Below are 128,916 nucleotides of genomic sequence, written 5' to 3' on the forward strand. Positions count from 1 at the left end.
TGAATATATAATATTGTAGAGGATTAGTTCATCATTCAAGCTCAACAAAGACACCGACGCTAACAGCGGGGGGGACATTATTTCTCATGGAGGGAGACGTTAACTTATCCCAGTGCTCGGTCCTCCATGTGTTTCTTATCTTCTACTGTTGTTTAGGGACGTTTTCAAAGAGAAACACACAGATATACTTAATTCACTTTTTTTGCTAATACTTGATCAAGCAATACTGGCTATAACCATTGGAAGTGTACAGTCACATCGTCTATATGATCAATTGTATTCCAGACATTAATGGGACAGACGTCTATTTTTGGATTCTTCTTTTTTTATTTGTGAAATCCTGGATCGTCTGCTTTCTTCTTTTTAAATGATTTGGAATTTTAAAAAAACTTGAAAAGCTATAGAGGCCATAATCGGTAATGAGAGGCCATATTTGTTTCACTTTCAGGGGTCAAAACAAAATAGTAGGGAGCTAACAGGACATGCAGAGCCCTCTCTGTTTTAAGGGTTTTGAGTTCAGAGTATTTTTTACTTATGGGGAATTATTATTTGGGCGAATATGAGAAAGTTATATTTAAATTTAAATCTTGAAATGTTCATTGGTTAATACTTCTCTGTTCTCCCTCATCTGTGATCTGTGCTTTATTTCTAGGGAAAATAAAATAAAATAAAATAAAATAAAAATCAGGGAATGCAAAGAAAGACCCTGAGAAGAATTTATGACACAGGATTTTTTAAATTTTTAAACAAAAGTTGGTTTGAGGCAGCCCCGCTTTAACTGACGATGGTTAAAGTCCTGTAATGTGCATCCATCTTAATACTGACATCAATGTTTTGTAGAAAGTTAGTGCTGTAAGAGGGAAGAATAGAACAGAACACGTTCGTCTTTGTCTTTTAAACCCAGTGTCTTTCACCAAAGAAACCCTCATCCTCTGTTCTTCACCACAGCAGTTCACTCCTCTTCTCACCTTGGACGTTACAGAGGAAGGAGTCAACAGTGAATTTGGCACCGTCTGTTATTAACCTACAAAAACGTCACGTCTTCCTGTGACTGCACCCAGCGCCAGTGCGCGTCGTACTCCATGTGCATTTTGCCGTTCATTTTGCAACTATCGAACTCGATTTTGCCGTTTCTATAGGGTTTGAGTTTGGGGCTCTGGCTGGTTCCCTGTCTATCAGTGAGACTGGGGCGGGTCGGGCTTCCAGATTGTGCCGATGGTTTCTCATGGATGCCGTTAACCTTGATAGATTGTGCCTTGATATTGTCCTTTTTAACAGGGATTCCTTTGCCCGTCTCTGCTGCCTTGGTCCACACTGGAGCGTCCTGCTTGGGGCCCTCAGACTTGGCTCGAGCAGAGTTGATGGGAACAGCTGGTTTTCCAGCTGCAGTCCCAGTGACAGCGCTGGTAACCGCAGTCCCTAGTGTACCTTTCAACTCTGTACCATTTCCAGCCCCAACTCCATTCTCCTTTGTCCCTGCCCGAATCCCAACAACGGCCCCAGTTACAGACCTCACCCCTACCCCAGCTCCAGCTGCCGTGACCGGGGCCACGAGGCCTCCCCCTGTCCGGCCCCCAGGGGCAGCCTCTGAAACCAGCGGAGTGGCGGAGCAGATGACCGACTCGGAACTGGACGGGCAGTACTCATCCATGTCGTCCGCCAGGGTGTCCAGGTAGCTGCCGATGGAGATGTTGTCCAGCTTGTCATTTGGGTCCTGCAGGCTGCTCCAGGAGCCTCTCCAGGACGTGTCGGGGCCCTCGCCCAGGCTGTACTGGCTGCCCGTGAGGCTGCTACACCGGCTGGTCATCGTGCTGCGCTCCTCCAGCAGCCACTTCACTGCCTCGATGCCTTCATGCACCGCCAGCAGCTGCTGCAGGAGCTTCACGTCCACTGAGCGCAAGTGGGCCTATGGAGAAATAAAAAAGGAGGAAATGGATGAGATAACATGGAAACATCAACGTCAGGATCTCATTTATTTTTTGTGCTTATTTTGGAGTTTGCAACAGGAGATCAATTAGAGCCAGACACACACTGAAACTTGCTGAACCCCCAGGACTCTGCAGATATTTATTTCAAGCAGTGAGCGTTGGCTCCTGTGTTGCGTGCAAACACCATTAAAATGCTATTAAACCCTTCAGATAACCATAATTGGAAGTAACATAGTAGCTGGCAGGCCGATTAAACAGTGTGCTGCAACTTGCAGCGTGGAAACGGAATAGGAAAAGCACAAAGACAGAAATGAGAGAAATGAGAAAAGGTTTAAGTCGACGTAAATGAAGATTAGATTAATCTGTTTAACCGTGTTAACAAAGAAATATGACGCTAGGAGAGAGAGAAATGTGATACAGTGGAAAGTATGACACATTTGAAAAGTAAAACACCACAATCTATAAACAAGGTTTTATAAATCACCGCTTAATGTCATGTAAATTGTTCTAATAGTTATTTACTCATCACAACGTCATCTGGTCCAAATAGATGAAGCTCAAAATGATTAATCAGAAAGGTGACGTGTGTGAGGGGAGGCCGGAGAAGCTCGATGGTGAATAAGAAGAAAAAGATGGCTTCAGTCATGGAAAATTCCTCCGCAGAACGCATTAGCAGAGGTCTGCGGTGGAGTGCCGGGCCAGGAGGTGATATACAGCACCGACACTCAGTCTCAACCTCTCTCTCTCTCTCTCTCTCTATCTCTCTCTCTCTCTCTCTCTCTCTCTCTCTGCAGATCACTGCAGACCTCAGCCTCTCATTATTTCTCAGTTCATTCACACAATGTTTCCTCTTCATTACTTTAGGTTTCTATCTGTCACTAAGAAATGATATTACATTTTCTGAGCTCTTTGGGATTTTCTTTCTAGTACCAAACACAAATACTACACAAGTTTTACGAGGGTGAAACGGATATACTTTAAAGACGTGGTATCGGATCAATACATAGATTTGTGCACTTGTTAATACTTGATGTTATCATGCCAATAAAATAAAGTGGACAGGAAGCACAGTCATAAGAATCCAGCTATAAATGGAGCATTTATATCTGCATATATTGTGCCAGGACCATGAGCTGCTAAGACCTTTGCTGACCCTTGAGTCACGATGTCGCTCTCTTATTCCCCCGTGCCCTCTCCGGTCATGTCAATAAAACAGAGAGGAACATATTGATTGTTTAAACCTGACAAGACACTTTTCTCTTGATAGAGATACATCCAGTGGAGCCATATTTTTTTCCTGTCATGATTGATCTGTATTTCCTCTAGACAAAAGAAAAGTATGGTTAAGAGTCTTGTGTTCTTTCTTCTACAAGGAACTTCGTATGAATGGAAATTACTGATCCCTCTTACATCATCACTGTGTGTAGGTGGTGGTGGACCTTTGTTTTAACCCGTCTGGACAGTGAGGCTGCAGAGAAAAAACACTTCAGCATATCCATCTTTCTTAGTACCAGGCGAACCACAGTGTGGGAAACAGATTTAGATCAGTGGTTACCAGCCTGGACGTCAAAATCCCTAAAGATAAATGTGAGGAGTCATAAGATGATAAATGGGAGAACGTAGAAAAAAAGAATTGTCCTACAAAATTATGTTTTTCCCCGACTTTTCTTAATATTAAGATTTTTTGTAAAACAAAATTCAAATGAATTCACCTCGTCGGGCCCTTAAAATCATTTAAATTCACACAAAGAGGGATAGTTATACAATGACTTAATATTGTTCTAAGTATCGACATCGTCAATTGATTTAATTGAGCTCACATTCAAGACAATTTTATGGACAATACAAACATCCGTCCTTCTGGGGAGCTGGAGGCAATCCCAACCAATTTAGAGTCTCCAATCAACCAGACAACAATCTGCATGTCTTTTGTATGTAGAAGGAAAACACACACAAACACATGAGGAGAGCAAACTCCATGCAAACGCACCAACATCTCATGAAGGGCAAAGAAATGTAGATTCTATATATATATACACACATTCGTATGGTACATCCATCTTCACAGTACATGACACACAAAAAAGATGGAGTGCCTGATGAATAAGAGCAGCTCGCCAAAAACCACAGCTTTTTGTGTGTGTGTGTGTGTCTGTGTGTGTGTGAGAAGGAGACAGTAAACCAGCTGGCATCTTGGCACACAGACATTTAGTTGGGCGGGTTTCAGGTTTGAGGTTTCAGGGTTTCAGGCACAGACTCTAATGAGGATGGCAGTAAAAGTAGCTTTGTGCCCGTCAGCGCTGAGGTGGCACGACGCTAACGAAGCTCCACGCTCCCAGCTTTCCTCCAACTGCATTCATCTAATGTGGGAAAGCTGTATTTAAACAGACATAAAGTACACGTGTTTAAAATGGGTTGTGATTGTGCTGCATGAAAAGTGAATGTTGGGCTTTGGGAAACTGTTACGAGTATTTATCATTATTTATCACAGTTTCCAACAGTTTTATTAATGAATTAAAATTGGAAATACACAAATAATACACATTTTAATAGTAACTGTCGATAATATTGTTTAAAAATGCTTCTCTTAAAAATCTGTTATATTGTACATATTTCCTTGTGTAATTCAAAACGCCTACATGCATCTACATTCATGCAGCAGTCTCTTGCATTGTGTAATGCTGCTGCACAAGGAGCTTCTGTCCCCGTTATGATGCAGTGGAGTCAAACACACTCGTTAAAGACACGACCCTGTCAAATGAAAAAGGTCAAATTGGGGCCAAAAGGTTTTAATGTGACAGCAGTCAGGATGAGAGTGTGGGGGGGGGGGGGGGGACTATGCAGCCTCGGGGACTCAAACACCATTAATCGTCTTTTCTCATTTTTCGGACATCGAATACACAACCAAGCAGATTTCAGTTTCTCTCCTCGGGCATGAGGCCACATCCTGACTGAGCCACAGGATTCTGGAAAGCTAATTTTCCTGCCTCTAATATCTGATACATACTAGTGTGTGTGTGTGTGTGTGTGTGGATGCCCTGACTGCCCTGAACTACACTTCAGCTTTAAGCTTCTTCTGATTGTTTAAGTTATGGATATTTTGTTAAAATATCTGCTCTGTCAATTGTGGGTCAGTGTTCTGCTTCACATGTTAGGACAATGAGCCTTGGTGAGCTGCAGGCTGAGATCGTTCTCATACATGATCACACCAGACGCACAAATTGGGGCAACAGCTGCTGCAGAATTGACACATATTTTCCAACAACAAGACATAATTTATCTTCCCACCAACGACATCAAGGAGAAACAAAACCACAAGAATAACTCCAGATGCTCTGCTCTTCAAACAGGATATTTCTTATTGTCAAATAACACATGGCCTGATGAAGTCAAACCATTAAGTTGCTGGAACCTGGGCCTTACTTTCCTAACCCTGGCCTTCTATCTGTATCTCTATATATGGTCTGGTGAATGGTCTATTTAGAAAGCACTGTTCTAGTCTTCAGGACCACTCAAAGCACTTTACAGTACAGTCTTACAGTCATACAAACATTCATACAGTGCATTAACGTGCAGCCCTTTCTCTATGAGAAGGTACAATTAGGGGTTCAGTATCTTGGAGGACTGGGATTGAACCATCAAACCTTCTGGTTAGAGGACACTGGCTCTAACTCCTAAACCACAGCTCTTTCTGTCTGTATGTGGAAGGCATGAGAACCGCTCGTCTTATTGGCTTCACACTTGACCTGTGGATTAATAAGAGCCCAAAGGGAGAGCAGTGGGATGTGGATACGTGCTATGCTTAATAAATTGAGTAAAATGGCGACCGCAATGTGGCAGCGGCCGATAGTACTCATCAGAGCAGGTGACATTGTCCATCACAGTCGATCTAGTTCACAAGAAGGGCCACAGCAACTGATCCTGCACTTCAGGTTCTGCGTACTGAGTGCAGCTGAATTACTGCAGGTCCCTTTTACAGTTTCAGAAAGAATAGCTGCAGCCAGCATTTACACAGCCCATTACATCAGGCAGGTTTGAAACAGGGACACTGCACTGGTTCATTCTAATCTGGAATAAGAACAACATTGTTGGCTTGTTTACACCCAGTCTCAAGTTGAGCAATGCACTCATCAATTATTCTGGCCATTGCAATGTTATCCAAACCATAAACCACGATGACAATCAATCACCAGTTGCAATGCAGCTGAATTGTCCTTTATCCTGGATGTTCTAGTAAACACGTTTCTGTTTAATGTGCCAAAATCAAGGGGCTCCGTTTAAATCCAGCTCTGACAAACTCAAGTGTCTCAACACAGACGGTCCGGTCATTCATGATACAGCACATGTGATGACGTGTGCACCACTGCAGCCTGATCCGTGACGCAGTCTCCCGTGAGGCAATAACAGCTTCTCAATGTCACCCAGCCACCTCACAGACTGCTGAATCACTGCCAGCACCAACACACACATACAAACACACACACACACACACACACACATTCTCCCATACACACACAACAGTAAACACAGTCTTGCTCCCTCTCTTTCTCGTGTCCTCTGGTGTCGCTTGTCTGTCGTTTCACCTTCCAGACCGAACCCCGGGCGCTCTGAAGACATACGGCGTCCTTGCAGCATCCCTCCAGTCTCCGTCCCACAGCAGCAGGACGCCCCTGCAGCTCCATCTGTCTGTTCTCATCTCTGAATGCTGTCGGAATATCTACCCGTCGTCTTTGTTCTCTAGTTCTGACCCATTTGGTCATTTCTGTCTCTGTGTCCATTGCACTTCCAGTTTTTTCTTTCCGAGGCATCATCTTGTTCCTACTCTACTCTTTTTTTGGATGGAAACATGCAGGGTTTCATTGTACAGTCCAAGATAGACTTAAAAGAGATTAAATGTTTCATGAGATTGAAGCATAAACTGGGGAAAATGTGCAATACTTTGTGGCAGGGTGCTGCATGAGTCAGGAAACAACCCTATCAATTTTGGAGTGGATCTGTAAGAATATATCCAGGAATTTGTTTCAGTCTCCCTGCAGTGTTTCTGAGGGGAATGTATGATATCCAAGGCAGTGACGGGGGTGCACGTACAATAAACACAAATGTCGCTCTCTCGCACAATAGATTCTGAGGGACAGGTGACTGAAGAGTAAACACTGGCCAACTCTCCCTGTTGTCGATCTATCTTTATAAAAACTGTCAAACAAGTGACGACACAACGTAATGGAGGTTAGTGTAAAACCCCTGATTGAGAATTTCCTCTTATGCAGTCGATAAATAAATAAAATTCTCCAGCTGCTGTTAAACCTGAGAAGTTCATTCAGGTTTCCTGGTCAAACACCGACAGAGAGAGAGGAGATGAAACACAGAGAACTAGACGTGATGGACGAATAAAGGAGCTCCGCTTGTTTAACAGTAGTTTAGTTCGATAGTCCTGCCCTGACATCATCTGTGAGGAGATGAAGCCCGAGGAGCCAGACAGAGAGAGAAGATTTAATCAGCTTCAGTTCAGCTCTGCCCCCAAAGCTGACTTTGCACTGACATTCATCTGCCCAGAGGTGAAAGACAGAGACAGAGAGGGACAGGGAAACGTAACAGAAAGAAAAAGGGAGAGTGACATTTCCCTGGCAAAGAGACAACGTTTGCCCTTCGATTGTTTAAAATGCAGGTGGTGCTGCTGCATGAATAAAATGTACAAAGCAGCTGGTAGTGTGTGTGTGTGCGTGTGTGTGTGTGCGTACGTGTGTGGTTGCATGTGCGTGTCTGGCAGACTACCAGTCGTCTGTGGTTTTAAAGGAGCGTCTCTGCATCCAGTAAATCTGTTTAGATGAGTGTAGAGTGTGTAAACTGCACTGAGTGAGACATACGCAGCGAGAGTCGCACAGTGTGCAAGAGGTAGATGTCGCACGGCGTCACATCTTCATCCTCATCATCTTTTATTACTTCTATACATCAGTGCTAGAAATAGGATGACATTTAGTTTGTTCAAAATAAACACAATGAATCAATCATGCAAAAATTTGTATTTTCTCTGTCCCCTTCGCCAAGGAGGTTATGTTTTCATCTTTTGTTTGTGAACAGGATTACACAAAAGTTACGGGACACACAACCACGAAAAAATGGCAGAAGGATGTGGTATGAGTCAGGGAAAAGCCCATCACATTATGGTGTGGATCAGGAACAGGGCTCACATACAGGGATATGTAAAATAAAAGTATTTAGAGGACTAATATCTACGAGTGAGTTTAAGATGAGGGATGCACTCTACTGAGATTCATTCTAGTTGTTTACAGTAAGTTGTTTTTCCAGCATTATCATAATGAACCAGTAGGTTTGACTGAGTCACTGTGACTGTTTGAAACTGAAAGATTTCGTTTTTTTCCAAAATACACTAAATTACTGAAGAAACCAATTCCCCCCAGTTCAAGGAGATGAAAGTTCTCTGCGGAGGCATCATGTTACACTGAACTGTTTTCTTTATTAGTCACAGTTAGTTCCTTTAGAGACATAAGGCAAAGACTTCAAAAGACTCTTTATGTGTTAAAGATGGGAACCAATAGTCCCGTCTGACTTTGTAATTCAATCGTACATCAGAGTGTTTTACATCAGATGTTGTTGTATATGAAGTTTACAGTAAAAGGTAAAAGCAGCTTGTTTGTTCCTGTCTAACGTTCACTGGGAGGAGGAGGGAGGGGGGAGGAGGGAGGAGGGAGGAGGGAGGAGGAGGGGAAACGCAGCGGAACGTCTTGTTTTGTCCTGACAGTTAACAAGAAGCAGAGCAACATTTCATCTCTGCTGGTGACAGAGGACAACATAGAACACACACATACACACACACAAACATACACACACACACACAAACGCACACATACATCCTGCAGTCGTGCATCAGCATGCTGTGCGCATACAGACACAATAACGATCAATGAGGAACACAAGACACATTCACACAAACGTAAAGGTGCAAGCAAAGTGAGAAAAGAAGCGGATATTGGCTCACTCCTCTGTGTGTCTGTGTGTGTGTGTGTGTGTGTGTGTGCGTGCGTGTGTGTGTGTGTGTGTGTGTGTGTCAGATAGCCTTACTTTGCAGACACTGTACACGTGTTACTGCATATCTTACTAAGCAGATTTCTGATTTAAGTGCAATGCTGTGCAGTGCAGACTCTTCTTGTGCACTTTCATTACACCACACCACTCTCACAGATGACTGAATCACACACACACAGATACACACACACACACAGAGCCCTGCTCTATGCTGGAGGCTTCAATCCCCCATGGTCATGAAGTAGCCCTTCATCACTATTTCTTCTCTCTCTCAATCCTCCTCCCTCCTTCGCAGCAGGACTGATTCATGTCTAACACGGTTTAATCAGTCTGCTCCTGGACAGATTTATAGAAACCATGCTCATTGGTCAGATATGCTCTTAGAAACTGGCTGACTCCAGTGTCTGGAGGTTACAACAGTTAACTTCTCTTTGAGTCCCATGTGACGGCCTAATGATTCTATCTTTCCCTGTGAAATTCAATTAAAGGCCTGATGAGAAGGTCCCTGTCCAGACAAGTGGTTTGGTTCGGTCCCAGTTTAAATCCCCGTCCATTTTAACGTGCTTAAAAACGCATACCACATGACCGCAGGCTGGCGTGAAGAAAGAATCAGATCATGTGTTTTGGGATGTACACAGTTAACTCAGAAGACACCTTGCTTTGCTTTGTTTTATTTTTTTTGGGGGGGGGGGTCATTCATTGCGGTGCATGTGATCTCTATCACAACCACAAAAGGTGGTGGGGTCTGAGTCAACAAGCTGACAGTGAGATATTAGATTAATAGGGAAATACTCTTCATAATAACCTCGACTGAACAAGAGTAAACCTCGGATGGCTGTGTTTAATAAATGAAAAAACGACAGCTCTCTTTAAATACATCCCAGAGGTGGTTGATGCCCAATTATACTGCATCACACCAAAATCAAGGCCCAGAATAAAGAGAAAGAAGTGAAGCTGTAGATGATAAAAACAGATTAATATGAATGTTGTGATTGGGGACGAGAAGTGACATCACCACAGGACAGAGGCCTGTTATCGTCAACTCCGGTTCCCTAGCAACCACAGCCGTATGAAGCAGTTGGCATGGTGACGAGTCAGTGACGGAGATGGAGGAGTCGTCAGGTTTTATCACCTGAGACCATTCAAGTTATAAATATCACTGATTACAGTGTCATTACGTCATTTTTCCACCAGGGGGAGCATGGACACGTTTAGTTTTTTTCAACTGCGAATTCTACCGTTACCCACTTTTACTGATAATAAACGTATTGCTGATTCAAACGTCACCAGAATCGACACTGCACTTTCTCGGGCAGTTAACAATACACTTGGGTTTCGCATAAAGACAGACGGACAGAATTAGTAGCCTTGCTAGATTACACATACCTACGAATAAAAGGAAAGCTATCTGTAGAATTTGAACCGAGAAAATACTTGCATTGTTTATTGTGTAAAATAAAAGTTTTCGTCTCAGCAAAAACAAAAACGCAGATACCAATATGTGAAAGACTCATATCGACCAATGTTATCGGCCAAGCAAATGTATCGGTCTTGCTCTAGCTAGTTATATAAACTGTAGATATATGTTTATACAGGACGTAATCTGTGGGTTAACCTTACAACAGATCTTATTCAGTATCCTGCACTTTGCTGCTGTTTGTGTCTGAGTCATGGTAAAGTGATCTGCTGCAGAGATGTTAGACACACACACACACACACACGCACACAGACCCACACAAACACAGACACACACACACACACACTTACCATCTCCATCTTCAGCTTCCTGATCTTCTCATCCAAACTCTTCCTCCCCGTCTCCTTGGCACCGGAGTCGTGCGCGGCTGCCAGCTTGGCGTCTCCCCGGAGAGAGGACGCCTCTTCCCGCAGACACCTGAGCAGTCCCTCGGGGGTCTTCCGGCCGATCTTCGCCTCTATGTCTCTCAGATCGGGGACGGCCTCGCTGGCGGCTCCCTCGTCCATCGCGGCCAACGTGTGCGACATGAGCCAGAGGCGAAGAAAAGATCCGCAGGGAGCCGAGAGGATCGCGTCCTCCTCGCTTGTCGGAAGCCGCCGTTGGAGTCACTGCCTCCGGGGACTGAGTGGCATCACATGCGGCTCCAGCCGAACCAGTCTGACAGCACCATTGTTGTTGTTATCCAGCTGATGAATGTCTTCTTTCATTCCACCTTCATCATCCTCTTCATCCTCATCATCTTGCATCAAGTCGCAACAAAGTGATGATGATGAAGTGAACTCACTGGGAGAGAGATACTGGTTTCCTCCCAGTAGTTGATGTCCTGTGTGAAACAGCTGTGGTGCAGATGTGTCTCTACACTGACAGCGAGCTGCGCTGCGCAGATTCCACCTGAACCATGACAGCGACCAGCAGCCGCATCGGAGTGGGAGTGAGGAGGAGACCCCCCCCCCCCCCCATCCCAGTGTGAAGAGAGCAGATGAACACCCAGCAGAATCCGGTCGGCTCTTCCACAATAAAACACGGACACATGCTGCTTCTGGGTGTTGAAGTGACACTGCACAACTAAATTATAAAACTACCCTTGGATTAACTGTAGTAATTCTGTATTTAAAATCACATTCATAAACTCTACTGTGGTGTACGGAGACAGCTGAAGTTTAATAAGCACCAAGTTGCATTTATAGTTTTTAAGAGTTTGTTAACTTCTCAAGTATTTGCGATTGAGACATATTCCTTCAACATTGCGTTGCCTGTTGTGGCTCGGGCTCCATGGTCGTGAGTCACCTGAAGAGTCACGTAGGTAGGTTGGAATGTTCCTGACGCATAGTTCTTACAGAGAAAATGTAGAAAGTAAACCGTTTGGGACATCACGAAATCTGTATATATTAAAGAAAGTTAACACCCTCAAATTAAAAGTAAGTGGTACCCTGCCAGGGAAGGTGGAAAGTGGCGCCCATTTTTAAAGCTATGCCACCTGTGTCGGCCGTTCAAGCAGTTCGGGGGCAACAGTAGTTTTAAACATCAGGAAACTCCGGAGGCGAGAAGACTCATCGTCGTGTTGTGAAGTGTGTGTTGCTACCGGAGTCGTAGCTAGACAATGTAGGTAGGCGTGTCTCAGCACCACCTCCCTGCATTCAAGACATTTTTTGAATTTCCAGGGAGAGACACTTCCCCCAAGACTTGAGTTGGAAGTGACTCTGTAAACTTCCAAACCTCATGTCACACAGATGTTCAGATTTTAGGATATGTTTATTTATACCAAACACATGCACAGACATGCACTACACACTCATGCATGGTAGGTAAATTTAACCTCTGCATTTAACCCATCTGTGTGCAGGACACACAGAGCAGTGAGCGACCATGTACGGCGCTCGGGGAGCAGATGTTGGGGGAGTAAGGTGCCTTGCTCAGGGGCACTAGACAGGTTAGGGAGACTCTTGGATTTTTGGACAGATCAATCCAGGTTCGTCTTTTGTTGTCTCTCCGTGGAGTCGAACCCGAGACGAACCAGAGACCTTCTCTGCCCATAGTCCAAGTTTCTACCACTAGTCCACCGCCTCCCGCCAATGAAGCCCTTCTAGATAACGTAAAGATGGAAGACATCTCCAAAAGTGAAGCCAAAGCATCTTGATCACCACTTGGTAGCCGGCTGCAGTATTAATATTAAACCCTTCCTCCTCCATGTTAATGGATGGAACTTGGACCAAACTAAAGAGTCAAAGTACATTTTCTTATCACACTGATGTTTGTTTAGTGTAAAAGTGAATGTTTGGTTTTAACTCGTAATTATTATGCTAGAAAAATGGTGTGAAATGTCACGATCGACAGCTAAGACAAAAAAACACCCTGTTTGTTGTGTTCATCAATTACAGGTCGTCATCTAATGCTATAGGTTCACGTGCACATTTCCATCCAACATTAACCAGCAATGCAAACAAATCCAGGCAACAACAAATCTTTTACTTAATTTAATCTTTCGCAGCCAAATGTGAAGTCAAACTTAACAACTGACAGAGTTACTGCGTCAGGAAGTTGTCTGCGTCACGTTACTTTCAGTTCACTCACATGTTGTAAAGTGCTTCATGACAAATGTCTCCTGATAGCTTAGATCTCCTCCTATGGAACTACAGGCACCACAGCTGCCATAACACATGAAGTCAAAGCTTGTGGTTTTCGAACTGGTGGGCTGACGTATCATATTGGCAACATTTTGGAGCAATAGAGGTCAAATTCAATAAGGTGTCTGGTGAGCGTAGTTTTTTCCCCTGTGTCAAAGGGAGGAAAGCATTTGATAATATTTGCTTTCAAATCTATTGCATCTGGAGTTTGGTTTATCCACACGTAAGAGAGACACACATGCTTATAACTTAGTTTGGTCACACTTTATTCTACAGTTCACTGATTAGATGGAACAAGCTAAATAACACAAACATACATTTTACAATAGTGCAGTGCCTGATCTAAACTCCTCTGTTTATTTGGCCTGTGTTAATGGTCTGGAGTTACTTTAGTTAGTCTTCCTCAAACGGTTCTACAGTAAACTGTCATTTTTTATTGTGCTTTTTATTTTAACAGCGTATGGTGCAGAGTGAGAAAACATTGTGTTCATCCTACATGGTTTATTTGCAATGGAGATTTTGTAGTCAATGTTTTTAATAAAATAAAAGTGCACTTGTTTCCTTACTGTTTTAGTGTGACTTTAAGTTTGAATGATTTACTTTCATATGATGCACATCAGTGAAGTCAGATGTCTGTAAAGCAAGCGACACAATACTCAGACCCAAGTTCCCAGCTTTTCAAAATAAAAGCTCGGTTATTCAGCTCGAAATAACGGATTGCAGCAACTCAACAACCAGTTTGACCCAGTTGCCAGCCACTGTAGTTTATCCTAGAAGAGGACTTGCTCAACTCAGTCCACAGACTAACACACGGAAATAGACATCCCACATTTTTATGATGGAAGAACACCATCAGTCAGAACGCCTGTAGATTTCCTGTAGATGATGCATCCTGGTTACACACAGACACACAACAAAGAGACATTCAGTGGTTTGATTAGCAGTCAGTGAATGTGTCCAGAGAGCAGAAGAGATGCTTTTCACTCTGAGTACTGAGGACGCCAGAGGGGAAGCTGACTGAGAGCAGAGGTAGACAAACTGTGAAGCAGAAGAGTTTTCCCTTACAAGCTCTGACTGAACGTACCAGTGCGTCTCAGGGGGAAAAGAGAGATAAGGAGGGAATCTGCAGCAACGTCTGGCTGAACATCTGTGTTAAATAACAATAGCTCAGAAAGTCAGGATCTGAAGTGGATTAAGGCCGTCCTGGTCTGTCTGATATGGCATAAAGCCTGGATACCAGAGTCTACCTATCTTTTGTTTGGGATGAAAAACATATATATTGAATTGTCAAACCCTTCCAATCTTATCAGTGCTGTGTCGCAGTTTTAGACAAAGATTGTGAAGGTGTAACCAAATCGCAGACCTGAGCTAAGAGCAAGGACTGGGTTGTAAAAACATAGAGACTGGTATTAATGAGGCTTTCCTCTGATCCTAGGATCCCCTTTGTATTCCGTGTCACATCTCGTGAGGGGCCCCAAAATTCACAGCTACGTTCCTGTCAATGTCAATGTCATGTCTCTGCAGGGATGGAATTCAGGGGACTTTGATGCAGGGTCTTGAGTTGTCCCCATTAACCTGCATGTAATCGTATGTCTAGCTGCTGCACAATATATCAAATTATCAAATTATATTGTTCATATTAGGAAAAAATCATCAGTGTTTTAAATGTTCAACCCAAATTAATCAAGAAATTATGATTTGTAAATGTAACTCTACAATGAACTGTTTCTCAATAAAAACAATGTAACGGTATTATTCTAAATGTGGAAATTTATGATAAAAATATAACAGTAGGTATATAATTGTGGGACAGTCAGCATTGCATTGGACTATATTTCATTAATTTAATTACAAATTTAGTAGTTGCATGAATGCTGGATTAGTTTGAAAGTTTTTGATAATAAATAAAAAACAAGTTGAGGGCTTGAAGGGTGACTGAATCTCTCCCTTCGTAATTTTGAAGGCAGCTTTGAGACACTTACTATCAACCTGTGGTCGGTGCAGATTTCAAATAATGCAATAGACAATGGGGATCCTCTATTTTTCTATCATTTGTTCACATCCCACAGTAGATTGTTTGTGTCAGGAATTAAGAAAGACAACAAAACAATTAAGTAGGTTAACAAGGGGTTAGGTATCAAGCCAAAGGACCTTTACCAGAATGTGGGACACATACACTAATCCCACTTTACAGGGGAGAGCTGTGAAGGCTTGAGGGATTATTAGGGTCAACACCCCCCCCCCCCCCCCCCCCCCCCATAATACCTTTGTTTTGTCTCTTAGCTCATGGAATGCAACGTCTATCATCTAAATTGGAGCTTTTTTTTTCTGTTGAAATTCTGTCTTCAGCTCAGAGAATGCACCTCCGCACAGACAAGCATCTGTAATCATAACGTTGCCATGCAGTCAGCCCGGTGTTCATGATGACCACCATGGTAACGGTTATATAGAGAGAACATTTTCAGATTTGCTGCACCCCCACATGGTGCAAGTGGAGAGAGGCGGCCGGCTCCGAGGCAGAACCACAGTAAATACACATTATGCAACTGAGGCCTTTGTGAGTTTACGGAGAGAGTATACAGTTGTGTTTAGTCACTTTTCAAATACGAACACATGACTCATCAAGCCATCCTCCCACTACCTAACCCACCACCCACCTACCAGGAGAGAGATGTATGTTCTATTGGATGCAATACAGGCTTGACAGGTTTTTCACTCCTTCCCTCACAAACACATAGATGACATGACTGCACCCCGAAAGTAAAGCCAAAGCGTCTCAAACGCCCCCTGGTGGCTGGCCGATTTGATATAGTCTTATCACGCTCATGTATGTTGTGCTCATTTTAAGTTTGCTTTTAATTTGTTACATGATACTATGAAAAGTGAGCTGAGACGTACTGGTGATTGGTCGACCGCTGTACCGCCCAAATGTCCAAGATGGCGGCGTTCGTATGGGGTATATTTTGGCTTCATTTCTGAAAAGTGAGAGGAAGTGGAAACTTCCTGCATCTTTACATACAGTCAAGAGAGTGGATCTTTCTTTGAATTGCTTCACTCCAGGTCCCTCACGTGTTGAGGCTCTAAAATATTGGTGCTTGCAACACTGAACTACTTCTTCCCTTTGTTCCACTGTCAGTCAGGTTTGTCAAAACACAGTTTCACCGTCTGATGGAAGAGATTGCATGTATGGTAGCCTTTAGAAACAAAAGTGCTCTTATCCTGTTTGTATCAGATGTTCCCAGATAGTATTGTGACTTGCAGGATAATGTCGATTCACATTCACTCATTGCTGCTATGTCTTAAGTATACATTTTTATTTTTTGAAAAGCAAATTTAAAATCGTGACATTAAGCCAAACTGATTCACTTTCCCTCAGTGTTCCCCTGTGTCACACGGAGCCTGACGGTTCACATTCTTGGGTTGGACACAGGTAGGATGGGGGGGGAACAAACAGCTGAAACATTCACCAAAACAAAGCTTCAAAACATTTATTTTTACAAACTTCAACACATAAATTAAGAAGTCATCTCAGCCTGTCAGAATGGACTTGGAGGAATGTTAGTTGGTATTTTTTTTACTCAGAAAGAGTATGTCACAAAGTGAGTAAATACATTTTTAAAGAAGAAAATTAAAGAGAAGTGCCTAGATGCTATGTGTTTGTGTGTCCTAAGAATGGTATGAATGAGGGTCAGAAGAGGGACTTGATATAATAATGTGTAAACACGAAGTAAAACCCTTAGAACCTCTGACACTCTGTAGGCACTCCCAAACCTAACCTGTTCTACCTGTCCGTAGCAGGGTGACAAGAGCGGGTGGGTAAATGAAGCTGCAGTAGACCGATCGCTAGGCTCAGAAGTAAAAAGGTATCGGGATCCTCGGTTAAATACAAACAAACAAGATTTTTATTTTATATCTTGAGGCTTCTTTTAAACAACAGGTGGTGGAGGATTTGGAGGGGGGGTAGCAGAAGAACATGGAGGCCGACAACACAGACGACATAGAGTCGCTCATGGAGGACATGGACTATCTCCCCGGACACTTCCACCTGAAGCTCAGTCTCAACTGTGATCCTGTGGGGCCGGTGAGGCTGCGACACAGGGACACTTATCTGAAGCAGGAGAGCCTGCGCGGAGAGTTGGAGGCTGAAGTTGGACATCTGCAGTACGCGGTCAGGAATCTCCTGGGTCTGCTGGCGTTTCACCTGGAGCAGCTGGACATGGCCGAGGAGACATTCAGGTGATAAAAGACGAATGTCATTATTTTCTTTTGAGTTGATTTTGACATGTAGCACGTTTTTCAGGTTTTTGTAGCAATCTGATAAGCAGAAATGACACATTTCTCATTTATATATCTCACACCTTTGTAAGCTTACCCCCCAAAAAACACTGAATGCCTGAAGCCATAACTAGAGGGTCTCTCAGTAAAGTTGATTCATAAGCCACGGTCCAACATTCTCCTTATGAAACCACCTTAGATTTACTAGAACTGGATTTTTGGATCCACACCTAGCGCTCGATCTAACACGTATCAGTTCCAAGATCCAGGAATTATTCTCCGTGAAATCAACGAACATGTAAAAGCTTTCCAAAAATACCTTCTAATGTTAAAGAAAGTGGACCATGATCCACACCAAACCTTCATGGGGTATTTGCACCAACTTGCTCAAACTCATGAATATCAGTTCCCTTTAATTCATCAAGATCCATAAATTGATCCCTGGGAAAAACAGGGAAAAGGTTGAAAAACGACCTCTAGCGCAATCTCAAAGAAATGAAACAAAAGAAAATATGAATCCGCATCAAAATTCAATCTGTAAAAATGTTTCAGTGCAATCTTGATAACAAACAAACATGCAAACTTCCTTGGTGGATGTATAAAAGGCAAAATGAAGAATGATCATGACCTCTTATTAACCCTGTCACATAATCAGGAGTCCTAAATGCAGGATCCTGTTTAACCATCACACTGATCACAACCTGACGCTCTGTGTATCTCGGCTTTTCCAGAAGCATCTGTAGAGAAGACCCTGGGAACCTCAACGCCTGGGCCAACCTGGGCTACGTGTACGACAAGCTGGGCAGAGAGCTGGACGCAGGGGAGTGTGTGGAGAAAGTGTCCCACCTCATGGGGCTAGATGCTGGAGAGGCCAGTCAGGAGGAGACCAGGGTACTGGCGGCCCGCTGCCTGGCGGAACAGGCCTACGTCCATCCATACGATGTGGAGCTGGACAACGAGGATGACCTGAGAGAGAGGCTGACCGCCGCACTGAGGCTGTACAACAAAGCCCTGGACTATGGGGGACAACTGGTGAGAAAGACACACACGGATAATGGGAAATATAATCAAAAAAATACAGCTCAGTTAAGACTTTTTAATGTGACTTAACTTCAAAATCTGTTCAAAAAAGTTCCTGCTATTTCTGAACACTAAATTTCATTTTAATTCACTCATTACTTATCACTATTGGTGTTTTTCAGATTCCAAAGGAGGAAAAACGAAGCTGGTATTTTAAAATGGCAACCATCTATATAAGGTACAAGACTGACGTACAAAGATTCTCACTAGCAGCATCAGCATTATTTCATGTTTAATGTTCTGCATGTTGATCTGTTTCATATCGCCGCAGACTGGACGACATAGTAAAGACCAAAGAGGACTCTGAATACTCCAGACACTCTCATTTCAATAAAGGAATGAAGCTTCTCCAAGAAACACTGAAATCGGAGAAAACGCAACACAAAGGTCTGTTTAGCAATTTTTGAATTGCTATCACATATACATCTACATAAAAACAGCAGAGACGCATTTAAACCACGCATGAATTTTTAAGCAGAAACCAGCAGTATGTTGTAAAATGTTCTTTTCATCATGATAAATTTGGATTCCTGATCTGTGTCCTCAGCTCTGGCCTGGTGTTACATCGGCATCATGCTGGAGAGGAAGGACGACTTCACCACCGTGCCAATGTCGATACACGACTGTGGATACTCCGCCTCTGACCCTCTGTCCTGCTATGGAACCGTAAGTTCACCTGACGTCAGCAGTTCAGAGGCCTACGAGTCGAGACTGGATTTCTAAGAGGATTTTTGCGATCACCATCAAAATCTTGTTGTCGCCTAGTGTTAGCGCTGCTCGTCACCAAAGAGCAAAGAATCCCTTGATTCGTTCGGTGTGTGAGGTTGTTTTCACTAGTATGTTTGTTCTTAATATTGCAAATATTACTAATTTTTCTGTACCCTAGAATGAGCCCTTTACATTTAAAAACATTGTATTTACATCAGGAGCGGGTCCTCTCCACTGAGGCAGCCATGTTTTTTTTACAGTAGCCCAGACTGGACAAGCTTAACACCTTTTGAGTTTTTATGACAACTGAAGGTTTTAAACAGGTTCTCTTTCATGTTTGGAAGTGGAGGGTGAGGTGAGGGGGGGTATTCATCTGCAACATGCAAATTCCCCTCTAGATGTCACTGAACTTTTAAGGACACATTTGAAGTAGCCTCCGAAATGGGACAGTGACGCAACTGGTCTTCAAATGCAACCTCCGAAAGGTGCCTAGATAGAGACACAGCTGTTCAAACTCTGTTTAGGCTCTTTTATATTCTCTCAAAATACCTTTACTAAAGGTTATCAGTGGGCGCTCCGGTTACACTATCTCTCTTGTTTGCAATTTGAGATATCCGTAATCAATTCTGAACCGTGCAAGATAATTTGTTAGCTGAGGCTCGTGCGTTTCTCCAATTAATAGTTCTGCTCTCTCTTTCAGATTTGCAAACTGTATATATATATCTCTACACTGAAACAGATTTACAGTGTAACATCATTCCTGTTGCAGTAGAGACTAGAAACTAGAACTCGATGCTGAATGTGCTCCACCATAACAGTATCTATCTGTGTCTTCAGGCAATAAACATGGCCAGTGATGATGCATTCATCCTGAACCTTCTGGCCAAGGTGTTTTTTCTGCTGGGCAAACACGAGATGGCCACAGGGATCAGCAACATGGCCTTAAATGTGCTGCCAGATCCAGAGCTCAACTGGCAGGCTTACTGCACCCGCGCCAAGGTAACGCAGCTCTAACACACCAAGTCCACTCCAGAACCGAGCTGAAAAGCATAAGTCGATTACCTTGTTAAATCCCTTTAATGACTGAGAATTTCAAGCGATTTCAACTGACCACACAGTGGAGTTGAGATGTCAATAAATTGCAGTAGAAAAATATCTATAAATGTCTTCTTTTCAGATCAATATGATGTTCTACATCAGGGACTTAGAGAAGGCCAAGAGTGGTCAAGGTGGAATCCCAGACCGACAGCTGCTGACCGAGGCCAGAAAGGACTTGGACAAGGTCCTGAGTGTACGTCCATGTCTGCGGACTCATCTCGAGATGGCACAGGTAACAGCTTATAAAAAGAAGGAGCAATATAGATTAAGGAGGAAGGGTTTTCAAATGATTTTCTTCCTCTTAAGGTATACTACTACATGGGTGTGGATGCCCTCCAGGAGAGCCTTCTGGTGGACGAGGCAGCGGTGAATTGTGCGTTGGTGAGTCTGTCGCACGCCCTACAGTTTGAGCTGGGCGACAGCCTTCCAGACCTGCATGTGCTCAGAGGACGCTGCCTCCACCTGAAAGGCGAGGATCAGAATGCTGCCGACTGCTTCAAACAGGCCGTGGAGTTAGAGAGGCCAGGAAGCACCGACACCACAGCCCTGCGCTGCCTCCTGCAGGCCCTCCTGTCCGTGTTCATGCAGGGAGGCCCCGATCCTAGCACTGCCATCGGCCAGCTGGAGATGTGGGTGCAAAAGGCAGAGGAAAGGTACCCCAATGACATTGTGAAGGCCGAGCTGAGGTGCCTTTACAGGACTCAGACGGCAGAGGTCACAGAGTTATCCAGGGCCCTGATCCGAGCAGGACGACTGGATCTAGTGAAGAGGCTGCTGGAGACAATAGTTCCCAAACAACTGGCCAAGAAGAAAACAATTACAAGATCCTTCTCCTTCACATGAGGACGGATAATATGGGACTTTAAATATACTCTGGACTACTCTGATTGGTTGGAAGGTCGGGGCCTGTTCAGAAACTTTGGAATGGGAGATCAAAGCGTCTGGGTCAGACTGGGTCAGGACCAGGTCTTTTTTTGATATTGTAGCATAAACAAAGCTATTTCACAAAATGTGATACTGCAATATTTAAATGTTACAAACAACATTTGTTTTTTTCTCACAGTATTTCACTCAAACTGAGAAATTGATTGTAAGTTGAAAATTCAATCCCCCGAAACTATGAAATACAACTCATGTAATTTAAACTTCATACTTTTTCTTTGATTTACCACTGGAAAATACAATAAAGTATATTTATATCAAAAAATGTTAACACACAGATATTACTGTCATCCATAAAGCCTTTTGGGGTATTACACTCATTAACATTGTTTTACAACCATTTGCTGTGTATGAGATTATATGGAAGTATTGTGAAAATTCTAATCTGTTATACTTCCACTACACGTTATACTGGAAATATCTTGGTGATGTTATTCTCAACAATAACTTTTGATGCCACTTTTATATAATTCAGGTTTTGCTTTTCTCAGGTTTAGTGGCCGACACGTGATCCCACAACAGGTTATAATGAAGTAACTGAATATTTCCTTGTTACAATAAAGAGACAGGGGGAAACTTGATCTCTGAATGGTATCACATCAACATTCATACTGTCAACAGGCTGTATCCAGGAAGAGACTTCAGTTGCAAGCGCTGGAAATATCCATATGTAAGATATCCATAAAAATATAGAATCTATTGAAGAAGGGTCCCACTCAACACAGACCCAGGCCACAAAGCAGTGGACACAAGCAAGGCTCAAGGTCCGATTTCGGGGTGACTGGGAATAAACAAGTTTCAGAAAAATATGATAAACTCAGGCTATAAAACTGTATCTCTTTATAATCACTTGACAACAGACACATAAATACTTGAGGTTCAACATTTCAAAGTGGTTTGGAAGCAGCTCCTCTCTCTGTTTGTCTTGCTGTGTGTTACTTAAAGGGAACATATTATGCCCATTTCACCAGAGTTGATATGGTTCCTTGGGGTCTTAATGAAATGTCTGTAACATTTTTTGGTAAAAATACCACAAGGATCATTTAAAACAGCACCTTTTTACTCTGTCTAAAACAGCCCACCTCTGTCCATCTAGGGGTGGGTCGAGTGGTAGTGGGGGAGTGCATAGAGCTATGGGGGAATGTACTAAATGGGCATTTTTCGACTATGACGTCTATTTTGGGGAAAATTCCATTGGACGCACTTTAGCACATAGTTTCTGAAATAGAGGAACCACAACAAATCGCGGGAGTGATTTTTTTCCAGAGTTTTTGGGACGGTAGACATGCCAGATACCCAAACTAATGTGTAGAAGCACTACAAAAGTGGAATTTTCATAATATGTCCCCTTTAAGTAGGTCCTGCAACTTATGAAAATACACATATACAAATACAGTACAATACACACAAAACACATAATTTACTTGACAACGCACCACATTTCTTTGTCTTTGCTTTTTTTCATATAAGTTGTAATATGTAGCTTATATAATACATTTTAATTAACTTGTGTCTGTAGTGCCGAGCACGAGCTGAGCTACGTGCCTCCGGTGAATTACATTCAACTACCACAGGAATCGATTCCTGGCAGGTGTTGTGCGGAACCTTCCAACAGCTGCCAGGAATCTGTTGCTCAACCACCGACTTCTCACTGGTAATCCAAACAAATATTACTTCAATTGTCTCCCATACTTAATCCGATTTAGGCCCCGACCAAGAGACTCATCTGGAAAATGCAAAAATACTCTAAACAAGAGCTCTGTCATCTTGAGGTGAGGGAATTTGATTGAGATTATTTCCTATGACATTAAAACAACTTTTGGATAATGCAAAATCTGAGATTGCGGAAATATGGAGGCACTTGATTGGAATATGCAGAAAGTTAAATTAACAATATTGTGATGTGTTCATTCTTTTGTTTGCTCTTCTTATCTTGGGTGAAACAAGAAGGAGGATATTCACGTTAAAGCAGATGACACATCACACAGGTCATTTGGCTTTTAGTCCCAAACAAAGGTGGGATTATGATGTCTGCAATTTATATTTTGTTGGCTGAAATATCTTTATGCCAGACACACAGAAACATTGAGTTTGAGTGCAAGGCAGACGATTGAAGTGGAGACAAATCATGCTATGGCACAGAGAGTCGGACGGCTTGCCACACCTGCTTTACAGTCAAATCTGTGCAACCACTTATTTATCCAGCATGGGCTTCCGCGATCATAGCCTCTCTTTGATTACGTCTGGTTCTGCCGCATTGTTATGCTCCTTGTTGTGCTCCTTTTCTCAGCATGACTCGGATGCCACTTCTCAGACAAGACGTATTCCCTCAGAGCGTCCCTGAGTGGCAGCAAGACTCCCGGCTTGCACAGGTAGGACTCCCGGCTATTTCAAAAGAGAAAAAGAAATAGATGCGTTCATCCTCAAATTCAAATAAAGTAACATCACAGAAAGTTTGGGAGACGAGTTACAGATTAACAGGCGGTGATTCGTCCCCGCTGTTGTGTTCATCCAGTGAATAAACTATAACTGCCATTGTAAGCTAAGGGTGTGAATAATGTGTTGTTAAAATTTGAAAACAGGTTGTTTGTGTGTTGACAGGTTCAGATGCAGCAGCAAATGGCACATCCAATGACCCGGTGGAACAGTGACCTCTTTGACTGCTGTGTCGACACAAAGGTTTGTAAGAGCTCCTGAAAGTCACGATTCACTCGTTGGGATTGTGTGTTTTTTAATTTTTTTTTATCGTATAGAGCAACATTACAACTCTTGTTTTTCAGGCTGCAATGGCTTCTGGTGCTGCTGTTGCAATGCCTGCTCGGTTTCAGAACAGTTTGGTCAGCACCCTTGACTCCCAGTGTGCGACATATGCACCCCCGCCTGCACAGCATGCTGTGGATTACCATGCTGCATCCCTCCTGCTGGCCTGTCTCTGAGGGCTGCTATACGGTACAAGTACGGCATTGAGGTATGGAATGTAGAACAACAATTTAAAGGATATCCAAAAGCTGTCAAACTTAGGATGGATGGATTCAAGTTTTTTCTTTTAGTTTTTCTTAAACCTTGTATGTGCATTAATAGAAGGGCGTAGAGAATAGTATGGGGGGCAACGGGTATCAGGAAGTGTAAATGTGTATGTGAAGAATTTTAATTAAGCAGTTAGTGGGTGCAGTGCAGTGTGCCCACAGTCTGTAGAGCGAGTTGAACATGTTTTCTCCTACGTCCTCAGATAAAGTAGAGCAGTGGTTTGACAACTTGGCCAAACTTGATAATTTGATCTCCGTCATGGCAGCAACATTCATAGAATCACCTCCTCTTTGGATTGAGTCTAGGAGTCTTCTTCAAAGTAAAAGCACAACAAAGTTTTCTAACTTCACTCGCCGCACAATAGGCTGTTCATAACACTCTCTTCACACAATGTCCAGCACACAAACAATAAAAAGTGACAGTTATTGTGGATCTGTCACGACTGACAAGGAATAATGCTGAAGTAGCTTTGGAGCATTAACACAGGACAAGACAACATCCCATTCTAAACAGGCTTGTTAAGAACTGAACTAGTTTACATATTGAAACCACTTCCTACATTGTTTAGTCTATAAAATTAAAGTTTCATGTCGGCAAACTTAAACGTCAATACCGATGTCTCATGTACCCTCATTAAAGCAGTTTCAGTGGAGGTAATTAGGGAATAATTACACCATGATTCTGTTCAAAAATTAATACTAATTTCTATTAAAGCTAATTTAATATGAGGCCTTAAGACATAAGGGGTTCCCTGTTTATTTCTAAACAAAAAATGCACTTTAAATAATAACCGTGGGATACAACAAAAACTGCATAACCTACACTTTGTCTTTTTCTGCAGGGAACTCTCTTCAAAGACATCATGGTTTCCAGTGTCTGCATGTGGTGCTCCTGGTGTCAGATGAGACGCGAGTTGAAATATCGGCCAGTAGACCCAGTTGTCGTCAACCTGCAGCCTCGCCCAGTGGTGCCAGCTCCTGCGGTCCAGCCCACTGCCCGCACAACAGAGCGCCCGACAGGGTTTGTTGTGGATAGGTACTAAGATCTGTCCATTTGACATTAACACGCACAGCAGCTGTGAGAATGTGAATTTGAGTTGTGGAAATAACCCCATTGAAAGGATTGAAATTCCCGTCTTAGAAAAATATCATCATCACAGAAAACTTGTTAGTTATTTTATGTTTTTACCTTGGTTTTTCTTCTACTTACAACTAAGAGGAAAGTTGTTGCACATCACAATAATTATTAAATAAATGCAAAATTTACAATAAATAAATATATAAAAATATTATTGTTTTTATATATATCAGCTTTTTCTTACTTATTAGTAAATTGGGAACATATCTGAGTAGTGATTAATAAAATAAATCCTAACTCAAATTCATGTTTTTCCTTTGAACAGACATTAATGTTCCCAATTTTCTTAAAACATTTTCCTGTATTGTGTCTATATACAGTATATGTCAAGTAAAAGCATATGACGCGTTTCTTCACATTATAATGAGTATGTTTGGATTCTGGAAAAAATACAACAAGATATATGAAGATGTCCCTTTGGACTTAAAGACATTTTGGTTTATAACAGTTGCAGATCACCAGGCAGGGGAACTAAGTGCAATATATATATATGTATAGCTTTATTTTAAATGGATATTAATTCAAACTTCCAAAACCACAAATCAGGACACCCACAAAATAGACTCGTAGAAAACAAACACACAACCCTAACCCTAACCCTAACCCTAGTGCAGATAGATTTAGATATCGCAAACCCCGTGAAAAACACCACACTCCAAACAATGCAGACAGTGGGACTTCTGTTCTTATTGATTTGAGAAACATCATCACATCATTATTATAGTCCACTACGAACCAATTGCTACCAATAGGGGGAGGCAGAGGGCCAGCCTAGCATCTTGTGTTGCAGGTTGTTAAAATCTACTAAAGATTAATTATAAACAGATAGAAAATCACACATTCAACATGAAAGCGGTGATGTTTGACTTACCCTGATCCGGTGACTACACTCCCCCGTGGCGTGCGGACATGGAATCTCCCGTCCCCAGGATGGCATTCATCTCAATATGAAGTGATCTGATGAAAGCACTGGGAGAAGTTCCTAAAAGTAAAATGTGGGAAATGTGGAAAATGGCCATTAAATCCAAAATGGCACTATTCAAGCATGTTTAAGCCCTTGAAAAGCCCTGTCTTTTGTCTGAAAAATTATAAAAATAATAATAATTATAATCATTCGAAAATTCAATAGGGCCTCCCACCGTCGGTGCACGGGTCCTAATATAATGAAGCACATGTTATTAATAGCAGGTACTTTTGATTTGACTCGTCTCGGATTCAGATTTGGCAGCATAGTTTTTATCTGACATGCACCAGATGTCACTGTTCGTCTCAGGTATGCCCACTTCCTACACGGGTTCAGAGCTGCAATGAGACGATTGGTCAACAAGACGTTCTGGGACCAGGTTGTCCTGGCACCAGGTTGTCCTGACACCAGGTCCTGCTGACAACGGGACGTTTTGGCAACAGGACTTGCTCGGCTTGGTCAGGTAAGAGCTTTTAGTTTTGTCAAATATTTGATATGTTGTAGTTCGATGGAATATGACTTGTTTAAGAACAGCATGCAGGGAAAGAGGATTTTGACAATAATAAACCTTAACCTCACCGGGGAGACAGAAGCATCCTGGTCATTTCTAGATTTTAACAAGGTTGAAGAAGCGTATTGTGTGACCGAAGAGACTCGATAGTGTTGAATTATATCCCTTTAAATAAAGTTTAGTTATTCTGCGGGTGGAATTGTTACTGAAAAATCAAAGTACTATCAAAGGATTTTAGTCGCATCATAACTATAGATGCCGATCTCATGTTTTTGTCCTAAAGAAACGTATCTGAGGAAACTCTCTGCAATGCTCCATTACTCCATGTCTTATCATTTCAAGTCCACTACAAAGACATTCAATTGTGAATGGTAAAAGGAAGGTAATCGAGTAGTTTAATGTTAAACCTGAGCTGTTGCCCTTTTCCTTTGTGTGTGTAAACAGGTTCATCGATCTAACATCCAATGGCAGCACAACCTTTGAGAGAGTGGAAAACTGGTCTCTTTGACTGCTTCGAGGACGCGAGTACTTGTAAGAATTAAACCCACAATTTTGTCACGTTTGTGCTTTTTGGATTCACATTTTAGGAACATTCTTCGGTAACACTAATTCATCTCAGGTTGCTATGGCTTCTGGTGCTGCCCTTGCCTCGCCTGCACGGTTTCAGGAAGATTCGGAGAGAACAGTTGCCTCCCATTATGCGACTTGTGCAGCCCGGCTGTGTTTGGCCTCTGTGGGATCCCGCTATTTGTTCCCCCCGTGTCTGTGAGTCTCCGGTCCTCCATTCGGAGCAGATACGGCATCAAGGTGCGGAGCATGCAAAGATGATTCACCACAAATTTCACTACAGGATGAATATATTAGATGAATTTACATATTCTTTACTCCGGTCTCTGAAGGGATCTATCTGTAAAGACATCGCCGCTTCCTGTTGCTGTTTGACCTGCTCCTGGTGTCAGATGCATCGTGAGATAAAAGATCTCAATAAGAACCGCGTGGCCATAATCAACACGCAGCCGGTGCCAGTGATGATGATGGCGCAACCCCCTATGATGATGGCGCAACCCGCTATGGCTGTGAACCAACATGGGGTCATTGTGACGTCATAATGAGATTTGCAGCTTCTCCATACTAACTTCTGTCTTGAAGGGATTTTTTATTCAGATCATATCCTGCTGTTGATTGACTTTAGGGTGTTCAAAATAATCACAGGTATATATTTATAACATAATAATAGATTGGGGCCTCTGTTATAGTACTTGATTTCATTTTTTTTGTGTGTCAAATACAAACTGAAAAAAGTTTGCATTCAAAGGCAAAAGGTGGTTTCAGTTCAATCTAAAATGTGGAGTTTAATCAACCCGATCTGATCAATAAGTCGAAATTTCACATTTAAAAATAAAATAATGTAAATCATTTTGTATTCTATTTATTCTTAATAAATTATTAATTTAGTTGTTTCTGATTATTATTTGTTTGGAGCTCTGTGTAGCAGCGGTTTTTTAAAAGGTGCCATATAGATTTATTATTATTTCTATACCCAGTTCCAGTGGCGTTTCTACATTAGGGGCACGTGGGGCACTGCCCAACCAGATCCAGATGACGCTGTTGTGCAGATAGCTCAATACTTCTGTACTTTGTGGCAAAATATATTTTTATCTAATTTTATATGCAACGTAGCGTGGAAGTGTGTGTGAATCACAAGAATTATAGTCTTGTTTTGGAGTCATTTGATTCATGTGTGTTTCTGTCTGTCTGCTTGCCAGTGTTAATTTTGACGTCACCACTTTAACAGACCCCTTGAAATGAGGAAAAGAAACGCAAACAAAAGGGAAAGTTTCCCCTCAAGAAACTGATGTTATCTTTAACCTTAAGGTTTAAACAAGTAGTAAAAAATAAATGACTAAAATGAACAACATGTTATTAATAGCAGGTACTTTGTTTTCGACTCGTCTCTGCCCACGGATTCAGATTTGGCAGCATAGTTTTTATCTGACATGCACCAGACGTCACTCCTCATCTCAGGCATTTCCACTTCCTACACGGGTTCAGAGCTGCCAACAGGACGTGCTGCCAACAGGACGTGCTGCCAACAGGACGTGCTCGGCTTGGTCAGGTAAGAGCTTTTAGTTTTGTCAGATATTTGATATGTTGTTGTATTAGATGGAATATGACTTGTTTATGAACAGCATGGAGGGACTAAGGGTTTTGACAATAAACCTTAACCTCTCCGGGGAAACAGAAGCATCCTGGTCATTTCTAGTTTTTGACAAGGTTGAAGAAGTGTATTGTGTGACCGAAGAGACTCGATGGTGTTGAATTATATCCCATTAAATAAAGTTTAGTTATTCTGCGGGTGGAATTTTTACTGAAAAATCAAAGTACTATCAAAGGATTTTAGTCGCATCATAACTATAGATGCCGATCTCATGTTTTTGTCCTAAAGAAACGTATCTGAGGAAACTCTCTGCAATGCTCCATTACTCCATGTCTTATCATTTCAAGTCCACTACGAAGACATTCAATTGTGAATTGTAATGGAAAGGCAATTGAGTAGTTTAATGTTAAACCTGAGCTGTTGCCCTTTTCCTTTGTGTGTGTAAACAGGTTCATCGTTCTAACATCCAATGGCAGCACAACCTTTGAGAGAATGGAAAACTGGTCTCTTTGACTGCTTCGAGGACGCGAGTACTTGTAAGAATCAAACCCACAATTTTGTCACGTGCTTACTTTTTGGATTCACATTTCAGGAACATTCTTCGGTAACACTAATTCATCTCAGGTTGCTATGGCTTCTGGTGCTGCCCTTGCCTCGCCTGCACGGTTTCAGGAAGATTCGGAGAGAACAGTTGCCTCCCATTATGCGACTTGTGCAGCCCGGCTGTGTTTGGCCTCTGTGGGATCCCGCTATTTGTTCCCCCCGTGTCTGTGAGTCTCCGGTCCTCCATTCGGAGCAGATACGGCATCAAGGTGCGGAGCATGCAAAGATGATTCACCACAAATTTCACTACAGGATGAATATATTAGATGAATTTACATATTTCTTTACTCCGGTCTCTGAAGGGATCTATCTGTAAAGACATCGCCGCTTCCTGTTGCTGTTTGACCTGCTCCTGGTGTCAGATGCATCGTGAGATAAAAGATCTCAATAAGAACCGCGTGGCCATAATCAACACGCAGCCGGTGCCAGTGATGATGATGGCGCAACCCCCTATGATGATGGCGCAACCCGCTATGGCTGTGAACCAACATGGGGTCATTGTGACATCATAATGAGATTTGCAGCTTCTCCATACTAACTTCTGTCTGTCTTTGAGGGATTTTTAATTCACATCATATCCTGCAATACAATATAATCACAGGTGTATATTTAAAACATAATAGATTGGGGCCTCTTTTATATTACTTGATTTAATTTTTTTTGAGTGTCAAATACAAACTGAAAAAAGTTTGCATTCGAAGGCAAAAGGGGGTTTCAGTTAAATCTGAAATGTGGAGGTTAATCAACCCGATCTGATCAACAAGTCGAAATTTCACATTAAAAATAAAATAATGTTAATCATTTTGTATTCTATTTATTCTTAATAAATGATTAATTTAGTTGTTTCTGATTATTATTTGTCTGGAGCTCTGTGTAGCAGCTGTTTTTAAAAGGTGCCATATAGATTTATTAGTTTTATTTAACATTACCAACTTACCAAGTTTTAGAAAACAATGTTTACTCACTAGTGTCAATAAAGCAGACCAGAGTAACCAGTTAGTAATTATCACTAGGAAACCAGTAGGTGGCGCAGTAGCTCACTGCTCTGCCATCATGTCTTCAAGTTTTTTACGGCAGTTGGCATCCAAAGCATTGCATAACTGTCCCAAAATAGATTTGATTTTACATCTTAACTGTCTCGTCTCATATGTATTGACGGGTGATTTCTTCTGCTAATCTGATTTTAACACTGGATTTTACTTGAATTACTCTTGGGTTTAATTGTAATGTCTTGTGAGGTACTGTCAATTCCTAGAAAGGTGCATTGAAATAAAATTATTTTTTATATTATCCCCAAGTTGACAATGGGGAGAGCACAGTTGTACTGCAACACCTCAGAAACTTGGTCACACAATTGTGGAGTTTGATAGTGTTTACTCCCAACTTGTTGACTTTTATTATCAAGTTCGAGCTTAAGGCCGAAAAACACATTTGGTAGATGGCTGCTCTGGTGTATTTAATGACAGCATCACTTGCGGACACCACAGTTTAGTTTAGTAACTTTCTGTGAAATGTTTAAACATTATGGACAATTCAAAACCATCATGATCTTTTTCTCTGGACTTTATAAACGTCACCACTTTAACAGACCTGTGAAATGAGGAAAAGAAACACACACAAAAGGGAAAGTTTCCCCTCTATAAACTGATGTTATCTTTAACCTTAAGGTTTTAACAAGTAGTAAAAAATAAATGAATAAAATGAACAACATGTTATGAATAGCAGGTACTTCGTTTTCGACTCGTCTCTGCCCACGGATTCAGATTTGGCAGCATAGTTTTTATCTGACATGCACCAGACGTCACTCCTCATCTCAGGCATGTCCACTTCCTACACGGGTTCAGAGCTGCCAACAGGACGTGCTGGCGACAGGACGTGCTGCCAACAGGACGTGCTCGGCTTGGTCAGGTAAGAGCTTTTAGTTTTGTCAGATATTTGATATGTTGTTGTATTAGATGGAATAGGACTTGTTTAAGAACAGCATGGAGGGACTAAGGGTTTTGACAATAAACCTTAACCTCTCCGGAGAAACAGAAGCATCCTGGTCATTTCTAGTTTTTGACAAGGTTCAAGAAGCGTATTGTGTGACCGAAGAGACTCGATGGTGTTGAATTATATCCCATTAAATAAAGTTTAGTTATTCTGCGGGTGGAATTTTTACTGAAAAATCGAAGTACTATCAAAGGATTTTAGTCAAATCAGAATTATAGATGCCGATCCCGTGTTTTTGTCCTAAAGAAACTGATCTGAGGAAACTCTCTGCAATGCTCCATTACTCCATGTCTTATCATTTCAAGTCCACTACGAAGACATTCAATTGTGAATTTTAATGGAAAGGCAATTGAGTAGTTTAATGTTAAACCTGAGCTGTTGCCCTTTTCCTTTGTGTGGGTAAACAGGTTCATCAATCTAACATCCAATGGCAGCACAACCTTTGAGAGAATGGAAAACTGGTCTCTTTGACTGCTTCGAGGACGCGAGTACTTGTAAGAATCAAACCCACAATTTTGTCATGTTTGTGCTTTTTGGATTCACATTTTAGGAACATTCTTCGGTAACACTAATTCATCTCAGGTTGCTATGGCTTCTGGTGCTGCCCTTGCCTCGCCTGCACGGTTTCAGGAAGATTCGGAGAGAACAGTTGCCTCCCCTTATGCGACTTGTGCAGCCCGGCTGTGTTTGGCCTCTGTGGGATCCCTCTATTTGCTCCCCCCGTGGCCGTGAGTCTCCGGTCCTCCATTCGGAGCAGATACGGCATCAAGGTGCGGAGCATGCAAAGATGATTCACCACAAATTTCACTACATGTTGAAAACATTAGATGAATTTACATATTTCTTTACTCTGGCCTCTGAAGGGATCTATCTGTAAAGACATCGCTGCTTCCTGTTTCTGTTTGACCTGCTCCTGGTGTCAGATGCATCGTGAGATAAAAGATCTCAATAAGAACCGCGTGGCCATCATCAACAATCAGCCGGCGCCAGTGATGATGATGGCACAACCTGCTATGGCTGTGAACCAACATGGGGTCATTGTGACGTCATAATGAGATTTGCAGCTTCTCCATACTAACTTCTGTCTTGAAGGGATTTTTTATTCAGATCATATCCTGCTGTTGATTGACTATAGGGTGAACAAAATATTCACAGGTATAGATTTATAACATAATAATAGATTGGGGCCTCTGTTATAGTACTTGATTTCATTTTTTTTGTGTGTCAAATACAAACTGAAAAAAGTTTGCATTCAAAGGCAAAAGGTGGTTTCAGTTCAATCTAAAATGTGGAGGTTAATCAACCCGATCTGATCAATAAGTCGAAATTTCACATTTAAAAATAAAATAATGTTAATCATTTTGTATTTTATTTATTCTTAATAAATGATTTATTTAGTTGTTTCTGATTGTTATTTGTGTGGAGCTCTGTGTAGCAGCGGTTTTAAAAAGGTGCCATATAGATTTATTATTATTTCTATACCCAGTTCCAGTGGCGTTTCTACATTAGGGGCACGTGGGGCACTACCCCACCAGATCAAGATGGCGCTGTTGCGCAGAAAGCTTAATACATCTGTATTTTCTGGCAAAATATATTTTTATATTATTTTATATGCAAAGTAGTGTGGATGTGTGTGTGAATAAACTTGACCCACAAGCATTATAGTCTTGTTTTGGAGTCATTTGATTCGTGTGTGTTGCTGTCTGTGTGCTTGCGCTGTGAAATGAGCTTCTCTCTTGCCGTCCGTCTCTGGTCTGTGGGCAACGGCCACAGCTTAAGACTGTTGCAATGGAAACACCAATGAGCGTGAACCATACAGGCCAAAGTTAACATTGGGTGGGGGGGCACTTTCAGATGTGCCCCACAAATCTGCCTAGCAACTCGACTCAAATAATGCGAAACCGGCTCCAGCTCCTAGCCTGTTTGCCTGCTGGGCTTCACTTGAGCTAACAGGCTAACAGGCTAACCCCCTGCCAGTGAACACTGACCGGGGATGTGGACAGGTTTCACTCACAGATCGGATGAATATTACGGTTTGATCTACGGTTTGTTCTCCTGACAGAGAAGCTAAAGAATTTTTCTGCAGAAACAGATTTACTGTGATCAATCGAAGCGTGAGTATTTAAAGTCACATCTGCATTTTAAGAGCAGCTGTTAAAAGTAGCATTACGTCTCCTGAAGCTCTTTATTCAGAGTATTAATGTTGACGTTGATGTGAAGCTATGTGTCTGTCTAATCTTTTTACTTTATTGCAATCTTTTAACTTTAATGCTGTATTATAGACAACATCTTTGTGTCGCGTGAGCGCTAAAGGATGTGAATTGTATTTGAATTAGGATTTCGGCTCCCTGCTGGCCCTCAAAATGCAATCCATAGTATATCTTACTGGTCTTTATAGGCCTACTGCTTATAATAATCAGCTACCTCTATTTTTGTGACGGTGACATGACGTTATACAAAATTGCCCCACCAGAAATGAATGGCTAAAATCGCCACTGCCCATGTTGACAGGTAGGCTTATACCTTCTGCCTACCTGCACAGCGGAATAATAATTCTAACTGATGTGCGTTTCTTTAGCCACGTGGCGTTATTTATTGCAGAGGTGATCATAACATACTGCTCTCCGTGAGAGTCAGTCAACACAGAGAAAAAGGGTGGTAACATCACTCTTATAAAGGTAGTGATGTCATCAGTCACAGGTGACTCTGTCATATGAGGCACAACAGCGCCTCCTCCTGGACAAATATAGTTACATGCATACATACATTTATTCACTCTCAACAGCCCAGTTGCATACCTTTCCCCGGTTCAGGGGTTACACTCCCCCGTGGCGTGCGAACATGAACTCATGGAAAACACATATTGAAAATCCCCCTGTCATCATGGCGTCGACAGCAGTTCAGTCTCTCGTACTCTCTCCCCCCTCGTCCATCCAAAGGATCACTGATCTGGCATGAATCTATCTCCTAACAGGTGAAGATTATCAGACATCACACACCCTCCTCCCCACAGGTGGTTTACGGAAGAAAAACCTTCCCATAATTTATTTATTTCTTTTCAGGTAAAGCACCAGACCTCTCATTGTGGAGGCTAACCCTATTTGTGATGTAACGGTCACCAGACTAGTTTGCCTGGTGACCTCATGGGTCATGGGACCCAGAGTGACCAATAGTGGATGAAACTTGTGTCTCTGGTCGGTTTTCACACCTCTGTTTGATGTTGAAGCACCCTGGAAGACTCAGATCTGGAAGCTCTGGTTTGTCTCCAGAACAAAAGAAAAACATGTGCTCAGGCTATGAGTACACATGAAGGCCGAACTGTAGTTCACAAATACCAAGTCCCTACATATAAGTACTCCGACTGAATACTGAGTTTTCACAGTATTCTATGACTGTGGTTTAACCCTCAAAAACTCACTTGATATACACAAGACACAAAAACGTAAAGGGCTAGACACACAAAACAACTAGCCTACACTTTAGGAAGAAAATGAGATACACTAGCTCAACTAATTAACTTTATTTTCATGAGTAATGCGTGTCAAAAGAAGTATAAACTATAAACTAAACCTCACCTTCACACACACTGAGTTTTATGTAACATTACCAACGTTCCAAGTTTTAGAAAACAATGTATACTCACTAGTGTCAATAAAGCAGACCAGAGTAACCAGTTAGTAACTATCACTAGGAAACTAATAGGTGGCGCAGTAGCTCACTGCTCTGCCATCATGTCATTGACATCATTGATAAGACAATGACATTCTTCATTGATTATAGGGCAGTTGGCATTCAAAGCGTTGCATAACTGTCCCAAAATAGATTTGATTTTACATCTTAACTGTCTCGTCGCATATGTATTGACGGGTGATTTCTTCTACTAATCTGATTTTAACACTGGATTTTACTTGAATTACTCTTGGGTTTAATTGTAATGTCTTGTGAGGTACTGTCAATTCCTAGAAAGGTGCATTGAAATAAAATTATTTTTTTATATTATCCCCAAGTTGACAATGGCGAGTGCACAGTTGTACTGCAACACCTCAGAAACTTGGTCACACAATTGTGGAGTTTGATAGTGTTTACTCCCAACTTGTTGACTTTTATTATCAAGTTCGAGCTTAAGGCCGAAAAACACATTTGGTAGATGGCTGCTCTGGTGTATTTAATGACAGCATCACTTGAGGACACCACAGTTTAGTTTAGTAACTTTCTGTGAAATGTTTAAACATTATGGACAATTCAAAACCATCATGATCTTTTTCTCTGGACTTTATAAACGTCACCACTTTAACAGACCTGTGAAATGAGGAAAAGAACACACACAAAAGGGAAAGTTTCCCCTCAAGAAACTGATGTTATCTTTAACCTTAAGGTTTTAACAAGTAGTTAAAAATAAATGAATAAAATGAACAACATGTTATTAATAGCGGGTACTTTGTTTTCGACTCGTCTCTGCCCACGGATTCAGATTTGGCAGCATAGTTTTTATCTGACATGCACCAGACGTCACTCCTCATCTCAGGCATGTCCACTTCCTACACGGGTTCAGAGCTGCCAACAGGACGTGCTGCCAACAGGACGTGCTCGGCTTAGTCAGGTAAGAGCTTTAAGTTTTGTCAGATATTTGATATGTTGTTGTATTAGATGGAATAGGACTTGTTTAAGAACAGCATGGAGGGACTAAGGGTTTTGACAATAAACCTTAACCTCTCCGGAGAAACAGAAGCATCCTGGTCATTTCTAGTTGTTAACAGGGTTCAAGAAGCGTATTGTGTGACCGAAGAGACTCGATAACTGTTCAATTCCTGTTGTCTTATCATTTCAAGTCCACGACAAAGACGTTCAATTGTAATGGGAAGGTAATCGAGTAGTTTAATGTTAAACCTGAGCTGTTGCCCTTTTCCTTTGTGTGTGTAAACAGGTTCATCGTTCTAACATCCAATGGCAGCACAACCTTTGAGAGAGTGGAAAACCGGTCTCTTTGACTGCTTCGAGGACGCGAGTACTTGTAAGAATCAAACCCACAATTTTGTCATGTTTGTGCTTTTTGGATTCACATTTTAGGAACATTCTTCAGTAACACTAATTCATCTCAGGTTGCTATGGCTTCTGGTGCTGCCCTTGCCTCGCCTGCACGGTTTCAGGAAGATTCGGAGAGAACAGTTGCCTCCCCTTATGCGACTTGTTCAGCCCGGCTGTGTTTGGCCTCTGTGGGATCCCTCTATTTGTTCCCCCCGCATCCGCGAGTCTCCGGTCCTCCATTCGGAGCAGACACGGCATCAAGGTGTGGAGCCTGCAAAGATGATTCACCACAAATTTCACTACATGTTGAAAACATAAGATGAATTTACATATTTCTTTACTCCGGTCTCTGAAGGGATCTATCTGTAAAGACATCGCCATTTCCTGTTTCTGTTTGACCTGCTCCTGGTGTCAGATGTATCGTGAGATAAAAGACAACAACAAGGACCAAGTGGTCATCATCAACAATCAGCCAGCGCCAGTGATGATGATGGCGCAACCCCCTATGGCTGTGAACCAACATGGGGTCACCGTGACGTCATACTGAGATTTGCAGCTTCTCCATAAAAAGTTCTGTCTTGAGGGATTCTTAATTCAGATCAGATCCTGATGCTGATTGACTTGAGGGTGAAAGAATAATCACAGGTATAGATTTATAACATAATAATAGATTTGGGCCTCTGTTAAAGCACTTGATTTCATTTTGTTTTATTGTATCAAATACAAATTGAAGAAATTTGGCATTCAAAGCCAAAAGGTGCAGTTCAATCTGAAATGTCGAGGTTAATCAACCCGATCTGATCAATAAGACGTAATTTCACATTTAAAATAAAAATAATGTAAATTATTTTGTATTTTAATCATTCTTAATAAATGATTTATTAGTTGTTTCTGATTAATGTTTATGTAAAGCTCTTTGTAGCAGCTGTTTTTAAAATGTGTTCTATTTTCGAGTTATGAGTCTATCGAAAGTATTATAAACTTTAACTAAACTTCACACACACTGAGTTTTATTTAACATTATCAATTTACCAAGTTTTAGAAAACAATGTTTTCTCACTGGTGTCCATAAAGCAGACCAGAGTTACCAGTAAGTAATTATCACTAGGAAACCAGTAGGTGATACATTATCTCACTCCTCTGTCATCATGTCATTGACATCATTGACAAGACAATGACATTCTTCTTCTTCAAGATTTTAGGGCAGTTGGCATTCAAAGCGTTGCATAACTGTCCCAAAATAGATTCGATTTTACATCTTAACTGTCTTGTCTCATATGTATTGACGGGTGATTTCTTCTGCTAATCTGAATAGATTAGATTTGATTAGAAAAACACATTTGGTAGATGGCTGCTCCGGTTTCTTTATTGACAGCATCACTTGAGGACACCACAGTTTAGTTTAGTAACTTTATGTGCAAAGTTTAAACATTATGGACAATTCAAAACCATCATGATCTTTTCCTCTGGCCTTTATAAACGTCACCACTTTAACAGACCTGTGAAATGAGGAAAAGAAACGCAAACAAAGGGGAAAGTTTCCGCTCTAGAAACTGATGAGGTACTTTAGATTCGACTCGTCTCTGCCCAGGGATTCAGGTTTGGCAGCATAGTTTTGAGCTGACATGCACCAGATGTCACTCCTCATCTCAGGCATGTCCACTTCCTACAAGGGTTCAACAAGACGTAATCGGAAACAGGACGTGCTCCGCTTGGTCAGGTAAGAACTTTCAGTTTTGTCAGATATTTGATTTGTTGTAGCTCGATGGAATATGACTTGTTTAAGAACAGCATGGAGGGAAAGAGGGTTTTGACAATACATCTTAACCTCTCTGGGGAAACAGAAGCACCCTGGTCATTTCTAGTTGTTAACAAGATTCAAGAAGTGTATTGTGTGACCGAAGAGACTTGATAGAGTGGAATTATATCCCATTAAATATAGTACTATCAAAGGATTTTAGTCAAATCATAACTATAGAAGCCAATCTCGTGTTTTTATCGTATAGGGAAACTCTCATTTACTGTAGAAAAGTATCTAAGGAACTCTCTGCAATGGTAATCGAGTAGTTTAATGTTAAACCTGTTCTGTTTTGTCCTTTTCCTTTTGTGTGTGTAAACAGGTTCATCGTTCTAAAATCCAATGGCAGCACACCCTTTGAGAGAGTGGAAAACTGGTCTCTTTGACTGTTTCGAGGACACAAATACTTGTAAGAATCAAACCCACAATTTTGTCACTTCTGTAGATTTTGGATTCACATTTCAGGAACATTCTTCAGTAACACTAATTCATTTCAGGTTGCTATGGCTTCTGGTGCTGTCCTTGCCTCGCCTGCTCGGTTTCAGGAAGATTCGGAGAGAACCGTTGCCTCCCATTATGCGACTTGTTCAGCCCGGCTGTGTTTGGCCTCTGTGGGATCCCTCTATTTGCTCCCCCCGCTGCCGCGAGTCTCCGGTCCTCCATTCGGAGCAGACACGGCATCAAGGTGCGGAGCCTGCAAAGATGATTCACCACAAATTTCACAACATGATGAAAACGTTTGATGAATTTACATATTTCTTTACTCTGGTCTCTGAAGGGCTCTATCTGTAAAGACATCGCCATTTCCTGTGTCTGTGTGTACTGCTCCTGGTGTCAGATGCATCGTGAGATAAAAGACAACAACAAGGATCGCGTGGTCATCATCAACAATCAGCCGGCGCCAGTGGTGATGATGGCGCAGCCCCCTATGGTTGTAAACCAACATGGGATCCCTGTGACGTCATACTGAGATTTGCAGCTTCTACATACAAAGTTCTGTCTTGAAGGGATTTTTAATTCAGATCAGATCCTGCTGCTGATGGTTTTGTTAAAGAATGACTGCAGGGTGAAAAGAATAATCACATGTATAGATTAATAACATAATAATAGATTGGGGCCTCTGTTACAGTACTTGATTTCATTTTTTTTAATTGTGTCAAATACAAATTGACGAAATTTTTCATTCAAAGGCAAAAGGTGGTTTCAGTTCAATCTGAAATGTGTTTAATCAACCCGATCTGATCAATAAGTCGAAATTTCACATTTAAAATAAAAATAATGTAAATTATTTTTGTATTTCATTAATTCTTAATAAATGATTTATTATGTTGTTTCTGATTATTGTTTATGTGGAGCTCTGTGTAGCAGCTGTTTTTAAAAGGTGTCATTTAGATTTATTATCATTTCTCTACCCAGTTGCATACCTCGCCCGGGTTTAGCGACTCTATCCCCCGTGGCGTGCGAACATGGAATCTCCCGTCCCCAGGAAGTAAACCACGCTGCAGGCGGGATGCTGTGACATTGAAGGTGAAGAGGCGAGTTTTGGACAACAAGAATGCAGGGGCTTGTGTCACACTCGGGACAGCTACTGGCGAAGACACGTACTAATACCCGGTCCTTCGCTATCTATAGTTTATATCTCCTTAAACTGGAACAAATGTCTTACTTTGCTGTTCTTCGCTGCCGGAAAACACATTTTGATCAGCCCCCTATTGTCATGGCGCAGACAGCAGTTCAGTCTCTCGTACTTTCCCCCCACGTCCATCCAAAGGACCACTGATTCTGGCATGAATCCCCCCCCCCAAACAGGTGAAGATTATCAGACATTAGACACCCTCCTCCAACAGGTGGTTTACAGAAGAAAAAACTTCCCATAATTAATTATTGTGGAGGCTAACCCTATTCGTGGATTAACGGTCACCGGACTAGTTGTAAATTTGTCCACTATGGTAAAGTTATTCAAATTTAAAACACATTAGTTTATAGGAATGAACATCCATATGTTGTGCAACAATACATGAACCGTGACACAATCAAATGGTATATCTTTCGGCATTCAATAAATTTGGATATAAAGAAAATATGAATATTAAAAATAATAATATTAAATAATAACTTTAATTGATCAAAGTTACCTCGGGGCACTACCCTTCAAAGGAAGGCAAAAGATAGCAAATTTATTGATGAAGTCTCATAAAAGTACTAACTACAAATTTGGAACTCTGATTAACAATTCAATTAATAACTATAACCAATGTTACCATATACAGTGGGGCAGAAAAGTATTTAGTCAGCCACCAATTGTGCAACTTCTCCCACTTTAAAAGATGATAGAGGCCTGTAATTTTCATCATAGGTATACCTCAACTATGAGACAAAATTAGGGGAAAATCACATTATCAGATTTTCAAAGAATTTGGTCAATCACGAAAGTTCATCTCAATACTTTGTTATATACCCTTTGTTGGCAATGACAGAGGTCAAACGTTTTCATTAAGTCTTCACAAGCTTTTTACACACTGTTGCTGGTATTTTGGCCCATTCCTCAATGCAGATCTCCTCTAGAGCAGTGATGTTTTGGTGCTATCGCTAGGCAACACAGACTTTCAACTCCCTCCACAGATTTCTATGGGGCTGAGATCTGGAGACTGGCTAGGCCACTCCAGGACCTTGAAATGCTTCTTACGAGGCCACTCCTTCATTGCCCGGGCGGTGTGTTTGGGATCATTGTTATGCTGTAAGACCCAGCCACGTTTCATCTTCAACGCCCTTGCTGATGGAAGGAGGTTTTCACTCAAATCTCACGATACATGGCCCCATTCATTCTTTCCTTTACACGGATCAGTCGTCCTGGTCCCCTTGCAGAAAAACAGCCCCAAAGCATGATGTTTCCACCCCCATGCTTCCCAGTAGGTATGGTGTTCTTTGGATGCAACTCGGCATTCTTTCTCCTCCAAACACAACGAGTTGAGTTTTTACCAAAAAGTTCTATTGTGGTTTCATCTGACCATATGACATACATTCTCCCAATCCACTACTGGATCATCCAAATGCTCTCTAGCCATCTTCAGATTGGCCTGGACATGGACTGGCTTAAGCAGGGGGACACGTCTGGCACTGCAGGATTTGAGTCCCTGGCGGCGTAGTCTGTTACTGATGGTAGCCTTTGTTACTTTGGTCCCAGCTCTCTGCAGGTCATTCACTAGGTCCCCCTGTGTGGTTCTGGGATTTTTGTTCACCGTTCTGGTGATCATTTTGACCCCACGGTGTGAGATATTGTGTGGAGCCCCAGATCGAGGGAGATTATCAGTGGTCTTGTATGTCTTCCATTTTCTAATAATTGCTCCCACTGTTGATTTCTTCACACCAAGCTGCTTACCTATTGCAGATTCAGTCTTCCCAGCCTGGTGCAGGTCTACAATTTAGTTTCTGGTGTCCTTTCGACAGCTCTTTGGTCTTGGCCATAGTGGAGTTTGGAGTGTGACTGTTTGAGGTTGTGGACAGGTGTCTTTTATACTGATAGAGACTTCCAAAAGGTGCCATTAATACAGGTAACAAGTGGAGGACAGAGGAGCCTCTCAAAGAAGAAGTTACAGGTCTGTGAGAGCCAGAAATCTTGCTTGTTTATAGGTGACCAAATACTTATTTTACAGAGGAATTTACCAATTAATTCATTAAAATCCTACAATGGGATTTCCTGGATTCTTTCCCCCCATTCTGTCTCTCATAGTTGAAGTGTACCTATGATGAAAATTACAGGCATCTCTCATCTTTTTAAGTGGGAGAACTTGCACAATTGGTGGCTGACTAAATACTTTTTTGCCCCACTGTTGATAGTTAGTAAATTTGAAGGATATAAGGTGATTGACATTGTAGAGGTTAGCAAAATTCACGCTAATGCAACATTCATTAAAACGCGTGGCGGGGTTCAGGGAGATGTGTGTTGCGATATGCATGTGTGTCGGTGCCAAGTTAAAGAAAGTAACTTGGATGCAAGGAGAGACTGAAGAGCATAACATAACATAACATAAACATTAACTTTCAAATAACTTGTAACCAAAATATCACAGCAACACAAATCAAACTTATAAACATCAAACAGAATCGAATAAACAGTCTTTGCTTATTCTAATATAAGTATTAAGCCCAGTTATGTTACCCGCCCATGGAAAGGTAAAAAGGTTGATGTGCTGTTTGAAGTCCAGTGAAGTTGTTTGGCTGGTCCGTGGCTCCTATTTTTGTGGTTCTGCTGTGCGATGCTGCTCTTTTCCTGGTTCTTAGGCAGGCCCTTGCATCGCTGCCTTTTGGTTTTAGCAGTCTGCTCCAGGCAGGCCTGCTTGAAGGTTGGTAGAGCTTGGATTGGGAGGAGGTTTCCCTCGCTGTGTGAGTGGAAAGCTGCACCCCTCCTTGAAGTTGAGCAGAAAGAGAGGTGACCTCTTCGCGGAGGGTTGTGTAGAAAGATAATAAAGGCGGAAGGGAGAACTGGGCTTATATTGGCCTGGTGACCTCATGGGTCACGGGACCCAGAGTGACCAATAGTGGGTGAAACTTGTGTCTCTGGTCGGTTTTCACACTCCTGTGTGATGTTGAAGCACCCTGGGAAACTGAGATCTGGAAGCTCTGGTTTGTCTCCAGAATAAAAGAAAAGCATGTGCTCAGGCTATGACTACACATGAAGGCCTAACAGTAGTCCACAAATACCAGGTCCCTACATATAATAACTCCGACTGAATACTGAGTTTTCACAGTATGCTATGGCTGTGATTTAACCCTCAAAAACTCACTTGATATAAAAAAGACTCAAAAATGTACAGGGCTAGAGACAAAAAACAACTAGCCTACACTTTTAGAAAGAGAATGAGATACACTAGCTCAACTAATTACCTTTATTTTCATGAGCTATGTGTGTATCAAAAGTATTATAAAATTTAAACTAAACTTATTAAAAATAATCCACCTGATTTACTTGAAATACTCTTGGGTTTAATTGTAATGTCATGTAAGGTACTGTCAATTCTTAGAAAGGTGAATTGAAATAAAATTATTTTTTATATTATCCGCAAGTTGACAATGGGGAGAGCACGGTTCTACTGCAAAACCTCAGAAACTGGGTCACAAAATTGTGGAGTTTGATGGACGTCCTTCTCCCAACTTGCTGACTTTTATTATCAAGTTCGAGCTCAAGGCCAAAAAACACATTTGGTAGATGGCTGCTCTGGTGTCTTTAATGACAGCATCACTTGAGGACACCACAGTTTAGTTTATTAACTTTATGTGCAAAGATTAAATATTATGGACAATTCAAAACCATCATGATCTTTTCCTCTGGACTTTATAAACGTCACCACTTTAACAGACCTGTGAAATGAGGAAAAGAAACACACAAAAAAGGGAAAGTTTCCCCTCAAGAAACTGATGAGGTACTTTAGATTCGACTCGTCTCTGCCAAGGGATTCAGGTTTGGCAGCATAGTTTTGAGCTGACATGCACCAGATTTCACTCATCACCTCAGGCATTGCTCAGGCTCAGAGCTGCCAACAGGACATACTCAGCAACAGGACGTGCTCGGCTTGGTCAGGTAAGAGCTTTAAGTTTTGTCAAATATTTGACATTGTTGTCGTTTGATGGAATATGACTTGTTTAAGAACAGAATGGAGGGAAAGAGGGTTTTGACATTAAACCTTAACCTTTCCGGGGGAAGCAGAAGCATCCTGGTCATTTCTAGTTGTTAACAAGGTTCAAGAAGCGTATTGTGTGACCGAAGAGACTCGATAGTGTTGAATTATATCCCATTAAATAAAATGTAATAATTCTGAGGTTGGACTTTTTACTGAAAATCAAAGAACTATAAAATGATTTTAGTCTCATCATAACTATAGATGCCAATCTCGTGTTTTTAAACCTTAAATCTTAAACCTGATTTGTTGCCCTTTTCCTTTATATGTGTAAAAAGGTTCATCGTTCTAAAATCCAATGGCAGCACACCCTTTGAGAGAGTGGAAAACCGGTCTCTTTGACTGTTTCGAGGACGCGAATACTTGTAAGAATCAAACCCACAATTTTGTCACGTTTGTGCTTTTTGGATTCACATTTTAGGAACATTCTTCGGTAACACTAATTCATCTCAGGTTGCTATGGCTTCTGGTGCTGTCCTTGCCTCGCCTGCACGGTTTCAGGAAGATTCGGAGAGAACAGTTGCCTCCCCCTATGCGACTTGTTCAGCCCGGCTGTGTTTGCCCTCTGTGGGATCCCTCTATTTGCTCCCCCCGCTACCGCGAGTCTCCGGTCCTCAATTCGGAGCAGACATGGGATCAAGGTGCGGAGCATGCAAAATGATTCACCACAAATTTCACTACATGTTGAAAACATTAGATGAATTTACATATTTCTTTACTCCAATCTCTGAAGGGCTCTATCTGTAAAGACATCGCCATTTCCTGTTTCTGCGTGTACTGCTCCTGGTGTCAGATGCATCGTGAGATAAAAGACAACAACAAGGACCGCGTGGTCATCATCAACAATCAGCCGGCGCCAGTGGTGATGATGGCGCAGCCCCCTATGGCTGTAAACCAACATGGGATCACCGTGACGTCATACTGAGATTTGCAGCTTTTCCATACAAAGTTCTGTCTTGAAGGGATTTTCTAAATTCAGATCAGATCCTGCTGCTGATGGTTTTGTTACAGAATTACTTCAGGGTGAAAGAATAATCGAAGGTATAGATTAATAACATAATGATAAAGATGGGGGCCTCTATAATAATAAATGATAGCACTTGATTTCATTTTTTTTATTGTGTCAAATACAAATTGAAGAAATTTTGCATTCAAATTCATAAGGTGGTTTCAGTTCAATCTGAAATGTGGAGGTTAATCAACCCGATCTGATCAATCTGTCGTGGCCGCACATTTAAAATAAAAAAGAATGTAATTTTTTTTTTTTTGATTCATTTTGAATAAATTATTTATTTTGTTGTTTGTGATTATTGTTTTTGTGAAGTTCTTTGTAGCAGAATTTTTTTAAAAGGTGCAATGTAAATTTATTATAATTTCTATACCCTGTTGCAGCCGGAAAAGAGGAACCAGGAATAAAACAGAACAACGCAGAAAGACAAAAAGGGGACAGAAAGACAAATCGAAATTGAAAGCTATAAGTACATAACTGGAAGGAAAGATCTGGAGCTCTTGAGAATTCCATTCAACAAGATCCAAGAAGCATGAGGAAACTTGGTAGCTCAACTGTCTCCGAACTCATAACCCGTCAAACAACTTCAGACAAAGGAAGCTAATCCAACCATTACTGACTGAAATCAGTGGAACACATTAGTCATCTGTGCATCTAAAAATAAACTTGTTATTTTTTCTGTTCCACCCTTTAGTCAGGAGGAGCGCCCGGAGAAATAAAGTTTAGTGGATGGTGAAACTTTTGCTTTTATCACGTTTTGCTAAAGGACCCATCGTATGGCCATTTTACCAGAGAGTTGATATGGTTCCTTGGGGTCTTAATGAAATGTCTGTAACATATTTTGGTCAAAATACTAAAAGGATCAATTAAAGGGGACATATTATGAAAATTCCACTTTTGTAGTGCTTCTACACGTTAATTTGGGTATCTGGCATGTCTACCGTCCCAAAAACTCTGGAAAAAAACAACTCCCACGATTTGTTCTGGTTCCTCTGTCAGAAACAATACGCTAGAGTTCGTCGAATGGGATTACGACCGAAAAATATGTCATTCTTAGCAGCCCCAGCTTCTGAAGGGCAGATAAGAATGCCGTTGTTTTGGAGCTGCTCGTCACTTCTTGATTCCAGTGCCAAGAGGGTGGACTACGCGTGCGCACCATCAAGGAAGACTTCCCCTCGTTATTGACCAATCCTGGTCTACCTCCTGTTATAAAATATTACAACCGCCGGCTGTTCGGCACGACTCTTGACTGCCCCGGTATTGCTAGAGGCCCGGGGCAGTGTATCGGGTGCCCATTGCTTTGCTGTTACTTTTCATACCTTTTCATTGCTTCTTAATAAATACTTGATAGAACCAAAACAAGGCTCTTCTCATATTTGGGATAAAAGAACACGCAACAGTTTACACCAATAACCATTTGTTTTCTTTCTCCATTTAATTCATCCATCCATTGTCTGCCACTTACCTGAGATCAGGTCGCGGAGGTAGCTGGGTATATATTCCGGACATCCCATTCCCCCGGCCGTGCTTTCCAGCTCCTCCTGGTTCGGCGTTCCCAGGTCTGATGGGATATGTAGTCTCGTCAGCTTGTTCGGGGTCTACCCCTGGGTCTTCTCCCAGAAGGCATCCTGAAGGATCCTGTTAAGATGCCTGAACCAACTCAACTGTCCCTCCTCAATGTGAAGGGGCAGCGGCAGCTTGTAGTCGCGATCTCGCTCCTATGTTTTATATTGATTCATGTTTGATTAATCAATTAAGAATTCAATTAATAACCATTCAAGAAAAAATCTACACGTTTGGCTCTTAGATAATTCATTTATTTCATTAACACTGAGATTCTGTGTCATACAGTGTACCGAGGCACAAACACATACACATATGTGGCTTGGTGACTTTTTTCTTAAAACAACAGAAGTGTTTTGGGGGTTAAAAGAAACATAATTTTGAGTCTTAAAATTCAGAGATTTGAAGACTAATCTACAATTTCAATCCTCGTACTTTCTTTCCCGTTATAAACTGCTCCCTGAACGATGATCCCGTTACCAAAACGATGAAGCTAGGACTTCCTGCCTTCACAAAAAACCTGTAAACAGAACGGATAAGACCGAGGAAACAACATAGAGAGTGTGAATGATGTTTACTGATACAAGTGAGCACCACACATACAGCAAAAGTCTGCTAATCTTTAGGTTACTGCAAAGACAAAGGCCCCAAAGTTACAGAGGTGAATAAGTAGAGTCCCTTTAAATTAAGGCTAATTTAAAGGGATATCCATGTGACGGATATGCCTGAACCCCCCCCCCCCTTACTCAGGTGTCACTAAAACTGCAAACACACACTGCATAAATCGTCTCAATGGATTTACCTTTTATGCTGCAAGACTTCTAACAGTGGCGTCTCTGGGTTTACTTGGTAAAGTGTCTCCTTCTCTTCATCTTCAAAGTACAACTAGAAAGGGAAGAGAATTAGAATGAATATTGATTATTTCATTTAATATATATTCACATAACTGCGCCCTCTTTTGGTCATTGGACTATTTATTGCTGTTCATTACTAAAACAGTAGAATAAATAATAATCTCCATGGTGAAAAATGGTGGAATATCGAGAGACAAAGCAGTCCTGTTATTGTTGGCAAGAAAAGAACAACATTTAAGGAACAGAACAATATTATTGCGACTGTATCTTTAATTATTCGTTATGATGGTGTGAAATATTGCTGTTATTTCTAGTGCTGAAAGGAAACAGGAACAAGGAAAGAACTGAATTGTATGTAACGTGCAGTGACACTGCTCTGTCATGCCAGAAACACGAACCTGCAGATTTTGTGGGTGGTATTTTCTGTCCGAGTCCCATGGGGGGAGTTCTTCTCCAAACATGACGTTCAAGTGATCAACGATACTGTTGAAAGGTCAAAGCAAATAAAAACAATTAAGCAAATTTTGCCATCTGCTAAAGAGGTTTTGTTTATCTCAGCAGGATTATTAAAAAATGACCCACGCTGATTTCCATGACATTTGGCTGAGAGGTGGGATGTGAGGAGAGAACCCATTACAATGTGGAGCAGGTCTGGATAAACATGGCGAGATAGGGAGTGAGCCTGGGCCAAGGGCTGCGTTCCCTCCTTGTATTTCAATGCAATTCAATAAACTAAACTCATAGTTTTAATAGATTTGATTCATATAAAATTTTGTATCTTTGATATTGGAATAAACATTTCTAAGTCACAGGAAGCTTTGTAATTTTCAGGAATTGTGGCAAATGTGACAATAACAATACAATAGCAGCACTAGTAGAGAGGAGACAGTAATGTAGGTTACATAGCAACATCCATCTAAATAAAAAATAAAAATAATAATAATATATAGTAGGAATTGACTACCACTGCATATTAAAAAAGAGAACTCTTTTTAAGTAATCTTAACATTGTCGATTGATTGATTAACATTGCTTTGTCAAATTTTTAAATATATTTCTTGTTTTAAAAAACTGAACTCTCTGTTTTCTTGAAAATCTAATTTAGCTACATTTTCTGCTTTAAAAACTTTTGTTTTCGTTATAGAGTTGATTACATTAGCAATTTTTTGGAGTTTTACAATAAGTATCCCTGACTGATCAAATCCATTTATTATAAAATATCAAGACACAAAAAACATTGTAGAATGAAAATATATTTTTCAAGATGGGCGCAATAATATTCAGGTAGAACTTGTTTCATATCATCAGCACAGAAATATGAAAATACAGTCGGGACGAGGACCAAAACAGAAGGAGAGGATCTTTTACCAGCTGCTCTCGCAGAAAGCCGAGATGAAGTCGCTCTGCTGGTGCTCAGGATACAGGAAGAGGACAGGCCAGTGTAGGGAGCCCTGCTCGTCCTGGAACACATGATGGCCCGTGGCCTCCTGGGAGCTGAGGCCGTCCACACTCAGCTGTGACATCACTGCAGCAGAGCCTCGATCCTCACGCTCATCGTCGGAGCCGCACCGCTTCGCAGACTGGAGAAGCTTGATGCCGCGGTCCTGCAGAAAGCACAACAATATGCAACCGACTCTTATATTTAGATCTGGCACCAAAAGGTTATTAGAGGCAGAGAAGTCTCAGCTTTGACTGATTGTTTCAGGTGTAATCAATTCCACAAGATGCTTCATTATCAATCAGAAGTGAACGGGGTTCATACACATTTTGACCAAGGGATTTCCATGACTTTTCAATGACTTTTCAAAATTTGAAACCAAATTTTCATGACAGAACATTTTGTGAAATCTCGGTGTATACGAGAAAAAGTGACAAAATGTAGTATTTAAACTAACAATGACAATTCCAAGGCATAGGGTATACCTTAAATGACACAAACCCAAGTATGCCTGCTTATATTTTGAGCATATTTCTTTAAAAGCATATAAATAATTTAAACTCAGCGTAAATGAACGATATGAAAATATGAATATAACTAATTTCCACGACTTTTCCAAAACTTTTGGTATTTAATTTTTTTAATGACTTCCAGGCCTGGAAAAACACAAAACAAAAAATGTCATGACTTTTCCAGGTTTTCCATGTCCATAGGAACCCTGAGTGAACCTCATTCATTTATCTTAAATAAATACACATTTTCAAATAGTCCTGCTTCTCAAAACATAAGAAGCTGTGGCAGAATGAAAGGATGAATGGAGATTAGGTGTCTAGGTCACATACCTTTATAGCTGCCAGAAGAGCTTGTTTCTCGCCAAGCAACTTCTTCTCTTTCACCTTAACCTTCCTGGCATCTCTTTCTACTGCCCTCTAGTGGAGCACATGAACAAGGTTTTGTGTGAGACTGAGATCAGAGGCAGAATAAATAAAACAGCCTCCCCTCCGAACTCCGCAGTGACCGTACCCTGTGTTTATCTGCAGTGGCTCTCAGCTCCTGAAGTTTCTTGTCGGTGGGATGAACTTTCAGCCCCTCGTCACACCACTGGATGGCCTCTGAGTAGTGGCGCAGCTCTACGCAACACTGGGCTCCTGCGTAAACACATACAGATATTACATTCTAACAGTTTTTTATGATTAATATATCCTCGCCCTCCCCCTTCAAAACATGAAAGAGAACCCGTGGAATCCTTCAGTCGTCATAAAAACTCAGAAAGGTGTTTAGAATTCGAGAAATTAAACTTTCCTGGCCATGCGCCAAACTTGTACATGTGTTACACACCTCTGATCAAGGCTTTGAGATGGTCGGGTGAGATCTTCTTTGCAGCTGCAGCATCGTTCAATGCAGATCTCATGTTGCCTGCAAGAAATGACAAAAGAATAAGAAGCATAACAAACCCATGTGCCTGGTGCTAGAGATGCAAATAGCTGTGGCTGTGAGTGTATGGTGAATCAATAATAAACACCCCACCCAGATAAAAGTGTGCTGCAGCCCGGTTGGTGTGAAGAACCTTGCTGAGCTCCTGGTCCCCACACTTCTTCTGCAGACCGGCTGTGTACGCCACTATGGCCTTCTTATACTGCTTCTCCTTGAAGAACTCGTTTCCCTCGTTTTTCAGAGCTTTCGCTTGTTCTGGGGAGAAATCATGAGAGTTTTCTGTGAACACGATCGCAGCAGGTTGTTTCATACTCTGCAGGAGCTTAGAGCTAATTTATTAAAAGAAGGACAAAGTGAAACCAGAACAAAGGAAACTAGATTGAAGTGAAAACGTCAAAAATAAAATTGAAATTTAAAGTTTTAAGCCAAATCTGTATGTGTAACATTTTGTTTGAATGACAACTGCTGAATATCACATTGTTTGATTGACATTTTAAACATTTTATATTTCAACTTTATCCCTGACATTTAAACTCTAATAAAGATAAACCTCCTCTGATTTGATTCCACTGTATCCTCGTCACTTTGACTCTATTCCTTTATGAAAGGGAAGTGTTCCTCCGGTATGTGTTCCTGTAAGATCTTCCGCTCACCCTCTGGAGTTCTGTCCTCGCTGTGGATGATGGACTGGATACAGGCCAGTTCCGGGTATTCCCGTGGGTCGATCTCATCGGGCACTGATTTCAGGAACATGGGGATTTTGTCAAACTCCTGGAGGAGACAGACACTGTGATGAACACACACACACTCACCGACACACACACACAGACACGTAGCCTCGTAGCTAACAACAACACACAGGCTCACTAAGCACAGAAATTACGAACTGGGAATGTTACCTCTTCCCAGTTGTCTTTACTGAAGGCGTTTTTATATTTCATGGTCTTGAATTTGTCCATGAACTCGTCCATGTCGTCGTCGCTTTCACATTGTTGAGCTGACGACGCCATTTTCCCCGTCAACGTCTGTTTCCTAAACACAGGTTTGTTTTGTTCTTTATGTTTTTTTTAATGAACTGGGACGTGACGTTTCTGCCTCTAACCCACCGTCTGTAATGGTTCTATCGTGTAACTGGAGAGAGACGCTTGTTTACACATGGGTTCTACTGGTGCTACACAGATGACCGTCCGTGAGGAAACTGTGACCTAAACGTTAGTTCCACTTCCTCCTTGACGAAAATACAAAATAATAATTTAAATTGCTTGTTTATTTGATGATGAGATTTCTCATTAATTAACAAAAAAACTATTTCAATGAGTCAGGGTCAGTTATATTATAATAATTAAACGAACTGTATTAATATAGCACCTTTAGGAACACAGATATATGGTTATAAGTTAAAAGATTAAGAGTTAAAAATGTAATGAATAAAGTAAATGATCCTTTCACATGTATAATTAATTTTATAAGAACAGTGTTCATTGATCAACAGACAAAACTCTCTGAATGAGCCAGAGTTCACTATAGAAGCTCATTTTTATCTGTTTTCTGTTGTATTTGTAATCTGTTGTCATATATAATTATCCATCAGAAGATAATGTGATATATTTTACAATTAAAAGTTCAGCATATCAGTGTTGATTAAATTTATAAGAATATATAGATCATAGACATTGCTATACAGCTATTATATGTACAGGTATAGTAGTAAATGAGATCGTGAACAAGCCGGATCTCAGACATTAGTAAACTACTTGTACTGTAGCAGTTAATCATTATTACTTTTCTGCTCTCTATTATTTATATATTTATAAAGTTTTATGCACGTTAGACATTTTTTGATTTTAATTATTCTTCTACCAATGACAATCCTCATACTTTTGACAATGAAGTGTTGGAATGAACATTCTGACGTGATTGCACTTTACTACACTTATATTGATTTTAACTAAATTCAAAAGCGATGACTTGTACTTCATCTCCTTTTCTGACGATTACACATTGATATTTTGCACATTCATTAGTTCATGAAAATGTGACGTGTTGTTACCATTTCACTTGTGATGAGGTATTCACTACAACTTTTACTTACTGTCAATAAAGGACCTGAGAGCTTCTTCCATTAATGGAAATATATAGTTTTATTTTGTGCATTCCATTGTCTTTCCTGACATGGCTGTATTTACGGCATTGATTTGTACAATTGCTACATTTGTATATTATATTATATAAAAACACATACCAAATGATCATAATTTCTTCCCATATCTTGTGTTTTTATTGGCAAAAGAACATGAAAGCCAAGAGGAAAGCAAAACTCTGACTTTCTTAAGTAATTCAAACGAGATGCAAATTCATATTCTAAATATCATTACAAAGCTTTTATTGTGACATTGAGTTATTTGCCAATTGGCCATGTCAATAAGTTTTATAGGTTTTAAACTTTGTGAAATCACCCTCCTGTCCCCTCACAACACATACAATATTTTTCTCCTCCCTCCCTTCCAGCTCAGTGGTAGAAATACACACAATAAAAACATTTATTTCCACCTGATTCATACAGTTTCCACTTTTCCCAGTAGATCTAACAGTCCATCTTTACTGAGGAACATTGTTTCACCTGTCTGCTGACAGATCACCTCAAACCTGGGTGTGTCCTCTAGTGCGCCCTGCCCGACTACAATAACATATGGGTAGCCCAGTCTGTTGGCGTCCTTCAGCCTCTTTCCAATAGTCATTTGTGTACGGTCATCAAGAACGACTTCACCTCTCAAACGTGGCAACGCTTCTCCCAAAGTGTGAACCAGGTCATCGGCTAAAAGAGCCACCTCGTCCACTTTACTGCCTTTCTTTGGAGGGAGAACACAGACCTGGTACGGGGCGAGGAGCCCCGGCCAGCGGATCCCCTCCTCTGTTGACATCACCTCAATGGCTGCAGCGAGAATACGGGTGACTCCAAGACCAAAGCAGCCCATTTCAGCAACACTGGGCTTGTTCTGGGCATTGCTGAAGGTGGCATTGAATAATTGAGAGTATTTTTTCCCCAGGTAAAAGGTGTGTCCCACCTCTATACCCTTCGACTCCACCAGAGTCCCAGTTTCACACTTTGGGCAGTCAGTTTCGTCTGATGACATGGTCTCCACATTAGCAGAGAAGGAGCAGTTCCCACAGACTAGAAGCCGATCCTCGCCGATGTCTGCCGGCAGCTGGAACTCATGGGAGAGTTTACCACCGATATTTCCTGTGTCTGCCTGCACCTGAACACAAAGCAGGCCCAGCCGGGAGAAGAGCCGGGTGTATGCCTGGCATACAGACTCGTAGGTCTGGTACGCAGCTTCCTCACTCACATCGAATGAGTACATGTCCTTCATGTAGAACTCCCTCCCTCGAAGAAGACCAAACTTTGGCTTCGGCTCGTCCCTGAATTTGCGGGTAATCTGTTAAATACAAAAACAACAAATCCAGATGTTTAAGTACAGCCTACCGACACTAACAGATAGATAATAAGAGGTGAAAGCTCACCTGGTAAAGGAGCAAAGGAAGCTGTCTGTAGGAGAGAGTTGCCTGGTGAGCAACCAGAGTGGTCACCGCCTCCTCATGTGTGGGACCCAAGCAGTAGTCGCCTCCATGACGATCTTGCAGACGGAACAACTCCTTTCCCATCAAGTCCCAGCGCTCACTGGTTTTCCACAGATCAGCCGAGCACAGACTGGGCATGTCCATCTTCTGTCCACCGATCCCCTGCATCTCTTGGTCAATCACTCTCACCTGTTCAACAAAGACAGAAGGTTTCGCATTATATACAACCAAAGATTATTTTGCTTGAGTAGCTGCTGGTCTTAACATTTATTTTATTTCATACTTTCCATTAGGATTAAGAAAGTTCTATCTTACACATCTTATTTTAACAGAGCAACTATTATTCATAAGTCATTTTCATAAGTCTAATAACTGATTTAATTTCTCGTTTTCGCCTCTCTTGTATTGCTGGGTCTCATATTCATGTCAGAAGCTCTTTCATGAACCATCTTTGTCAACATGGAACCTCAAGAAGACCCATGGTTACTTTCCATATTTCATTAATTCGAGATGTACATGTTGTCTCACCAGCTTCTCCATGGAGCGGACCGTGGCAGGGAGGTAGTAGTAACAGCCTGGGTTGGACGGGTGGATGAGCCCCGCCTGCTGCATGAGCCTCTGGCTCTTACACGTCATGTCTCCCGGCAGCCGGCTGTCCTGCCCCACATCACGCAGGTTTGATGGCTGGTAGAGGCGTGACACCAGGAGCGGGGGTCTGTACCGAGTGGAGGCAGGAGCGGTGTTGTGTTCAGCACAGCCCGAGTGAGTCCTCTTCAGAAGAATGAAGGTCCTGTGGAGGCGTTGGAACATCCTTGGGTGCAACTGGTGCAGGACCGGCTCCATGACAGGTCCTACGGTGCTGCTGCTGCTGCAGAGATGAGGGGAGACAAAGGGTCACCAGGAAGAAGCTCAGAGGGAACATAGCTCACAAACCAAGACTAACACACTGACTGTTAGAGAAGGTGACAAAGAAATGTCTGGATCTGCCTGTTTCTCCATATCTACTGATAAACCTAATGGGTTCTTCCTCTTATCAGGTTTCACTCCTCTAAATAGCTGAATGTATTTACTTATAATGGAGTATTTTCTTATTAGGCTGTAACTTTACCCAAAGTGAAGGTTCTGACATCATCCTGACAACTGAGACAAACATATATATTATCTACACAACACCTATATAATATGTAAGTGATGAATTGCAGTACATTTGAATTTAGTCTCTGTATCTAACTGGAGTCAAGGTCAACACAGCTCAGTTTCTTTCCTGTCAGGCAGCACAGGAGCCTATTAGCATGTGGTTTGTTTAGCTAGCTTAGCTTAGCTTCCTCAGTTAGCACACAACAAGTCAGTGAGACTCACCTCACGGCCGATAACTCACGTCTGCTGTTCCCAGAATGTTATAGAATATAAAGAAGGTAAACGAGTTAAAAGTGTCATTTGAAGAAAGTGATAAACATGTAGGGTCCCTGCTCCATGTTGCTCTGTCTCCTTCCACACGCTCAGATACTGGTCGCTTCACGCTCACACCGCCACCTGCCGGAGCGGAGGACCCTCTGACATGTTAACATTTACTGAAAACAAAAAATTAAGTTTGTTAGTTTTTTTTAAGAAATACAGAAACTTCGATGTTTCTCAGGGAGGTTCTGTATTGATGAGGAGCTTCCGGTTTCCCACTGATCAGGTGGGTTCGGAGAGAAGAACCAGGATAAACCAACTCTAATTAGAGACAATGATGTATTCATATTTTTGTTATAAAAATAAACGCGGCTCATTCTTCAGATTGATTCTTGAGATTATGCTGTAATGTTGGGGAGTATTTTTTTAGAATAAAGATGTTTGACAGATTTACTTTTTTAAATTTTCAACAGTGGATGCTTTTGCAATAGCAAAGTGATGCTCACATGAATATAAGAAGAAATTAAGTGGTGCTTTATTCATCTAATCGTATTAGTATGTATATGTGTGTGATTCTGTTATTCTATTCAGCAAGACAATACTACTACAATTTCTTCAGCAGGTGGCACTACAGAGTCATAAAGGCATTTTCCATGTACTCTCCAAGGTAAGATTTATTGGCAAATCAAGCTTTAAAGAATGTAACAGCTACCAATCTACTAATACAAATATATGTCTATCTTTAATTATTTTAAATGTTGAGAAACTAAAAGAAAAAACTGATTTTTTTGTAATGATATTGTTGTATTCAAACTTGTATAAATGTTATTATTCTACTAAACAAAAATAAATCCGTACTTGTGCTTTTTGCAGACACTGCACCTCCCACAATGCAACAGGGGCGTTGAGGCCTAGAAACACATCATTAAAGCAGAGAGAATGTTGTTGATCAAAGTCATCGTTTCCATTTAAGTCCAAATCAGTTGTATAAGGTCATCCACTGTCAATTCTGGGCTGAAAACAGGATGCATTTATTGTGAAAAGGAAAAGGTCGACGCAGTGGAGAGGAAAAAGGATGAAGGTTAATTTCAGTGGCCTGAAAACACATTTAATGAGCCGTCTTGAGTTGGTATTATGCCCCCTTATATGTACTCACATCCCTGTCACATAGAAGTTCAAAAAAATGTTACCCAACCACATTTGAATTGGTTTGTTCGCGAACATGATCCTCGACTCTCACACCAACAATGACAGAAAAAGGAAGATAAAATATACTTATCAGTTACTGCATCTTTCTATAAGATATTAGAAATTAACTGATTGACCCTAAAGTATTCAGATCCTTAACTGAAGTCAATGGACCAATACAACAAGGTGAACATACTCTGTTACAAGTAAAATCCCTTAATGCAGGAAAAAGTCCTTGTGAGTGATATATTGTACATACTTTACAATGATAGAAATCTGTTTTGTTTGACTTCGCTTTCATTTTCGACTTTTTGTGTTTTTATTTTTTGCCCATTGCAGACTCCTCCAGAAACGATCTCTAGAAATGGAGACATGTGGTTTTTTAAAACAAATCAAAAGTCAATCCGTCTGCTGCAGGTAAAATCTTTGATACTCTCATTTGGTGGAATTGATGAGTCTTTATTGATCGCACTGTACTATCACACATAACCTTTGCCTTATCTTGACATTATACTGTGCTGAAGCCTGGGTTAGTGCACTTTTGGAGCTTTATAGCATTTTTATGCCGCAATTTTAAGCCAATATTCCCTCAGTCAGTCAATGACATGCAGACACCTGATGGTCCGCTCACATGGCAAACACAGCTGAGTGTCCCTGTGTCTCTCAGGTGGACGCTGTGGAGGACAGCATGCAGGTCTGCAGGTTTTCAGACTGAAGACCCACTCACTCACATGAGCCAATTAGGTTTGTCTTATCCATTTATCTGGTGGTCGTAAGATTCGGCGTCTGACTGTCTCCACGAGATGCAAACAATCTCATTGGGGCAGATTTGATCTGCAAATGTTATAGGATTAAGCATTTTATTATATGAAGATTGTAAATGTACACTGTACACAGATAAAAAGCAGATACAAACATTGGGGTCTCAGGCATCTGTACCACACTGTATGTCCATTACCTGCAGGTTAGCTCTGCAGGTAACTTGCAAAAGATGTCATCACCAATTCACATGTGATTGTCAATAAATAAGAGAGAACCATAAATACGGGACAAAATCCAAGACCAATGTTTTTTGCTAGGATTTAAAATAATAATGTTTTCAGCCAAGAGTCAGACCCCTGCATGAAAAATGCAAGCTGCGCAGAGGTAAACAGAAAATTAAAGGGTTAGAGCTATAGCCTGAGGGCCGCTCCTTTAAGACAAGTCTCACTTCAGGAACAATAGAGTCCAGAGATCAACAAACAAACATATCAGTGCAAACCACTTCAGAATCAGAATCAGAATCAGGTTTAATTGGCCAAGTAAGTTGTACAAACAAGGAATTTGACATGGTGAAGTGGCTCTCAATGTTCTTACATAGAATACACATAACAACACAAAACAAAACAAACAATGCGATGGTCTAAGAAAAGGAAAGAAATGAATTCCCCTTTTCCAAAATAGCATCATTAAGCATCTATGTTAATGTTTCTGTTCAGATCAGCTCATCCGTCATCTGTGAACCATCTTCTCATTGGAGATCTGTGGTGACAAAGTAAAGTCTGTGCTGGTCCCAGTGCCTCGTGTCTTCATGTCCTCATGTCTTCATGTCTTCATGTCTTCATGTCTTCATCTTCCCGGGACAGAAGAGCCCGTACACGTTATAAAGAACCAGAGATCCAGACCTGTAGGTGCAACTGGAGCAGATATTATACATATATGATATGATAATATCAAGTGAACGTTTGTACCTAATCTGCAGAAATGTCCTCGAGACATTCATCCAGAGGATCAACAGCCCTTTATTCTAGGGAGTCAAAGGCCCAAGTAGTGTTGAGTCTTCTCACTGTGCATACGTCAAGATGCTGGACCTGGAAAATGACAATCCAACAAACATGTACAGTACATCTCCCTAACCACTTTAATGTGACCCTATAAAACACTTAAGGTTTGGTCATGGCTGTCTGTCAGCTTAACTGTCTTAGTTCTTATCAGATATCTTTACCTTCCACCCCCATACAAGGGCAGGGATCTCCACAGGGATCTCCACCGTTAATGATTGAGCCGAGATGTCGAGGATTCACATCAGCGACATCATAACGACCCGCGTTATGGACTGTCAACATTTACTTTCTACCTCTCACAGGGCCGGAGCCGCTGTAAAGCTGAAAATGAGCGGGGCCATCAGGGCGTTGTAAAAAGGACGAACACCTGTCTAACTGGGGGGGTGGGGGGTGGGGTCACTGTGTATCACTTCATTAGTGGTGCGGTGCAGCGAGGGTCACTGCAATCAGGGCCTTCGAGTCACGTAATCCCGTGGGAGGATGAAGAGGCTGCTCCTCGTAATGTCCACTGTCAAATGAAGGTTGTAAAAAAGCTCTGATGGCTTTCACTCTCTCAGAGACGGCTGGAAATGGTGATGGAGGGGAGGACCGGAAACACAACATGACAACAGTGTGAGTGAGTGTTTGTGTGTGTGTGTGTGTGTGTGTGTGTGTGTCTATGTGTGTGTGTGGGTTGGGCCAAGGGCCATCTACAGGAGGAGGAGGGGGGGGGGGGGGATGCTCAGCATTGATGGACTGCAAGGTGGATGCTATATAATGCAAGATAGAAGCAAGCCCTGGATCAATGACCGGCTGCTGCTCTCAGAAGACGTGAAACCAAAGAGACAGAAAACAAACCCAACCAGGACCCAAACAGCTGCAGCTCCTGAGCATCCTGAAGAGACGAGACACTGAGGTATCCAAGATGAAGACTCTGGTGATTGTGTCCCTGCTCCTGTGTGCGTTGGCGTGCACCGTCCAGGTGAGAGCGGAGGTGAAGGCAGTGAAGCTGTGTGGTCGAGAGTTCCTGAGAGCCGTGGTCTACACCTGCGGAGGCTCCCGCTGGAGGAGACTCCTCACCGAGACAGACGGGGACGGTGAGACCACTTCTTTTCATATTCTAGAGTCCAAATGTCTTTTGCTTTGGTTCAGATTTTGCACGTGTATCCAGAAAATTATAAAATAACATACAAACACTCTGAGTTTATTAATCCTAAATGTTATGTATGCCACAGGGTTTGTGATTCTACTAATATTCTCTATTTACTTGGTACAATTGGTTTTCTACTTTCATCTCAGGTCTCAAAGGGAATACACTGTCCCTCAACGTACCCGAGTGCCTTTCTGTTTCCAGAAGCAGCTTTAGATTAATATAAAATCATCTAATTTCAATGTCTGACAGGGTCACACATATATTCTGTATCAGCTTCTTCCAGTTCTTCTTTTCACTCATATTAGGAGCGAGACTTAAGTGATGTATTCGTTAAAACTTTGAGAATTCCACTTGAAATGAAAACACAGTTCTGTAGTTTTTGAAAATTGTTGACCACATCAACGGATGTAGAAAACCAAGTCAAGTAAACTAAATTTGATAAAATCCTGCAGCTTGCATCCATCTCTTCCGGAATCATATTTTCTTTACTGTTAATTGTTAGTGAATGAAATCTGACTTTGTTGCTCTTTATTTCTGTTTGATTTCACTTTCCATATCTCTCTCTCTCTCCTTCTATTGAAGCATCTCTGCATTTCACTCCCCTTCCTCCCATGCATCATATGCCACAGTTTGAACTCGTCATTAGGAGACAGGTGCCGTCAGGGCTCATTATGCCAGAGGCCACATATCATGATTAAGTGCTGGAGCGGCATCTTCCCTGGATCCTCACAAGCAAACCCAGTTAGCAGATCAGCTGTTCTGATTAGAAAGAAGTAATGTGACACTGCACAAGACAAATAGCAGCGAGTTAATCAGCGCAGCCATTTGGAGTTTCCTTATTTAATGAGAACATGGATATAAATAAGAAAAGACTGATCTAAGAGCATCTGTCCATTCATTACTCTGCCAGGGGATGGGGAAAGTTATGAATAAATCTATATTCGACTGAATTACCTTTCATTATACGCCCACTTCTTCCACAAACACAAGATTGCATCCGATGACAGTGACATTAAAGGTGGATAGAGGACATTCTCTGAGGAGGTTCCCTGTGTTTTGTGGTTGCAGCTCTGCCGACAGAGGAACAGAGCAGCCTGGAGACCCAGAGCGGCAGCAGCTCCTCGACCGCTGCACTGACCAGACGAGACATGAATAACATACTGACCACCGCGTGCTGCCAGGTGGGCTGCAGGAAGAGTGACCTGACCTTCCTCTGCTGAGGGCGACTCCCCCTCCTCTTCTTCACTCACTCTCCAACGGAACCGAAGTGACTGTTTTCATCTCGCCTGCCAAATCTGAATTGATTTAAAACCAATCTGATCGCCGTCTTGTTCGTAAAAATAACGCTCACGTCCACATTTGCTGCTTTTCAAATTGCTTTGGATATTTTGTTCTGGGTTCTGGTTGAGTAGTTTGACCTGTGTAGACTGTAAAACATGTTTCTGAAAACAAATGCGACTCATACAAATAGAGTAGAATTAGGAAAAAGGAACATATTTGGAGTAAATGCACTCAGGGCTGATTAGTGATTCTAAAGTGCAGGAGCTTCTCACCTCCCACTCAGATTCTCCAGGCTCCTGTTTGTAGTGAGTAACCAGCAGGTTTGTAAATGTGTCCTTACTGCTTTAATGTATTTATAGCAAACTTGAGCTGTGTTCTATCATTTTGCTATTTTTTGTCAAATAAATCTTCTGGCACAGAGTATACATTCTGTGAGGTGTGACTTCTTTCTACAGACACTGGACCATGGCTATATAATAATCTATAAAGATCACTGTGGTTACCAGCCTGAACGATGGAACTGACTCATCAGTATAATCAGGCTGGTCCGACACATCTCTCTGTTTTCTGAGGAGTGTTTTCTCTCTTGAGACCAAATGAGTCATAAGGAACACGACACGTCATGTGGTTTTTGGTAAACGAGCAGAACTGAACTGACTCTGGACGTCATGATTAACAACTTAATAGAACACATGAAAGCTACTAAGGCTTTTAATATATCTTTATATGTATTTTCATACACAAACATCTGAAGAACCCCAGAAATGATCTTGCGAGCCTGTGGTTGAGAATCACTGATGAATTTTCCTTCTGTTCAAAGTCTTTGTTCAATTTCATATCGATGTATCAAACGGTTGTTGGGATATTTCACTGTGTTGGAACCGGCTGAGCCCGAGAACATGTCGTACTTCTTTATGGATGTTTTCCCGATCACATACAAATGCGTCACTGAAAGAAACCTGCAAACACGCAGCATCCATTTATAACTTTTATTGGTTTTGGAAAGAAGCAAACTAAGTTTCTCAGTTGATCTTAGCGTTGTTATGTACTGTACAAACAGCTTGCACACGTGTTTGAGGTTAACGGTACAGAACCAAAAAGCATTCTGGCGTATAGCACACAGACACACTCCCTGCTCTCATCTCAACACTAACACAGGTAACTGACACTCAGCACAACACGTCATTTCAGTACTACCTATCATCATAGATGCCCCACATTTTACGGCATGCTCTGCATGCAATAATGAATTACTGCAGGACAAAGTCACCACGGAGATGAAGATCTGGGGAGAAAAGAAGTTTTGATCCTGTTTTGTTAGAAGACACAAAGACTAACCGCCAGCAGACTGAGAGAGTTCTGTTCTGCCTTTCAAAGTGAAAGACCTGTAAGCTGTAGTGCTAATTTAAACAGATGCATGATGGGTAATGTGTACGGAGAGCCTGTGTAGATAATGCTGTAGTGACTGTTGCACTGTTTTGAGATTCACCCAGAAGGTCAGGACTTTCTTTCAGGCACGGGGATTCCTCCACGACGGACAAGCCTGAAATGAAGTGTGACCAGACCAAAGACTTACCAGGAGCTAAATGGCACCAATCAGCATCGTCTCTCTGTTTAAAAACTGTTCCTCGCTCTGGGTCCGCAAACAAAAAAGAGATTTCCATTTTAATGGCAGGGCCCAGATCAGATTTTTATTGTTGGTAAAAGGACCACAGGTTTAAAAACGACCTCCGATCCAGGGAGCGTGGGACTACGCTGCAGCGACGCCCCGGAGAGGACTGTGATTGGTTGCATTTAGCGAAAAAGCGACATGTAGTACAGAGAGGTTCAGCTACACTTCACACACACTTTTTTGTTCTTCACGTTGAGTGTCAGAGCATTCAGAAAGTTCAACATCATCAGCACAGTGTTTTTAATCACATTAAACAATATAATATTTTTTCATTATTTTATCCGTTTTAAAAATATCCAGCTCATTATCGTCCTGTACAGAGGAGCGACTGACATAAAATACAAAAAGAAAAAACAAACAAAAAAAAGCATTTTGGTCGACTCCACTCCACAACCTCATTCAGCTCATGTCATCTCACAGAGACCATTACAATTATGCAAAATAAAGCCATGGGTTTGAGCGCTGCTGGGATGACTGGGGATCTGCTTGTGATAGAATAAGTTCAGGAGCCACTGAGGTGAACGGGAAACAGGAGAGAAGCTTAACTGACGACACGCGGTCGATTCTAATCCGAGTTTTTTTATCACTATGAGGTTTTGATTTAAAAGGGAAAAAAGGGAAACTGGTCCCATTTAAAGCAAAAAACATCCCGTCACCAAGGTTCACCAAACTTGGTCTCTGTTGTTCGAGGCGAACTTAGAGCATTTATTGTCTCGTTGTTATTTTTACGGGAACAATTCAGAACTGTGGGAAACATGTTTGTTGGCTTTACTGTTGAGAATCAGATGTGAAAAAGGGCATCGATCTCACATAAGAAGCTAAAGTGAACATTATACATCAAGTTATCATGGATCAAAATCTACTGGTGCAGATGGAAAACGCCCGGAAATTGAGGCTAAATCGGCCAGAAAAAGAAAACTTATCAGTCACCTCAGATTTCTCTAATTTCCTGTTTTTATGATAATCTCAGCTCAACATGTCCTATCTTCAGCTTCCTGTTTGACGTAAAGACATAAGAAAGGTTTTAATCTTCTCGTTAAACGCTCAGAAACCACATGAAAACTGAATATTTCCCAAAATGCTAAACTGGTTCTTTACAGTGTGGAACTCGCCCATGGTCCAGCTAACTCTACATTAACACTGCTTTCACAAAGCATAACACAGCATCCAGGAAGATATTTATTTTTTGTTTTCTTTTTAAATTACCCCCACACCCATATATAGCTCGAATCTTCTCTTGCACGTGAGTTAAAAAATTATATCTGAAATAAATTCCCAAAATTATACCTTATACTGTACACGGGTTACCCAACTACACAGATAACAAAAGAAAAGAAAAGAGAGTTCAAATATTTATACCTTTAAGGGTTCTGAGTTGTGTGGTACCATTCAAATTCTATTCATATACAGAATCACATGTTTTTATACAACGAGTCGCCGTCATCAATAAATAAAAATAGAATGCTGTCGTGTACTCTGGAGTCTAACACTGCCGTCCTGGGAACAACAGAAAGGCTACCTGACAATACGAGGAAAACACCAAACGCCCTTTAAGATATATATATATATTATTGGTTTAAAATGACACTTTATACATTTCTTTTGTTCTGACGGGAAAAAAGAAAACAGTTTTTTCTTATTCAGCAACGAGTACATTGATTCATCATTGCAGCTGCCTAACTTGCTAAAACCTCTGTGTGTGTGTGTCTGTGTGTGTGTGTGTGTGTCTGTTGCAGAAAAGTAAAATACCAGTTCGACTGATCAGTGCAATTATATTGAAAAAAGGAAGTGATCCATAGACATGTGACCCTGTAGTACCAGTAGGCGATGCATGAAAATCGGTTTGTAGTAAGTCAATGTTGCGTTTCATCCGATCGCACGCACACACACACACGTCGTCCTCTCTGCGACAACGTGTGTCGAGCTGCATCGGTAAATGCATTTTAATTTGCAGGCAAGAGCCACACAAATGGCTGCCGTCTGCGTGCGACAATGGGGACAGCCGCCTCTGGCTTCACGCCCGGACCCAACACAAGGATTACTCAGAGAGCTGTGATTTTCTTATGAGCTAATGAAGGCGTATGACTTACTAAGTATTGTCCTATAGGCCCTGCTTCAGCTCAACTGGGTCTGACTTTGGATGTGCCAGAGCTGGAGGTGTGTGTGTGTGTGTGTGTGTGTGTGTGTGTGTGTGTCTGACTACAAAGACTTCACTCAAGCATAGCTTTCACTGCATGAATGTTCAGGACTGGGGACAGCAAACGTCACCCAGAGGTGCGGTTTGAGCGAAACTCAGGTCGGGTCAGGCAGCTGCAGTGAAACTTTTAAAAACACCACCAAACATTGACCGGAGGAGGAGGATGGAGACAAGGGGACAGACTTCAGAGGAGCGGGAGAACCCAGGTGTCGAACTGCAGCAATACAGATGTTGAATGGGTACAAATACAATAATTACGTGACCTAAAACAGTTTCCACAATGTTATATGCGAGTTATACAATACTGCTGGGTAGGATCTGCAGATCTGTCGCGTGGGTTCAGAAAAGGTCCGTGGAGAGTCTGCCTGGTGTCGGTCTGTCCTCTGTGTCGTCCTCAGTCCACTGCCGTCCTTAAGTTCAACAGTGTTGTTCTCAGTAGCATAGGTTAGTTGTCGGCCAGGTATTTTCCTGAAAGACAAATCGATGAAACGTTGAAATGCTTCGGTCCATTTATGGATTGATTACAGAGCTGTTACAGAGGTTAAGGTAAAAAGATGGAGAGACGTGATGCAGAGACACTGTGTGAGTGGTTTGTGCAGAAGTGTCACTATTTGTCCTGGAGTCATAAACAAAGAGAAACTCATTCAAGTCGTGATATTTTTCTGGTTTTCTTTAGCATGAGGACACGGTCACACAAACACAAACACAAAGCATGTTGGTGGCTCGAGTTAACTGGAAGTGACTGGGAGGCGAAGTTCACATCTGAAACATTTACGTATGTGTGACCGGGCCATAACCATAATTCACTCACATATGTCTCTGATGGGCACACTGTAAACAGGAAGTGCTTATAGCTGATTAGACAAAGTTGTAATCCTGCCAGGTTTTTGCCAAGTAACATTTTATCGGCGTTAATAATGAGCCTAATGCCTAATAAAGTATATGTAAAGCCTGTTATGCATTATTAGTTTTTGTACAGTTTGGTACGTAAACACTGTCATTTCATACAGATTAGATTTCAATAAAGAATAAAAAAGATCAATCCTATTTATTGTTTATTACTTTCCCTTAAAAAACTATTTTACAAAGAAAATGTATCAATCAAACAATCAAATATTTATGAAATACATACACAATGTGTATTTTACATGAAATGATTATGATCATGACTCTTTCATTTGGCTTTTCATGGTCTAACATCATATGAATGAATCAAATAGGTTCCCATGTTGAAACCAGTTAAAATGTGATCGTAGAGATCTCACCTGCGGCAAACCTCTTCTTGACGAGAGAGAAGCGGTAGCCGGGCCCAGCCAGTTCAATGTCACAGCCCGACAGCGTGCTGCCCTCACTGGTGAACTGCACCGCCAGTGGAGCCGGTTTACTGGGACCCTCCGTTAGCTGGAAGCGCGCCAACAGCGACCCCACACCTGAGGGAAGAGGCTGGTTTTAGAATCACGGAGACAGTTCAAAAAGTCTAACATAGGAATAACAATTCAGAAATGGAAACTAGTTTGACAGACAGCTGAAAGAAAGTTCGGATCCGAAATGATAATCGACGGTATCGGCTCTCAGGAGCAAAGCCTGTTCAGTGTCGACATGCTCAGTGAAAGATTTCAAGGAGGCACTGAGTTAACTTTATCTGAAAAGAAAATTACCCATAATCAGAAGGTCACTTTGTCCATAAAAGAATATTAAAATGATAAAAGAAACCAACACTGCAAATGATCCACGTCCAAAAGAAGCCGAGTTAATCTGATCACGTTTGATTTTATTTTCTATCGTAAAGAAAATGGATTTATCTTGTTCATGGTCCTTTTCCTGGAGTTCAGGAAAGTACATAATGTGGTTATTCTTTATATAAATATTATACTGGGAGAATAAAAGAAGCTCTGGAAAAGGCACTTGACCACAGTGCAGTGAGACGTCACAGTTATATAACAGCAAATCAGGAGGTCTGTAACTGTAATACCATTTGTAGACAGGCGGGGGCAGTGTGTACCTCCGAGCTGACACCTGTATTTGGCTTCAGTCGCCTCAAAGGTGTCATGAACGATGTCTTAATCAGGTGAGAACTTTTTTACGTTTCTACCCTGGCTCTGATTGTTTCAACTTTAAACAGTTTTTAATCGTTTCCTATAGTAATCATGCTCTTGAGCAGACAGCTCCATGTTACACAGCAAACTGGTGTAACCCTTGAGCTGGTTCAGTCTGAGTGACAGTAAAGTTTAAATATAGAAGGGAGAAGCTCCAAGCCGGTCGGATTTTACAACATCATTTTTCACAGAACAGTGGAAGCCAGGGTTTCCGGGAACCAGAACTACTACAGGGCAACACATCACAATATCCTCACACTCTACTTACCTCCGTTGTCAGATTTCTGTGAGATGTCGGGAATCTTCCAGTGGATTCTTTGCTGCTCTGCGTTCCTGTCGGGAAGAAAACACGACCAGTGAAGAATTATTACTTTTCACATTTAAAACTGCATCACATGACGAGGGCATGTCCGGACTGTACCATGCAGCAGGAGGTAAGACAGCCTGCAGTTTGGAAACCCCCCCGTCGACCGGGACGAGGAACTGGACGTTGTTGAGCGCCATCGGCGTCGTCATGGCCTCGCCGTTGTACTTGTAGTCTATTCTCAGGTCAGTGCTGGTGGGCTCACAGCGCCAGCTCACCGCCAGGTTCAGAGGAGTGGACTGGTGGCCCTGCGAAGACACCTGATGGAGACACAAAGCAATGCATCCACATTTCAACTCCGTGTTACGTTGAGCTCGCTCGTGCACCGCTGCATCTACGTTTAGCAAACAAGAACTTGGGGCTGTAAGTACTTCAGATGTATATCTCAGTAACTGTACCTGGTACTTGAGCATGTCGACGTTGTAGTATGTCGCCTGTGGCTTCTGCTCCGACACCTTCTTTAAGTGGGATATCAGGTTTGGCATGTTCACCCAGAAGTCCTTGGCATCGGCCTTGGCTTTAGTGGTGGTGTCACTGGAGGGGGGAGCACGGAGACAAGCGAAGTGTAAATACAGACATGTTAATCTGATCCTGGTGTTTTGTAACCTGGTGAATCTCGTACAGATGAACTGTAAAGTGCTTAATCTGGTTCATTGGTCAGCATTTTAATTTGAAAAGCTAGCCATATGACATCATAGGGGACTGCGGAAAAGAAACATTCAAACAGCTTCTTGCTTTTGTAAAATAAAAGGAACATATAAAGAGATCAGGCTTCAGTTACAGTTAATACTATATTCCTCATATTTGTTTAATTCTTCTTTTCATATATATTGTTTTCTAATGAACATACTCTGACCTACAGTTTGTATTTATTGTCCTTCTCTTGATCCGTTTATATTTCTATTCTTGGCTGGAGCGACTGTAACGAAACCCGATTTCTGATTCTGATAACAGGAATAATGATCCTGCTGTAAAGTCTTGTACTTTTTATTTCCACTGAGTGTTTTTCTTATTATAATTAAAAATAGTTTTCCATTTTTACAACAGGTGCAAACATGACTCAGAGAAGCACGATCAACAAAAACTGACCTTGGCTCAGTGACGTTGTTCTGAAAAGTCAGATGAACTCAGTGACTCAACATGTGATCTGCACTGGAGTCTGAAATGATCTGCACCGAGCTTTACTCATCCTCACTAGTCATCACTTCACCCGTTCATACAAGATCAGATGAGTTCTTTTCCTTTTTGAAATCACAGTCTTATTTATTTTCCATATATAAAGTAAATTGACTTTTCCCTGTTTAAGAAAAGTGTAACAATAATCGCTTTTCCTCTGCTAATATAACATATCACAAATGTGAGCGTTGTGTGGAAATGTTATGATGAAATATATTACGACAAATGAATCAGACATTTTTCATAATTTAAAAACAAATCAAGAAGGTGACGTTTTTATCTTAAGGATTTTGATTATACTGTATGAGGTTACATGCGGCATGCTCTTAAAGTGAAATTAATGTTACCAATATAAATTTAAACGCACAGTGAGAACAAATATGTGATTTAATTAAAGTGAAATCATGACAGAAAGTTAGACATTAGACGAGGTCAGTTTCATTTTCTTTGGCACTACATCTCTGCCTCTGGTTAAAACCTGTGTATTGATTGTGTTCCCTCTGAGGGTGAGGTGGTGAATTCACTGCAGGGTCATTACCAGCAGAGGAGCTGGGGGTTAGGCAGCACATGCTCCAGTCGGCTGTAGTTGGTTATGCTGAAGGTTAGCACGGCGGGGGACGGGTTATTGGCAAAGTGCCGCGTAATTCCCGCCGGAAACGACAAAACCATCTCACCTATGATCTTCACGACACACCTGAGAGGAGAGGGACACGGTTAGAGAAGAGGAGGGCGGAGAGAACGATGCAAAACATGTAATCATTAAATCCACATTACCTTGGATATTTAGTTTGTCAGCAACACAAAACCATTACATGTATATATATCGTTCCACTGTATTGAACATTACAATATTTCTGTTTTCCGACAGTTTTTTTTCACGTTTCATCAGGAAATATGACGGAAAAAAAAATCGGGCACATGTAGGGGACTGATATCCATGTGTGTGTGTGTGTGTGTGTGTGTGTGTTGCTGCAGCTCGATTGAATTCAGGAGGACTGTTGGGTCTTGGTGAACATATGCAGATGTTTGTCAGCGACTCCCTGTGTTCAGCATTTTGCGAATCATGATTCATACAACATGAAAAGTTTAAAATCACTGGTTATTATCAATGCAAAATCCCGAGTTCAAACAACTTTAATCCTCTCAAATCAAAACACAGAACATTTTCCTGTGACTGTGCAGAGCTGGACAATCCACTGGTAAATGACACAGAGCAGATTCATGACATTCAGTGCTGCTGTGCTGCTGTTTAAATGCTGTGGCTGTATATAGTGTCTCTGTGAGCTGAAGAGTCTGTTGACGTACTTGCTGGGGTCGGCTCCTTTAAAGAAGGCATTGACCGTCTCAGTGAACGCAGCGGCCACGGGAAGAGTGTCCTGAGCCCCCATGGTGAGAGGACTGGGCCCTCTGGAGCAGCCTGGACGTAACACACAGGCAAGAAACAGACACACAAACACACACACACGCACACACATAGAAGCAGTTATACTCACTGAAAAAACTTGCTTTAAAAAAAGTTATGCTTCTATTTTATCTTTTTAACAAAGTCATGGCTACATGAAAACATTAATCAAAATAATTCAGCCAAAGTTCTTAAACTGAGTTTCACATTAGTTTCAATAAAATAGTATTAGCATGAAATACACGGAACTGATATTCTCCCTCTTCTGATCCCAATTTCAGAATCTACACTCTAACCTATAATCTGTGGTTGAAATGAGGAACAAAACAAGTGATGGAAAGAAGTGTTAGAAATGAGAACATATATTAATGTTAGTGAGGATGAATGGAAACAGCAGGTAAAGTGTGTAGAAGAAACCGATTTCTCTCTGCTCTTTGACTGTGAAACGCAAACAAGAAATTCCAAATATCCCCCAAAAAATGCTACAGCGGTTATACAGTGGACATCTGCTTTAAACTTGAATAAGCACCGGTGTATGATAGAAGATAGATACAGAAGATACATGCTTATTCCAGACGTGCTGTTAAAGCTGAATTATTAAGAGGAGATCGAGAAAAGGGATCAGAGAGCTCTGAAGATGAAACAACAAAAAGCAAATGAACGGAAGAAAAATAGAGATTAGTAAGAATACCGAAGAACCACGATTCTTCAGGGAATGAAAAGTGGTCAGCGAGCGGACGAAATGAGAAAGAACGATGTCAGGAAGAGAAGTAGTTGACCGCAGATGAGGGGGGGGGGGGGATGGGGGGGCTCAGCCAGGGGTTAGCATGGTGTGGGTTAGGGTGATGGAGGGAGGAGAAGGAAAGAAGGGGCAGGGCAGGGGGGGGCAGGGGTGAAGCTTGCACAAATGAGCCTTGCAAGAGTGTGTGTGTGTGTTTGTATGTGTGTGTGCGTGTGTGCTTGTGTATATGCGTGTGTGTGTACACTAACCCTGGTGCAGACAGAACTTACCTTCAAAGGTTAAATAAAACTTCCCTCTGTCAAACCATACAAGGGATGGCTGGTCATTCTCTGTGTGGGGTGGAGGGGTGGAGGGAGGAAGGGAGGAAGGGATGAGGAGAGAAGGACGAGGAGGAAGAGGGATGAGAGGGAGGGGAGTGGGTGAGGGGGGGAGGGGGGGAGAGAAGGACAGTAGCGTGAGTCTCACATGGCAGGTCTATCACAGGTGGTGAGGTGAAAGGTGGAGGTGGTGGTCGGGGGGGAGGGTGAGGGACAGGGGGGCCCAGACAACCCCGCAACATGTGACAACATGGGTGAGACGGGATGCAGTTCGTTTTGTTTAAATCACGGGAGTTCGGAGTGTGCGAGGAGAAGCGGTGCCCAGGTGGAGTGTGGCGGAGGGGGCCAGGCGTGCTGCTGCTGGAGGTTGGCGGTGCAGGATGCAGGAGAGAGGAGGCTGAGGAGCTGCCGGAGGAGACCGGCGTGTGGTGTCTGCCAGTTCCAGGAGCAGCAGCCCGTGTTTTCTCCAGAGTGCTACACAAGAAAATGGTAATCCTACGCCAGGTGATGCTCGAAGTTGGCACTAGTTTCTTTATCCTCTCTCATTTTCCCTCCAGGTTCTCTACGACTCAAATCAGGAAACAAATGCTGTGTTTGCAGACAGGCTGCAGGGGGCAGCCATGAGCAGGGGGGTGGGGATCTGTGGTGCAACAGTCCCGCTTTACAGCAACTACATCACCATCTTTGCAGAATTAGTTCCATACTTTACAGCCTATGACTTATTTAATGAATAAGTTACATCATTAAGGCTCCGGTCACAAATGATTAATGTGATATGAGCAAATATTAAACGTTTTTATTCTACACTCGATTAGACTTTTCTAGACTTGATTTCCACTCAAAGCTCTTCACACTTCATCATCCATTCACACATTAATGGGCAGCACTTTCCCCACCATACATCACTCACACACTGGCTGAGGGGTCAGCGGGTTCAGTGTCTTGCCAAAGGATACTTCAGCATTTGGAACGAGGGAGACGGGGATCAATCTGCTGACCTTGTTGGTAAGTGGATGGCCCGCTCTACCTCCGGAGACACAGCTGCCCAGATTCTATCTCCATCTTCCTGACTTCTACTTAACAAGTCATTTTGTTCTGAATTATAAGATATTTATATCCTCCCAGGTCTTTAAAAGTATTGAAATTAAACAAAGCAAAAACTTTTCTGCTGTGGGTTTTCAGCTTCTGAACTGAAACCCGGCACCAGAGATGCATTTTGCAGGAGAATGCAGCAACACAACACTTCGCACAATGCCACTCTTGAAGTAGAGTGGGCTTTCTCTAGTCCTCACTCTAGTTGTGTAGTGGGGTCCCACCAGTAAAGATGTGCTTCTGGGTGAGTGTTGGGTGATGGGACGACGAGAACAACGCCGGGCGAGAGAACAAAAGGGCAGGTGCTTAGATTGGGGAGTTCAAGGGTTGTGTTCTTCTATGGCTGGAGAGTGCGCAAGTGACAGGTGTGAAAGGTGGACGCCAGGGGTCGAGTGTGGGAGTCGACAGATGCTTCATGGCCGGTGGAGATTGGACAAACTTGAGTCTGTGTCGGGCTCTAACAGTGGTACAGAGGAGGACGGCATGAATACCAAACAGCTGCTAGCTGCCTAATTTGGCCTCATTCTCAAGCCAGACTTCAAACAACTCAGTAAGCAGCAGCTCTGACGGTATCCATGAGAGAGTGTGTGTGTGTGTGTGTGTGTGTGGGTGAAAGCGAGAAAGGCTTGGACCTCAAGGGCCCGCAGATAAGGAGCTCTTCAGACATGGTCGTTGAACTCACAGCACACAAACACTCAGATGCAGCGTTGTGGTGCAGACTCAGACCCGAGGTATCTGGGAGTTCGGTGCACTGCGTGACATGTGTCAGCCGGAGAAGGGACAGGAGGCCACGGTGACACGGCAAAGAAAAGCCACTGATGCACACAGTCATAAAACAGAGAGAAACATCTCACACGTGGTCAAATGGTGAAATGGGAGGACACTTCTTTGAAGATGCAATAGATGCAGCTCTTTGCATCCACACAAATGCATGTGTGAAGGAAACAGGTGGAATAAGAATGAGCGAGAGAGAGAGAGAGAGAGAGAGAGAGAGAGAGAGAGAGAGAGAGAGAGAGAGAGAGAGAGAGAGAGAGAGAGAGAGTCAGAGCTATTAAAAGCTTTAGAAATGTGTAGAAAGGTTTGGCTTGATCGGAGCAAAACAATGACGGAAAATGGTGATTTCACTGCCACTTTAAAGAAGAAAAAGAATGAATGTGAGTTATGTCCCTGTATCTTTGCGTGGATCCTGAGGTGGACTTGTCAAATAAGTGTGTTTGAGGGAAATGACACAAAGATCTTTTTACTTTCTCTCTCCCTCCACCTACGCTTTTTGACAGGCTGTAGTCAAAACACTCGATGGCCTTACCCTCCAGTGTCAAGTGCACTCTGGGTAAAGAGCATCACACAGACACAGGGACACTTCCCCCCCCCCCCCACCCCATACCCGTCTCCCACTTCACTCCTCCTCCTGAAGGGGATCGTTACTATACCTGCAACCGAATCAAAGTGTCTCTCAAAGGTGGGCAGTTTGTCTACATAAGCATCGTCTTCTGACCGAGCCAACGGACGAGTCGAGAGACAAACACATGGCAGAAACAAAACAGAACATACATTTTACAAATGAAAGAGATTAGTTGCAAAGTAAAAGGAATAAATCCCGAAATAAAAGACAAAAAATATGAATGTATTCAAACATAAACGTGGAGAAAATATCAAAATAAAAAAAAACTGAAAGAGGAAAAGGGGCAATTAAAACTGTCTCCACAACTTTGACATGAATGTAATGTTCATCAGCTTTCTCTTAAATGTATACACACAGTATATGTGTGAATACAAATGGCCATTATTCCTAAGATGTCGTTATCAAATCCATATTACAAAAGGGGCTAAAACCGATTATTGAGAAAATTTTAATAAGAAAATAAATAGAAATATGAAATGTGGATATAAATGCAGATCTTTTTTGCATTGTTTATTCTGCGAAATGAAAATGTTATTATCTGCAGACATGGGCCAGTAAATCAGTCGGGCTGTAGTGATAACTTCTAATGTCACAGTCTGTAACAAGTGAATCCTTTTCATTTATTGTGCGTCTCTGCAGTCCGTTCTTATCTTGTAGGTCTTGTTTTTAATGTTCCTGCCTCCATAGAGTGAATTTTTATAATCTATGACTCGGCCATGTTACAGTGGACTGAGATTTATCCACTCACAGGGTCCTTCAACAGAGACTCCTGTAAAGTGAGACTGAGGAGTTAGACTCCCACTCGTACTGCGTGTGTGTGTGAGTGTGTGTGTGTGTGTGTGAATCTGTGTATCTATCTAAACCAGACACACATGTGCAGTTTGATAGTTTCCTGCATGAAAGAGCCGTTCATTCTTAATGAATTAATTCTTACAAATCGATACACTAAACAACTGTAGCCATTGTTGTTCATTTGTTACAAACTATCTTCACCTAGCAGCTTGAATGAAAGCAGTCAGTTGATGATTAGAAGTCACTCTGGCTTTATATTACTAATATGGACCGTACTTGCTGGAATGAAAATTAAAAAATGAATAAATAAATGAATTGAAACACACAGCATGATTCATTTCTGACAAATTCAGAGCACGAGGAAGGTCAATGCTGATGCATAAAATCTATACATTTTCATTCAGCAGCGGCGGCACAGCTTAGTGATGACTGACGGGGGAAGCTCACCTGTCACAGACACGGACAGCTCTTTGCCCACGGTGGGGGTGGTGGCGGCGCTCAGCGAGTTGGTGGAGGAGATGGAGGAGCTGCTCTCAGCCCGCGCCAACGGGGCGATGGGAGGCGGGCTGGCCGAGTGGACCGGCGGGCTGAACGGACGATTCTGAAACAAATTTGAAACGGGGCTAGAGTTGAGTGTTGATGGGATAAGCTTAGTCTACACGGAAACATAACCTCTTTGGCGGAAGTAGTAAGTAGAAATCAACTTCAACTAGGGGTGAAATTATAACCGAAAAAACTGGTAATCTTACATCTCCTACAGTGGGTTTCCCAGGAGGAAGTTTGGGCCTCGAGGGGGGGCGAGGTGGAGGTGGCGGTGGGGTGGGGTCGACTGCCGAAGGAGTCGCAGGTCGCACTGGAGAGGAGGAACCTGCAGGGAGGAGCAGAAACACACAGGTTCATTAGAATCAGCTTCAGTCTCTTTCCCTGGGACACTTTACAATGCAGACTTGAGGCGCTGGGGATCAAACCACCTTCTGGTAAGTGGACGACCCACTCTACCTCCTGAGCCACAGTCGACCACAGTCCCTGTCCTCTAAACACATTTGTTATCACCTAGAAGTGACATAGCTATTTCCACCACTTCAAGCTGTGTATAAAAACTGTCTGCTCACCGCTATTCGTGCCACCAGCTCCAGATGTGGGACCGGGCGACGACACAACTGCCCTGTACGTGGGCGGAGGAGGGGGGGGAGGTGTGGTCCGGCTCCCCTTGATAGCATCTTTGGGCGAGCTGACAGTTTCACCGGCGTCTTCTTTGGGTGGGGTGGTGACTGTGTTCCTGGGCGGCTCTGTGTGAGCCAGGGCAAGGGGTGGGAGGACAGAGCTCATCACAGGTTCCTCAGAAGGGGGAGTCCCTGCTGGGGGGGTGCTTGCTTTAGCAGCAGAAGCCGGTGCCGCCGGGGGGACACTCGGAGGTGAGGTGAGAGGAGGGGGAGACGAAGCAGGTGGGGAAGCGAGCTCCTTTGGTGGTGTGTGGGGGGGCGAGGTGGCTGTTGCTAGAGGATTTCGGTCTTCGGGCGTGGAAGGACCCGAAGGGACAGGAGGTGCAGCGGGTTCCTCTGAGGGAGACGGGGCAGTCGGTAGAGGGGGGACAGGGTCAAGTTTCGGAGGAGGCGAGGTCGGGAGAGGCGGTGCAGGGTCGTCTGGAGGAGCTGGTGATGCAGGTAAAGGAGGGGCAGGAGACTCAGGTGCAGGCGGGGAGGCTGGTAACGGGGGTGCTGGTTCCTCTGGAGGAGGCGGGGAGGAACGGAGCGGAGGGGTAGGGTCCTTTGGTTGAGGCGTCTGTTTCGAAGATTCTTCACTGAAGCAGACCCACGTGTCACCTGAATCCTCGCCAGCAGGGGCCGCCTGCTCGGGTCCAAAAAGGTTGTCCAAGTCCGCTGTCAAGGGCTTCTTGTCGCCTGCTTCTGTCGAGGCTTCTGGAACACACATAACAGCCGACCAATCAGAGGGAGAAACAGGGAGATGAAACATCACAGAGCGAGTGGACTGACAGAGAACGTTCGAGACAGGAAGTTGAGGAGAAAGAAGCTGCCGGGATCAAATGTGAAAGCTGGAGCGATATAACTGCAGACGAGAAGATTTCTTACCAGCGTCCTCTGCAGAGGGAGGGTCAGTCGTCACAGGAGAGGTTGGGACATTCTTGGGTGGAAGTGGAGGAGGTGCTGCAACAATAGAAGTGCAACAATAAATAGTCCCGTCGGTTATAACACTCCAGGATTAGCGGTGAATTCATACAGGCAAGGATTGTTTAAAGTTGAACACATCATTGCAACTCATGTCAGTATGCAAACATCTGGGGATGAGCTTCTAACAAGAAAGAACATATTTTACAGGTATTATTTCCTCTCGCAAAACACAACTGAGACAACCGGAGGGTAAAAGGGATCATCCCACAAACCCTCCACCATGCACCACATGCAGTCAGGCACCACCATGCCAAATGCAACGAGGAGGCGGACCATGAAGTTGTGAAATGGAAGATGTTAGTTCCTGATCGTGTCAGTCTGACGGTCTGAATGATGTAGGGGTGAAGATCATGAGGTGAACTGATGGGTCTGTGCAGTCATTCCAGGGAAAAGAGGAAGCGCGGCACAAGATGCAGGGATTCACAAAACTTACTTCCTGTTGGGAAGGACCTTGTCAAAGGGGATTCTGGCTCTGACAGGGGGGCACCCCACGCATCGGACTCAAACAGTGCCACTAAGTTCAGGAGGGGGGACAGAACCAAGTCAGGGGCATTAGCAAACAGGTCATGATTTCTTACTGTGTAGGGCTTAAGAGAAGAAAAGGTTTAAAAGTGAGCAGAGCAAAGATTAATATGACAATAAAAATAAAGATCAGCCTCAGAGAGACAGAGGTTTGATGTGGTGTCGCGTGAGGAGATCTCATTTGTTTTCTCTTGCTGACTGAATGTAAATGCTAAGATGTTAAAGGTCTGCACTATTCTACTCAAAACGAAAACAGATCAAAATGAGGCTTCAACCCAGTTCACTCACTGAGATTTAAAAAGTTGAGCCTCACAGGTGATAAAGTTGACCCCATAAACATGAGGAGAAATGAAATAGAAAAGAAAAATGAAATACTTGACTGGTAGATACAACTGTGCGTCATCAGCATTGCAGTGAAATAAGAGAAATGTGGCCAAATGGCAGCATATACATTAATACAATTATATTTTCCAGACCGATGGGAGGTAATAAGAACTTGTTCCCATGTTCTATGTACAACTTGAAGTTTATAACTAATGCCCTGTCTTGCTATGTTCAAGTAAGAGTTCTTTCACGAAATTCCCCAAAATTCCATGAAAATGGGTTCAGTAGTTTTTGCATAATCCTGCTAACTAACAGATAAACAACACTGTGTTGTAAACTGTAAACTAAACTTGTATCAATATCCCAAAACTCTACTATCCATTATTCAGGGATTTAAACATTCTGTGAATATAGAACCATCACGAGAAAGAAAGTCAAACATCGGCAGTTGTCAGACACAGAGCTGTTCTATCAGTCTGAATGAATTTATAGAGGGAATTTGTTTAGATGTTCCTTATGCCGGACATGGCCGTTGTGTAACAGTTAAGCGCTCTTCTCCAGCCGGCATCACTAGATCCTACTGGATTGGCTGAGAGTGGGTGACAGCGGAAGCTGCATATTAGCGAGCGGCAGAGTGCACATGAACGTGACCTCGTGAACTTTGACCTTAGCAGAGGCAGAATGAGCGAGTCCACGACTGCACAGTGAGCCTGAGGGAAGAGCAGTGGGGTCAGAGCAAGAGGTGAGAGGGAGGGGGAGAGAGGGAGAGCATATCTGCCATGACAGCAAAGCAGGGTTTAGCTGGAATCCTTCGAGAGACGTTAAATGTGTGTTCACATTTTTATTGGGTCGCTGATACGTTTAGAGAAAAAACAGGCTTGTAAGAGTCATCAATTACTGGATCTTTGTAGGAAAATACTAAATAAAACAAGAATACAGGAGCAGAGCACAGAGCAGAGAATCCCCTGCTGCGTCGTGCATGTGTTAAAACATCCTCCTCAGAGAGTCCAGACCAGTTTCTACAGACATCCTCAAGAGTTCATGTATAAAAAACGGCTTTAGTGACACAGACACGGGAGAAGAGATACCTTCAGTTTTCTGTTCTCCGAAGGTCGTATCCAAAGGAGGCCCGAATAAGTCTGTGGTGTCTTCAGAGACTGGTGTTTGTTGACGGCTGCCACAAGAGAAAGAAGAACAGGAGAAGAAGCTGTTACAGAAGCTCGCTTCATGGGGCGGTTACATATTAATGCACCTTGAGGCCTCTCATCAGGGTGTGATGGTCACACTATAACTTATTTTCTACATGTTATCATATCATCAAAAACTTGATGATGGGCAAAACTTTAATCAACTTTATTTTGTCATTTAAATATTAGTTTGTATTTTGGGATATAACAAAAGTCTTTGGAGGATACAGAGCAAAAACAGAGAAGCTGGAAATCAACTATCGCTGTGGTTTATTAATTCATTTTCTTGCCGTTGATTCCTAGTATCTGTGTCTGTTCTGTGTTTTAGTCCGTTCTCTGTGTGTTGAGTATCCCTGCTTGAACTGAAACCTGTTTTATTCCATGTGGTGCCCATCTTGACCAGGACCAGAAGAGATATTTTATCTCAATGGGATGTGCCGGGTTAAACGAAGCATTAAATTAAATGTGGACAAAAAATATTTACCTGACTTGTTTACATCTGTACCATGGCTACAGCATAAATTACAATGGACAGACAACAGATACATGATGAGCCTGAAATCTGGCTTTAGAGCAAATAGAAAGCCATATAAAATGAGATAATGTCCACTCGTATCTATGGGATTAGCCATGACAAACAACTATAAAACTATAAATTCAGGTTTTTGAGCATTCGTGCTTAAAGGATCTGTGATAAAGTTGCCACAGCACAAAGCACTTTGTGCACAGCGACAGCCTCTCAGTGACTTTGTTGTGTTAACGGCCACTTTTAAAAGTAAAATGTAACGCACTCAAAACAAAAATTAAGCCTAAGACGGTGACTGTATATATTTCAAATACAAACAAACTTTCTATGTAACTTTATTACACATGTTCAGTGTAAGGAGTCACATTTAATGATGTGTTTTCTATCATGTTGAGTTAGTGTCATTAACTCAAGCAGCTTGAGACTGATTTGATTAAATTAATATCATAATAAACATGCAATTAATTTAATCAAATCAAGTTTGAATCACCTGCAGTTTGATTCGCTGCAGAGCAAACTAGAAATAACCTGATTTGCAGAAAGATCAACAGGACAGACGTGATGAGTAGTGACACACATCACATGTAAACACATACATGAACTCCGGGGGAAGTGGCTTGCACTGAACCATGTGATGAAACAGTGTGTATACGCACCTGGGGGGTTGTGGTGCTGGAGCTGGTGTTGGGGCCACAGTGGGAAGAGTGGGGACCACACGTCTGGGCCTGGCAATCTCCTCGCCTGGAACAGCCAAACGAAAACAGTTTACCATCATCACTACATCCAAATTCAGCATTTATTACAATAGAGAGGGTCTGAGGTGTGACCGGGCTGATACTCACTGGACGGGTTTCTTTTCAAGCCCTGCAACATGAACAAAAGACAGTTTAAACACCAAGGTGCTGAAGTTGTGTTCAAATTGTGAGTCTATGTACAACACGTTAATTCTGATGAAGCTGTGTGGTTTAAACACAACAGTGATGCAGGAACTATACTGGTGAAGGTCAGAGGGATCCACAGCTTTAGATTGACCAACACACGTCAAATGTTGCAGGAAAAGATGCACTTTCTTTAAAAGATGAAAATACCATTCTTTGCTCTACACTTTTGGGTCCTGAGGTTATATACTTTATATAAATCATGGGTTGTTTAAGCTGCAGTATTATCGTACGACCCTTCTATAGTCCCTTCTCCACTGGTGAAAAATCCCCACCAACATCTGGATTTCTTCCGCAATGGGAATGATCAAAATCTGCATTCACTCCCAGCGCAAATGACTCAGACGCAGGATTTCGAGTCTGACATGTGATGGAAATGTTACACACCAGGTGAATGCGCTAAATTGGCAAAACAGCGAGGTGAAAGAGCTCCTCAGCTGGAGGTGAGCTGGTGACGCTGAACATGACTCATATTAGGAATTTAAATTCTAGCTGGTATGTGGGTCTGACTGAAACTATTTGCAACTAAAGGGGGGGGAAGCATGAGCAGTTTGAGCCAGATATAAGGCCTTTATACAAATGATTTATAAATAACCCTTGCTGCATATTGCTAATAATGAATCTTATAATTGTTCTGAATTCTAACTTTTGGTATTAAACCATTATTCCCTTAGACTCATTCACATCACGTATATTTCAAGCAGCTGTCTGATAAAGTTCTGGAGGTCGGACAGAGTGACTTTGTTGACATTGTTTTGTCTCGTTGTTTTGGTTTCGAGGATCCTAATGTTTACACCAAGTGGACATTGTTTGAAAATAGCAGGAACATCATATTCCTTTCGCCAATGACCCACATGGCATCAGCTGTATTTCAAGGCCTTTCACGAAGAGAACTTTTTGCTTAGCAACTATCAGAGTAGTAGTAGCATCACGGACAGTGGCTTCTTGTCACTTCCTGGATTCCTTGACAAGAGGCGGGGGACTACAGCTGTGGACCAATAAGGGAGAACCAAATTGATTTGCGGTGACTCCCCTTCAATCGTTCATAACCAATCATATTAAATCTACTGTTATAATTATATCAAACCCCTTTTGTTCGGGGCCATTATTAACTACCTATTGCTAACTGATTTAGCCTAGGCTGTAATAATTGTCCATATGTTGTTCAACTTTCATTGCATCTCAATAAATACTTAAATTGGATCAGTCCGGCTCTTCTTATATTTAGGAAAAACCAACACGCTTAACACTCACCGGGGGGAAAAAAGAGAGGAACGTAAAAATCGCCTTTTTTATTTTTAGCATATTTACTCTAATTTACAAAACCTGCATTTAAACGACTTTGTATGCGTGCAGCATAGGACATTTATTTATATAGTTCTGACTTTTGGACCAGTTGCAGGAAGTTGAGATGAGACGAAACAATGGAAGAAGAACAGCAAAACATCGGTCTGGACTTAAAAAAAAAAGGGTTACAGTTGACTCAATCTAATTATATTCATACTTCAATCTTCATCCTCAAATCCTTCCCAAAAACCAAAATGGCATCGCTGACCAATAGCGTTAACAGCATCATCATCAATGGAAGACAATTCACTCTAACAAATCACTTCAGAAGCTAAATCACATAAAACAGCAACACAATACAACATTTGGGGAACAGTTTGAATTCAAGGAACCTAAATCTCTGACGATAACTCGCTCTAGAACTCACTGACAACAACAATGTTAGTGTCACACCAGGCGGAGAGTGGAAAGGTGGTGAGGTGCTGCTGCCTGCAGCGAGCTCACTGTGCTGCGAGTGGTGCTTTGTGGCGTCAAAGCCAGGAAAGTGTTTGGAGAGCTTTGAAAACATGCTTTTGAAGTCTGAAGAAGCACCTGCAGAACTGAAGGAGGTGTGACGCTGATAAAAGGTGGAGCAGGAGAGAGCCGCAAGAGAAACGAGTTGTGTAGCCGGGAGAGGCGACAATGCGAACAACGTTGCCTCCAGCTGTGATCCTGAACACCCGACTGCATGTATGAGTTCACCATGAGATTGACACGAGAGGCCAAGGAAGGCAGAGGGCAGTGAGGGAGAGCGAGAGGGAGGGAGGGAGGAGATGAGGAGACACGACGATGGGGGAGTGATTGAAGTAAGACATCAAAGGGTCCAGCTGTCACAAGTGCAGATTCTCTCCCTCTTTAGAGATGGAGCGAGAAGCCGTTCAAGAGGAGAAACAAGTACAGAAGCAACCGAGGGATCTGGAAAAATATGTATTTGCACTTGAATTTGTTTGTTATATGGAAGGAATATGTTAAAAATTACTGACCAGATTTCTGTGAAACTTGGTGTGGATTTGTACTAAGAGGAAGATCATATTATAGATCATACTATACATATAAACACTTAATATCCACAACTTTTTGTGGAGGGCTGGGACACGAACCAGAGAGGAACCCATTAAATGTTGGTGCCAATCTAGGAATAGGTTTAATTTAAAATATATATATATATATATATATATATATATATATAAGGGAACGGTTAGGCTTTGGTGGGGGGGGGGGGGGGGGGGGGGCAAGGTCTGCGCTCCAGTGACATTATGTCCATTTCTATGGCCTAATATCACCATCAGAACAAATTATCTTACAGTTGTGACCCCTTGATTCAGCCACTGAACACACCTGCGCATCCTGAGTCTCATTCGACCGGCCCAGAGGACAAGAGGACAAGAGGACAAGAGGCCAAGAGGACAAGAGGACAAGTACAAAGGGAACAAGATGTCACGTGAAATGTTAGGCCTGACCTCAGGGTCACAGGAGAGAAATGAATAAAAGACACTTACCGGGCTACGTCTCTGTGACCAGCAAAAAGGAAGAGAGAAGAGACACCTGGTCAGAAAGTGACAAATCAGTAAAGCAGACATCATAATGAATGGCTGGTCACATTTGAGGATATAGAAGGCTCGTCTGTTTTAGACTGTGTGACAGAGAGCCTTGTTTGGTTTGGGGATTTTTGAATGAGGTGTCAGTATTTGTCTTTGATTTCATCTGGAAATCTGCTGTGACTGGACATCATCCAAAATATCGAACAGAGCTGCTCCAATCCTCCTTCCCCCCCCCCCCCCCGTTTTTATTTTATCTTTATTTGATCGCTTCTGTGTTATAAGCTGCTATTTTTAGGGTCATTCGAGTTTCCCTTCATCTTCTCCTGTGAGCCTCCCATCTGTTGGTCTCTGTGATTCCCATCTCCCCCATCTGCCGGAGTCCGGTCCACCTATCATCATCATCCCCCCCCCCGTCTCCATCCTTCCCCCTCACTCTTGCGCTTGTTCCAGTTGTGCAGCGAGCTGCGAGTGATTAGAGTGATGCAACGAAAAAAGGGGGGCGGGGCACAAGCTGGTGAAGAGGATTCATTTCATTGGATGCGTTGGTGCAGGATACAGAGCGAGGATGTTAGTCTGGACCAATCAGTGTCTGCCTGCTGAGTGTATCAGGAAATGCAACAGGAAGTGTTCTGAGTCACACGCCGTGACCTTCTAGCCTCTTGAGTTGATCTTTACCTTTAGTTTTCTGAAAGTAAATCCTCCATCGTTACTTTTGTGTGTCAAACAGACCGTGGCCAATACTTTCAGAAATTACGAATTTATCATTATAGTAAGATTCATCTTCATAATAAGTCCTACATTAATATTTCTGCTGGAAAATAAGATATCTTTTTTAGTTCTAACATTTTAACTCCATCTCTGACCTTTCCCTTGCTTCCTCTGTCACTTGCCGTTTTGTAAATTTGGTCTAAGAACTGAAAGCTTGAGACTCCAGAACCAATTAAATCAGATTGAAGACGTCTCAGTCAGTGCCCATGTTCTCCCCGAGCACCAGCTTTCATGTGCAGTCAAAAGGGCTGAGCAGTCAAATACATACATTTGTGACACCACAAAGAAACACACACACAAAACAAATAATCATAAAATAGTGAACATTTGTCCAAGTGATCCTGGACCAATAATATCTTTCTTCATATGACATTCGCATATTTCCAGCAACAGAGAGTAGGTTTTAAAAGCCAACCATGAGGGATAAAAAGCGTTGACAATCACAACAACGTGCAAAGCAAAGCGGAGGCTTACCGGACTCCGCTACAGAGGTTAGCATCGTGGTTAAAGGCAGCAGAGGATTAGAGATGGCAGACAAAAAGAAGACATGGGTGGAGCAGTTGGATGATGAGAGCGATAAGTATGTTATCACTGAAAAGCAAAACATCTGTGTAGAGTGTGGGTGGGTAACTCAGGATATGGTGCGATACATGACCTGCGATAACGATGATTTAATGATACAGAGATTCTGGGATGTAAATATATATATAAATATATCGAAGAATACAAATAAAAGACGTAACCTGCAGGATTTGTGTATTTATATCCTGCAATTTGCGGTCAGTTTTTTCTTAGTGCCTCTTTAGTCTTCAACAAAAAGACTTTAACTTATCAATGTTCCCCTTGTGCCATCATTCAAATGTAAATAACAATAAACTGGCCAAAGTCTTACATATATGGATAAATAAAACTAAATAACTCAATTTGTATATCAAACCCCAGAATATCGAGATCCCAGCTCATAAGTTAGGACAACGATATATTTCTATATCTATATTTTGTCCCACCCCAAGTTTACAAAGTCAACCACATCATTGAAGTCATTATATATATATATATATACTGTATATAGAGAGAGAGATGAATAAAGCCAGTGTAGCGCTGTTTGGTGCATTCAGTCAATTCTTCATCCTTCCACATTACACAACACAGAATGGACGCAGGCTTTATGTGAGTTATCGTGTCCCTCTCACAGAATTTGTGTGCATATGAATAATAAATAACTCTTTAACTTTGTATTCAAAGTGGGAAGAGCAAAATCAGACACAGCAACTAATCCTAAAACCGAATCAACTCAACTACGGCATTTTTGCTAGGAAATAATGACCAATGAAATATTATAATAATATACAGTAGTTTTACATAAAAACAAAAAATTGAAGGAAATGCAAGAGAGCTGACCAAAATATCTGACATGCCTAGAATCCATTTGATCCTCTGTCAAATAAATGATCATTCATGCCATTAACGAGGCATCGTGACCCAGGAGAAGCTAAAGGTCAAATAACGGCTATTTCAGTCAGAATTGAGCTTGATTCTCAAAACCAATCAGGGGCAAACAACTCTGAGTAAAAAAATTAAATCATCATACATTATTATATTTATGAGCACAATAAAAATTCAAAAAAAAAAGTAAGTATTCCCCTAATATTGCTACGACAAACATGTAAGCTGCTATTATCAGCAGGAGGAGAGCCTCACACTTGATCTATGAGGCGACTGCACAGAGTCCAGACTGAATTATTAAGGACTGAAGCTCAAATGACCAAAGGGGATCTCACCGTGCAGCAGACCGACACACAGGTTCATTGTGCCCACTTTCCTACCTGAATTATTCAGGGTGGACACTCAGGCTAACTCTCATCACTGGGGGAACATAGGCATTATGGGTAGTGGTCAGAATGGGCAGGGGAGGCGAAAGCCTGTGTTAGGGCCCCGCCGCTGATTACAGGTTGTCTGAAGAAGGACTAGCGCTGAGATGCATCACTTTATAACAAAACCTTCACACCTCGCTATGTGGCAGCAGCAGTGACATGAGATGGTGTCTGTTGTGTTGGGACATCTGCCTTGTGTGAAACGATACCGGACTGATCGGGAAAACAACACAAACTAACGGATGCTGGAAGTCGGTCAGAGTTGGGGGTGCTCAGAGAGAGGTGCAGAACAAATGCAGAGCAGCGCCGCAATGTTTGTGATGTTAGCATTGATCTGAGCAGCGGTGACTGATTTAGGATCCAAACTAAAGTAGAATATATATCGTAGAGAAAGACAGAAGCTCAGAACACAGAAGCACACACATCATGCATATCTCAGTGAACAACAATCATCAGAGACAACATCTAGACAGCACGTTCACGGCCATGTACTTCAACTAATGAAAAGGCAAAGATGGAGGAGTGATCTGTACAAGCACATTAAGATCATTGTGAATGAAACCCAGCAGCGGGGGGGGGGGGGGGGGGGGGCATAGCTACTCACCAGAGGAGACGGGGACAGAGCTATGTTTCCTATGGAGGCTTTGAGCTCGTCCACCGAGGGCACCGTGGTGACTTGCACGGCCCGCAGCGGCTTGATCTTGATTTTGAATTTTTTCCTGTGGTCCTCCTCTCCTTCCGACTCGTCGGAGGAGAAGAAGTGGGGCTTCTTAACGGTCGGTGCGAGTACATTGTCAAGGAAAAAGTCACAGTTCCCTTCATACAACAGGCCTGTATATAAAGAACATTTCCCTTTACTGTGTGATGGGTTGAGGTTTGAGACCCTGGTGAAACTAACATCACTTTCTTTGTGAAGGCTATACAATCTCAACCAATTTCTCCGTTAAAACCTGCAGGGATGATCATTAACTTACTAATTATATTGTTCTGGCTTTTTCTTCATTAATATGATCATCTTATTTAGTAGTATTACTGCTGTAGAAAGATATAAATTAACCTTTCTGCTCAGCCAATAAGGTGGACTGGCACCAATCGAGATCTTGCAACTACTACTGGCAAATTAACTAATGACCTACTAATCTAGAAATACTGTCCTGTGGTTCTATGCCTCGGTCGACCAGTTTCAGTCTACATTTTATAGACTCATATGAAGTCACTACGACCTTTGACCACTGAAATCGAATCAGTTCGTCTCTGAGTCCAAGTGACGACTGATTTGAATTTGAAGTATTGAGCGTAGGGTAGGTTTGAGATGTCATGATCAAGAGGCCAAAAACTTGTTTTGTGAGGCCACCGTGACCTTGACCTTTAACCACCCAAATCTAATCAGTTCATCCGTGAACATTTGTGCCAAACTTGAACATATTCTCTCGAGGCGTTTTTAAAATATCGTATTCACGCAGAAAATAGGGTTCAGTGAGACCTCAGCTTAACCTACAGTCCAAATTCATGTTTGTGCAAGATGATATGAAATCCCTACATGTATTATATGTGTTTCTGAAGAATTCATCCATCGCCAGTGCAGAGCCACATAATACTACAGGCTGTGTATATATACGGCACATAATATAATATAATATATATAAGAGACATGGACCTGCAAATGAGATTCAGTGTTCAACATGGCGAGAGGAGGAGAACTGCAAAGTGAGGATATCACTTCCATAGCAAACTGTTGAAAAGCAGAGCATCACCTCAGCACAACCTGCGACTTCACATTCACGTCCAGCGTCAGTGACTCATTCTTTTGTGACACCTTTATATCAAGCTCCTTCTTGATTGCTCATTGTGAAGCAGGTGACGCACTTTATCATCATTGTACGTCAGGTGCTGGGGTTGATTTTAAAGATTTGGCAGGCGCACCAGAATTGAGAGGTGGGGGGGAGGGGGGTTATTCTCCAGTAAAGAAAACAAACTGATCTCTTATCATTGTGCAAATATTTTACACATCTTGTACTAACAAAGGACCCAAGCTCATTTAACTAAGCCAAAGAAATTCAGCAAAGGAGAAATAAAGCAAAATGAATTCAGTCAAATCAAGAGACGCTGAGGATATTTCCCTCTTCTGACTCCTCCTCCGGTCGCAAGCTGTAGCCTTCATCGTCCACCTCCGGAGAGTTCTGAAACAGACCGGGAGTCAATGCAAACCTCATTAGATGTCATGTTACCAGTGGATGAATAGAGGAAGAGCATTAGATTCTCAAGGGAAGTGCAGGTTCACTGAGCTACAGTTGAAATCATAACACTAACAGACAATGTAAACAGTAAACTGGAGCAAATGACAGGAGTTAAACCCCCCCGAAATTTGATTTACCATAAAGAATCACTTATTTAATTCAATCATTGATTTCGCAATAACATGGATCAATTCAATAAACTAATTATAAGCACAAGAATTCAACACTACAGCATCTGATTAAAATATATAGAGTAAAAAAGTAAAAATCACTTTGAAGACTTTTTCAGACATGATCTAAGGAGGATGTCAAGAGAATTGGGTCTGGTCTTTCGTCGCAGTTTTCCTTTTGCACAAACACAACACAGCAGAGGTTCTCCGCTCGGAAAAGTTCAAACCAGCAATAAATCTGGGGAGGGCCGGTGCTCACATCGGCTCCTCCGGACTTTACACTAGGGAGGCAGCATAAAGTCCAGAGGATCTCACTCGGACATTTGCGTTCACACACAGCCCCTCCAGAGAAAGTCCAGAGGATGAGTGCATGTCTAAAAGTAGCTTCAAATCAAAAGTCCGCTCCACTCACATATCGGTCCCAGTCGATGTCTCCGAGATAGCCGTTCTCTGACCCGTTGGCTTTCTTCTGAGACTGAGAGGAGAAGGAGAATAAACCCATCAGACACTGGAGTCCCAGTATATATTTTGCAATACTGTGATACAACAGGATGTGTTTCTATTTTCACTACTGTACATAGAAGCTACGGGGAAACTATAAACTCTCTGGAATCTACTTCACACAAGACTGTCCCACATTTTCCAACTTTTTCTCTCAAAGCTAGAAATGTTCTGATCCCGATACCGGCATCGAAAACGTCTCCTATCATGTCTCTTCCATACCGGGCTAGAAGCATATAGCTGTTAAAATACATCATATAAGCTGTTATCTTTTAAATGCATCTGTAACAAAGCAGTACTCTGAATCAGATGAATGTATTTGAATTTATGTACTCTGCAAAAATATATGAAACTCTACATCTTCCTCTGATGATGAAGTCAAATCTTCTAATTATTATTCTGCAGGTTGCAAAAAGTGCCACATAATAGTAATAAAAGCGAGTCAGGTCTCTTCTACGTGTCACTGTGTAATATCCTGTCGTCCTTTCTGTTGTTTCAGCCCTCGCTCCCTCCTCAGAGAGCTCGCTGATGAAACAAAAGCTGAAACAGCAGCACTGGCGGCTGACTAATGAGTTGAAAAATGTACCGCGTCATCTATAACAGATCTAAGCTCTACACACAACACTACCCTGCTACTACTAGTCTGTAGGACTCAAGCTGAGCTCAGTACCGATTCAACCTCTTCGGGTTCCTGTCAAGTAAAAAGAGAAAACAAATAATGCACCTCATGATCACCAGTCTCAATTTCCTCCAGTAGCACGCACACACACAAATACACACACACACACACACACACATACACACACCCACAAAAGAACACTGAAGTTATAAATGAATGAAATGGTTGATATGTATAAATATTGTATTTTACTTACACCCCCTTCTCTGTCTGGGGACCCCCTGTGAGACAGAAAAAGAAACCGTGAAAAGGAGATCATAGATTTATCACACAAGCTCCTTGTATTGGAATCAAGAGTCTGAAATGCAATAAGTGTACAGGCTGGTTGGAGTCTGGATTTTCTTGACAGTACATTTTCCGAATCAGTAAAAAGAGATTGCAAATCGTGATTGGTCGAAAGTTTGATCTGATTTTAGGGAAAGATCATTAACACAACACACGACCGACCACTGTGGTTCAGAACTGCTCTAAACTCCGATTGGACGGAGACTGGACTCAATTCCTATCCTGTTATTGTTCTCATTCATTTTTAATCCTTTCGTTCTGCTGTAATGTAAAAAGCACGTCCAGCTCCCGTCCTGTTTATTAAGTTGTTTTTGTTTTGAAGTAACTAATCCCAGTTTTGAGGCTTCCGCAGGCTCGCTGCTCCACTGCACAGCAATACTGGAAATACTTAGAGCAGTGAGGCGATTAATATGCCCCGTGTTTGGATCCAACATCAGGGAGGAGGAAGGGGACTTACGTGGAGTCATTGTCCTTCTCTTTCTTCCGTATCCCGAAGGCCTTCCTGGTACGTTTTTTCAATCCTGAGGAGAGGGAAGAGAAAAGGGTGAATACTCGGATGAAAAGACACCAAAACCACAACCAAAAGATGAGACTGCAGAGGGGGGGAGGACTTAAAGGTCAGCTGTGGTCATCTGTTCCGCATCTATCAGCCAGCAGATTAAAGGGGATGTTTTTATGTATTATTGAGCGCCTGGATGTGTGAGGTGTGACAGTGTGAAGGTAAACACCTTCTTTCAAAACTAAAAATGTGTTCAAGGCCATCGCAGGCGGACGAGTCAGCCTCAAGGCCCGTTGTTGAAAATGGAAAATTCATTAGGACTGCAAAAAAAAAATAATCAATGAACCGAGAATCTAACAGGAACTGCTGAGACGGCCGTGCAGCACAGAGGTAGCTGCTGTCAATCCCCCGGCTAATTATACACAGAACAAACTCATCCGACTGCCAGTTTGAATCCTCAGCCTCACTTGGAGAAACTCAAAGAGGCCGACTCCCTCCGCCTCTACCTGCTGGTGTGTCCCTGAACAGGGTATCAGATATCCTGCTGCTCTAATGAAGCAGATCAACGGCAAACGATCCAAATGGAGAGTGTGTCGTTCAGTGTGAGAGTTTAGCATTAAGGAAACTTTCAGCATGCTTTTGTCAGAAAAAAGGTCTTAGATACAGAATCTGGACCTTAAAACAGACCCTTGAGTCCTGTGAGAGCAGCTGGAGGACAAAAGGAAAGATTCCTGATTTTCCCAGTCAAGATCCATGAATTATTTCCTGTCAAAATATTGAGAAACCCCACAAAAGACTCCAGTTTCGGCCCATTTAATCCGATCTGCACCAACATGTTTCGGGTCCTTCCTCAGGTCATGCACCTCACCTCCACAAATCACTTGAGTCCTTTTTGCAGTTTTTCTGCACAAACAAACAAAGGCAGACAAAAACAAAAGCTCCTTCTTTGAGGTTCTTAAGAATCTGCACCCTGAAACAGACTCTCCAGTGAAGAAGGACTACAGTGAGCACATCCAGAGGTCAGCTCGAGGACAAAATGAAGGGAGACTGTCGACTCTCCACACGGTAATTATCGCTTTCTTTTTAAACATTATCAGTGTGAAAAGCCTGAATATAATTAAAATGTTCAGATTTTGTTTTGTCAAATCCAAAAATGTTACATTTATTATCACAGAAGACGAATTAATCAAGCTAATTTTCACAGTGAGACATATTATCTAATTTTCCCTTATGGAAATTGTTTAGCATATGAGGAGCTTGAAAAAAAAATCATTTAAATTTTTCTGAGAAGATATAATAATTTGTTTAGGTCCATGTTTACTATCTTAAGGTTTTATTCCAGCTTTAACAGACACTTGATTTGTTTCCTAAAGAAGTTCCCGTCTCGTTCTTACCGAGGATGAAAGCCCAGTTGTCTCCCTCCATTTCTTCCCTGATAAACCCTCGATTCTCATTCTTCCTCCAGCTCGTCTGGTTGTGAACTCATCCCATCATCTCACGACTCAACCTACCTCGTCCTCCAGATACACACTAAGGCTCAGAGCGGTAACCTGATGCTGCCTCTCACTGACCGACACACATGAAAACATACTCACAAATAAACACACACACAAACGAGGTATCATGATCCTGTTGATCTGTCTTTGTTACTCAAATTCAACACCACGGACTCCTCTGGTGAATTAAAGACAAATGTCATCATCATAGAAAATGTATAAAATCGAACGCACACGTGTGACAAAATATCGTTGTCAATGTGAGTTTATGCAGCCAATGCAATACTCAGATTCCTGTTCTATTCAAAGTTTTTACTCTATATTTCCTGGTTTAGATTTCTTAACCCTGTGCATCGCCGTAGCTGCAACCAAAATTAGAAAATTGATCCGAAAAAATACCTGCTGGCCATGAAGCGTCTCACCCAGAAATACCCTCTCATCGATCCTGCAAACGTGTTTGGCCTTGCTTCTATATATGAACAAGTGCTGTCACGGGCTCTGATAAATTCCCCAGCGTAGGCACAAGCTCAAATTCAACAGCTCGTCCTATTTACACATAAAAAGGTGATTCTAAGAGCATATGCAGGGACACGCACGCAAGTTCAAGACACAGCTTGATGAATATTCATGGACGTTAAGGGGGTGCAGGCTGCAGCAAACACACATTTCAGTAAAAGCTACCAAAGTGAAAAAGACAAATACAGTTGAGATTAGACGTGTGACACTGAAAAAACAGACAACAGGCAGGAAACATTAGCTTTCTCCTAAGAGAAGATGTACTTTAAATAAAGAAGGATGACATGACTGCTCCCATAAATGAAGCCGATGGTTGGCTGCAGTAAAGGTCATAACTCCCTACTCCTCCATGTTAAATCATGTTCTCCAGGTGGAGACTGGTTCACTTTCTACATTTGTTTGTTTTCAAAAACAGACATTTCACACTCGCTCGTCTGTCTAAACACGGTTTGGCTTGTTTGTCAAGTTGAACACTGAATAACTGCATAATAAACAAGAACATAGCAAAACTGTGAGTGTGCATGCATAGTTTGCTATTTACTCAGATTTACAGGCTTATGCATATAAAGAAAGACAATTCCTCTCCTTAAGTGAGTTACAATTTATTATAGATCCTGATTTTGTATTGAAGGTTTCAGTCATTCAAAGCCTGACTTAAGATTTGCCCTTCATTAAGCCCGACAGGTTCCCTCCTCCTGATCATAGCGAGGCCTCCCATCTGGAGTCTGGGTACGTGAACAGTGTGGTGCGTTCTCTCAGCGCAAAATATATTGAAGGAATAGAGCTTTAATTGTTGCTCCAGCAGCAGTTATCAACCGACAGTAAGTTAATGGTAAATGGTTTTGTATTTATATAGAGCTTTTCTAGTCTTGATGACCACTCAAAGCACTTTACAGAACAGTGTTACATTCACCCATTCACACACACATTCATACAGTGCATCTATTCGCAGCACTTTGATATTCTAGGGGGGGCCATTCAGGGTTCAGCATCTTGCCCAATGACACTTCAGCATGCAGATGCGTCAGACTGGGGATCGGACTGCCGTCCTTCAGGTTGGAGGACGACCACTCTACCCCTCAGCCACAGCCGCCCCTGGTAAGTGATTCCTCCTCCGTCTCTTCCTTTAATGACTCCGTGCAGCCTGATATCGTCTGATCCGGATCAATCCTTAAAGTCTGTCTGAGCTTCAGATTTTGGATCTGAAACTGCCTCAGTGCTTGTTACTTCAAGGCCAAAATGATTAATAAGTGTGTAAAGTGATCCTCCACAAGGCTGCGAGATAGGGAGGTCTGGTTTTCTTCATCATCTCCAAACAGCTCATGCAGCAGCTTCTCCTTTTTCACTTTAGACAACATCATGAAGGTGCAGAGCTGAATTTAATCCAGTATGTCAGAGGCATATTTCTTGTTTCAGGCTTTTGTTTTCAATAAATACCTTTCTTTATTTCTCACACCTCTTTTGGCCTCCCCTCTTTCCTTTAAGGTTTCATTGGCCTGTATATCGTGTGGTGCCCCGAAGCAAGAGCTGACAGGTTTACAGCTGTGCAAATGAAAGAGTATTCACTGTGTTTTTGGTGTGTGTGGTGTGTGTATGGGGGGGGGGGGGGTCTGTGTGTGTGTGTGTGTGTGTGTGTGTGTGCGCATGTCGTGTGCGTGTGTGAGTAAGAGTGTGTGTGGGGAAAAATGCATAGGGCAGCATGTAGCTGCATGCCTTCTTGCTGAATAGCTTGTTCCTAAGCTTCACATCTACATACTTCATATATTACAGAAATTAGCAATCACTAACACTAATTAAACAAATTGGAGTCAACTTGAAAAACGGATCATAGTTGCTCAGATCATTGCACAATTCATAATGTTGATGTCTATTGTACAAACAGTCCAAACACAGAAACACACACATTTCAACTCTTCTTTAAAGAAGCATGGATTGTCGACTCTGTGTGTTTAGTGAGCAGAAGGGCCTGACTCTGATTGGATGACATGCATGTGGAAGATTACATGAATGTGTATGGCAGGGTTTAATTACTGGAGAGCCAAATCACAGAGTGTGCAGTACGCACAGTTTAATGACTTAGCAGCTTCCGTTCAGAGGGATGCTAGCACAAGTGATAACGTAATTTGCAGTCTGTTCTCAAGACACAGTAATGTAATAGAAAGAGAAGCCAAAGGACATGAAGCCAAACAGGACAGGATAGTGAGAAACGTAAAAGGGTTAGGGTTAGGGTTCTATTTTCCAAATAATGTCTTACCTGAAAACATTTTACAATCTAGGGTTGAGGATCATTTTGGACAAGTGGGACTCTAGAAATGGTCCCAAAGTGAAAGCAAACAGCAGAAGGAGGAACACACCCCAGCCAGTGCAGCAGAGTGTGTTCTTATTATTATGGCTCTGTGAGGTCCACCCTTCAACCTACAGGAAGTGGTTGCATATAACGTTGCCTTCAATAAAAAGAAGACATTTAAAGCACTGTAATCATACCGTCCTCGTGCTATCACATCAAGCCCACGTGCACACAAACTCATTTGACAGTTTCACCAGTCATGAGTATGACATTATTTTGTGCTTGTGTGGGTGGCAGCGAAAAAGAAGAATTAATTGAACATTGTGTATTGATTCCTGTGTCAACTACGTGGCACTAGACAACATGCACCGAACATGTACTTTGTTGCACGTCGTATAACATGTAGATCCGACCATGATGCTTTCAGGTAAACAGAATGATGATTATGACCTGAGGTTTACTTCCTTTTGCCTCTAGGTGGCACTATGACTGAATATTGGCATGTAAATGTCTTCATTGGATGTACTGGGATGTTAATGTGAAGTTTTGGAAATTGGACAATTTCTATAAGAGTTTCCAAAAATAAGATTACAAATCCTCTCTAAAGGCCAAAAGAATGTGACTGAATATTGGAATCCTACATATTCACAAATCTATACCAAAAAAGAGAAGCCATTATTTGTCCCACAATTGATTAACTGTTTCAACTCTAATTAAGTTCCACTTCATTCAGTTACTTTTGTCAGGGTTAGGGTCAGGAGCTTAGGTAAAAGCTGCTTTTATCATGTTTCCATCCATCTTGTCTTTGAGGTTTTGTGATTGAGTCATATCGTCTATTGTATGATTTCCCTCTTGCTTCTGCTGCATTAGTCTATTTGCCAGTGTCAGAAAACACAACTGGAAGTGGTGCTATAGGCTCCACACACAAATACACACGCAAACACATATGCACAGAAATTCAAACTACACACGGTTGCACATTTGTGTGAGGCAAAGTCTTAAGTAGAGCTTTAATTCAGGCCAGAGGGGGTGGAGGCTGTTGAACAAGCTGCTGCAAGGGGGTGGAGAGAGAAATAAAGATGTTCTAGCCAACCAAACAACACAAACACACACAGACACACACACTCACACACACAGCTTGTGCTCTCAGCCACAGCAGAGCACCAGGCCAGGCCACTCCAGACTCTGAATGGGAGACCTGTGCTGCTGTGCATAGTAAGTAGGAAGGACCATAATACACCACTGAGCTTTAGTAGTGTTGATGTTTTTAGGTCTGACACACCAAGTTAGCTCTCAGTGCACTAACTTAACTTCTTAAACACATTTGTGGACTTTCTTTTTATGAGTGATCATCTGAAAACAGACGTTACATCAATATTTAAGTGGAGGGGGAGAAATAGAAGGTGATGTTTATGATCCAGTGTGGTAAACAAGTGGGAGCTGCCTCAGATGAGAGGTTGGGGGATAAGAGAGTTGCAGGGTGCAGACGATGTGTCGGGTTGTTGTGGGTATTTGTTGTGAGTGAAGCTGTGGACTAAGCACAAGGAGAAGCATGTGGACGCACTGACAGTCGAGGAGACGCACAATTAGCAGAACGAGGCGAAGGCTGGCAGGCACAAAAACAAACCGGAGGAGAACCTGTAGGGAGACAGAACGCTGAGAGACAGGTGGGCAGACAGGCCGAGAGACAGACACGTGCATTGTAAACAGGACGTTTAAAAGGCTCTTTTGTCGGGAGTGACTCATCCGTCCCCATGGCCCTGAGAGGCAGGTGGAGGTAGACACAGGTGAGGAAAGATTTGCTGCTTAAGATAGGCAGATACGTCGACGATGACCTCGCTGCGATGACTCAGAGACAGAAAAATGTCTAAGACACGTGTGCACATGTGAAAGCACCGTTTCGGCATGAACCTGAAATTCTGGACGTACGCTCCTATCCAGCAGCTACTCTGCAGAACACTTGGAAATAGAGTGAATCAAAGCTGCGTATATCAAGATTTGATTTATGCAGGGAGATGTCAAATACTGACAGATTCATTTCGCATACACCAGCTTTCCTCCTTCCACGTGCCGAGACGGAGAGGAGCGGTGAACGACGGCGGGTTATTCAATCTCCCCCTCCAACCTTTCCCCCCCGTCAGTCCATGAATTTAAGATGTCGCTTCTCCAACTCTCCTGGCTCCAACTCAGAGAGGATGGGAGGAGGAATCTGATAGAGGAGAAGAGGAGGAGGAAAGAGACTGGAAATGATGTCCTGCTCCACCTCCCCATCTTTTTGATTCTGCAGCACAAACACAAACCTACGGCTGCAGAGAACCTCCAGAAACGGCCATCGACAGCAGTCACCTGCAGCCTCACAGTGTGTTTCCGTTTGTGTGTGATTGTGCGTTTCTATGAAAGAGCTTGGGTCAGTGTGGCAGAGAAAAGACAAAGCTACAGTGTCAGTTTGCGTTTGTGCCCGCAGATGCTAAATATAGGCCTCGACTGTACTGTCCAGGTGGCTGCACTGTGAGCTGTCAACGGTTGCACTTTCATTAACAATGCACCAAGTGCACACGCACAAGCACACACACGTCGGGAACACGGACGGTATGCACGTCTGTTTTGTTGGACGGTTGCATCCTTTGAAAAAAAGAAGAAGAGATGTTTCATTGAGTGACGTAACCGACCTCTCAGGAAACTGGGTCAGAGCCAGACACAATATCGCAGCGGGTCGGCCGTTGGTGCAGAGAATCAACAACAGACGTTTGAGAGCGCCAAGATGGAGGTGATGCGTCCATCTGTGGACGAGATCAGTTTCCTCTCAATATCTAATGTTTTATTTATCGGTTCAGTTTCCTTTTATTTCTACAGGGACTATAACATACTGATCAGATTAGGAATGAGCATTTCCATTATGAATTCATCAAGAGGGTTACAGCTTCTAGAAACTGATGTATAATTTAGTCGATAAACTGCGGCCGTCAACAATCCTGAGAACCTAATGAGGTGATTTATACAAAGTGTTTGCTCTTACATCATAAGACCTGTATTGATTCATTCTTGATTATTCTACTAAATGTTTCACAACTATATTAGGCCAATGATACATATCATGGCATATGGTCTGAAACGTACATTTTTATAGGTGTATGTTCCTGTTGAAAAGAATAGTTGTGATATAAAATAGTAAACAAGATGCAATGAGTATGAATACGTGTCCGTCATCATTTCCAAATGTCTCAGTTTCTGCCCGTCCAGACAACTCAGCCCCGGAGTTTTCAAAATAAACAGTATGAGCAACGTACTTCTGTTTTAGCCGCTCCGAGACAAACATAGCAGCAGTGATGCATTCTAACACACATCATCGTGAATGTAGGCTAAATGTCTTCCACCATTGTTCTTCATCCCCTCCCCTTACGCCCTCTGTCTCTATAAACAGCCACGGCCTCCACGGTTCCCATCCCCAGGCTTCAAATAGCAGCCACAACAAGGCCTGTGCAGCCAATGAGCGAGCAGCTTTTAACATGGATCTTTAGCCACAATGACAAATGGAGAAGACGCATCTTCCACCAGTCGCTTCATTTATTGACACGAGACCTCCACAGATCACAGAAGCCAACGTGGGAACCAAGTGGCCTTTTCTTCCACTGGCTGGTGCAATCAGCTCCCCTGCTCGTACCAGCCAGATGCTTCCCACACACCTCCACATCTGCTTGTTCCACAGAGACGGGAAATGAGTAGATGTTTCATACCAGATAATGTGATTAATAATGAACCTGGTTGTTCAATGCCGTGGATGTTTGCTTGCAAGATTCAGTTGAAGACACATGCTGCGAAAGTTGAAGTGAATCCCTCAAAGCAAGAGCAAAGCACAAGTGGGACTTAAAGCTCTGGAGAATCAGCTTGAGCTTTACTTCAAGTTCTTTCATATAAAACACACCGTTTTGGGGTTTTCTTTTCTACATCTATGAGTTTGAAGCATATAGCTGTGAAATGTGAGTTTAGCTACATTTTGAGGGTGATCTTAATAGTCTGAGGAATGCCCCATTCATTGCAGCTTTTATCTAAAACCTTTTCTATTTTATTTGTATTAATTTACTTCACATTTTTATAAAGATTTTTTATTTCTTTCACCTGTTTTCAACCACATCTTTTTCTCATCGTTTTAAACTGTGCTTTTTGATTTCAAATTAAACAAATATTTATATCTCTAACCTTTGGTTGCTGGGCAGAACCTTATCGAGGCCTCTTTAAATGTCACAGAAACACGGGTGTTGCCTGTCTACAGTTGTCCGAAGCCCTTGAAGGCCCCACGACTCTCCATGGAGATGTGTCCCCAACTATTTCAGTCATGTCCTCCTATCAAAACAAAGCTTTGATAGGAGAACGAAGCTTCACTTAGAAAAAAGTACAAAAAGTAAAAAATACTCTTCCTTCTTCTCTGGGCCACATTCAATCTGACAGTGAAATGTCATCTGCTGCCACCCAACTGAACCCCGGTACCACAGGAGGATGGAATAGCGGGACCAGGGAAACTATCCTCTGTTTTCATGCATGCTGCATTCAATAGCCCCGGTCACCTGGCTCATTGATTTAGCTTTGGAGTGATGTTTAACAATCGGATCGGCCGGCGCAGCAGTCGCTCTGCAGACGCTCGTGAAAAGTGAGGCCATCAGTCTCATTTAAGTGTCTTATCCTAAAAGATGGATGCTCACTGTGCACGAGGGCCTCTATCACCAGGATGCTGTGCTCCACTAACTGGGCCCAGTGTTCCTCATTCCTTATGATAATGGTTCTATTCACACACACAAGTGTTCATTAATAAATTACACTGCATCACAGCTTCATAAAATGGCAAAACAGTGTCACAGATAAATTGTTGTGTGTATTTAGAGATACATACATTTGCATAAATAAATAAAGTCCCTTTCCTGCACAGATTCACACACTGAACCGGGCAGCAGTGTTCCCACACCTTCATCTGGGTTTGTTTGTTAACAGGATTACACAAAAACGACTAGATGGATGAGGGAGGTGGGAGGGTTCAGGAAAAAAAACAATCAGTTTTGGGGCAGATCCGGATCAGGGGGTGGATCCAGGATGAACACTTTTTCAACATTTATGGATTTTCAAGGGACACAACACTGTGAAGTTAGAGATGCTGTTATTTACTGTTAAAACACCAATGCTTTTTATGATGACAACATGATTTAAAAGACAGAGGCTTGAATGTGAGGTTACTTCTCTACTGGGTTACAGTGACAGCAGACGATGTGGTGTATTGCCTTCTCTAAAACCACACAGCAAAACAATATATTATGTTGAGTGATAGAGAAAGACACTTACTTATGAGTTAAAGAGATGTTTGCCGACAGCAAAATGAAGCCTTTTTGCTAATATTAAGTAAAAACAGAGAATCGAAAGTTCAATTCAAATTTTTTCCACAGAAATAGATAAATCCAAGCACTTTCAATGACTTATGTCAACGTCAAACTTCACAAATTTATAAGGATTCCAAGGACCAGTGGGAATCCTGGAATATCTTAATGGTTAGGTGTGACCTGCATGTCAGCAACCTGAAGATCAGCCTCTAAGAGATGGACAGATATGTTTTTTTGCCTCATGATGGTGAGCGAAGACACGTGTGACGTCAGCTACTGTGATATTGACGGGTTTTCAAGGCTAAAGCTGCTCAAGCGATTTAGCTGCAGGTAAGACAACACCAACAGAAGACAGGTCCAGAGAGCGGAGTGGACTAGTTCATCTTTTACCTCAGACACATCAGATACTGCCTTAATACCCTGAAGTTCAGTGATCAAATGGTTGTGGGTTGAAATTGAATAAACGTGCAGTCATTTCATTTAACACATCTGCAAAGATATTGCACAAGTACTTAAATGGGTTTCGATGAAACTCTATGTAACCTGAACTGACTGAAAGCACATCTATAACCAAAGCCAGAACTGTAGTGTTTCTTCTCATGCCTGATATAAAATGATATTCTATGTTTAAATGGTGGAGAAAATAAGGCAACAGTTCCCGGAACAAGTGTTTGTCACCATTCGCACACGAAGCAAGGCTGCAGGGATCAATTCATTGCATAAGCAAGGTCGACTGTAGCTCCAGCTGCACTCAAAAAACTTCTCCTGATGGATCTGCAGATATTCAAGGATGAAAAGAATTCAATTCAGACTGCATCCTCTTCCTCCTGCAGGTCCCAGCTCGGGTTTGAGCTCAGGGCTAAAACACCAAGGACATTTATTATCACCCTCCTCATTAATGTGAGGAGGGTGATGGGCAGGATGAGTTGTCAAGCTCCAGTATTTCTCGGTCAATATCCCATATTGATTCAAAATCTCCTGAACGTAGTTTTCCGAGGTGAAGTGGGGAGATTCAAACTTCAGAGAAAATATTTTAATTTAACGAATGAAGTCCTGCATAGAGAACCAGCCAGTTATCAGTTGGTGGGAACCATTCTGCCAATCGAGCCTTTCAGGGACAAATCAGTGTCAGCATTAATGTTTGCTGTAAAATATCAAACAGTATCAAAAGATTATGATAACGACATCCTGGGAATCACTGCCAACATAATTTATTAGGTATTGGAAAACATGATTACTTCCCAATATCTGCATTAAACCATCGAAATTCCATCGTAATCAAGATCTTGTTTCATTATATAAATATAAAATTGAAAGATTAAAAACAAAGAAAATCCAATATAGTTACCAGCTACTCACCGGCCCATTAGCATGTAGCTTGTGTTTATTTTATTTAAGTGTGTCCTATTTGAGAGTAAAAAAACTACCAGGATCCTGGTGACTAATCAACATGATCCTCAGTGTGTTAACTGGCATGTGATCTGTGTTTACTGTGCAGTGATCAATGTCAGGATTCACTGTCAGCTAGAGCACAACAGGACAAGGATCGTAAACAAACAATCTGCAGCCACACTATCAGAATCAACAGATCCTTGTAAATATATTCACTCCCCCATCTTGCACCACAACCTGGACTTTGATTTGAATTTGAGTCCATAAAATAAACAAGAGTCCTGGAATGAAAGCAATACAAATAAAAGCTGACACTCAAACCCAGCCCCTTTCCTACAAAGCGTAAGTATGTACCTGATCTCTTGATAGCAGCTATATAGTGCAGCTTCTGCTTTTCTGATCACTCACATGATGCGAGTATATAACACCACTAAGAGCAAGGAGCTGACCACACACATTCAAATCAATATACAGAGAAAGATCAAGGTTGGGTTAGATGAGAATATAAAAAAAAAAATGCACCGATTCGTCCATTATAACAAAGTACTAATAGAAGAATGTGGCATCGCCCACCAACATAGACACCACAACACTGGAGGAGCTGCAAACAACCACAGCAGAGACGGAGGAGTTTCTGTCCATTGGATCACTTTGAGCTACAGAGAGATGCTTTATGAAAGCGTGGCCAGAAATATTTTACACTTTCAAAGTGGTCGTGTAAATCTAGTGGTACAAACATCCCAAAAGAAATCCACTTTAATTTCTGGTTGGGAAACATGAAAAACCTCAAGGGGGGTGAAGTGTGGTTCTGTGGCACTTCCAGCCACAATGAACCCAACATTTATAAACGCTGGCCTCACACGCTTCAAATAACACCCCCAAAATAATGGTTCATATAAAACTGTTCGTCTGATCGCGGCCAGTCGTAAAATATCAACCGATCAAAAGGAGGGTGCAGAGCTAAAGTAACCGGAGAACTAAGTCAAGCTTCGGGCAAAGGAGGGACATTATTCTGGGAACATCTCAGAATAGAAGAGTTTAACCAGAAGGGGCAAAAAGGGGGATTCCACAGGGATTCCTGTGTTCTGTTTCCACTGGAACACAGGGATTGTTTTAACATCTTAGACATACAAAGATGGAGAAGTTATTTTTGGAGTTTATCATCATAGACTATCAACCGCAGCGACTCAAAGTTGTTGAGCCTTAAGGAAAAAGATAAAGTGGGTGGACAATGAAGTGTGATTCACAGATAAGAGGATGGATCTTTTTTCATTAAACTGAGAGATGTGTGTTTGCACAGAGTATTAACGCTCCATTGTACTGAGAGGAGGAGGAAGAGGAGGAGGAGGAGGAGGAGGACGGATTGAGGGTCTGCGGTGAGAAGAAAATGAACACACACACACAAAGCAAACACAAGCCCACATTTGATATGAGTCACCGCTGAATCAATTTTACAATTTACACAAAAGACTGTGTGATGATTTATAGTTAACAACTACACAGAGACAAGCAGGGCGCCCCCTGTTGCCAAAGAAGCAATTCTCAAATGTTGACCTGTGGGTGGATGATCTGAAGGTGTAAAAGGAAAAGCCATAAGCTCTTAAACAATATACAGTATCTCCTCATAGAGCATCGTCCTCTGCATATGTCAAATTGAGGAAGATATTTCGAACATATTTGACGTGTCACGATAAGGACCAGAACTGAACATGAATGTGAAATGGCGATACAGCACATACAATTGATTTTCATGTTTTTGTTTGTTTGCTTTCAAGGACACAACCGGGAAAATATGGGGAACTACCTGTAATATCGAGGTAACCTGGCTTTTGTGGAGACATTACTCTGCCCCCAAGCACTGAGCGAACATAATAACAGACCATCCGACTTTTCTGAAGCTCCACAAATACCGGAGTCAAAAATGAAGGTGTAAAGGCAGAGAAGCTGTGTGTATGTTTGTCACAAAGCCCTGGAGTCTCACTGGAGGCTCAGTGAACACATTAGGGACAGTAAACAGACTCGGGGGGGTTTTCACCTTAAAGTCCGGAACTGAAGCAAACTTCTTTTTTTGCATTGTTGATATTTTACCCGGTTGGTTTTGGTTTCACATTCTAATTTAGGGAGCGAACAATTTTTTTTTTGATGCTGTATGTTCGTCCTTTCTTCATCATATACGAGGCCTTGTCTACCTATACAGGAAACCGAGTGGTGTTGTCAATTCTGTTATTGTAGTCGCTATCTTTTTTAATAAAGTGTATCGGAAAAAGTAACCTTTCTGTTCTAATGGGGAAAATAAATGAGTCCACTCCTCTAATTTCTTTGCCACTGCGATATCATTGTGGTATTCCTTCCAGCAAAATGAAAATACTCATAGTTCAAGCATTATATCATCAAAGTCAAAGATTACAGGCAATCCTGAGTGCTGCTTCCGATTCTCTTTCTCCTGCCACTGTTTAATGCTTTCTCAACTTCCTGCAATTCACCCGAAAGTACAAACTATCCGTTGAAAAAGTTTGATCCGGAACGAGACCAACTCTTCTGGTCAGACCACATCTTGGTCTGGAGGTCTGGAGGTCTGGAGGTCTTGAGGTCCCTTTCACACTTGTTATCTTAGATCGGACGAAACTGAAAAATTCAGAGAGTCCAGACTAAACATGGTAGGTGAGAAAGACCGCTAATACACACACATAGTTTTGAGGTGTCTAGTCACGACCCGCGATTACAACTTGCTAAACAAACACACACACAACTTTCAGAACAGTTGCTCTGTTTAAAATGACTGTAAAACTAACATGTGCAGCTCCAATGATTACAGAGCGTTCAATCAATATTTGCTGAGAAGTTCAAGGCCCTGCAGCAGAACTGGAAATGTGAGAGTCACAAATAGAAACTGCCAAATTACCTAAAAACAAGATGAGACGAGTTTGTTATGACGCTCAATGTAGAGTACTCCAGTGCTGCAATGGTGAATGGAATAATCCTTCAACAAAATATAATGCGGTTCTGACTTGGCAGATGTGCTACAAATATTCACTTTGTAAATCCTGTACATGTAAAACCATTAAATCCTTACTTTACACGGATGGTAGTTTTTTAGGGGCCTTTATGTTGGATGTGTTAGTGATACTCTTGGATCCTAGAACAGAAGTTTGATTGTTATATTCCCACTTTCACTGCTTCAATGGTAAAACTGAGACTTTTTGGGGCAACTTGAGATAATAAAATAAAGCAGCTATTGTACAGAAGTGAATCAGCATCTAATGCCACAGAAACTCTGCTTCCTCTCTCCATTACAGCCGGTGAACCATTTATTCAGGATCCCCAGCTTGTTCTCAGGTTCTGTATGTGTGTGTGTTTGTGTGTGTGTGTGTAGGTGTGTGTGTGTGTGTATTGGTAGATGTCATCCTGGCTTATTGTATGGGCACTCAACTGAAAGCCAATTCCCTTTTTTGTAGGCGAATGGACAAATTAATCATGTGATTGGCTGTAATCCCCTTCAATAAACTCTGGGCTGCACATTGAGTGATTCTGAAATGATGTTGTAACCTTTCATTATTGCTATTCTTCTATTTAATCACCTAACATGATGAAAAGAAAATCTCCACCTTCTCCTTTCTGATCTGCTCTCCTCCTCATCTTTACCTCATGTTTGCCCGTCCTCGTATATGCACATGAACTGATGGTAAAGCTGAACATATGAATTCTCTCTTCTCCCACAAGTCCTGTTAGTAGGATAAACCCATTCATCAGTGTCAGCGCCTCATTGGTCGGCAGAGTTCTGATACACTAAGATCAAATCGACCAGGAAGTTAACTATGAGCACTTCTGGGTCTCCAGGGACAGGCTGTGTTATGTTGTCTCCAATGATCTGTAGTTCCAGTTCACACTTTGATTTGTTATAGTGATTTAATCTCTCTTCTCTAACTGATTAGCCAATTAGTTCAGCCAACATTCAATTATTGAATTTAATCACACGATAAAAAATGCATGCAGAACATTTTCAGGTTAGAAATAATGAAACAGAAAATAGTTTTGAAGCTTTTAGTACTCGCCCTTTGGTCGTTCACAATTTCATTTTGATTGATATTGAATATTATGTTTGATATTTCAAGATTCATTATTCCTCCATAAGTAGTTGCTTGACGACCATGGATCAAACCAGGACCTTCAAACAGGTTGAATCAAATCAAGATATCTTAACTTAAAATATAAGATGAATGGGACAATTGAGAGAGACATAGAAGAGGGATGACGATGGACTCCTACACGACTTCTCCGCTAAGAACATAATTCTGCTTTTCAGGCATCCAGTCGGGAACTTTTCAAGCTTCCAACACCAGGTATACAATACATCTATATGTTCTGCCAGCCAGCGAGAAACAAACTGTGTGTGTATGAAGAGTGGGTAAGCGTTCAGATTGTGAGTCTGTTGCAATGCCATTGTCATTGGTCGTCCCAGAATGTAAAGTTACCGCATGAGCAGCAGGCAGCGAGTGTGTTCCTATGTGTGTGTGTGTGAGTCTGTGTGTGTGTGTGTGTGTGTGCGCATCAGCAGCTCGGATGCACCCTGGTCACGTCCTCCTCGATGTGCCTCAGGGAAGAACAGGAAATGACTTTGTTTGTAAAAAAAAAAAACAGAACAAATTATGAAAATGGGGACAGAACAGAGGGAGTGAAGGAGCAGTGGAGGAACACAGCAGCACAGAGTTGTTTCAACCAGCACACTTCTCACTAATAAATTACATCAGCACCACTATAACTATAGGAGCCAAAATAAGCCTGGTGTAAATTCCTGTGGATTACACCTCCCTTACTTACTCCCAACGTTCTAATCTCAGTTCATAAGGCTGACCGCTGACTCCACCTCTCGCCAGTTCACACCCAGATTACAGGTTTAGTCGACTCTTGGTGAGGAAAGGAATGTCTCGGCAGTCTTATGGTTCATTAACACAAGGGCCTTTTAAATCTTCTCACAGTCACCGTCTTCACATAAATAATCTATACTGGTGTCACTGAAGAGGTGGAGTGGTGTCTGAGAGAGGAGGGGGAGTGAAAGGGAGAGTGACACGAGGAGGGTAGAGAGGCAGAGACAGAGAGAGAGAGGTGAGGAAACCATGATGAACCACCAGAGCTGGAACCACTTTGAGGGAACACACCATCAATTCCAATGACACGCTAACGCCCTGCAATATAACCAACGCTCATATGACCCACAGGTTGACTGAGACAACACAGACGTCTCCCTACTCCTCTGTGGTATATCATTGCCATATTATCCATTAGTGTTGTTATTTACAAAACCATTTGCTATACATGTCATCCTGATGGCACACATGCACACACTTTTGTAAAGGCTTCAGTTTAAGACCTCAAGAACATTTCCCCCTGTCATTCAAGACACTGTAACCTCAGAGTCAAATCCGAAATAACAGGAATTCCTCAGTCCAGCTCTTACCTCTGCCAAGGCGGAGCATTGGTTGTCTAGTTCTTATTGTAGAATTGGAAAACAAAAAGGGAACTAATCCAATGAACTACATGATTTATCATTTGGAGCTGCACAAGTTACCTCCTTCAGGGAAATGTTTTGGTCTGTGTCTGGTCATGAGCAGGATTTTGCAAAAACTACTGATAGGAGGGATTACCACGAAACTTGAGCAAAAAACAAGTCAATTTTTGTCGCGGATCCAGATTGTGTGTGGAAATCAGTGAACTTGTCTTTGCGCAATCCTGCTAACAAATAACCCAGGGTTGTCTGAAAGGGCTACTTGTACTATGTGCTACAACACACGCTGTGTAAGCTTTGCAAATGTACTGTAAAAGACATTGTTCTTGGTGACTGCATGTCATGTGTTGTGTTATGCTGGTACTTCTAAAACAACTAAAGGGGCCATTCCAGGAGAACTCTGCTTCCAAGGCTGCTGCTAAAGTCATGCAAAATGGAGGACTGCGTGGCCCTACATCAAACAGAATTACTCAAGCATACACTGATACACAACTGACTGTACACACAGACACAGATGCACATGCTTGTTCCGTTCATAGAATTCCAATGCTGTGCTTTCATGAGACAGCGTTAAAGGGTTGAAAGAGTCTGATGTCGGTGCTGGATTAGACCCGGCTCCCTCTCACGCTGTGATTAAAAAGAATATGAAGCTCTGTTTCTTGTTGCTGATATTTTGTAGGAGAGTAAATGAAACAGAAGGCCTGGATTCAAAAGGTTTTCATGAGGCATAATGGGATATCAGAGAGGATCATGAGATCTGTTTGCGTTAGGGCATGTCAATAAGAAACATGAGCATTTTGAACATGTTGCATAATTATGTTTAGAGAGACTGGCTGTATAATTACACTGGTCAGGTTAGATTTTCATTAACCAACTAATTTTCATTCATGCTGTTAAAACCTCTTTACTAACTGTGCCTATATAATTAATGAAATTAGCATTGGTGGGAAAAACAGATTCCTACAAAATAAGACCTGGTCCCATGAGTCTTTTCTTTCCCGTACTTAAATGCAGAAACACTTTCCTGCCCACTTTTATCTCAAAGCAAAATCAGCTAAATAGCAACTGCTTTAATACGCTAGGGGAATACCTGACACAAACCCAAACAGCAATAAACAGAGCTAACTACAATCTCCATTTTAGTTGCAAATAAAACTATTTTCCATGAGAGCCGTATGACTTGCCACAGGGGAAGAGAGAGGGCAAAACAAAAAATCTTGTGATTCTGGGGCAAAAACAATTTTTTTTTTAAAACTGCAAGGTTTGAGAGGAGCCGGTCAAACGTCCTGTATTTGTGTGAACATTAACTACTTGAGTAAAACAGCCTCATTTTGTTCCATGAGAAACATAACATTCCTCTTCCTGCATCCGTCACCATCGTTAACATCATGGTCAACGATGTGGTGAAGTGAGGGGAGTAACTTCCCTTTTCCTCAGGCCTCCCTTGTAATTTGGACAAACTCCGCTCTGACCATTCGGGTCTATCGTGGCTCATTTGTTACGGCAAAGATGTTAAATTACCAAATATGCAAATATGAATCTCCCTCAGCCCCTGAGCAGTAAGGTCAATGAGGCACTGAATGTGTGAGAACATGTTAAAAGATGACAGGAGTGATGAGTCTGTGTGGAATTGAGAAACCCCACAAAATATTTTCAGGCCACCTCAAATTCTCAGAGAGGTAGTAAAACTTGCTGGTTATATGTTGGTTCCAGCTTATTTGGACCTTTAGAACCACTGCATAACACTGCAACTAGAGTCAGTTCTGTTTAAGCTGATGTGAGTCAGTCTCTGTTGCTGCTTCTTATCAGTCACTGATCCAATGCTGCTTTTTTGGCGTCAGGGAAAGTAAATCAAGTCATCGGTCTGCCCAAATTAAATTCAACTTGTAATCTCAGGTAACATCAATACACAAAACCATCACTGCATGGTTATGGTAAGTTAAATCTCTATGATATCTGTGTTTTCCAGACTTCCTGCCAACTTTATACTAGGGGGTGAGGCAGAGAATGTCTGCAGAATCTCTGGAGGCTATCACCTGGACGTTTGCGTTCACACATACACGTCCTCTGGGGAACTCCAGAAGATCTCCAGAGGATCGCCAGAGTTCAGCGCATGTCTGAAAGCAGCTTATGTTAAAGACTATTCTCGGAGGCAGCTACAATAGAGAGTCCAGAAAAAAGACACAAACAGAATATCAGCAAGCCTTTCCGACGATCTTTCATTATAGACACAGATACTGAGCAGTGCACCTCCTCAGCAGTGTGTTACAGTGGGGCCACAGATGACAGGTGCTTTGTGTCTTGTTGTTTAGTTTCACTGATGCACAGTTTTCTCTCCACTGCAGTTCTCTCTGTACCCATGTCTCCCTTCCTCCCCCCCTCTGCCTCCCTTCCCTGCTGATATGGTGAAAATCAATGGCTCCTCTATTCTGTGGAAGGTCTGATGTCTGCTAATGAAATCCTATCTGCTATGAGTCATCCATCTGATGGCTGCTGGGACAACGACAAGCTGAACGACCAACTCATCTAAGCAGCATCTTATTCATCTCACACACACACACACACACATAATTCATCTAAACCTTGTGTTTTGTGCACAAACAAAGACTTTTTAGGTCATCAAGATAAACATCTCCTTATTCCTTTTTCATTAATAAAACTGAAACTGTTGCTACACTTATGTAATTGTTATTTACGCTGGGATTAAAGAATGGGTTCGAGTTTGGTTAAATAACTTTTCTGTGTTTCTTCCTTCTAGTGTTATATATAAGGTCTACTAAGTAGAATTAGGGAGCTCCTATCCTGCACAGAAAACACTGCTCTGGAAGTTGTTGAAGCACCGCGTCAGTGTACCGGTCAATACTACTGCGTCATTGTGATGTCACCGTGCCCCACATTGGCATAATGCACGCCTCGTACGGGGAGGCCACCCCCCTTGCAAAGCCAGGAAAAGTGAGAGCAGAGAATGAGATTTCCTACGAGCACTGGAAGCGGTTGACCAATCAGAACAGACTTGGCTGCATCAGGAGGCGGTTCTTAGTTTCAGACAGCGGCTGAGAAGAGGAGCTGTAGCAATGGAGAGGTTGAGGATGGGTATTTCTTTCTCGATTTTCTGTGTCATTAGTCTCCTGTGGTGCACTGAGGTTTGCCTGACAGGTTTCATCTGTAACTGCATTAACAGTGTCAGAAATAATGCTACATCATACTAATGATGACAAGGCAGAGAATATGCACCGCAGCACAACCTTGGATAGATGGATGGATGGAATATTCATTATTAGTTACAGGTAAAGTAAGTTCCTGCTCACTCCATTACATATTACATTACATATTACATATTCTTATAGATATATATTTTATTGTTCTATCCACTCCAGCAGCATAAGAACACTTTCCTACTGGACACTGTCACAATCAAATCATTGCATTCCATTCCTGTATCTGTAAATATGTTCTCCGTATGTGATTTATGCATGTATGTCAGGGATGTGTTAAGTGTACAAGCTACTGGATGATCTAAATTTCCCATGGGATTAATAAAGTATCCATCTGTCTATCTATCTATCTACTTACAAAACCTGTATCAAACTTAATACAAATATCTGACTTACAAAAAGAGCTGACCTTGATTTGCATCTTCAATACCAAAGAAGTATATTATGAGCAACCACAACATCTTAATCACCCATGAGACAGAGCCCTCTCCGGCAATAAAAACAAATTTGTGGGCCATATTATTCCAATCCAAACAAAAACACACCAATGATTATTTAGTGACATTTTAAGGACCAATAACAAAGACCTCATGAAAGTGGGTGACATCAACCTGTGACTTATTTTGCAGAGGTCTATTTTTAACTGGTAGTCCCACAGCTTGGTGTGTGTACATGCACTGCAGCATACTGCGTTACCATACTCCTGAATGCAAGAATGAACCAAGTGAGTGTTTAAGGGATGTTTCTTCAGCTCTTTCATTCAAGCCTTGATGTAAAACAGGCGTACAGCGTAAGGTGAGGTAAGGTAAACAGAGAGCACAGACACATTCTCACTATCAGAAACTTTCCAAGTAAACAACAGCATCCTGACAACATGTCACTGACAAGCTGGCGAGACACGTCTACGCATGCCGCCTTTCTCTGTAATCACAATCTCCAAACACTGTTCATCCCTCTCTCATGCATCACATTACTCCCAGCCTAAATCTCTCTCTCTCTTTCTGCAGCCCTCCAACCTTTCTGTCCCTCTTCCCTACATCTCTCATCCCATCCAGTTATCAATCTAAACGCTGCTAATCTCTTCCTGTAGCTGTGTCTCTGCGTCACAGTGCTAGTGCAACCTCCGCTGATTGAAACTGACATCTGTTTGCACTGGTCTGGCTCACAGCCACGCAGTACAAATACACTCAGAGTGCCCGACCCAGACAAATCCACGGATATGGCAAAGAGGGGACGTTTCACACAAACATGGAAGAATACGATGACACTTGTTTCTGGCTAGAGCTGAAATGAAATATTTTTAAACGAAGGGAGGAAGGAAGAAAAGGACACGAAAGCTGAAGCCTGGAAAGAATCATGAAAAACTGATGTTAGCAGTCTATCTTGTATTTCATGGCCTATTTAGTTTGCTGCTATATTTTCTAACTGCCAAAGTTAAGGATGAAATTCCCTCCTGAAACTGATGCTATTCTCTTCACTCGTAGGTTGACATTACATGCATGCGATATGTTAAATTATGAGAAAACTGAGGCACAATTGATTAAATTCTGCAGTGGAAAAAGCTTTTAGCTTTTTGTAAATCATCAATATTCCTTAAATCCCCCCCGTACAGTATTGTAAGGAAATCACTAATTAAAGCACAGGATGCAAGTCGAAGGTAAGTGGGTACTACCAAAAAATTAATAAAAATACACATCTAATCAGTGCTCATGTAATGATCATGTGTGCCCACATTTATCTCCTAAAGCCCCTGCAAATTTAATCAATTGTTATAATTAAGTCGAGTCTAACAAGATTGAGCCAAATGCTAACCGTCGGCCCGGGAGCGGAATACATTACACACAGAAGCACATTAATATTATATGGCCAAATAAATTTCTCTTCCCTGAGGGTTTACCCGCCACCATGTCTGTTCACCCTTTCTTCAATAATAGGAAACACAGTGTAGGAAAAGCAAAGAGGAAGCGCTACAAATCAGTTGGACAATGGGAAATAAAAAGAAAGTTAAAGATCGCTGCACTAAAATAGAAAAGTACCGCCATGAAGAAGTGATGGTATGAGGCTGAGAATGGAGGGAACTGCTGACAGAGAGTCAAACCATCGGTGAGAACAATAAACCAAACCATCATTATTCAATCGTTAGGTTGAGAAACATCAACAATGGTGATCACAACCTGGAGGCATAGGTGCAAGGACACAAATCACCTGAAATGCTACTTAAAGTAAGGAAACAGATTCTACCAGCCAATGCTGAGATTAGCCAGCTGAAGTAAAGGGTTAGAGCACTCAAGCAACCCAAAGAATCCTTTTCTAAACCCCTACACCCAAGCAAGGCCTGTCTGGGGGGTAAGAAGATCTCCATGGAACTTAATTTAGACCTTGGTCCCTGTGGTCAGAACACACAGAAGATTCCTAGTTCCAGTCGAAACATGGCTAATGACCAGGGTCATGGTCACCTTTGTTTTGGCAGTGGTGTGTAGAGGAAAAACATCCCTCACTAATCAAAGTTGAGGATGAATGGGCATTGCCATAAATCAATTTCTCAATGACAATGAACAATAGATATTTGTTTATCTTAATACAAACAAGAAGTGGAGACAGATAAGAAACTCAACCATGAAATAAAAATGATTTTGCCAATTTTAATCCATGTGTTAATTGTTGCTTTCTTGCTTATTTGCCAAACAAAATGCATCAACAAACAAATATCGTAGTGATTTTACATCAAAGTCCCTTTTTCTCCGTCTTTTCTCACCCGGTAAAATGGTTCCAAAGGTTCTATGACTCATCCTGCACTCAGTGACATCCAGTGAAAATGCTCTGCTGGCTCGAAACCTATGGCTTCACTCCAAAGAACCTCTGTTTCATCCCTCTCCGAAATATTCAGCTAAATCCATCCTTCAGGTGTAGAAGGTGGTGATGAAAAGTCCTCAACAGAGCGCAGGCCTTTCCACGTTGAGCTGCCAGCTACTGTCAAATTGGCACAGGGGCTTAGACACCAGCGCTTTTGGCAAATCTAAACCTCATCACTATTTGTTATAATTCCCTCTGTAACGTACAAGATTTGGGTAAATATGTGAAATCAAATGAGCCTTAAGGCTGCAACACTGAAACAATTGTATGAAAACTAAATAAAAGTTTATTTCTCCATCTGCAGTGAGGTTATTTTTTGCCATTTGTCGGTCTGTCTGCAGGATTACTCAAAAACTACTGAGGCTGTTTGCATGACATTTCCCGGAGTGATGACCCGTGGAGGAGCCCATTATTTTTCACTTTCTTTAAACATGGTGGATAGGGTGTAAGCCCTGATGGAGGTATAAGCTCCTGTGCATCCTACTCGATACTAAATCACTCATCCCACCACATGAGCTGATGAGCCACAAACAAGGAAGTGACTTTCCTAAACACAGGCTTTTCATAATGATAGCTGCCCCCTCTCCACTCCCTCTTTATCTATTTGTCTAGCCCCTCTCCCTCCAGGGCTCGGACACGAATTGCTGCTCTCCATGTATCTCTCCCCTAGTCACGCAACGCCACTTGGACGTTTTGACTCACTTAATCTACTCCTCTATGCCCTCGGTTCCCAAACTGGGGTACATGTACCACCAGGGGTACGCAAAGTGGTTCAGGGGGTACATGGAGTGAAAAAGCCCATTTACATTTTCAAACTGAGTTATAAATAATCATGCAATATTAAATAGTCTAAATAGCCAAGTCGCATTGCCAAAAATACTCATGTATACCCATATTCAGCAAAATAATTACACTGCCAATAAAAGTTAGAGGTAGTAAAAACGAGGGATGGGCATAATTAATCGACAATCGATTAAGTGATCCTTAAGAATTTCCTAGATGACATTTTGTCATAGACTTAATTCTGTTGCGTTCACTGCCAACACTCCGAAGCTATACGTCTCCATGAGCGCCTGAGGAGTCCACTGCTCTCTTCAAGTAGGAGGTCTAGCTCCAACGCTAGCCCCTTCGGACCCAGACAGAGCTGGCTCTGAGTGAGGGGTGACAACCACCGGACTGAGAGGTCGAGAACCGTCAAATCCAGCTAGCTCACAGCGGCTAGCTGCACTCTCATCGGGGCTTAAGAGAACAGTAGCGCATATTTTCAAGTGTAACCAGTGAGCGGTTCCCGTTTAACTGCCACAAGAGTTGTTCACCTTGTAATAAAGATTTATATTTTCACTGCATTTTAAACAGAGCCTATAAATAGTGCATTTTAATATAAAATATTAACGATTAATCAAAAATCGATCGTTAATTCTCCCGCCAGTGATTAGTAACTGACAATCATGATTAACAACTGATTGATAACTGACAATTGATAGATAAACTCTGTTTGATCTAAACTTCCATCCGAGTCCTGAAATCCCTGACAATTTCAAAGTTTCAAGTATTATATGCTGTATACGTGCGTCGGGGGGGGGGGGGGGGGGTACGTAGCTGGAGATTGAATGCCTGAAGGGGTACGAGACTGTTAAAAGTTTGGGAACCACTGCTCTATGCCAACCACTCCTCGCTTTGTTTACCAGTAACATCCAGAATCATGTCATACACTACACTCATCCTCCCTGAGCTTGTAGCATCTCCTTCCTGTAACTCGTTGGTCCCGCTCTCTTCTCATTGGGTACTGTGGATTGCTCCCCTACCTGCTCCACTACGGATTCTGTTAAAGACACTCTTATGAAACTTTTTGAGTGTTTGTGTCTCAGGACTGAAAGAAAGAGATACACCAGGGCTTTGTAATCCAAAGTGTTAGGCTCAGAGCGGATCTACGCTCTGACCTGAACACATCCTTGTGTGGAAGGACACACAGCTGATGCAGCACATCACAACATACACAACATATTTTCCTTGTACGCAACATCACAAAACATCTACTTTTCATCGGCTCTCATCTGAATTCTGCTCATTGATGGAGCCAACAGAGACTCTGCTCCTTTCACTGTCATGAACCACGACATGAACACACAGGGATGGGGACGGTGTTGCAGCAGCAGTCACAACACTGCAACATCTTTTTAGATCTTTGAGATTATGATGGCAAATCACCTACTGTTGTGACAGAGGGCTCCCCTAATCTCTGTGTGGGCCCTGTCAGACCGAAAACATCATCCACACCCTGTTGGTTCAGAGTCTGTGCGACTTCCTGTTTGTTGTTGCTGTGCTCTGTGGAACATTTCAGTTTAAATAAACCAGGACAACACTGAGGCGGATATCAGACGGGACAATTACAGGAAACATTATTAAGACAAAGAGTATTAACAAGTTAATTGTGCAGTGCTTTTCATTTGTTAACTTGTCTCCTTCTTCAAAGCCTGATCCAAGCACACAAATACCTTAAGCAGTATAAGCTGCTGTTGTATTTATCTGATATTTTGTCAATGAATCGGATCATTCATTCATGGAAACAGTTTGATTACACTGGAAGAGAACCTCAACTTCCCCCAGCTGACAGTGAATTACACAAACATGCCTGTTTATCTGGCTCGGAATCCGGGGCATCATTACATAATCTTGCCTTTGTGTGTGTGTGTGTGTGTGTGTGTGTGTGTGTGTGTGTGCGTCTGCAGAGAACAAGATGGAATTTGAATGTGCTGTTGTGAGGATGTTATGCTGCTGTGTCCAAGAATGAATGAATGTGGTGCTCGGAAAAGTACGACCAAGAACAAGTGGACTCATTTCCGACTCTTTCCCTGCACCCTCCTCCTCTCCTGACTCTCTGTCCCTGCGCATCTTCGTTTGTGGGAAAGTTAACTCAGGTCTTTGTCAAACTCTCTGTCATGAACAGCCACACTGGACCCGCTCCACTGAGACACATTCGACAATGAGCTGTCCTCCATGTCTGCCACACTCTGATAACCAAAGGGTTGTACACATTCATGCGTTTTTCATGGCAGCATTGTCTGTCATATTAGCATCCATGCACACTCTTGTGTCATTAAAAGGGAAAGCCAGGGACAGAGGGTTGACACATCTCAGAATACATACAGATGAAGCCTTGTCTATCACCTCCCCATCCTTTTTACCAACTTGTACTATTAAACTATTTTAATTGTTCTGTCGAAAGAAATATCTACACTGGCAAAGCAGTTGTAATTTAAAGCAACATGTCACATACAGGTGGACACATATTTTCTATGATCGCGTTATTAAAGCTGTAACATGCCACTCCTGTTGTGCTCCACTCATAAACAATGTATAAAGATGCACGACATGAAAGCTCCTCAAAAGTGGCTGGCTACAGTTTGGGTAAAACATCCCACCACCTGTTAGTGAATGGGACATTGACCCAGTACACCTCAAATACATTTCTCCCAAAGATGATTTCTGTAATTTTAGCTAGTTTTTAATAACAATTTTTACGTTTTCGTTTTTATTAATTATCATGTTGAATGTATACAGCTCTTCTTTGCTATGATAAGTAGATGGTTGAGTAAAGTGGGTCAGATAAGAGTGATACGAAAATGAGTACTGACTCAAACTGTGACTCAAACATGGCAGGGATGCACAATTCTGCATTCTGCATTTTGCATTTCACATTCACAGATGTATGCGGTTCTGTTCCATCATAAAACTTCACCGAGGCTACTTAAGGCTGCTTCTGACGCACCAGCCCACACAAGTTATGCGTTTGGGCCAGTGGCAGTACATGCAATTACTCATTTGGGTCTGTGATATGAGGCGGAGTAGTGATCCTTGTACAAAAGGCTTCAGGAGGAAATAATTATCATTATGTTTCCACAACAGCACTACACGCCTGGCACACATCTGGCTGTCATCGTTTATGTTTTTGTGCTCATCCTAACAACCCTTAATACCAGTTTATTCATAAATCAATGAAAGTTTGCACTTGGGAGCCTCTGCTCAGGTCATTACCTAATCAGACATGAGTCAGCCTCGCTGTCATTACGCTGGAAACCATATGGCGGTCCCTTGAAGGGAGAGTTAGAGCCTGTTGGATGTGAAGGCAAATAGGGAATCGAGTAGACGAGAGACATTCTGATAATATGACAATACTGATCCTTCTCCGAGGCTTCATCAGGCAACAGGGAGCTGTTTTTGTACTAATCAATGTTGCAGTGTTTGTCTATAACTGCTGCATGTTGGTGATTAAAGAAACATTAATTCCACAATCCAACTAAGTGTTGTGACTTCAACTCTACAAAAACACAGATAATGATGCCATCCACATCAAACAAGGTATTGTTATTACTTTTCGTTGAAGGGAGTTAAGGTAGTAGAAATACAATTTTGTCCAATAGAGCGAAAGCAGTATGGATATTGGGGGCTGATAGCGTAATTAAACTTCCTAAGACAAATTTGTATCTCTAGTTGAGATATTTAACAATTTAAACATACATTTTATCATAAATATCTATATATAAAAAGAAAAAAGAAAATAGAACCAAAAAGTATAGAACTTGAATTTAGAAATTATATTTTTTTAACAACTTTGGTTCATCTTTTATGTTGAGATAATTCTGAAAAGCTGAGTCAGTGGTGATGACCCTGCATGCATGTTTGCCATGAGCTGAAACAGACAGAACTTGATTTGTTACCACTGCAAATCCAATTCAATTACACTGATAACATTTGGTATTTTGATAACCCCCTTCCACTAGACCATAATAAGCGAGGCAAGCAATCGTAATGTTATCATTACATGTGAAGTCAGGTTGAGAGACCTTTGCAGCCGGGCGGTGGAGCCAAGCATATGGCCTGGTGTCCTCTCTGCCCTTTGCTCCGCAGCATTCCAGTCGAGGGTTTATCCAGGTCTCAGCCAGTCAAACGCTTAAGTCCTGGATCTCACTGTGACAGTGTGATTCCTACAGCGAGTAACTGGGATTAACAGGACTACTAGTCTGCAGGCCTTCACGAGTCTGCACTGCTTATAACAGCCCACAGAACTGTTGGATGGAGTCAACAACTTCCTGACAACACACTGAAACCGTCCTGACAACAACAACACGCTTATTCTGCTAAACTTGGAGCCTCATCAGGGCATTGTTACATTCTCCTGATAGCGGTGCTGCAGGAAATGCCACGAGGTGATTAAAATCAAAAGGGTTTATCCCATAGGAATATAAACATGCTCATTTAAGTTATATAAGAATCTATGAATAAGGTTGAGATGAGATATTTTGCCTATAAAGTTTAGATTTAGGGCAGGACAGTGAGCAAATATAATATAGGAAGCAGGAGAAAATGATGTGACTACTTACTATATTTGAAGGTCGTTTCTTGTGTACAAGGGCATGTGTTGGCTTGATGGTAGCACTATAAGGTCAGAAGGTCACTAAGCTTCCCGGTTCATTCTCTGGGGACCAGGAATATCCACAGAAAAAAATACCTCAACCAGAACCTCGATGCCAATTCAGTTTTGCTTACTTTCTGGAGTATATAATGGCTATACAGTCCTTACACAGTTGAAAATGGTATCTGTTGAATTTCCCAGTGGCCTCGATGATGTCTGAGCCCCCTGCTTACAGCGCCTATCCTAAAAAGTCCAACGAGATTAGGAATCCCATGCTACACGGCACATTTGCCTCGAGGAGAGATGAGTGAGTCACTTTTGAAACAACCACCACGCAAGTGCAGGCTCTCTTGAGTAGAGGAAAGCAAACAGGAGATTTGTTACTGCCTCACAACGATGGATTCATCACATCCCACAGAACCAACAATCCCATGTGTAATAAAACCAGGACATTTGTGAGATATAATCAAGTAATATTATGCTGATTTATACAGGGGAGAATGTGATTGATTGAGTTTTGGTTTGACTGATGGTAGATTGCCTGATCGTGTCCGGCACCCTTTTTACTAGGGGAAGCCTCTGTGTCTTTGTGGGGTTAAAATGAAGTCATCACCCTGTGTGTTGACCCTGCGTGTTACCCAGGGACAGCCATGCTGGCCGTGGTATGTTGCTTTAAAAAGCAGAGCTAACAAGGATTAGCATCCAATTTTAACACCTGACTGTAATCCTGCCCTCACACAGTCCATGCTAAGCCTGCGTTCGCCATGCCAGTGGAGGGAGAAGCCGTTTGCAGACGGTCCGTCTTGCTTTTTTTTTTTTTTCTCCTCCTCACTGTTACCTAACAACTTGGCTCGTGACAAAAGCAGACTATGACAGGACAGCATACTTGAAGGGGTGGAGGAGGAGCTTTAGATTAGTTTATCGTGTATTACTGTTGAGGTGAAGTTGTGGAATCCTTATTTACCGCAGGAGCAATCTGTTCTGCTAGTGTACTTTGTCTGTGCCACACTGCAGCTTTAATTCTGCATAAAACCGAACCATGAGGTTTGTGTACTGCAGTGCTCTTAGCGATGGACTGAAAAAGGTGATTGTCTGGAATCTAGAAAGCAAAACAATAGTCTCATCACATCACACAGATCAAGGCTTTACATTCCCGACACATGAGGTGCTTTCAGACATGACAGAATTCATTTTGCGGAAGGTTTACAGAGGAGCTGTAGGCGAGAACGCAAATGTCCGGGTCAGTTGCTCCGGACATTTTCCAGAACTTTTCCCGCCATCCCCTCTAGTGAAATCTAGAGACGTGAGAGACGTAGAAGATGAGGAAGATGAAGATGTCAACTTGGTAGGACAATGAGATTCGAGAGATTCGAGAGCTTTAAAAGAACTGGTCACTGTTAAACAGCAGAAATAAGAAACCACAAGACCTGAAGAGGCCCCAATAACATTGCTCATGTCCAAACACAGACACACAAACAAGCAGACAACCATCTAATTAGACTCTTCCTGAGCAGCGAACACACTGGCATTGAGCTCAATTATCAGCTGCACTGGAGTAAACGGGCCTGAATGACAGCATCACCTGGCCTTCTGGAAACATGAACTAAAACATAATGATGTCAAAAGTAAATACATTTAACTACAGGGGGTAAACAAGCAGGAAGTGACATTTCAAGTTATGTAAAACCTATTTTCACTTCCTGGAGATACGCACGTGAAAGCTGATATTAGTCAAGGCCGGTCCAAAAAAGGTAAACATGCAGTTGCTGTTGTCGGGGTGGAATTAAAATAGGAGCCAAGTATGAAGTGGTCAAAGACGAGAGCTGCACTGTGAAAATGATGGATAGGAAGAGGGATGGATGAATGGATGGATGGAAGGATGAGGGCTTTTACATGCCAGCTGCAGAGCTGAAGGGATTCATCCCTCCATCACTGGCCTAGCCCCCCTGATGATGTCATCAGTTAAAGGGACATGATATTAAAAGAATCGTCAATGTTCCGTTTGCTAAATACGCTCAACCTGACACACGGGGACAAGTCCGACCACGGCTGGGTAGAGAAGTGCACGTGAACGCACCAAATCTCGGGGCTGGATGGTGGAGCGGATAGTGTGTGTGTGTGTGTGTGTGTGTGTGTGTGTGTGTGTGTGAGTGAGAATGTGTTTCAGAGTAAAACATACAAAGAGAATATATACAAGTGAGCCAGCTGGGCACATAAGCCCTCCTGCACAATAAATCCAAATAATCCTTTACGATGGGAAGCGGGAGAAGGGGGGTGGTACTCAGACATATGCACACACACACACACACACACTCACAAAAGGTATACACGGTTCAATTAGCCTCGCCATTGTGCCTCTCTGGACAGACATTCAGTGGCTGTGGCCTTTTCCTCGGGATAACATGCAAGTCACTGGTATGCATGTCCTCAAAATAGCAGGACAGCTTATGACATTTGAAGCTCCCAAACACACACACACACACACACACACACACAGACACACACAGACACACACGTACACACACACATGCATGCATGCTTTCTAGCAGATGAGCCGCTGTAGGACAAGGACATAAAGGAGGATTACCCTGATTTACAGCAGAAAAGGGGACGTAATGATAATGAAAAATATTCTTACCTTCCATCATGGTTGCAGATTTGCATTCCTCTATCTCCAATGAGCCTGGAAATGAGAGTTGCAGTAGGTGTAGGAGGGGGGGCAGGCAGGGGAGAGAGAGAGGGAGAGATGGAGAAGAAGCCCCCGATTACCAGAGAGATACAGTAGAATGGACGGCCGGCTAACGCCCTGGCTAACGGTGAGCCTTCGTCTCCCCCCCTCCCCAGCCAGACGTCGCCTGTCAACTAGCCCAGGAGGGAGCGATGTGGAGAGAGGTAGACAGACAGAGGAGAGAGAGAGAGAGAGAGAGGAGAGAGAGAGAGAGAGAGAGAGAGAGAGGAGGGGTACGGGTCCTATAGCCAGGCCTAGCTGCTGATCAGAGCTGGGGCTTTAGCCATGGAGGATGCTGCTGCTGCTCTAACCTACACGCTCAGCTGAGGATGCTGAGAGGTGGGGGAAAAGCTGAGAGGAGGAAAATAAATAAATAAAGGAGGCAGGATAGAGAGAAAGAGAGAGAGAGGGAGGAGTGTGTGTGTGTGTGTGTGTGTGTGTGTTGGGAGGGAGGGAGGGCTGAGGAGGGGGTGCTCGAAGGGGCGGAGGAAGTTGGCTGACGTCACGAGTGGCCTCAGCCAATCCCCGCAGGCCTCTGTGGAGTCACATGGCCTCCAGCTTGAATCTCCTGACACTGTGGCCCAGGAGGAGAAACTCGTTTTGCGTTTTAGTGACCTCTCTCTCTCTGTCTCTCTCTCCCCCTCTATCTCTCTCTCTATATATATATATATATCTCCCTCTCTCTCCCTCTCTTGACAAGAGACTGTGAACACACATAACGCACACGGGCACACACACACAAACAGAGGTAAGGCAAGAGGCCAACAGACATGCACACGCGCGCGCACAAACACACAGACACACAAAAACACACACTGCAGCCTACCTTATGTCAGTGCAGTGTGTCGAGCGGTGAGTGACATCAATTATAAGCTGCTGGAGAGAATAACGTGCAGGTGTGTGCACGCACGCATGTTGACGACCCTCCAACACACACACACACGCGCGCACACACACACAACTGAACTGAATATGTCTTCCCTCTCGTGCACCGACTCTTTCTGCGTCCCTCCCTCCCTCCTGGAAGTATCGGTGTGGAATCGCTCAGTCTCTCTCTCTCTATCGCTCTCTATCTCTCTCCCTCCCACCCTCTCTCTCTCTCTCTCCCTCCCTCCCGTGTCGGCGCGTTCCCACCGCATCGATCCGTGTGACGTCATGGCAACGCAGCCACAGCTGCAGCCAACGAGCAGTAAGGACCACGATGTAAGGGCCAGCCCCCCCCCTCTCTGAGTGTGTGTGTGTGTGTGTGTGTGTGTGTGTGTGTGTGTGTGTGTGTGTGTGTGTGTGTGTGTGTGTGTGTGTGTGTGTGTGTGTATGCTAAGGTTAGGGTAAGAGGCTAGGGACTGTATTATGTCAATGAGTGTCCACACAACGATAGAGAAACATGTGTGTGTTGATTTTATGTATATATGTATTAGGGAGATGAGGAAGATGAGACTCACAATTAAGCAAATCTACAAAAATAACAGACGGATAATGGTGCATAACTTGTCGTATTTCCTACGAAACCTGAATGAGAGCAGCCTGGAAATGAGTTGAAAAAAATATTGGTTTTTTTTTTGGTTGTCGTGGTGATCATTGAAATCCCAGTAGTATTCTGCTCTCTGAGAATTGTGTGGGCTGTTTTCAGTATGTCGCTCATATATTAGTTCAGTTTTGTTTATTGTCGCAGACTGGGGACGAGTGGGAGGAACTTTATATTCCTTTAAACCCCCACCTGAGAGTTGTTTATTGTGCATATTACATATTACTCACAGAGAACTAAACTGCGGTCCTGGTTCACAGAGTGTATTTCATCTCATATTTTCAGACAGCAGATGCCTTAAAAATGTGTCCAATAAGAAAATAAATGTAGATTATTGTAGATGTACATGAACCCTGTATATTCTGAATGCCAATGGTGCATAACATTTTTTTTGGTGACCTAACTTCCCCCCATAGGAGCAAATAATGATCTCTCCTTCCATCTCTCCATCCATCTGTCTTCGGTCATGCTCTAACCAGACCCGGCCGTGTGGCTCTTCATGCCCACAGTCATGCATTCTTTCACTGACTCCCTCATTTCTCTTGTTGTCACCCCGTTATTTCCGTCAAGCGGCCTCCATGTGCTTCATTGTGCCACTCGCCTCCTCCCTCTTTTCATCCCTCTGTCCTCTCTTGCCCAGCTCCTCTGTCTTAACACCCAGCAGATGCTGCCGAGGAGGGGGTCCCCCTTGCATTAAGCCCCTTCCCCCTTGTTTTTGCTTCATCCTGCTCATGCCAAAGCTGTGCTTACAGTGACCCCCCGCCGTCACCCCTCTTTTTTATTCTTCTGGTACATCCCCTTCTTCTGTCTTCACATCTACCTCATCTTTTCTCTTCTCTGTACATCTCTGTTTCCCCATGCTCCCATTTTCTTCTACATGATCTCATTCCTCACTTCCCATTGGCTGCAAGACCACCAGAATCTTCTCCTGCCACATAGTGTCCACTGAGAATAATGAAATATATGCATATCATTGTGCTGTTGCCGAGGCCTCACAGCTGAGGAGGTAAAATCTACTGATACATTGTACTGTGATACGTTCAGTACACTGTAATCAGCATTCCTGTGTGGTAATAGGCTGATATCTGCTCATTTACCACAAGCATAGAGGCATGCACTGTGATTAGTGATGCGGATGACAAATGTTGCCTTTCCAGCTAGTGGAGGAGTGAAGAATAAGGGAGGAGGATGTGAGGGGGATTTGCTAAATAAAGCCTAATGCCCTATAAGCTCTGTTTTGGAGCTGCAGGAGTGAAGAAGCCTGAATAAAGACAAACTTGTGTCAGAGAAACAGACAAGCACGCCTAATGTCTGTGCCAGTGTAGATAAGTGGGCATCCTCAGCACGACATACAGGATAAAGGTTTTGTTTATCACCATACATTCATATGCATGCTGATATTGTCAAAATCCAATATTATTTATAAAAAATACTGCAAAATACCTCCATGGAAATAATTATTTGTCTGTGTACTGTTATGTGAAAGCACCTTCGGCACATTATTCAGGAGACAACTGAACCTGTGGCATCATGAAGGCAACGACACCATCTGAATATGATAATTGGTCCTGTTTAATATAAAAAAATGAAGGCCTTGAGAATAATAATGGCATTTTATACTGAAAAGGTACTTTATAGGTACATACCAAAATAATCTGGTATCCTGACGAAAACATATTTAGACCTGTTTTTTGATTGGATAAAAACATTTCTATATTTCCATATTAATATTTTATGTACAAAAATTTCTCTAAAGAGATTTAAAGTTTCCATTGACACTGCTTGTGATGTTCTCCACCGCAATACTGGTTTCTAAGTCAGTGGGTTGTGGCGGCTGTGGCTCAGGATGCAAAATGGGTCGTTCACTAACCAGAAGGTCAGCACTTGGATCCCAGTCTCCCCATTCTGAGTGGGCAAGATATTGAACCCATAATTTAAATAAATAAAATTCAGATGCAAAACAGATTTACTATGATACAGTATGTAACTTTAATTGGAACATTTGAAGTCAAATGCCATTAAAACACTGCGGCCAGAGTCAAAACTACTTCTCATGTGACACACACGTCATGTAGCACAGGTTAAAAACCAGTTGACTTCTTATTTAGGCTAATCTCAAAAGCATAGGCCAACATATTGATTTTCGATTGTATTATACTTAAGCTTTGGTATTATATGTTTTTCTAAATTCTAAGAGACGTGGAGACAGTTTGTGGATAAAATAGCAGATACGCACAAAGGCAGAGTCTGCTTTAGGTGGTGGATGACGACTGTTTGAATCCCATGGAGATGAATCTGTCTCCTTTTCATATTTCTCACTTTCTATCTTCCCTTCCCACCCTGATCTCTCGTTCTCCCCAGACGACAGTGACACCATGTTTCCTGATGTGACAGGTGACTGAACACGCTGCACAGTGGTGCTGCAAACACACAAATGCATAGAAGCATTCGAAAGCACCCGTATCATTATGTTATGGTAAAAACATATCTGTGATGTCATGAGAGCCTGAAGGTGACGGCCACAAGCACACACAGGACAAGTCCACGGACTTCGAAGAGACAAACAACCTAGTTGACTGCACATATAATCTAGAATAACATGAGGGATTAACTGTTAAAGGAAAATGGAATGTCACTGCTGAGGATGTCACGTACTGTTTTTAAAGGAAGGTGCTTTACTGTACCTGCGATGATGCGAAACCACCCTGTGCACAGCTCCTCAGCCATTTACAGATCTCTCCATGTAACCCCACTGGTCTCACTCCAGCCAGACACGGACTAGAAGGAAGAGGAGCGGATGGACGACGAAGGTGGCCCCGCTGAAAAGGAGAAGAGGGAGACGAGGATGACTTGTAACCAAGGACGCTGCCCGACACAGCTGCTCAGAGGACATTTGCACATACACTGATGCTGGCACCGGCGCATACGTTTACAACTGCAAGTGCACAGGCGAGGGCACGACTACACACACAACTTGTGCAGAATAGTAATGTGGGCACAGTAAGTCCAGAGAAGTCGGGCACTGAAGGTCATCATGTCCTTTACTGCAGCACAGGCAGATTCCCATCTGGGCACATTGTGAATGTATTTACAAAATCATGTAGAAACTCTGCAGCACCGACAGTGGACAAACGCTATAAACTGTACTTTATGATCAACTTTATTTCTATTGCGCCTTTCAAAAGCCCTTGTACATGTAACAGGTTTAAAAATGTTGTTATTCTGCATTTATGCCAAATGTATGCTACAGTAATGTGTGTCCAAAAATCCCCAAAGTTTGAATGTGCATAAGCAAAGCTATACTCTATATATCTATGCAGAACATTTGCCATTAAATATGGAGAAAACAACTCAAATAATAGGATGTTAGAATGTTTTAGACAAATAAATGTGATTACATGTTATTTTCTTAAATTGAAGGTAGAACATTATTAACTTAATCGCTAGACATGACATGTGCTTAGGGTTGGGTAATAAAACAATATCAATAATTACTGCAATATAACTAAAGTCCAATATAAATCAATGTAATACCTATGCATCATACTAGCACAGTGAGGAGGTAGGAAACACAGGTGATCCAACTCAGACTTGTAAAGTATTTGTCATTATCTGCCTATAACGAAAAGTGTAAAGCCACCATCAATCAACAATGAGACATTTAAAGTGTAAATTGTCAATATAAACTGACATAACATTTTTATCTTGATATAATTTTGGCCGCATCATCCACGATTATTTCCCATTACAGCTGAATCAATTGTTTTGTTTTTTTAATTTTTTAGTTGATTTACTTTTCAACCCCAAAGCATGCAGTTGGCGCCACCTTCTGTTCACTTGAACACATTGCCCTTCCCTGCCATAAACTGGGCCTCTCTCCAAATCCTCCGTCTCTAATCAGACACAATAAACTAAATTAAACGTTTTTATCACAAATAGATACACGTGTGTTAAACACAATAGAAAGAGGCATCCAGGTAGAGCCTATTTTCAATTATTCTCCATCAAGATTCACACTGGTTCACTCAATCCCAGTGTTAGCTGTGACAGTCCCTGGTGGTTGAGGCTGAATTAAATATTAGATATTTAAATATAAGCTTGATACCTGCACCAATGATGACATTTCATTTTATTGTCACATTCAAGCAGAGGGCTTCAGTTCCCTGGTCCTAATCCCAGTCTCCTGAGAGCAGTCTCCTCGGCACCAGGGCAGACAGCACCTGCTTTATAGAAATAGACTGTGGGTGAGGATGCTCTTATTTCTGTTACATTTCATGTTTATCAAAAGCAGAAGATGCAAAAGATAAAGCGTCTCTTGTTCTCTATCCCCGCCCTGTCTACCTCTCGTCTCTGTTCACCCTCCACCTCCTTCCATCTGACCTACTTTCTGCCCACCTGTTCTCATGCGTTTGGCCTGTGGGGTGCAGTGTTGCTCTAATCTGGATGCTTATCAGTGGCATCCATCTGGATCTGTTTGCAGATGGGGGTTTTTAACCACCAGCCAAAGCCTCAAGACAAATGGAAATGGGTCATCGCTCTGTGACGGTATGAACACGATGAAGACGGGAAAGCTGCATATAGCAGCTGCTGACGATAACTGCTGCTTCTGTCCAGCAGGTGACGAGCCACAGGGAGACGGGGAGGAGACATGATGATGTCACTTCAGGTCCCTAGATTGCTAATCATTTATCAACGGTGTTCTAGTTCCATCCACAAGCTCCTGATAAAACAAAAATATTGTACCAGCAGCTGTCAGAGCTGGATTTAATAAAAATAAGTTTTTAGATAATCAAGATAAAACCTGATACCTGACTAATAACCTATCAGTTGAAAAGATCAAACCTTGTCAGGGTATAGAATCTTTTCTTTGTTTCATATCATCATAGCTACTTTATAATTTAGTGACAGACAGTCAGTCAAAAGAAGTTACCTGATTAAATTGAGCTTTGAATTGGGAGGAGATTTTGTATTTACTGACACTGTAAGACTAAACTTTGGCACTCAGTATAGAGCATGAATCAACATAATGATATAAATATAAATAAGTAGATATTCCTGGATCCGCACCTGGAGCTGCACCAAAATGTAATGAGTTCTTCTCTGACCCATATTGTATCCTTCCTCCAAGGTTTGTCTAAATGCAACCTGTAGTTTATCCTGCTAACCAACAAGATCTAATGGAGGAAATAATAAATCAATGGACTAATTTGAAGAGTGGTCATTTAACTTTTTAGGGCAAAGTTAAATGAAATAGACTGATTCCAGAGGTGAAGCTCGAATCACTTTTTTAACTTGCAAAGCCACCAGAATTTTGAAATAAACAAATGAAACAACTCCTATCAGATCTTCTCTCCTGCCACGTTTAACAAGGGGAGCAGCGTCATGAGACCACCCAGTGCTACAGGAGCAGGTGAAAGCCCAGTGGCAGATCATCATACAAGGATCAAACCATCAGGTTCACTCAACACTGACATTTCCCACTACCATTAATATGTATTCTTAAACGCTCTTTTAAAACTATCTCACATGATTATTGCTTTGGATTTATGTTGAATCGACACGTTGGAAATTTATTTAAAATGTATTTATTCATGTTATTTCTGTTTGTTTCTCATGTCAACCAGAAACAGAAACGATGGCTCACACTGCTCGTCATCTCTATACTGGGACTTTCCCGGGCTCACGCTGCCACTGTCACGTCTCATGTCCCGGGGCCTTGTGCCATTTCCTGCGTGTACAGCTGAAGCAACATCCTCGCAACCCTCCGCCTCGCTCCGTCTCTCCCCAGCCCCGCCCGAAAAGCAGCCCCGATGAGGGATGCTGTTTAGGCAGCAGTCATTAAATGTACACAGACAAACACCCGCCCACCGATTATGGCTGCAGCGAGAGCAGTCAAACCAAAACAACATTCAACTCAGCGGCAGGGGAAGGCATGCGGGGCGATAAGGCGTAGCGGTGGCAGGGTGCCACGCCGAGGGCCTACGTGCCATCCAGCCAGTCACAGGGATCAGTCTATTAGTTCTACTCTTCAGCCATTCCCCCGACCACACGCATACAGAGAACTGCATAAACAAAACATGACGCAGCCGGGCTTCCTGTGTAATTAGCGCTCACCTGCTAATTACCCGAGGAGGCTGACTGCCAGCCGATTGGTGGATTTGGTTTGTTTAGGCTGATGCCACAGAGGGTGTTGTTTTGAGTCACAGCTCTCGGTTCTTAGAGCAGGAGATGGAAGTTAGCTGGGAACGACCCCGCTGATCTCAAACAGCAGCACTCAAATCTACAGAACTCGGAAGCCTCACCACCGCTGCTGCACAAAGAGCTGCTCACCTGTTTATTCAAAGTCCGGTGAAGCCCGACTCAGTACGTAGAACCCTGCTCCTGGAAAATGTGTTTTTGTTGTCGTGATCGTCAACGTCACTTATGTTGAAGACTCCCCTCCGCAGATGCTACAGAGCACTGGTTTATTAAATTCATATTTAATGTACCGTGTGTCCAAATCGCACTAAAATTCCACACAGCACTTCCGCAGGTATCACACATGCCAAGTGTGAAGCCGATAAGCTGAACGTGTCTCAAGATATGGGAGCCACATACAGACAGGTTTTTGTTAGAATCGGCCTTTGTACCAGGCCCAGGTCAAAGTTCAACACAAAAGGAAAATCAACTTCCAGAGATGTGAAACTTGAAGTTCCCACCTTGTTTGACACATGTACCTCTGCCTGTTGCTCTGTAGCACAATGACAAACACTTGTTGTCCAGAGTCGACCCCCCCCCCCCCCTCGACCTCAAAACACTGGATGGAAAAGATGAGCTCATCTCTCTAATACCTCACCAGTCTGGTCTGTGGTCTCCCTAGTGGTCGTCCGATATGTCCCTCTTATACTCACACCAATTACCATTCCCACACGGGGCCCAAGCCTAAATAAACAGAGTGCAGAACTAGCTATACAATCAGCTTATATCTATAAACAGCGGTTTAAATTAGGCCGCTCCCGAGAGTACCGGCCTTCGCTTGGACAGCCAGACCGAGATGACAGAATGG

At 42.3% G+C, this 128,916-nt stretch overlaps 10 protein-coding genes across 21 annotated transcripts in view; 6 read left to right on the forward strand and 4 right to left on the reverse strand.

Moving 5' to 3' along the window:
* The window catches only part of lurap1 (leucine rich adaptor protein 1), a 14,908-nt gene extending 3,550 nt beyond the window's left edge, over positions 1-11,358 (reverse strand). Inside the window, exons 1-2 of the mRNA XM_062396327.1 lie at positions 10,740-11,358; positions 1-1,906 (exon numbers count right to left, since the gene is read on the reverse strand). The exon at positions 1-1,906 is cut by the window's left edge and continues 3,550 nt beyond it. Coding sequence (XP_062252311.1) covers positions 1,025-1,906; positions 10,740-10,976 — 1,119 coding nt within the window. The 5' untranslated portion in view covers positions 10,977-11,358 and the 3' untranslated portion in view covers positions 1-1,024. The remainder of the gene's footprint in view (positions 1,907-10,739) is intronic.
* Positions 11,359-16,907: 5,549 nt separating this feature from the next.
* On the forward strand, positions 16,908-21,705 carry ttc22 (tetratricopeptide repeat domain 22). The gene is made up of 8 exons (XM_062395825.1): positions 16,908-17,309; positions 18,080-18,380; positions 18,551-18,606; positions 18,700-18,815; positions 18,976-19,094; positions 19,974-20,135; positions 20,314-20,466; positions 20,541-21,705. Exons 1-8 carry the CDS (start codon positions 17,047-17,049, stop codon positions 21,075-21,077), a joined length of 1,707 nt encoding a protein of 568 aa, XP_062251809.1. The 5' UTR covers positions 16,908-17,046; the 3' UTR covers positions 21,078-21,705.
* Positions 21,706-26,650: 4,945 nt separating this feature from the next.
* Positions 26,651-28,329, forward strand: LOC133960329 (placenta-specific gene 8 protein-like). Its single transcript, XM_062394832.1, has 4 exons — positions 26,651-26,767; positions 27,260-27,346; positions 27,435-27,622; positions 27,715-28,329. Exons 2-4 carry the CDS (start codon positions 27,280-27,282, stop codon positions 27,922-27,924), a joined length of 465 nt encoding a protein of 154 aa, XP_062250816.1. The 5' UTR covers positions 26,651-26,767; positions 27,260-27,279; the 3' UTR covers positions 27,925-28,329.
* Positions 28,330-36,074: 7,745 nt separating this feature from the next.
* LOC133961338 (cornifelin-like) lies at positions 36,075-37,590 on the forward strand. The gene is made up of 4 exons (XM_062396440.1): positions 36,075-36,168; positions 36,493-36,579; positions 36,668-36,855; positions 36,949-37,590. The coding sequence occupies exons 2-4, from the start codon at positions 36,513-36,515 to the stop codon at positions 37,138-37,140; spliced, it is 447 nt and encodes a 148-aa protein (XP_062252424.1). The 5' UTR covers positions 36,075-36,168; positions 36,493-36,512; the 3' UTR covers positions 37,141-37,590.
* A 731-nt stretch (positions 37,591-38,321) lies between these two features.
* Positions 38,322-39,679, forward strand: LOC133961337 (cornifelin-like). The gene is made up of 3 exons (XM_062396439.1): positions 38,322-38,800; positions 38,889-39,076; positions 39,170-39,679. The coding sequence occupies exons 1-3, from the start codon at positions 38,734-38,736 to the stop codon at positions 39,359-39,361; spliced, it is 447 nt and encodes a 148-aa protein (XP_062252423.1). The 5' UTR covers positions 38,322-38,733; the 3' UTR covers positions 39,362-39,679.
* Positions 39,680-43,914: 4,235 nt separating this feature from the next.
* Positions 43,915-45,373, forward strand: LOC133961339 (cornifelin-like). Its single transcript, XM_062396441.1, has 4 exons — positions 43,915-43,969; positions 44,345-44,431; positions 44,520-44,707; positions 44,800-45,373. The coding sequence occupies exons 2-4, from the start codon at positions 44,365-44,367 to the stop codon at positions 44,989-44,991; spliced, it is 447 nt and encodes a 148-aa protein (XP_062252425.1). The 5' UTR covers positions 43,915-43,969; positions 44,345-44,364; the 3' UTR covers positions 44,992-45,373.
* A 1,503-nt stretch (positions 45,374-46,876) lies between these two features.
* ttc4 (tetratricopeptide repeat domain 4) lies at positions 46,877-51,548 on the reverse strand. Its single transcript, XM_062396247.1, has 10 exons — positions 51,264-51,548; positions 51,018-51,135; positions 50,458-50,619; positions 50,269-50,346; positions 49,954-50,078; positions 49,773-49,859; positions 48,861-49,096; positions 47,891-47,975; positions 47,441-47,523; positions 46,877-47,158 (listed from the first exon to the last, which is right to left on the reverse strand). Exons 1-10 carry the CDS (start codon positions 51,372-51,374, stop codon positions 47,053-47,055), a joined length of 1,191 nt encoding a protein of 396 aa, XP_062252231.1. The 5' UTR covers positions 51,375-51,548; the 3' UTR covers positions 46,877-47,052.
* A 1,169-nt stretch (positions 51,549-52,717) lies between these two features.
* Positions 52,718-55,475, reverse strand: pars2 (prolyl-tRNA synthetase 2, mitochondrial). 3 transcript variants are annotated; one of them, XM_062396373.1, is made up of 4 exons: positions 55,303-55,475; positions 54,472-54,808; positions 53,887-54,132; positions 52,718-53,801 (listed from the first exon to the last, which is right to left on the reverse strand). In XM_062396373.1, the coding sequence occupies exons 2-4, from the start codon at positions 54,784-54,786 to the stop codon at positions 52,920-52,922; spliced, it is 1,443 nt and encodes a 480-aa protein (XP_062252357.1). In that variant the 5' UTR covers positions 54,787-54,808; positions 55,303-55,475; the 3' UTR covers positions 52,718-52,919. The 3 variants fall into 3 exon arrangements, with proteins under 3 accessions (XP_062252357.1, XP_062252355.1, XP_062252356.1); XM_062396371.1 differs by having other exon boundaries at positions 54,472-54,811; XM_062396372.1 differs by lacking the exon at positions 55,303-55,475 and having other exon boundaries at positions 54,472-55,276.
* A 3,778-nt stretch (positions 55,476-59,253) lies between these two features.
* On the forward strand, positions 59,254-60,873 carry insl5a (insulin-like 5a). The gene is made up of 2 exons (XM_062396374.1): positions 59,254-59,425; positions 60,550-60,873. Exons 1-2 carry the CDS (start codon positions 59,254-59,256, stop codon positions 60,699-60,701), a joined length of 324 nt encoding a protein of 107 aa, XP_062252358.1. The 3' UTR covers positions 60,702-60,873.
* An 864-nt stretch (positions 60,874-61,737) lies between these two features.
* On the reverse strand, positions 61,738-121,356 carry sgip1a (SH3GL interacting endocytic adaptor 1a). 10 transcript variants are annotated; one of them, XM_062394735.1, is made up of 24 exons: positions 121,173-121,356; positions 120,257-120,301; positions 89,539-89,602; positions 88,993-89,017; positions 88,029-88,091; positions 87,326-87,389; positions 85,814-85,995; positions 82,526-82,537; positions 79,605-79,626; positions 79,419-79,503; positions 78,138-78,223; positions 76,637-76,717; positions 76,105-76,179; positions 75,127-75,933; positions 74,764-74,882; positions 74,462-74,615; positions 70,681-70,740; positions 69,573-69,684; positions 68,806-68,961; positions 67,490-67,625; positions 67,149-67,351; positions 66,996-67,060; positions 65,897-66,061; positions 61,738-65,099 (listed from the first exon to the last, which is right to left on the reverse strand). In XM_062394735.1, the coding sequence occupies exons 2-24, from the start codon at positions 120,264-120,266 to the stop codon at positions 65,077-65,079; spliced, it is 2,769 nt and encodes a 922-aa protein (XP_062250719.1). In that variant the 5' UTR covers positions 120,267-120,301; positions 121,173-121,356; the 3' UTR covers positions 61,738-65,076. The 10 variants fall into 10 exon arrangements, with proteins under 10 accessions (XP_062250719.1, XP_062250720.1, XP_062250718.1 ...); XM_062394736.1 differs by lacking the exon at positions 121,173-121,356 and having other exon boundaries at positions 120,257-120,664; XM_062394734.1 differs by lacking the exons at positions 120,257-120,301; positions 121,173-121,356 and adding an exon at positions 106,090-106,242.
* Between the last annotated feature and the right edge of the window lie 7,560 nt (positions 121,357-128,916).

The sequence above is a fragment of the Platichthys flesus genome, chromosome 9 (assembly GCF_949316205.1).
Source record: "Platichthys flesus chromosome 9, fPlaFle2.1, whole genome shotgun sequence".
Classification (NCBI taxonomy): Eukaryota; Metazoa; Chordata; class Actinopteri; order Pleuronectiformes; family Pleuronectidae; genus Platichthys; species Platichthys flesus.

What these genes read in the sequence shown, in the direction of transcription:
- ttc22 (XM_062395825.1), top strand. Translation starts at nt 17,047, where the DNA reads ATGGAGGCCGACAACACAGACGACATAGAGTCGCTCATGGAGGACATG. An exon ending in ATGGCCGAGGAGACATTCAG is followed by an intron (nt 17,310 to 18,079) that starts GTGATAAAAGAC and finishes CGGCTTTTCCAG; the next exon opens with AAGCATCTGTAGAGAAGACC. An exon ending in GGAGAAAACGCAACACAAAG is followed by an intron (nt 18,816 to 18,975) that starts GTCTGTTTAGCA and finishes CTGTGTCCTCAG; the next exon opens with CTCTGGCCTGGTGTTACATC.
- LOC133960329 (XM_062394832.1), top strand. Translation starts at nt 27,280, where the DNA reads ATGGCAGCACAACCTTTGAGAGAGTGGAAAACTGGTCTCTTTGACTGC. An exon ending in CTTCGAGGACGCGAGTACTT is followed by an intron (nt 27,347 to 27,434) that starts GTAAGAATTAAA and finishes AATTCATCTCAG; the next exon opens with GTTGCTATGGCTTCTGGTGC. An exon ending in GGAGCAGATACGGCATCAAG is followed by an intron (nt 27,623 to 27,714) that starts GTGCGGAGCATG and finishes CGGTCTCTGAAG; the next exon opens with GGATCTATCTGTAAAGACAT.
- LOC133961338 (XM_062396440.1), top strand. Translation starts at nt 36,513, where the DNA reads ATGGCAGCACAACCTTTGAGAGAGTGGAAAACCGGTCTCTTTGACTGC. An exon ending in CTTCGAGGACGCGAGTACTT is followed by an intron (nt 36,580 to 36,667) that starts GTAAGAATCAAA and finishes AATTCATCTCAG; the next exon opens with GTTGCTATGGCTTCTGGTGC. An exon ending in GGAGCAGACACGGCATCAAG is followed by an intron (nt 36,856 to 36,948) that starts GTGTGGAGCCTG and finishes CGGTCTCTGAAG; the next exon opens with GGATCTATCTGTAAAGACAT.
- LOC133961337 (XM_062396439.1), top strand. Translation starts at nt 38,734, where the DNA reads ATGGCAGCACACCCTTTGAGAGAGTGGAAAACTGGTCTCTTTGACTGT. An exon ending in TTTCGAGGACACAAATACTT is followed by an intron (nt 38,801 to 38,888) that starts GTAAGAATCAAA and finishes AATTCATTTCAG; the next exon opens with GTTGCTATGGCTTCTGGTGC. An exon ending in GGAGCAGACACGGCATCAAG is followed by an intron (nt 39,077 to 39,169) that starts GTGCGGAGCCTG and finishes TGGTCTCTGAAG; the next exon opens with GGCTCTATCTGTAAAGACAT.
- LOC133961339 (XM_062396441.1), top strand. Translation starts at nt 44,365, where the DNA reads ATGGCAGCACACCCTTTGAGAGAGTGGAAAACCGGTCTCTTTGACTGT. An exon ending in TTTCGAGGACGCGAATACTT is followed by an intron (nt 44,432 to 44,519) that starts GTAAGAATCAAA and finishes AATTCATCTCAG; the next exon opens with GTTGCTATGGCTTCTGGTGC. An exon ending in GGAGCAGACATGGGATCAAG is followed by an intron (nt 44,708 to 44,799) that starts GTGCGGAGCATG and finishes CAATCTCTGAAG; the next exon opens with GGCTCTATCTGTAAAGACAT.
- ttc4 (XM_062396247.1), bottom strand. Translation starts at nt 51,374, where the DNA reads ATGGCGTCGTCAGCTCAACAATGTGAAAGCGACGACGACATGGACGAG. An exon ending in GTAAAGACAACTGGGAAGAG is followed by an intron (nt 51,136 to 51,263) that starts GTAACATTCCCA and finishes TGTCTCCTCCAG; the next exon opens with GAGTTTGACAAAATCCCCAT. An exon ending in ACCACCCACAAAATCTGCAG is followed by an intron (nt 47,524 to 47,890) that starts GTTCGTGTTTCT and finishes TTCCCTTTCTAG; the next exon opens with TTGTACTTTGAAGATGAAGA.
- pars2 (XM_062396373.1), bottom strand. Translation starts at nt 54,786, where the DNA reads ATGGAGCCGGTCCTGCACCAGTTGCACCCAAGGATGTTCCAACGCCTC. An exon ending in TCCGCTCCATGGAGAAGCTG is followed by an intron (nt 54,133 to 54,471) that starts GTGAGACAACAT and finishes TTTGTTGAACAG; the next exon opens with GTGAGAGTGATTGACCAAGA. An exon ending in TTCCTTTGCTCCTTTACCAG is followed by an intron (nt 53,802 to 53,886) that starts GTGAGCTTTCAC and finishes TGTATTTAACAG; the next exon opens with ATTACCCGCAAATTCAGGGA.
- insl5a (XM_062396374.1), top strand. Translation starts at nt 59,254, where the DNA reads ATGAAGACTCTGGTGATTGTGTCCCTGCTCCTGTGTGCGTTGGCGTGC. An exon ending in CACCGAGACAGACGGGGACG is followed by an intron (nt 59,426 to 60,549) that starts GTGAGACCACTT and finishes TTGTGGTTGCAG; the next exon opens with CTCTGCCGACAGAGGAACAG.
- sgip1a (XM_062394729.1), bottom strand. Translation starts at nt 106,237, where the DNA reads ATGACCAGACACAGACCAAAACATTTCCCTGAAGGAG. An exon ending in CCAGCACCACAACCCCCCAG is followed by an intron (nt 78,224 to 79,418) that starts GTGCGTATACAC and finishes CTCTTGTGGCAG; the next exon opens with CCGTCAACAAACACCAGTCT. An exon ending in GTTTTATTTAACCTTTGAAG is followed by an intron (nt 69,685 to 70,680) that starts GTAAGTTCTGTC and finishes TGTTACGTCCAG; the next exon opens with GCTGCTCCAGAGGGCCCAGT.